Here is a 121,839-nt window from a genome sequence, read left to right on the forward strand (position 1 = left end):
GGATCACCCCCAAACCCTATGGAACGGCCCCAAGCCCTATAGAACAACCTCAAGCCCTACAGATCACCCCCAAACCCTATGGATCACCCCCAAACCCTATGGAACGGCCCCAAGCCCCTATGGAAAAGCCCCAATCCCTATGGATCACCCCCAGTCCCTACAAATCAGCCTCAATCCCTACAGATCCCCGCCAAACCCTACAGAACAACCCCAAATCCTACAGATCACACCCAATTCCTATGGAACAGCCCCAAGCCCTACAGAACAGCCCGAAACGCGATGGAACAGCCCAAATTCATATGGAACAGCCCCAATCCCTATGGATCACCCCCAACCCCTACAAATCAGCCCCAAACCCTACAAATCAGCCCCAATCCCTACAGACCCCCTCCAAACCCTAAAGATCACCCCCAAACCCTATGGAACAGCCCCAGTCCCTACAGATTGCCCCCAATCCCTACCGAACAACCCCAAATCCTACAGATTACACCCAATCCCTATGGAACAGCCCCAAGCCCTATGGATCAGACCCAGTCCCTACAGAACAGCCCCAAACCCTAAAGATCAACCCCAAACCCCATGGAACAGCCCCCATCCCTGTGGAGCATCCCCAATCCCACAGATCCCCCCCAATCCCTATGGAAAATCCCCAATCCCACAGATCACCCCCAATCCCTACGAATCACCCCCAAACCCTACAGATCCCCCCCAATCCCTATGGAACAGCCCCAAACCCTAAACATCACCCCCAGTCCCTGTGGAACAGCCCCAACCCCTACGGATCACCCCCAAACCCTACAGATCAGCCCCAAACCCTACGGAACAGACCCAGTCCACTCAGTTCAGCCCCTGTCCCTACAGATCACCCCAATCCCTACAGATCCCCCCCAGTCCCATCACGGACACGTCCCCGGATCCCCGCAGACCCCAAACTTTGTGGGGTCCACGCTCGGGGATCGGGAGCAGCCGCGCCCCCAGCCCCGCGTTCCTCTGCTGCGATTAAAGCCGGAGCGCTGGGCGGAGGGGGAATTTCCCAAAGGGTTTTCCTGGCGCCCGGACAAGGGTCAGACAATGAGAACATTTGACAGGGTGCCCAAACCCGCTGGAGCTTGGATACGCTCAGAGCCTCCCCCGTGCTGCTCCTCGGTCCCAGGCGCTGCTCTGGGGGAGGCTTGGGCAGCTTGGGGAGGTGGGGACGGCGCTGGGGGCTCTCACAAAACCCCCACAGCCCTCAAATCGGCCTGGCTGCCCCCAAAAAATGCCACGGTTTGAGCAGCACAAAGCCTGGCAGCACATTCCTGGCTGGAAACCCCAGGGGGAGGCACCAAACGCTCTTTGGAGACTCTCAGAGCTCGGATCGGTGTTTGAAAAGGGCTTTGCTGCCTTCAGCACTCCCTGCCTCGCTCCTCGGGGGCGCTGGGGGCTTATCCTGGTTTTTCCAGGCCTGGGGGATGTTTGGGATGCTCTGAGAGCTTGTGCAGAAGCCATCCCAACTTCCCAAAAGTGCCTTTGGAGCTCTCAGTGGGAATTCCCTCTGGAGCAGAGAGGCCTCTTGGTGCCCACATGGCAGTGCCCAAATCAAACCAACCCAAAATCAGAGCACAGGAGGATCCTCCAGAGATGCCAACCCCATTCCTGAGGCTCATTCACCTCCACAGAATCCATCCCAGCTTCCCAAAAGTGCCTTTGGAGCTCTCAGCTCCTCCTCAAATCCTCTCTGGTGGATCTGCAGCAATCCCTGGGTGCTCCTGTGGCACCCAGAGAGGCTCCAGTGGGAGCAGGGAGGTCCCTGGGGTCCCCACATGGCAGTGCCCAATTCAAACCAACCCGAAACCAGAGCTCAGGAGGATCCTCCACAGACCCCAGCACCATTCCTGAGGCTCATTCACAGCTGTCACCTGCACAGAATCCATCCCAGCTTCCCAAAAGTGCCTTTGGAGCTCTCAGCTCCTCCTCAAATCCTCTCTGGTGGATTTGCAGCAATCCCTGGGTGCTCCTCTGGGAATCTCCTCTGGAGCAGGGAGGCCTCTGGGATGCCCACACGGCAGTGCTCAAATCAAACCACCCAAAATCTGAGCTCGGGAGAGCCCAGCAGCATTCTTGAGGCTCATTCGCAGCTGCCACCTGCACAGACTCCATCCCAGCTTCCCAAAAGTGCCTTTGGAGCTCTCAGTTCCTCCTCAAATCCTCTCTGGTGGATTTGCAGCAATCGCTGGGTACAGGGAGGCCCCTGGGTGCCCACATGGCAGGGCCCAAATCAAAACACCCAAAATCAGAGCTCAGGAGGATCCTCCACAGACCCCAGCACCATTCCCGAGGCTCATTCACAGATGTCACCTGCACAGAATCCATCCCAGCTTCCCAAAAATGCCCCAAAATCTTAAAGTTTAACCTTCAGGTTTAGGGGAGCAGCTCAAGCCAGAGTTTGGGCCAGGATCCATTTGGAGCTCTCAGCTCTCAGTCCCTGCTGCCTCTCTGCTGGATTTGCAGCTCCTGTGGCACCCAGAGGGAATTCCCACTGGAGCTGGGAGGCCCCTGGGGTGCCCAAATCAAACCAAGCCAAAATCAGAGCTCAGGAGGATCCTCCACAGATCCCAGCACCATTCCCGAGGCTCATTCCTGCTTTTCCCAGCTCCCAGGCATGGGATGGACAAATCCAAGTGAGACGTGGACACAAATAAAAAACCCTCCAAGAGCTGGGGGTGGACAGGAGGGATGGACAGATGGACAGGCAGATGGATGGACGCTCCAGAGCAAAGCCTGGAACACCTCACTCCCCACTGGGATCCTCACCAGGTGCACCCCAAGGAGGTGGGAGCAGCCTCAGGTTTTGGGGATCAGCTGCAGCTCCCCCACCCCAGCCCCAAACTGGCTCCATCAGGCCCCAATTCCTGCTGGATTTTTTAAACTTTAACCCTCAGATTTTGGGGAGCAGCTCAAACCCTGATGGATTTTTTAAACTTTAACCCTCAGATTTTGGGGAGCAGCTCAAGCCCTTATGGATTTTTTTTAATTTTAACCCTCAGATTTTGGGGAGCAGCTCAAGCCCTTATGGATTTTTTTTAATTTTAACCCTCAGATTTTGGGGAGCAGCTCAAACCCTGGTGGATTTTTTAAACTTTAACCCTCAGATTCTGGAGAGCAGCTCAAGCCCTGGTGGATTTTTTTAAAGTTTAACCCTCAGATTTTGGGGAGCAGCTCAAGCCCTGATGGATTTTTTTTATTTTAACCCACAGATTTTGGGGAGCAGCTCAATTCCTGGTGGATTTTTTTAAAGTTTAACCCTCAGATTTTGGGGGAGCAGCTCAAACCCTGGTGGATTTTTAAACTTTAACCCTCAGATTTTGGGGAGCAGCTCAAGCCCTGATGGATTTTTTAAACTTTAACCCTCAGATTTTGGGGAAGCAGCTCAAACCCTGGTGGATTTTTTTTAAACTTTAACCCTCAGATTTTGGGGAAGCAGCTCAAACCCTGGTGGATTTTTTAAATTTTAACCCTCAGATTTTGGGGGAGCAGCTCAAACCCTGGTGGATTTTTAAACTTTAACCCTCAGATTTTGGGGAGCAGCTCAAGCCCTGGTGGATTTTTTTTAATTTTAACCCTCAGATTTTGGGGAGCAGCTCAAACCCTGATGGATTTTTTAAACTTTAACCCTCAGATTTTGGGGAAGCAGCTCAAACCCTGGTGGATTTTTAAACTTTAACCCTCAGATTTTGGGGAGCAGCTCAAGCCCTTATGGATTTTTTTTAATTTTAACCCTCAGATTTTGGGGAGCAGCTCAAACCCTGGTGGATTTTTTTAAATTTTAACCCTCAGATTTTGGGGAGCAGCTCAAACCCTGGTGGATTTTTTAAACTTTAACCCTCAGATTTTGGGGAGCAGCTCAAACCCTGGTGGATTTTTAAACTTTAACCCTCAGATTTTGGGGAGCAGCTCAAACCCTTATGGATTTTTTTTATTTTAACCCTCAGATTTTGGGGAGCAGCTCAAGCCCTGATGGATTTTTTTTATTTTAACCCTCAGATTTTGGGGAGCAGCTCAAGCCCTGGTGGATTTTTTTAAACTTTAACCCTCAGATTTTGGGGAGCAGCTCAAGCTGGACCAGCAAGGGATGGAGGATTGATGGTCTGGATGGGGCAGCAATGGGAGATTGATGGTCTGGATTAGGTTCAATGGTCTGAATCAGGCAGGGATGGGGGATCAAAGGTGGGGATCACTCAGGGATGGGGAATTGGTGGTGTCGGTCTGGATCTGGATCAGTTCAATCATCTGGATCAGCAAGGGATGGAGGATTGATGGTCTGGGTCTGGACTGGATCAAACTCAATGATCTGGATGGGGCAGGGATGGGGGATTGATGGTCTGGATGGGGCAGGGATGAGGATTGATGGTCTGGATCACTCAGGGATGGGGGATTGATGGTCTGGATCACTCGGGGATGGAGGATTGATGGTCTGGATCACTCGGGGATGGAGGATTGATGGTCTGGGTATGGATCTGGATCAAACTCAATGATCTGGACGGGGCAGGGATGAGGGGTCAGTGGTGGGGATCACTCAGGGATGGAGGATTGATGGTCTGGATATGGATCTGGGTCAGTTCAAGGCTCTGGATCGCTCAGGGAGGAGGGATTGATGATCTGGATGGGGCAGGGATGGGGATTGATGGTCTGGATGGGGCAGGGATGGGGATTGATGGTCTGGATCTGGATCAGGTTCAATGGTCTGGATCACTCGGGGATGGGGAATTGATGGTCTGGGTCTGGACTGGATCAAACTCAATGATCTGGATGGGGCAGGGATGAGGGGTCAGTGGTGGGGATCACTCAGGGATGGAGGATTGATGGTCTGGATATGGATCTGGGTCAGTTCAAGGCTCTGGATTGCTCAGGGAGGAGGGATTGATGATCTGGATGGGGCAGGGATGGGGATTGATGGTCTGGATCTGGATCAGGTTCAATGGTCTGGATTGGGCAGGGATGGGAGAATTGATGATCTAGGTCTGGACTGGATCAAACTCAATGGTCTGGATGGGACAGGGATGGGGGAATTGATGGTCTGGGTCTGGACTGGATCAAACTCAATGGTCTGGATGGGGCAGGGATGGGGGAATTGATGATCTGGGTCTGGATCTGGGTCAGACTCAATGGTCTGGATCAGGCAGGGATAGAGGGGATTGATGATCTGGGTATGGATCTGGATCAGGTTCAATGGTCTGGCCCTGGCAGGGATGAAGGGTCGATGGTCTGGATCACTCAGGGATGGAGGATGGATGTTCTGGCTCCATCAGGGATCAGCGGTGCATGGTCTGGCCCTGGCAGGGGTGTGGAGCTGCAGCTGAGCCGCCCTGGGCAGTGCAGGGGCTGGACCCTGCTGAGGAGATCCCTGCTGCCCTCAGAGCTCAGGGCTGGGGGAGATGATGGGCTCAGGGTTCAGAGGCCAGGAGTGACCAGAGAGCAGGAATCAGCAGGAATAGGTGAGGGTGGAGCCCTCTGGGGCTCTGTCCAGGGGTAAATTGAAGGAAGGATTAAACCATGCGCAGGAATCAGCAGGGCCAGGTGAGGCTGAGCTCCTGGGGGTTTGTCCAAGGGTAAAAGTGAAAGCAGAGTGAAGCCACGAGCAGGAATGAGCAGGGACAGGTGAGGTTGAGCCCCCTGGGGTAAAAGTGAAGGAAAAGTGAAACCGTCAGCCCCACAGGGCCCACTCCAGCCCCCCTGGGAGGAGCCTTTTGTGGGCTCAAACCCATCTGGGTGGCTCCAGGGACACCACCCTGGGCACAAACTTGGCAAGGAAAGAGATGTCCCCAGGGCCTGCTCCCATCCCGCTGCTCCCTGGCACAGCCTGGCACAGCCTGGCACAGCCTGGCCCCTCTCATCCCCAGCAGGAACTCACCTGCACCCAGTGTCCCTTTGCCACCCCGAGCTGTCCCCTGCCCTGGGCAGGGCCCTGAGTGCCATTGTCCCCTCCCAAGGGACACTCAAACCTGTCCCAAACGTGTCCCGAGCTGCTCCCCTCACCCTGAGTGCCAGTGTCCCCTCCCGAGGGACACCCAGAGCTGTCCTAAACCTGTCCCCTCACCTGAGCAGGGTCCTGAGTGCCACTGTCCCCTCCCGAGGGACACTCAAACCAGTGCCAAACCTATCCCAAACATGTCCCTACCCTGCTCCCCTCACCCTGAGTGACACTGTCCCCTCCCGAGTGACAGCCACACCTGCGGGGGACACCCAAACCTGTCCCAAACCTATCCCTGAGCTCTCCCACCCTGAGCAGGGCCCTGAGTGCCACTGTCCCCTCCTGAGGGACAGCCACACCTGCGGGGGACACCCGAACCTGTCCCAAACACGTCCCAAACGTGTCCCCGAGCTGCTCTCCGTGTCTGGAGCCAGCCCAGCCCTGCTGCAGCTCTGCCACCCTCCCTGGAGACACACAGACACCGGGAGGGGACATTTTTGGAGCCACTCTGAGCACTCCCTGCCCTCTCATCTGAAAAGGGACCAGCTCTGGGCTCACCCTCCCTTTTTCTCAAAGCGAATTTTCCCTTCTGGCAGGGGAAAAAAAACCCCCTCATTTTCCTGAGCAGCGCAGACACCTGAGAGCCCCCAGAGCCCCTGGGCACCCCCACACACCTGAGAGCCCCCAGACCCCCCCACACACACCTGAGAGCCCCCAGACCCCCTGGGCACCCCCACACACCTGAGAGCCCCCAAACCCCCTGGGCACCCCCACACACCTGAGAGCCCCCAGACCCCCCCACACACACCGGAGAGCCCCCAGAGCCCCTGGGCACCCCCACACACCTGAGAGCCCCCAGACCCTCTCAGGACCCCCCCCACACACCTGAGAGCCCCCACACACCTGAGAGCCCCCACACCCCCCGGGCACCCCCACACACCTGAGAGCCCCCAGAGCCCCTGGGCACCCCCACACACCTGAGAGCCCCCAAACCCCCTCAGGAGCCCCCAGACCCCCTGGGCACCCCCACACACCTGAGAGCCCCCAAACCCCCTCACACACACCTGAGAGCCCCCACACCCCCCGGGCACCCCCACACACCTGAGAGCCCCCAAACCCTCTCAGGAGCCCCCACACACCTGAGAGCCCCCAGAGCCCCTGGGCACCCCCACACACCTGAGAGCCCCCAAACCCCCCACACACACCTGAGAGCCCCCAAACCCCCTCAGGAGCCCCCACACACCTGAGAGCCCCCAGAGCCCCTGGGCACCCCCACACACCTGAGAGCCCCCAGACCCCCCGGGCACCCCCACACACCTGAGAGCCCCCAGACCCCCCGGCACCCCCACACACCTGAGCGAACGGCGGCTCCAGGTGACGCCGAGCCCGCGGCATTTCCCCTCTCCCAGCCCTTAATCTGCTTTTCCCCGCTGACATCACCGCTCAGGTCGGCACACGCACCGCTCCCCTTATCTTTCTTTGGGATTACCTCATCGGAGAGGGCTCGCAGAGCCTTCCTCTCCCTCCCTCATCCTCCTCTCGCGGCTCGCAGCTGTAAGTTTGCGCGGAGGAAGGAGCGGCTGGATGCGGCTCCAGCTCTGCCGATTCCCCCCGCACCTTTCCGGCATCCAGCAGCTCCAAAGCTGCCCGGAGCCCTTCGGAAACCGAACCGCACCTTCCGCGGGGTTTATTCCCACCCAAGCAATGCCCGAGGGTCTCACACACACTGCCCCGCTGATAAAAAAACTTCAATTCCCATTCCAGCCCCGCAACGCAAGAGTTAACGAGCTCACGTGTAATTAACTGCTAACTACGTTAACATGTGTTGCATGGAATTCTCTGTCAACATAAATAAAGGGAATACAGCGCGAATAAACCTCGCAGAAATTCATTTTGGCCAGTTCGGGATTATTTTCACCCAAAACAAAGCCAGTTTCATTATGGTTTTTTTTTTTTTTTTTTCCCCACAGCATGCCACAACCACAACACCTCCACGAGAATTAAATCCGCATATTCCATATATTAATATATTAAACCCACATTTTCAGCTCGGGATGCTCAGGGCTGGGGATGCTGCCCAGGTGGGGAACGGGGGGATGCCGGAACGGGCCGAGCGTCCCCCGGGTGCCCCCACTCACCCAACTCCCGCAGGAAACAAAGAAAACCAGAGAAAAACACCCCCCCAAAAAAACAAAAAAAACCAAAAAAAAACAAAAAAAAAAAAAGCCGTCTTACTTTTGGTTTGTTTGTTTGGTTTTTTTCCTTTCCTCCTCTTTTTTTTTTTTTTTTTTCCTTTTCTTTTCCCTTCCTTTCTCGTCCCGCGGGACTCCAGCGATTCTTTTTCTTTCTTTTTTTTTTTTTTTTTTTTTTTTTTTTTTTTGGAGGGAGGAAGAAATCCTGCGAAGCAACTTCAGGAGGCGCCGGGAGCTCACACGGGAGGCACCGGGGAGGGCTCGGCCGAGGCGGAGAAGCGAAGGAACAAAAGCCCGAGGAGCGGCGGTGCTGCTGAGTGAGGTGCCCTGCGAATCGTACGCGGGGATTGCGAGGCTGCGGGGCGGGAGGGGGCGGGTGAAGGGGCGATGGGGAGAGGCCTCTCCATCCCTCCATCCCTCCCTCCTGCAAGCCCCGAGCTTTGCTGGTGCATAAATTATCTCCTGGCTCTGCATCTCTCGCCTCCCGAGCCGCGCATCCCCGGCAATTTCCCATTCCCCGCACGGTGGATGCGGTGCCCGGGGCACTGCCCCCCATCCTGGGCACCGATTCCTCCTTTTCCCTCCTTTTCCCTCCTCTTCCCTCCTTTCCCATCTCGTTTTTCTCCCCTTCCCCCTTCCTGCTTTGTCTCCGGCCCCGTCTCGCAGCCGAGCAGACACAAAAGAGCCTCTCTGCGACCTGCGAGGAGAAAATTCCCTTTTTTCCAAGGGAAAATTAAAAAAATAAAAAGCCCACCCGAGCTCCCCCCGGTGCGCGCTTTGAGCAGGGAGGGAATTAAAAAAAAAAAAAAATTAAAAATAACCGGGCTGGTTCGGGCTGGGAGTTCATTGCTGCCCTAATGAGTGTAATTAGCGGGGTGAGGGTGGAAGCGGATTCCCCTGGGGTTTTTTTGGGGGGGAAAACGGCGTTTTCCCGCTTCCAGGAGCTGTCCCTGGGTCACCTCAGCCTCCAACCAGACAGGATTAAATCCCAAACCCATCCCGAGTCCTGCGGGGCTTGGCAAAGCAAAGCAAAGTCGGATTTGGGACTTCTTTGGGGTTTTTATTCTCTCATTTTCGAGGCTCGTTGATATCCCTGCACCTCAGCTCTCCCAAATCCCGGCTGGCAGAGGAATAACGGGGGATTCAGCGGGGATTTAAGGGCTCGGGAGCCAGATCCTCCTCCTGTGGCATCGCCTCACCCTGGCAATGCCAGCAGAGCGGGGCTGCTCTGCCCCGGGCACACTGGAGGTGGGCAAGGATGCTCTCTGCCCTCTAAATAACTCCAAAAATCCGAATTTTAGCTGTTCATTTTGGCTGCAGGGGTGCGGTGAGGATGGAGAAGGGCCCATCCTGAGCATCCTCCCCTTAAATAAAGATGGGATAATTGATGAATTCCCCCGGTGAGCCGGCAGCTCATTAACTGCCGCGCCTAATGAGCTGCTGGGGTTGTCCAAGGAGCCAGGAGCGTTGGGATGGGGCGACAATGTTGGATCCGGGCATGGGATTGCTGGTCCAGGAGTGTGCTGAGCCCTCGCCAGCATCTGCTCCGCTCTGACATTGTGCTCACTTGGACTTTTATTTTATTTTATTTTACTTTATTTTACTTTTTAATTTTACTTTATTTTACTTTACTTTATTTTAATTTTTATTTTATTTATTTTACTTTATTTTATTTTACTTTATTTTACTTTATTTTATTTTATTTTATTTTATTTTTTATTTTATTTTACTTTACTTTATTTTATTTTACTTTATTTTACTTTATTTTACTTTATTTTATTTTATTTTATTTTACTTTATTTTATTTTACTTTATTTTATTTTACTTTATTTTATTTTACTTTATTTTATTTTACTTTATTTTATTTTACTTTATTTTATTTTACTTTATTTTACTTTATTTTTTTACTTTATTTTACTTTACTTTATTTTACTTTACTTTATTTTATTTTATTTTACTTTATTTTATTTTTTAATTGTCTTGACGCCCCTCATTTGCATAATCCCCCACAATGCAGCGCAGCAGGACTTTTGCTCCGAGCTAATAAATAGACGACAAAAATAAACGTGTCATGTAAGATTTGCTTCCATCGCCTTGCCTTGGTGAGGGAGCTTTGAGCCAGCCGGGAACGACGCTGCCGGCGTGGATCTCACAGGAGCTGCCAGCCCGGCCTCCCCCGAGCTCCTGGTGCTCAACTTTTGCCAGATGTTTCCAGCAGAACTCGGAAAAGGCGGCTGTGGAATGCCGGGATGCGCTCCCGGCACCTCGGGAATTCCTCCCAAAGCTCTTCACTGTAAGTTTTCTGTGCTGTCTAGGTGTTCTGGAAAGGCCCAGGGATGGCCTTGAAGAGCCCGGAGCTTCAAAGGACGAGGAGAGACTTCTGATCTTGTCTCGGTCTCGGTGTTTATTAATTGTTTATCTAAAAGATTTTCTTTCAGCTCGACAGAGGTCTGCACAGCAAGCCAGCCATGGGCACACTGCTCAAGCCTTCGGGCGGTCACTTATCTTTATACCCGAAGTTACGTGTACAATATTTATCATTTTTCTCCAATACTTTCTACTTTTATTAACCGGTGCACTTTTAGTAATAACTAATCTCAAAGTGCCACTACTACTACAGAAGATGGAGGCGAAGAAGAAGAAGAAGAAGGACAGGACACGCTCCAATTTTTCTATCTTACTTTTTTAGACCCCCCTGTACTAAAATCTTAAACTCTGTGTTTTACACTTTAACTAACTTATCTCTTCACTATTCACTCAGTGAAATTTTCTTAGTCTTCATACAGGTCTCGTCTCTTGTGTAGGATCAAAGCTTTGCTACTAGACACTTCTGGCAGCATTCTAGGACTTCCGAGCCCCCCAAGGGTGGTCTCGGCTTCTCTGCACCTCCATCCTGAGGTGTTGAGATCCCACACTTCACCCCACCACAATATCAAAAATATCAAAATATCAAAAGCCCAAAATCTCCAAAATATCCCCCAGCCCACCCAGAGGCTCCTTGTTGTGGTTTTGTGTCCAGGCAGGTGGCTGAGGTGTTTTATTTTTGGAGGGTTGAATTCAGGATTCCGGAGCGCTGTGATTTTCTCGCCTCCCCTGTAGCCTTGGTGGTGTTGAATTACTGATGAAATTCATTCCCTGAGCTGAGAAAAGGAGTTTGAATATCCGAGTGGGCTCAGGAAATTCACCTTTTTAATGCAGGATTTCCCCCTCGGTTCAACAAAAATTTATTTGTCCCCTTCCAAAAAATTGGCTGGATGGAGCTCGGGATGTTGGTGGGAACAGCAGAGATCCCACCCCAAAGCAATCAAAGGAGGTTCCAGGTGTCAAAACACGATTTAAAAATAAATTTGCTGGGTGTTGATAATGAATTTCCCAGGATGGAACTCGGCTGGAAGATCCCTGGAATGCAGAGGAGCCCTGGGATGTTGAGGACGTTGGGGTCTGATGGAGCAGCGAGAGCCCTCAGATCCCTGGAGCTGTGGAAGGGATGGTTCCTTTGAAATCCCTCACATTTCACACCTGGTGCATTCCAGCAGTTGGGTTTTTCCCTCTTTTTTCCCTCTTTTCCCCCTCTTTTCCCCCTCTTTTCCCCCTCTTTTCCCCCTCCTTTTTCCCCTCTTTTTTCCCCTCTTTTTTCCCCTCTTTTTTCCCCTCTTTTTTCCCCTCTTTTTCCCTCTTTTTTCCCTCTTTTTTCTCTCTTTTTTCCCCCTTTCTTCCCCTTTCTTCCCCTTTCTTCCCCTTTCTTCCCCTTTCTTCCCCTTTCTTCCCCTTTCTTCCCTCTTTTTCCCCTTTTTTCCCCTTTTTTCCCCTTTTTTCCCCTTTTTTCCCCTTCCCCCTTTTCCCCCCTTTTCCCCCCCTTTTCCCCCCTTTCCCTTTTCCCCCCCTTTTTTCCCCCTCCTTTTCCCCCCTTTTTCCCCCCCTTTTCCCCCCCTTTTCCCCCCCTTTTTCCCCCTTTTTCCCCCTTTTCCCCCCTTTTTCCCCCCCTTTTTCCCCCCTTTTTCCCCCCTTTTTCCCCCCTTTTTCCCCCCTTTTTCCCCCCTTTTTTCCCCCTTTCTTTTCCCTTCTTTTTCCCCCTTTCTTCCCCTTTTTCCCCCCAGCTTTGTGATCCTGGATGATTCTCAGCCCTGACCTAAGAACACTTCAGCGTTTTTGCTGAGAAAAGCCTGAAAACACCAAAACAACCCTGAAGGCTAAAAGCCATGAGAAAAATAAAAAAAATTTAAAAATAAAAATAAAAATCGAGGTTGCTTATTTTTCTTTTCAACCCTGACCCCATTTCAACTCATTTCTATGGCTGACTCTGGACTGGGAGAGAATCCACAACAAATCCTCCCCCAGCTCATCCTGGTGGTGAAATCTTCATCCCCGCGGTGTGGATCTGCACCAGATCCGTGTGCTGGGATGGGAGAAGGGAGCTCTGGGAGGATGAGGATGAAGATGACGATGGGAGGAAGGGAAAACCAGCGGGAATGAGACAAGACAAGGCCTGGATGGCTGTGGAGTCTCCCTGCAGGATGCTGAGAATAATTTCCCTTTTCCCCACAGCGCCAGGGCGAGAGGATGGGATCATCAGTCTTCATTACACGGCCAGAATGGGCTCTGTCAGGTTCTGCTGTGAAACCAATCAATATTGCCCTGGCCCGGCTGCCCACAGCTCCCAGCAGGAGCTGCAGGCACAGCGTGGGCACTGGGACATGCCAGGGACAGCCAAGGTGCCCACCATGGGCTGGGGGCACACAGGGAAGCAAAATTATTGCCGCATATTTTGGGGGTTTAAAGGAATTCAGGGTTTTTTGTCATCCAGATCCTCCCAGGGGTTTCCCTTTGCTATAAAATGTGCAGAAGAAATGGAAAAATGGGAAAGGGAAAGGAAAAGAGAAAGGAGGGAAAAGGGGGGAAAAGGGAAGGAGAAGGTAAAAAAAGGAAAAAAGGGAAGGAAAAAGCAAAAAGGAGAGAAGGGAAAAAAGGAAGGAAGGAAGGAAGGAAGGAAGGAAGGAAGGAAGGAAGGAAGGAAGGAAGGAAGGAAGGAAGGAAGGAAGGAAGGAAGGATCAATTTCAAGCACAAAATCCCGTCCTGTCCCCATCACGTCCCTGTCACCCCCAGGGCATCTCCAGCCTGACGGGACGCTCCGGGCGCTCTCCCCGGTTTATCACGGGGATCTCCGGGCATTTTTATCAAGGCCAGATGAATTCCGGGGAGCTCCGGCTCCGCTTTCCGCCGGCAGCGGCTCTGGCCCCGCATCCTCCCGCTGCCACCGCTGGAATTCGATCCCGCGGGGCTGCTCCTGATTAATGGGACTCATTTCTGCTCGAGAGAAGGTTTGAAATGAGCAGCCGAGGGGAATGGAGCGCAGAGGGTTCCCCCCAGTCCCCGCTCCCCCGGAGTCGCTGCTGTTGGCATTTCCCAGCCCGGGGATGGGCTGAGCAGCCTCGCTGGCCCCGTTTCAGCGCGGCAGAAGGGGCGGGAGGCGGGCGGGTGCGGGGATGGGAGGGGGGATGAGTTGGGGACCCCCGGACCCGGGATGGACGGGGAAGGGACCCCCGGGCCCGCGGTGCCCGGCCCCGCTCAGCGGCACCGGGGGGAAAGGGGCAACGGGGCGGGGGACAAGGGGGACACACGGGGGACACTCAGGAACACGGGGGGGGACGTGTGGGTGACATGGGGGGCACACACAGGAACGTGGGAGGCAGGACGGGGACACACCCAGGGACACGGAGGGGACACGGGGGGACACACAGGAACATGGGAGACACAACAAGGGACACGGAGGGAACACAGAGGGGACACGGGGGACACACCCAGGGACACACCAGGAGGACACGGAGAGGACACGGGGGTGACACACAGGAGCATGGGAGGTACGGAGGGACATGTGGGGGACATGGAGCAGACACGGAGGGGACACGGCAGGGACAGCCAGGGACACAGGAGAGATACCCAGGGACACCTAAGGACATGAAGGGGACACCCAGGGACACGGGAGGGACATGGGGGACACGGGATACACCCGGGACATGGGGGGGACACGGGATACACCCAGGGACATGGGGGGGACACTCAGGAACACGGAGGGGACACAGAGGAGACACCCAGGGACACCTAGGGACATGAGGGGGACACACCCAGGGACATGGAGGGGACATGGGGGGACACAGAGGAGACACGGGGGGACACACAGGGACACGGGGGGACACACAGGAACATGGGAGACATGGAGCAGACACGGAGGGGACAAAGGGGACACGCCCAGGAGCATGGGGGGACACATGGGGGGACACGGAGAGGACACGGGGGGACACACAGAAACATGGGAGACACGGAGAGACACGTGGGGGACATGGAGGGGACACGGGGGGAACACATGGGGGGAACACATGGGGGGAACACACGGGGGGATGGATTTACCCAGGGACACGGGGGGGACATTGAGACACACAGGGGGGACATGGAGGGACATGTGGGGGACACCCAGGAACATGGGGGGGACACCCAGGGACACGGGGGCGACATTCAGGAACGCAGGGAGACACACGGGGGGACACGGAGAGGGCACGGGGGGACACGAGGGGGCTGCCCGTGGGCACCCGATGAGTCTAAAGGTGAAGGAAAAACGGGAACCCCACCTGCTGTGGGGTCGGGAGCCCGTGTCCCCCTCTGTGAGTCCAGCCAGGGCTCTGCCCTCCTGTCCCCAGCCTGGGGTGACACCCCGAGGCTCCCTCCTGGGTGTGCCCTGTCCCTGTTCCCTGTGTCACAGGGTCTCCGGGTGCTCTCGGAGGGCAGAAGGGGTTGCACCCCCTGTCACCCCACGTCTGTGCCCCACAGAGAAGCTGCCCCACATCGGGGCTCTGTGGGATGTGTGGCGGAATCACGGGAGATCCCCCCGGACCCCTCCGGCGGCTCCCTGGGGCCTCGGCGTCTCCTTTTCAATTTATTTTTATAAGGAAGCAGAAAAAGAGAGAGAGAGGGAGGGAGGGGGAGAGGGAGTCACATCCTAATCTGGCAAAATGTCAGGGAGTGATTCAGAGAAGAGGCAGCGGCAGAGAGAGGCAGCCCACACAGGAGACTTGGTTCTGATTTCCAAATGTCAGCATGTCCTTTAATTAAATGCTGATTAACAGGGGACGCGCTCCCCTGCGCCGGGGCTGCTGCTGCTGCTGCAAATCCCGGCTCTGGCACCCCTGGGATGGGCTCTGGGCACACCAGTGGTGCCTCAGGGTTTGGGTTTTCTGATTTTTCAGAATTTTAGTGTGTGGGTCTGGGTTTCGTATCAGGGGATGGTGAGCTCTGATCACAGAGACAAAACAATTCCTGCTCCAGCTGGGGACCAAGGAAAAATGATCCAAATCTCAGGCCCAGGAGCACAAACAGCGTGGGCTGGAGAGAGGAAAACAAAAAGGATGGGACTTGATAACCTAAAGCTGCAATTGCACAATTAACCCCAATGTGCAAACGGAGCGGGGCTGATAAAAGTGACAGACCCCGTGAGCAGTGGTGGTTGTGACCCCATTTTGTGGTCACGCTTTCCACGCGTCTCCTGCCATCTCCACACTCTGCCCGTGCCACACGTCCCTGCCAGTGCCACCAAAGCCTCTCTGTGTCACCTTTGGATGGGTGAGATGGGGTGACCAGGGGCTCTGGGTGTCCCTGTCCCCATTCCCTGTGTCACAGGGGCTCTGGGTGTCTCTGTTCTCTGTGTCACAGGGTCTCAGGGTGCCACATCTCCCTGTGTGACAGGATGTCTGGGTGTCCCCTGTCCCCGTTCTCTGTGTCACAGGGGCTCTGTGCCTCCTCTGTCCCCATTCCCATAGGGGCTCTGGGTGCCACATCTCCCTGTGTCGCAGGATCTCTGAGTGTCCCCTGTCCCCATTCCCTGTGTCACAGGGGCTCTGGGTGTCCCGTCTCTCCATTCCCTGTGTCACAGGGTCGCTGGGTATCCCCTGTCCCTACTCTCTGTGTGACAGGACCTCTGGGTGTCCCATGTCCCCATTCCCTGTGTCACAGAAGCTGTGGATGCCACATCTCCCTGTGTCGCAGGATCTCTGAGTGTCCCCTGTCCCTGTTATCTGTGTCACAGGACCTCTGGGTGTCCCCATTCCCTGTGTCACAGGGATTCTGGGTGTCCCCTGTCCCTGTTCTCTGTGTGACAGGACCTCTGGGTGTCCCCATTCCCTGTGTCACAGGGTCTCAGGGTGTCCCCTGCCCCCATCCCTTATGTCACAGGCGTTCTGGGTGTCCCCATTCCCTGTGTCACAGGGGCTCTGGGTGTTCCTGTCCCCATTCCCTGTGTCACAGGGGCTCTGGGTGTTCCTGTCCCCATTCCCTGTGTCACAGGGATTCTGAGTATCCCCTGTCCCTGTTCTCTGTGTGACAGGACCTCTGGGTGTCCCCATTCTCTGTGTCACAGGGTCTCAGGGTGTCCCCTGCCCCCATCCCTTATGTCACAGGCATTCTGGGTGTCCCCATTCTCTGTGTCACAGGGGCTCTGAGTGTTCCCCTATCCTTGTCCCCTGTGTCACAGGGTCTCCAGGTGTCCCCTGTCCCCATTCTCTGCATCACAGGGACTCTGGATGCCACAGCTCCCTGTGCCACAGGGGCTCTGACTGTCTCCTATCCCTGTTATCTGTGTCACAGGGTCTCTGGGTGTCCCATCTCCATGTCCCCTGTGTCACAGGATGTCTGGGTGTCCCCATTCTCTGTGTCACAGGGTCTCTTGGTGTCCCCTGTCCCTGTGTCACCGGGTCTCAGGGTGCCACATCTCCCTGTGTCACAGGGGCTCTGAGTGTCCCCTGTCCCCATTCCCTTTGTAACAGGGTCTCAGGGTGTCCCTGTCCCTATTCCCTATGTCATAGGATCTCTGGGTGTCCCCTGTCCCTATTCTCTGTGTCACAGCATCTCTGGGTGTCCCATCTCTCCATTCCCTGTGCCACAGCATCTCTGGGTGTCCCCATTCCCTGTGTGACAGGAGCTCAGGGTGTCCCTGTCCCCATCCCAGTGCCATGTGCTGCTCACACCAAGTTCTCCCTCTCCCAGCTCCCGCTGCCGGTTCCATCTCCAGGCGCCACCTGATGGCACCAGCTCCAGGGAGGGTTTGTTGGCCAACATTCCCCAGCCACAGGAATCAGCTCCGAGGCTGGAAATGGGAAATGGGGACACCGAGGGCAGCCCTGGCACAGCCCCTGCCCCGTGCCCACCCAGAGCAAACCCAAGCCTAAAGAAAGCACGGCCAGCTCCTCTCTTCTTCCCGGGACAACAAAAGTTCCAGGGCCAGACAGGGCAGAGGCTCCAGGCTGGGAGAGCCCCTGGATCCTCCTGTGAGCTCAGCAGGGATCCCAGGGATGGATTTACCCTGGAATGAGCCACCCTGATCCCCGGGGATGGATTTACCAGCCAGGATGGTAATGAGCCACCCTGGCCGTGCCTGGCTCCCCAGGGATGGATTTACCAGCCAGGATCCCTGGAATGAGCCTGATCCCCAGGGATTTACCGGCCAGGATCCCTGAATGAGCCACCCTGGCCGTGCCTGGCTCCCCAGGGATGGATTTACCGGCCAGGATCCCTGAATGAGCCTGATCCCCAGGGATTTACCAGCTGGGATCCCTGAATGAGCCACCCTGGCCGTGCCTGGCTCCCCAGGGATGGATTTACTGGCCAGGATCCCTGAATGAGCCACCCTGGCCGTGCCTGGCTCCCCAGGGATGGATTTACCAACCAGGATCCCTGGAATGAGACACCCTGGACACACTTTCCTCCCCAAGGATGGATTTACCAGCCAGGATGGTAATGAGCCACCCTGGCCATGTCTAGATCCCCAATGGTGGATTTACTAGCCAGGATCCCTGGAATGAGCCACCCTGATCCCCAGGGATGGATTTACCAGCTGGGATCCCTGGAAGGAGCCACCCTGGTCATACTTTTCTCCCCCAAGGTGGATTTATCAGCTGGGATCCCTGGAATGAACCAAGCTGGCTGTGCCTGGCTCTCCAAGGATGGATTTACCAGCCAGGATCCCTGGAATGAGCCAACCTGGCCATACCTGGATCCCCAGGGATGGATTTACCCACCAAGATCCCTGGAATGGACCAACCAGGTCATGCCTGGCTCCCCAGGGATTGATTCACCAGATGAGATCCCTGGAATGAGCCTGATCCCCAGGGATTTACCAGCTGGGATCCCTGAATGAGCCACCCTGGCCGTGCCTGGCTCCCCAGGGATGGATTTACCAACCAGGATCCCTGGAATGAGCCAACCTGGCCATACCTGGATCCCCAGGGATGGATTTACCAGCCAGGATCCCTGGAATGTGCCAACCTGGCTGTGCCTGGCTCTCAAGGGATGGATTTACCAGCCAGGATCCCTGGAATGTGCCAAGCTGGCCGTGCTTGTCCCCAGGGATGGATTTACCAACCGGGATCCCTGGAGTGAGCACATCTGGCCATATCTGGCTCCCCAAGAGTGGATTTACCATTCCAGGATCCCCGGAATGAGCCACCCTGGCCGTGCCTGGCTCCAGAGCCCACCCAGCCCGCGGGGACCACCCTGTCCTGCTGCTCTCCTCTCTCCCGATTTTACCACTCTCAGGGAGCACCAAACCCCCCAAAATGAAGACATGGAGGGACTGCAGCCAAGTGTGGGTGCTGGGAGGGACCCAGAGGGGAGAGCACGCACAGGGGGAGGGGAGGTGGCGGCGCTGAGGAAGGAGGGGAGGGGAGGAATCATTCCGAGCTAGCCAGATTTCCACATTCCCCCTGCTGGAAAATTAAAGTTTGCATCCCGAATGCGATTGCTGTCGGCTCCCTGGCTCGGAAGGCACGTACCTGGTTGGCTCAGGGTCCATGCTGGCTACCTGTCAGCAGGCTGTGCCTTCTGTTCCCGCTGAGCAGCATCTCTGCTCGGCTCGGCTCGGCTCAGCGAGGGAGTTCAAAGCTGCAACTTGAGCACTCGAGGGTGTGCGGGGAGATGGACGCGCTCGCTGAGCATGAACAGCAGCCATTGGCTCTGCCTGGCCCGGCTGCTCTGCTCAGCTGGGCTGGGCTGGACGTGTGTCATCCTTCCCCTCGGCACGGCACGGCACGGCACGGCACGGGGATTCACCCGGGAGAAGGAGGAGTGGGGTTGAGGGGTTTACCCGGGAGAAGGAGGCGCAGAATTGAGAGGGTTAACGCGGCAGAAAGAGGGCAGGGTTGAGAGGGTTAACGCAGGAGAAGGAGGGCAGAGTCGAGGAGGTTAACCCGGGAGAAAGAGGCTCGGGATTGAGGGGCGTCAATCCTGGGAAAGAGGGGCATTATTGAGGGGAACAGCCCTGGGAAGGAGGGGCGTTATCCCGGGAGGATGAACCCCAGGGAAAAGAAGCCCGTTATCCCGAGGGGCTGAACTCTGGGGAAGGACTCCCTTTATCCTGCTGGGATAACTCCTGGGAAGCTCTCCCTTTCTCCCACTGGGATAACTCATGAAAAGTTCTCCCTTTATCCCGGGAGGATAACTGACAGGAATCTCTCCCTTTATCCCGGGGGATAACTGACAGGAATTTCTCCCTTTATCCGACTGGGATAACTGACAGGAATCTCTCCCTTTATCCAACTGGGATAACTGACAGGAATCTCTCCCTTTATCCGACTGGGATAACTGACAGGAATCTCTCCCTTTATCCCGGGCGATAACTGACAGGAATCTCTCCCTTTATCCCGGGCGATAACTGACAGGAATCTCTCCCTTTATCCCGGGAGGATAACTGACAGGAATCTCTCCCTTTATCCCGCGAGATAACTGACAGGAATCTCTCCCTTTATCCCGGGAGGATAACTGACAGGAATCTCTCCCTTTATCCAACTGGGATAACTGACAGGAATCTCTCCCTTTATCCCGGGAGGATAACTGACAGGAATCTCTCCCTTTATCCCGGGCGATAACTGACAGGAATCTCTCCCTTTATCCCGGGGGATAACTGACAGGAATCTCTCCCTTTATCCAACTGGGATAACTGACAGGAATCTCTCTTTATCCCGGGAGGATAACTGACAGGAATCTCTCCCTTTATCCCGGGAGGATAACTGACAGGAATCTCTCCCTTTATCCACCTGGGATAACTGACAGGAATCTCTCCCTTTATCCCGGGAGATAACTGACAGGAATATCTCCCTTTATCCCGGGCGATAACTGACAGGAATCTCTCCCTTTATCCCGGGAGGATAACTGACAGGAATCTCTCTTTATCCCGGGAGGATAACTGACAGGAATCTCTCCCTTTATCCCGGGTCTGGCCCGCCCGCACCTCGCACCTGCCCGGGGCAGTTGCGGCCGCCGCTCCCGACGCTCCGCTCCCTCCCGGGGACGCACGGCATATGGTGCCTGAGTTTTAATTTCCTCGGCTCGTGTGCAGGCTGGCAGGTTCCTCACAGGCCTCTGATTAACCCCGGGCGGGTCGTGCCGTGCCAAGTGTCCGTATGGGCTGGACAAGGCGCTTCCCATCCCTCCGCTCCCCATTTCCTGCTCATTAACGGGGAGCGCTCCGCCTGAGCCCCCGCCCGGGGAGAGGGAGCTGAATCCTGGTTGTCTTTAAAGCCTCCTCTCCCCGCGTTGTGGCACGAAGAGGAGCCTGGCTGTGCCTCTTTTCAAGCCCTGTTACCTGTCAGGATTTGCCACGTGGAATGATTCAAGCAGCAGCCATGGCAGAATCCCGGTTTTCTCTCCCGGGCTCCCTGCAAACACGAGTGGAGTTTCACTGGGAAAGCTTCCACTGCAGCCAAACCCGCTTTTCCTGTGAAATTTGAGGCCCTTTATTCCATGGGAAATTACAGAATTCGCAGAATGACCAGGTTGGAAGAGACCTTCAAGATCATCGAATCCAACCCAGCCCTGACACCTCAACTCAACCCTGGCACCCAGTGCCACATCCAGTCTGTTTTAAACACATCCAAGCTCAAATAATGCTGGGTAGGGAACACAGAATTCACAGAATGACCAGGCTGGAAGAGACTTTAAAGATTATCGAATCCAACCCAGCCCCAACACCTCAGCTAAACCCTGGCACCCAGCGCCACATCCAGTACTTTAAAACAGTTTTTAAATTAGTGCATCCCTCTGACAGTTCCAAGGCACCGCCGTTCCCATCAACACAAACCGAGCTGCAGGGCTGCTCATCCTCCGGCGCTAATTCCCGATTCCTCTCGGGAATTCCCTTCACAGCAGCCTGGTGGCGTCCCCTGGCAGGATTCCGATGTCGCCTCAGGGCGGGATCCTCATGGAGCACCCCTCGGGTGGGTTGTGGGGAGCAGCTGCTCCTCGGGGAGGATTTGGGGTGAGGCCAGCTCGGGTCCCCCACTGCAGCACCCTCAGGGCGCTCTGCTCCTCCCCCTGGCATCATCAGAAGGAAAATCCCGAGTTTCTGCAGAAAAAAGGAGCCTGGCAAATGAGTTTGCTGTCTTCATGGGTTTTGGTTTCTAACAGTAGCAAAAACTGCTATAAATGCCATTGGTTTATGTGACAAAATAAAGCGGAGTCTTGCTCGTGCCCAGCCAAGCCCCTTCCTTGGGACAGAACTTTTCCCGGAGCCCCCGGGCTCTCCCAGACCGGCGTTTCTGCACGGGGCCGCGAGGTGGAAGCATTTTCCCAAAACTGCCGCCGTCTCCGCGGGGCTGGGGACAAGGCTGGGGACAGGGGTGGCCGTGGGTGGGGAGAGGAGCTGGGGAGGGATCAAAGAGGGACACGGGGGGAAAGCTCCTTCTCCAGATGCAACTCTCTGTGATGGGAACTGCCCGGCATCCAGGGAAACATGTCCTGTGTCCCTGTGTCTCGTGTCCTGTGTCCCTGTGTCCTGTGTCTTTCTGTCCCATGTCCTGTCTTTATGTCCCTGTGTCCCATTTCCTGTGTCCTTGTGTCTCTGTGTCCAGTGTCCCATGTCCCTGTGTCCCATGTCCCTGCGTCCCTGTGTCCTGTGTCCCTGTGTCCCTGTGTCCCCGTGTCCTCATGTCCATGTGTCCCTCTGTCCCTCTGTCCGATGTCCCTGTGTCTCATGTCCTATGCCCCATGTCCCATGTCCCTGTGTCTCCATGTCTCTATGTCCATGTGTCCCACGTCCCTATGCCCCCATGTCCCTGTGTCCCATGTCCCTGTGTCCCTGTGTCCCCTTGTCCCTGTGTCTCTGTGTCCTTCTGTCCCCATGTCCCCATGTCCTGTGTCTCATGTCCCTGTGTCCCTGTGTTCCATGTCCCATATCCCATGTCCTGTGTCCCACACTCCCGTGTCCCTGTGTCCTTGTATTCCTGTGTCCCTGCGTCCTGTGTTCCTCTGTCCCATGCCCCTGTTTCCTTCTGTCCCTGTGTCCCCGTGTCCTCCTGCCTCCTAAAATCCTGAACATTGCGGACACCACAGCTGGGCTGGCACAGGAGTGAGGGTGGCACAGTGCCCGCCCTGCTCCCACTCATCCCAGAGCCTTTCCCAAACTCATCCCTGCCATCCCTGCCCTCCAGGGATTTCTCCTCTCTGCTCCTCCATTCCCACATCCAGCCCTGCTGCTGCTCCTGCCCATCCTTGCTCTTTATTTTGGAAACATTCTCCCATCCATCATCCCTGTTGAAGTTTATGCCTGCACCAATGTTTTGGAAAGCCAGAGCTGGGCTGGATTCCTGGTTTGGGCTGAAAATAGCTGAGCAGGCTGTGAGTCAAACTGCAAATTCTGGCTGAGCATCCCGAGGCTGTGCCAGGGAGTCCCTTCCTGGTGCCACCCAAGCTGTTCCTGCTGTGCTGTGCCAGCCCCTGCCACAGCTCCTCCTGCTCCATCCACCTTTGGAGTGTTATTTCCTTTGAGAAGGGAAATTAAATCAAAAATTAAATTGATTTAATTTCAACCCCTGGCTGTTGCTGGGCCCAGTCCAAGCAGGGACTCCCAGTTTGTGGCAGCAGGAAAGCACCAGGCCCTTTGCTGCTGTGTCCTAGCAGGGAGAAAGATCTGCTGGGTTTGCTCAGACACATTTCCCTGCAGGACTTTGGCCTTGCTGCCTGTTTGGAGCAGCTCAGAGCCCTGGGTGTGCTCCCCCAGCCCTTCCCTGGAGCGTTCAGCTCCAGCTCACCCCGTGACCTGCCTGGGAAGGGGAAGTTTGGCAGTGATTCATGGAGAGATGGATGGTTCCCTGAAAAAAAAACAGCTTATCTCCTCCCCGGGCTTCAAGCAGGGTGATAGGGGACAAGGTTCACTCACAGGAGCAAACTGTGGCTCTTGTGAAACTGCTGGGGTGGTTTAACCCCTGGGAAACAGCTGCTGGAAACACCCAGGCACAGCAGCTCCTGCAGGTGTGTCTTGGTTTGAACAGACAGGTGGCTGCTAAGGAAGGCAGGAGCCTCCCCTAAATGGAGAACGTAAACCCTCCACACCCCTCTAAATTGCTATAAATTTTAAATTAAAGAGTTCTTAATTTAAGAACTTTGCCTTAAGAGTTTTGCCTTAAGTTCTAAGGCAAAAATATGGGAGCAGGAATAACAGTCCTTTAATGGGGAAGAAAATAAAAGGATAAAATAAACAATGTAGATGTCTTGGTTTGGAAAGCCAGGAGTCTGCTGAGGAAGGCAGGAGCCTCCCCTGAAATGGGAAATGTAAACCTCCTCCCTCTCAATTGCTGTACATTTGAAATTAAGGGGCTCTCAGGAAGAAATAGGGGAGCAGGAAATAACAGTTCTTTAATAGGGAAGAAAAAATAAAAGGATAAAATAAACAGTGCAGTTGTCTTGGTTTGGAAAGACAGGTGGTTGCTAAGGAAGGCAGGAGTTTCCCCTGAAATGGAGAATGTGAACCCTCCCCACCCCTCTGAATTGCTGTAATTTTAAATTAAGGAGCTCTCCAGCAAAAATATGGGAGCAGGAAATAACAGTTCTTTAATAGGGAAGAAAATAAAAGGATAAAATAAACAATGCAGTAAACAACACTGGCAGAGTCACAACCCAATGTGACACCCTGTGGGTCAGGCTGTTGGCAGCAGTCCCATTGGAATTGTGGCTCAGCCCTCCTGCAGTGTCAGGGCTGGTTCTGCTGGAGCAGGGATCCTGGAGAAAGGTGCAGTCTCTGCCTCTGAAGATCCAGGGGAAGAAGAGGCAGCTGCTGTTCCTCTGGGCAATCCAGTGGAGAAGCTGTGCTGGTGTTCCAGAATCTCCAGATTATACCCAGGTAGGAATGTTTGAAATCTCCAGATTATATCCGTGTAGGAATGTTTGAAATCTCCAGATTGTATCCAGGTAGGAATGTTTGAAATCTCAGATTATATCCGTGTAGGAATGTTTGAAATCCCCAGACTATATCTGGGTAGGAATGTGTGAAATCTCCAGATTGTATCCAGGTAGGAATGCTTGGCTCCTCCCTCTGGGCTCACATCTCCCAATGGGATGCTGTAGTTCTTATCAGCCATGCAGTGACATTCAATAGCTGTTATCAGCAGATGTCCCTTCCCAAGGGAGGAGTGATTGTGGTCACTCAGAGAGAGAGATAAGGCAAACTGCCCACCTGACAAAAGATAATCTGCCATACAGATGGTAACAGGATAGATCTTGCCCTGCAATCTGGAGCAAGGTGCCAGGGCTGGTGACAATCAGAGCCCTCAGGGGTGGCAGCTCAGGTTCTGTGTGCTGAGCTTTCCCTCTGTGGGAGGGGAAACACCAAAAACAGCAGCCAAACCCTCCAGTGGCACCACAAGAGAGGCTTTGGCACCTCTTGGGGCAGAATTTTGGGATCTGTGCATTTTCCTGGCTTCACCCAATGCAGCTCGGCACACCCACAGCAGGACCATGCAGGAAGGACAAAAATTCAGCTCAGGGTCTGAGCTTTCCCTCTGTGGGAGGGAAATCACGAAGTAAAACACCAAAAACAGCAGCCAAACCCTCCAGTGGCACCACAAGGGAGGCTTTGGCACTTCTGGGGCAAAACTTTTGGGACCTGTGGTGCTCTGGGCATTTTACTGGCTTTGCCCACTGCCGCTCTGCTCACCCAGAGCAGGACCATGCAGGAAAGACTTGGTGCAGGTTTTTTTTTTTTTTTTTTTTTTTTTTTTTGTACTTTGTTTTGCAATTTGGCAGCTCCTGGTTGCTAAGGGCCTGGATCTGTGGTGTGGATTGGTGGAGCTGTTGTTATGGTGATGCTCCATGGGCAAAATTCAGAGGAGATGCTGCTGGATTCAGTGGTTTGCAGGCGGCCTCGTGGTTGCCATGGTCAGCAGTGGGACAGGATTTTGTGCCCCACAGCCCTGAGAATGTCAATTCAGTGATTTCCAGTGGTTTCAGGGTGATTTGGGGCTCACAGAGAGCTCCAGGAGAGCTGGAGAGGGACTGGGGACAAGGAATGAAGGGACAGGACACAGGGAATGGTTTTAGGCTGGAAAAGGGAAGATTTCAGTTGGATAATGGGAAGGAATTCCTGGCTGGAATGACCAGGACACAGGGAATGGTTTTAAGCTGGAAGAGTGTAGATTTAGATGGGATGTCAGGAAGGAAATCCTGGCTGGGAGTGAATTCCCAGAGAAGCTGTGGGTTCCCTGTGCCTGTCCTAATTCCAGCATGTGACAGGAACAGCCTGCAGTGATCTGGGCTTGGAGATTTCAGGGAGAACCTGAGGAGCTCCCTCAGCTCTGGGACAGGCACAGGGATATCCAAACATCCCCATTTCTCCTGTTCCTCAATTAATCCACTTTTAAAACAGGAATGACAATATTCCTTCTGTCCTGCCCCTTCTGGGAGTGACAGCACAGGGGGGAATGGGTTCAGACTGAAAAAGGAGAAGTTTAGGTTGGATAAATGGGAAAAATCCTTCCCTGGGAGAGTAGGGAGGTCCTGGCAGTGTCCAAGGCCAGGCTGGGCAGGGCTTGGCACAGCCTGGGATAGTGAGAGGTGGAATTTTAGATGAGATGATCTTTAAGGTTCTTCCCAACCCAAACCATTTTATGATGGACATTTCCCAAACCTGTGAACCCACCAGGGTAAAATAGTAACATTTAACAGCAGCAGCTAAAGGCAAGTCCTAGAACTCTAACATTCAATGTTTAACAACAGAGCAACACTTCAAATTAAGGCCTTATCAACTTCGTTAACATCAACTACCAATTACTGCTCTGAAAAAGAGCTCTCATCTCCAGGATTTCATTCCTCACAGCTGTCCCATCCCTGGCAGTGTCCAAGGCCAGGCTGGGCAGGGCTTGGCACGACCTGCGGTGGAATTTTAGATGAGATGATCTTTAAGGTTGTTCCCAACCCAAACCATTTTATGAAGGACATTTTCCTGAGTCTGTGAACCCACCAGAGGTGTTGTTGTTAAATCAGGGTGCGCTCAGGGACACCTGAGCCTGGGCTGGGCTGTGACCCTGGGCTCATTTTCCCTCTCCAGCGAGCAGCTCCTGCTGAGGCAGCCTGGGCACTGGAGCATGGCCCCATTTCCCAGCTCTCCTCGATTTAGCAGCCAGCTTTCACCCCAGCCCTGCTGAAACACAGCCCTGCTCTCCGGGCAATGATTTCCACATGCCTGCATGTGCCTGGGGGAGCAGCCAGGCCAGGGCAGCAGCAGCAGGAGGAGGAGGAGGAAGCACTGAACACATTTTTCTTTCCATGACTCGCTGCCCACGCTGCTGTGGAGTGGCAGGGCAGTGGGGAAGGGATGCAGTGACTGTGAAATGTTCCCTGCAGAGCCCTGGAGCTCTCCTCGGGAGCTGCACACATGCGAGGCCATGTGAGCCCAGCTCTGGGGGAAACGGAGCTGCTGAGGGCTCAGTGAGAGCCCTGCAGCACAAAAACAGGGGAATGTTGGTAAAAATAGCTTAGAAACTGCTGTAAAATAGTTAATAGATCGTTAAACGAGTGTTGTTACTTTGGTTATTATATTGTAAAAGGGGTTTAAAGGGTGGCTATAAGAAATTACACCTCAGCAAAGTGCAGCACCCCCACATCGAAAGGAGCCGGCCTGGACTGAGCTGTAAGGGCCAGTCAGGGCCTGAAACCTTCATGTAAATGAAAATGTCACTGTCACTGTCGTGGGATTGTTAAAAATAGGTTAGAAACTGTTGTAAAATAGTTGATAATTTTTATTGAGTTCTGTTAGCTCAGTTATTGTATTATAAAAGGGGTTATAAGCGTGGTTATAAGAAATTACACCCAAGCAAAGTGCAGCACCCCCTCAGTGAAAGGAGCCGGCCTGGACTGAGCTGTAATGGCCAATCAAGGCCTGAAACCTTTGTGCAAACGAAAAATCCCAGCAGAAATCAATCCAGAGGGGCACAAACAGGATAAAAAAGGGACATCTGAGCCAGGGGAGATGTGCCCTTCTCTGGGACATCGGGGACATCGCTGCTGTAGCATCCTCGGCCGGGGCCCCCTCGCTTTGGGCCTTTCTTTTTATTGTAATAAATGCTGAAATCACTTTTAATAAATAAAATAAATAAATAAATGCTGAAATCCTTTAGTACCCCTTGCTTTAGGCCTTTCTCTTATTGTAATAAATGCTGAAATCACTTTTAGTACCCCTTGCTTTGGGCCTTTCTCTTTATCATAAATGCTGAAATCACCTTTTGTACCCCTTGCTTTGGGTCTTCCTTTTTATTGTAATAAATGCTGAAATCACTTTTAATAAATAAAATAAATAAATAAATGCTGAAATCACTTTTAGTACCCCTTGTTTTGGGCTTTCCTTTTTATTGTAGTAAATGCTGAAATACCAGGAGCTTGCTCCCATTTTTATCAAACATTTCCCCCCCCAGAGCTGCCCTGTGCTTCCTGCAGGAGCCAGGCCCATTCCTGCTGCTGTTTCTCCACGGCCTCAGCCTGAGCTGTCAACTTTAATCGACTTTCTGCATTTGCTGGCCACGGCCAGGGCTCTTCTGGGCTGCAGATCGAAGCTCTGGAGCTGTCCCCAGGGACACAGCGGTGCCTGCTGGGTACGGCTCGCTTTGGAGCTTGGATCTTTCTTGGCTGGTTCCTGAACTGGCTGTGCTTACACCAAAAATTCAGTGTTCTTACACCAAAGGATGCTTGGCATGACTGCCCCCTCTGTTGTGATACCCAGGGTGAGGAAAAACAGCAGGAGTATCCCTAAAAAAATTCAATTTATATTAAAATTGAATTTTAATGTGGGCTGAGACCCAGTGGACAGACTGGGAGCTGTGACCATTCCTGGTGTGGAATACACTGGGAGGAGGAGGAGGAAGAGGGAGGAGGAGGAAGAGAAGGATTTGAAGTCTCCTCCAGCACAAGCTGAGGTGATCACAGCCATGACACAAAGGGTTGGAGTTTCTCAGCCAGACCCATTTTTTAGGAACACTCCTGACTACAACCAGCCCATCTTCACCCTTGATTTCCTTCATGTCTCACTGAGGATCTGGAATCACAAAAAACCCCAAAAAAACCCCAAAAAAACAAACAAAAAAAAAACCACAAAAAAAACCCAACAAAAAACCCCACAAAAAAACAACCAAAAAAAAAAAAAAAAACAAACAAAAAGCCAAAACAAAACAACAACAAAAACAAACAAACAAAAAAAACCAACCCAAAAAACAATGGCAGAAAGCAAAGTAATTCTAGAAAAAAACCCCAAAAACCCCCAGCAGTTTTGTCTGGGGGAGATCTCCCTGAGGGTCTGTGATCACAAAAAAAAAAGAGAAAAAAAAGAAATTAAAGTAATTCTAGGAAAAAACTCCCAAAAAACCCACCTCAGAGCACACAGAAGTGTAAAGGGACATTTTGCTTTGGGATCTTACTGGTGGAGTGGCCCCAGCCCCATTAGCAGTGAGAGGAACGGCAGATTTGTCTTCCCAAACAAGCTGGTAGATAAAACCAGAAACAATGGGAAGGATTCCACTGGTTGATGAATGGGAAAAGAGATTTGATTTCACAAATAGATTTTTAAGTTTGCTGATAAACAGAAATTAGATATTGAGAGATGAAAGAAACGATGGGGAAGAAAAAACCCTAAATTCGGTAAGAATCAAAAATTAAAAGGGAGGGTTGTACATTAGAGGGGAATCTTTGGTATCAGGTGTTTTGGGAAGTCTGAACCTCTCAAGTACCTCAGAAATGGGGAAAAAACCCTAAATTCCAAAAAAAATTAAGAACTAAAAGGCAGGGTTATACATTTGAGGGAAATCTTTGGGATCAGGCATTTTGGGAAATCTGTACCTGTCAAGTACCTCAGAAATGGGGAAAGAGAGAAGGGAAATGTGGGATAAAAAGGAGGCTGCATCCTCCAAAAATGTGAGATCCCGGGGGGAATGCCCCATTGTGGGATCTCAGCACCTCAGGATGGAGGTGCAGAGAGGCCGAGAACACCCTTGGGGGGCTCGGGAGTCCTGGAATGTTGCCAGAAGTGTCTGGTGGCTGGACTTTGATCCGACACAGGAGACGACACCTGTATGAGGACTGGGAAGGTTTCACTGGGTGAATTGTGAAGGGATAAGTTAGTTAAAGTGTAAAACACAGGGTTTAGGATTTTGGTACAGGGGGGTCTAAAGAAGTAAGATGGAGGAATTGGGGCGTGTCCTGTTCTTCTTCTTCTTCTTCTTGGCCTCCATCTTCTGTGGTGGTGGTGGCACTTTGGGATTGGTTATTACTAGAAGTGCACCGGTTAATAAGGGTAGAAGGTATTGGAGAAAAATGATAAATATTGTACACGTAACTTCGGGTATAAAGATAAGTGACCGCCCCGGGGGCTTGCAGTGTGCCCATGGCTGACTTGCTGTGCAGACCTCTGTCGGGCTGAAAGAAAATCTTTTAGATAAACAATTAATAAACACCAAGACCGAGACAAGATCAGAAGTCTCTCCTCGTCCTTTGAAGCGCCGGGCTCTTCAAGGCCATCCCTGGGCCTTTCCAGGCCACCTAAACAGCACAGAAAACCTTACACCCCATGGCCTCTCCCTTTATTGGAATAAAGCAAAAGGACTCCTCTGTCTCCTTTTTGGCCATAAACCTGTGGTGTTTGCGGATTAATTTTCCTACCAGCAGCCCCGTTATCCCCCACAGCCGTGCTGGGACCACCCCATCCATCCCACCCCGATCCCTCCTCTCCTCCCCGCTGCAATCCCAGCTGGGCGCTCTCCCTCTGCTCATCCTCCTCTGGGGCTCTCCCAGCAATCCCCGGCATGCCCAGGGCTGGAATTTGTGTTTGTGAGGAATGTTCTGCACCAACGAGCAGCTGGTGTGGCACAAGCACCGAGCCCGTGGCTCTGTCCCCTGATTGTGTCACATTCCTGCCCTTTGCACGGGGCTTGCTCTGCACTTCCAGTCTGGGGCCTTCAGCTTCATTTGCTGGAGTTGTTTTCCCTGGGAATCTCTTTTCCTGACAATCTCTTTTCCCTGGGAATCTCTTTTCCTGGCAATCTCCTTTCCTGAGATTCTCTTTTCCTCTGAATCTCTTTCCCTGGGAATCTCTTTTCCTGGGAATCTCCTTTCCTGAGATTCTCTTTTCCTCTGAATCTCTTTCCCTGGGAATCTCTTTTCCTGGGAATCTCTTTTCCTGAGAATCTCTTTTCCTCTGAATCTCTTTCCCTGGGAATCTCTTTTCCCTGGGAATCTCTTTTCCTGAGAATCTCTTTTCCTCTGAATCTCTTTTCCTGGGAATCTCTTTCCCTGTAAATCTCTTTTCCCTGGGAATATCTTTTCCTGAGAATCTCTTTTCCTGCGAATCTCTTTTCTCTGGGAATCTCTTTTCCCTGGGAATCTCTTTTCCTGTGAATCTCTTTTCCTGGGACTCTCTTTTCCTGAGAATCTCTTTTCCTGGCAATCTCTTTTCCCTGTGAATGTCTTTTCCTGGCAATCTCTTTTCCTGAGAATCTCTTTTCCTGGGACTCTCCTTTCCTGAGAATCTCTTTTCCTCTGAATCTCTTTTCCTGGCAATCTCTTTTCCTGGCAATCTCCTTTCCTGCAAATCTCTTTTCTCTGGGAATCTCTTTTCCCTGGGAATCTCTTTTCCTGTGAATCTCTTTCCCTGGGAATCTCTTTTCCTCTGAATCTCTTTTCCTGTGAATCTCTTTTCCTGAGAATCTCTTTCCCTGGGAATCTCTTTTCCTGGCAATCTCCTTTCCTGCAAATCTCTTTTCCTGAGAATCTCTTTTCCTCTGAATCTCTTTCCCTGGGACTCTCTTTTCCTGGCAATCTCTTTTCCTGGCAATCTCCTTTCCTGGGACTCTCTTTCCCTGAGAATCTCTTTTCCTCTGAATCTCTTTCCCTGGGAATCTCTTTCCCTGGGACTCTCTTTTCCTGGCAATCTCCTTTCCTGGGAATCTCTTTTCCTTTCAGTTTCAAACTGGATTTAAGGCACCGGAATTGTGGCATGGGAGGGGTGGCAGCAGTGATTGGGAACGACCCACAGGTGCCTGAGACACCTCCCCCAGGGTGACATCTCCCCTCTAAATGGAGGAAAATGGTGAATGTGGAAGTCAGAGCCATGGCAGAGACTGGGATGTGGGAAAAACCTCCCCAAAGTGCATTTGTGCAGTAGGAAGGGAGCGGGGTGGGCACTCACAGGGCAATGAGTGAGCACACACGTGACCGGGTACTCATTGACCAGGGGTGACAGGAGGGCAGTGGCCACAGGAGCCAGTCTGGCTGTCACACAGAGCCCTGGGTGTCACACATAGCCCTGGCTGTCACACAGAGCCCTGGGTGTCACACAGAGCCCTGGGTGTCACACATAACCCTGGGTGTCACACACAGCCCTGCGTGTCACACATAACCCTGGGTGTCACACATAACCCTGGGTGTCACACACAGCCCTGCGTGTCACACATAACCCTGGGTGTCACACATAGCCCTGGGTGTCACACATAGCCCTGGTTGTCACACATAACCCTGGGTGTCACACAGAGCCCTGGGTGTCACACATAACCCTGGGTGTCACACATAACCCTGGGTGTCACACAGAGCCCTGGGTGTCACACAGAGCCCTGGGTGTCACACATAGCCCTGGGTGTCACACACAGCCCTGGGTGTCACACATAACCCTGGGTGTCACACACAGCCCTGGATGTCACACACAGCCTGCATGTCACACATAGCCCTGTGTGTCATACATAGCCCTGGGTGTCACACACAGCCCTGGATGTCACACCATAACTGTGCATGTCACACACAGCCTGCATGTCACACATAACCCTGCTTGTCACACGTAGCCCTGGATGTCACACACAGCCCTGCATGTCACACATAACCCTGGTTGTCACACACAGCCCTGGATGTCACACACAGCCCTGCATGTCACACATAACCCTGGCTGTCACACGTAGCCCTGCGTGTCACACACAGCTCTGCATGTCACACATAACCCTGGCTGTCACACATAACCCTGGGTGTCACACACAGCCTGGATGTCACACCCTGCATCGCACCCCACACCCACATCCCCCCTGTCCCCACTTTGCTGCTCCTCCCCGAGCCCTGCAGAGCCCAGGATGCCAATCCCCATCAGACATGGGTGACAGACGAGCTGCTCACCCTGTGTCACCCAGGATGGCATCTCACCCCTGCTGCAAAGCCACCACGTCCCTGCTGGGTCACTGGGCCTCAGTTCTGAGCCCCCCACACGCTCCTAGAGGGGCTGGTTCAGCTCCTGCTCCCACTGAAGAGCTGCTGCTGAAGGCTTCACCCCTCGAGGGCCTCAGGGGTGCTGCCCTGGGACAGGCTGAGGTGACCAGAGGAGATGGATCCTTCTAGAACATCCCTTCCCTCCATGGGGGCTCGGATTTGATGCTCCTGCTGCGCCATCTGGGAAGCACTGTCCCACTCCCCGAGGTGTCTCCAGCCAGCCTGGTGCTTCTGAGATAAGAATTGAGAGTCAGCAAGTCCAGCGAGACTCCCACATTGGGAAAGAACACGGGGAAAAGGAGTTCTGGCAGCAGCACAACTGAGGAAGCCCGAATTTGTGTCTCCTGGACCATTTTCTTTTTTCCTTTTTTTTTTTTTTTTTTTTTTTTGTGGAATATCCACGTCTGGAAAGAAGACCCTAAATGTTGGATTTCCCCCCACAGAATTTGCATCCCCTTCCATCCTCCTCACCAGCCCTGCTGTGCCCTCTGCGTTCCCCCTCCCCACACCCTGTGGAGATGGATTTTGTGCTTCGCTGCCTCAGTTTCCCCCTGCCCTTCCCCACTCCTGCACATCCCCCAGATTTCGGCACTAATCACAACAACTCTGCTGACAGACAGGGCGGCGTGTGCAGGGAAGGCGAGGATTAATATAGCCGAGGATATAAGAAATTAATTACTCTCAGGCAGACAATGTTGGCACCTCCAGTCAGCCTGATTTATTTCCACGGCTGCTCTATTTTTGGCCAACCCAGAATGTTTGACTAAATATACGACAACAAGGAGCTGGAATGGGTGGGGGAGCCGCTGCTAAATCCACAACCCGGAGAGGCTGAAACCCGCACGGTGCCGGTGCCGGTGTCTCGGGAGGAGCCGCAGGAGGGAGCTGGACCGGAGAGCGAGGCGGGGATCGCTGTTTGTGTGTTTGTGTGTTTGTGCTCTCCGAGCGCGGCTCCTGCCCGGGCCGGCGGGGCCGAGCGGGCTCCTGCTCCCGGGGCTGCGGCGGGGAGGAGCCAGCGCCGCACGGAACCGAGCGCCGGCAGCGCTCCCGCACCGCGGCGGGTCCCGCACCGCGCCCCGACTGCCCGGGCTCCGCTACCGGCACCGGCACCGGCACCGCTCCAATTCCCCGGTACCGGCACCTCTCCGACTGCCCGGGCTCCGCTACCGGCACCGGCACCGCTTTGATTCCCCTGGCACCGGCACCGGCACTGCTCCGACTACCCCGGTACCGGCACCGGCTGCGCTCCGACTGCCCGGGCCCCGCTACCGGCACCGCTCCCAATTCCCCCTCCACCGGCACCGGCACCCTCCAACCCTTTTCCTGCTCCGGCACCGGCACCGCTCCCACTCGCCCTGCTCGATACCGGCACCGGCACCGCTCCAATTCCCCCGGTACGAGCACCGGCACCGCTCCCGTTCCCCCGGCACCGCTCCGACTCCCCGGCACCGTTCCTATTCCATCGGCGCCGGGACCGCTCCAACCCTTTTCCTGCTCCGGCACCGGCACCTCTCCAGCTCTCCCGGACCGCTCCAAGCCTCTCCTGCTCCGGTACCGCCTCCAGCATCCGCCCCGCTCCGGTGCCGGTGCCGCTCCAGCCGCTCTCCGCTGCCGGCCCCGCTCCTCTCGCAGCCCGGCCCCGTTCCCGGAGCGGCCCCGCGGCTCCCGCAGCACCGCCCCTGCTCTGCCCCGCAGGAAGGAGGAAGGGACACGGCAGGAGGGAAGGGAGAGCGACCGGCTCGGCGCCCGGTGAGTGCCGCGGTCACCCCGCCGCGGGCCGGGGACCCTGATCGCCCCCGAGCCCCTCCGGGAGCCCTGCTCGGCCCTCAGCCCCTCCGGGAGCCCTGCTCGCTTCTCCAGCCCCTCCAGGGACCCTGCTCGGCCCTCAGCCCCTCCGGGAGCCCTGCTCGCTTCTCCAGCCCCTCCAGGGACCCTGCTCGGCCCTCAGCCCCTCCGGGAGCCCTGCTCGCTTCTCCAGCCCCTCCAGGGACCCTGCTCGGCCCTCAGCCCCTCCGGGAGCCATGCCAGTCCCTCCAGACCCTCTGGGGGTCCTGTCCGCCCCCCCAGCCCCTTCGGGGACCTTGCTCGCCCCTGTGGGGACCCTGCTCGCCCCTCAGCCCCTCCGGGGACCCTGCTCCTCCGGGAGCCACCGCCGCTGCCTGTGGGCCTGGGAGAGGAGTCCCAAGTCCCGAGGGGAGGGGAGAGCTGGAGTTGGAGGCACGGAGAGGGAGAGGGAGGGCTCAGCTCGGATTTGTACCCTGGTGCTCCCCAGTGAGGGAATTCCTGCGCGTGTTCGGTCCTAAATCTGTTCCAGGTTATGGATTGTGATGGGCATCCCTGGGTGGGCGCGCCGTGAGGGGTCTGGGGGGACCCTTTGAGTGTGGAAGTGACCCCCAGGGTCAGTCCGGGGGAAGGGAGCCCTGCCCCGGGCTGGCAGCTCGGCATTCCCCTGGCGCTGCAGTTTTGGGCGGCTGTCACCATCAGCTGCATCTCTCCTGTTGCTGTGACAGCTCCCGGGGCTGTGTCCCATAATGTGTCCCCCCTCTGTCGCCAGACAGCCCCTTGAGAGCTGCCCTCTGCGCCATGGCAGCATGAAAAGCTTTAACAGCCTCGTGTCTCGGTGAAAACAACCTGGGCTGAGCGTGTTGGCACAATGGTGGCATCAGCTCTGAAAGAATCAGGGTCAGGCCTGGGGCTGCTGGCGCTGGGTTTTGTGCTGTGCTTCAAGATGTGATGTGTGCTGGGCTCGGAGATGGTGCCTGAAGGGGGAAAAGCTTTGAACAAGCATCAGGCAGAAAGTTGGAGGTTTGTGAAAGGACAAGAGCCGTCAAACAGGGCCCTGCGAGGAGCTGGGATTAATTTTAATTCATTCCCTTCTCCTCGGTGGTGTGGGGCAGGTTTGGGGTGTGGATCTGGGATGTGCCAGCACGTGGGGCTGAGATGTGGTCAGTGCAAGCAGAGTCCTGCTCTCCAGCCTCACCAGGCTGTGACAGGGCAGGGGAGAGCTCGGGAAAAGCAGTTCCCATGGTCCTGAAGAGATTCCCTCCAGGAATCTGGCCCCCGGGTCATGGACACGGCGCCAGCGGGCACACACAGAGATCTCAGTGCATTTGTGATGTGGAGAATCCTCTCCTCCCTTGGAAAAGGTGGGAGGGGACGTCCAAGAGTCCCAGAAGGAAGAGGCAGGAACAGGAGAGCACCCAGCTCACCCCATCCATGGAATTTCCTCAGTGTGAGAGGCACCCAGCTCAGAGTGTGCTGATTTTCAGGCTTTCTCTGACACCAGAATATTTCCGAGCGAGTTTTGGTGTCTGTGCTCCAGGCAGGGCTCACAGATTTGTTCCCAGGTTCCCAGGCTTACTCACTCACGCTGGAAAATATCAGCACCACGTCCAAATGGGAGCAGCTCATAAATGAGTAGTGGAACAACCTCGCCAGAAATCCTGGGAGTTCCTCCTCTCTCATCCTGCTGGGATGGAGAGAAAGAGAGAAAAAATTACAGCTAATCAGGGCTCTGGAGATCTCCCTGTGTCCATGGCCTTGCCAGGGATTCTGCCTGGCCTTGGCCACGTCACCGCCGTGTCCCCACGTCCGAGTCCCCCCATCTGGCAGCTCCTGACCTTGCTTTGTTCCCAGGGCTTTGCTCCCCGAGCTCTGCAGAGCCCTGGGATGCTGGCAGGGATGGGAAGCACTGGATCCTCATCTCCATCTCCCTTTCACTGAGGCAGCTCTTTGTGGGGCCCTGAATGGGCCCTTCAGAGAGGCTGTGCTGGTGACAGGGTGACAGAGGGGAGGGATGGTGTCACACATTGCTGGCTACAGGTGGCTCAAGTGCAGCTGGCTGCTTTTTATTGCCTTCCAAACGAGCTGCTTTAAATCTTGAGCTGCTGCCTCTGGTGTGCATTCCTTGCCAGCGTCCCTTGTCCCCTGGGGACAGGCTGGGGTGCAGGGGGTGCTGCAGGGGACAGTTGTGACGCTGTTCACAGGGGTCTCAGGCTGAGGGAAGAGACGAGGATTTGACTCCGTGTTTCAGAAGGTTTGATTTATTATGTTATGATATATATATTTATGATCTATAAATATTTATATATTTATTATATATAAATATTTATACATTTATTATATATATAATATTAAAACTATACTAAAAGAATAGAAGAAAGGATTCTCTCAGAAGGCTGGCTAAGAATAGAATAGCAAAGAATGATAACAAAGGTTTGTAGCTTGGACTCTGTCCGAGACAGCTGGGCTGTGATTGGCCATTAATTAGAAACAACCAGCATGGGCCAATCAAAGATGCACCTGTTGCATCCCACAGCAGCAGATAACCATTGTTTACATTTTGTTCCTGAGGCCTCTCAGCTTCTCAGGAGGAAAAATTTTAAAGAAAGGATTTTTCATAAAAGATGTCTGTGACAGTCAGAGCCACTTGTGCCCTGGGGACAGGATGGGGTGCAGAGGGTGCTGCAGGGGACAGTTTTTGCCTTCCCTTGCTGGCACTGCATTTTACAGAGGGTAAAACACAGAGGCAAAATGGCTCAGGGTGCTACAGGGAGCTCAGCTGAGTTTTGATATCCCAAATCCATGAGAATCCTTCAGTTCTCCCTGTCCCACCACCTGGTCAGGCAGAATCCTGGATGTCCGCTCACCATGTGAATTAAAATATCCACGTTGCAGTTTTCACTGAGACCATCATCCCCTTGGTCTGGCCTTTTGGGGAGAAATGAATGTTTGGTCAATGCCTGTAAACCCTGGGACATTCCTCTGGCTTCCACAGAGCTGAGGTTTGGGCCAGGAGGGCTGAGAATCTCCAGAAGGGCTGGGATCTGTTTGTTTGCAGTCATGTCCAAGAGGAGTAAGAGTTTCCAAAAGGGCTTAGGCTCAGGAGGAGCCTCCCAGATTCTCCTTGCATCCTCGGGGAAATGGAGGCAGCTCCTCCAGGCAGCAGGACAGGGGAGCTTGGCTCAGCTCAGAGGAGATGCCGAGGCTGGAGCGAGTTCTGCTGTGTGTAATTCATGTGCTGACACCCCAAAAGCTGAGCTCAGCCGGGCTGGGTTTGTGCAGGCAGGGGAGCGATGAGAGGGCTCTGGTGGGGTTCAGGAGTGAACCCTGTGCAGGCAGAGCTTTGCCCTGCTGCCTTTGCTCCCCTCTAAATCCACTGGCTCCTCTGTTTGTCCAGGAAAGCCGACGGCAGGAAGCAGCCTGTTGATGGAGGTGGCCCAGATCCCAATCTGGTGAACAATTAACTCTGCAGAGTGCTCTGTAATCAGCCCCAGCATCTTTTGCCCTCTCCCAATCTCCCAGCCCGGCCTCCTTTCCAAGGCAGCAGCGTTCTGCCCGCAGCCAGTGCTGTTCATCTGCTGCTTGTTTGCTCAGTGCCTCCCAATCTCTGGCTCCCATCTCTTGTCTGGCTGGAAGGGAAACTGGAAACTGCTGGGGGATGGTTTTGGAGGCAGGCAGCAGCACGGGAAGCCCTGGCAGAGGGCTGGGGTTCATCTGTGCCGCTGCCACTGCTGCCACCTCTCATCTGTCTGCTCGTCCTTCACCTCCCTCCCTCCACACAGCTCCTTCCAACCTCATCCTCAGAGCTTTCCCTTTCCTCCTGCCTCTCCCTGCTCTTTTAGGGATGAGCTCTGAGCCACCGCAGGATTTTCCCAGCCTCATTCCCCACTGGGAATTGCCAACATCAATTCCTGATCCCTGCTGGGAATCTGGGCGTTCCTTCCCACACCTGAACAGCAGCTCTGGGTGCAGATTGCAGCTCCAGGGGTGTGGGGATGCAGCTCAGGGAGCAGGAGGATGCTCCAGGTGGAGGCAGGACATGCAGGGATGCAGCTCAGGGAGCAGGAGGATGCTCCAGGTGGAGTTAGGACTGTGGGGATGCAGCTCAGGAAGCAGGAGGATGCTCCAGATGGAGGCAGGACTGCAGGAATGCAGCTCAGGAAGCAGGAGGATGCTCCAGGTGGAGGCAGGGCATGCAGAGATGCAGCTCAGGGAGCAGGAGGATGCTCCAGGTGGAGTCAGGACTGCGGGGATGCAGCTCAGGGAGTAGGAGGATGCTCCAGGTGGAGGCAGGACATGCAGGGATGCAGCTCAGGGAGCAGGAGGATGCTCCAGGTGGAGTTAGGACTGTGGGGATGCAGCTCAGGAAGCAGGAGGATGCTCCAGGTGGAGGCAGGACATGCAGGGATGCAGCTCAGGGAGCAGGAGGATGCTCCAGGTGGAGTTAGGACTTTGGGGATGCAGCTCAGGGAGCAGGAGGATGCTCCAGGCACTCAATCCCACTGCCAGCACCAGCAATTCCACATTTGGTTGTGGCTTTTGTTCCCATTTTCTGCCATCCGTGCCACCCCTGGGGTGCTGGGGGCAGAAATAACTTGGGAGGTGTTCAGAGCGGGGTGTTTGAGCTGCTGTTTGCAGGGATTGCTGCTGTTTGGGGTCCAGGAGCAGCTCAGATGGGACATTTCAGGGATCTCAGCTGGGTTTGCTTCCCTTTCCCCTCCCTGTGTGGGTTCAAAGCAGGGGACAATTCCTTGTTTGTCACCGTGGGCCCCTCCATCCCTGGGGCCTGCAGGCACTGCCACAACAAAAATCATAAATTGAGGGGTGAATTCCCAATCCAGAGCTGTCAGAGCTCGGTCCCTGTCACCTCTGCTGGGACACCTGGGTCACCTGAGAGAGGGGAAAATGCAGAGAGTGGGGTTGGAATCACTGCCCCTTCCTGAGTGCCTGGGAAGGGAGAGCTCCTGTGGGCACCAGGAAGGATGCTGCTAACGAGGACAATCCAATTAATGGCATTTTCTGTTCGTTATTTTGTTAGTTTTTAAGTTTTTCCCTTATTTATTTTATTGGTGACACCCAAACCTTCCACCCTTGCACCGCCCTTGTCATCTTCATTTATCAGCTGGGAAACTGAGGCACAGATTTTATTCCTGGGGTTGGGAAAGTCCCATCACTGGCAGCTCTGGATCTCAAACCTGAGACCTAAAAATCTCTCCCGGATGTGTTGGTCTGAATCAAACAGCTCCTGGCTCGCTGTGCTCTGGGGTTTATCAATTTAATTCATCTTTTGGGCACCTTCTCAGTGTTTTTATTATTGAACCCTCTCCATGAACCCTCTCCCTCTCTTTTTTCCCCAATCCCTGAAATCCTCAGCCATTTCCTTTAAAACAACCCAAATTTTCCCAGCTGGAGTGGGGCTGGGCACTGGCTTTGAGCAGATTTTTTGTGCTGATTTTGCCTTGAATCGCTCCATTTAAAAGGAGAGGCTGCTGAAGCCGACCATAAACACCAAAACCCCCAAAGAAATCAAAATGTGCCTTTTTTGGGAAGCGGGAAAACATTCCCAGCGTTCCTTTTATTTCTGCTCTTTCTCCATTTTGATTTTAATAGTTTATTTTCTATTTAGTTATTCAGGCAGCATTAATGTGCTGGTCACTTCGAGGTTGGGATTCCTGATCCTGGGGGGATTTATCCTCAAAACACCCCCCAGCTTTTCCCTCTCTCCTGTTGCTCCCAGCACTTCCCACTCTCAGAGCCTTGGCTTTTTTTAGTTGCTAAATCTGACAAGGTTTGTGAGCAGGAGCCTCGATTCTGCACTTGGGAACACGCACAGAAATATAAATTCAGCACTTTGGGGTTTTTTTTCCTGCATTCCAGCATGGAACATCACCTGGAGTTTGGATTAATGCCATCTATGACTGGAATTATTGGGTGGAAAACCTTTTAGGTTGGTGGTTTATGGCCAAGACTGTGCTGGAGGAAATGTAGATGCAGAGGGATCTTCAGGAGATGTCAGGAACTGAGGATCCTGCCCTGATCCAGTAGATCCATAAACAACAGAACGAAGGAAATGATCTTGGTGTGCCTGGAGACTCTGAGGAGGAGGAGGAGGCAGAACTGGAGGGTTTGGTTTGTGTCTGGTTTGTGTCTGATCCAAATTAAAATGCAAAGAGAGTCTCTGTGACAAACGGAATTGAACAAATCAGCCCAACACCAGCCCACACCCTGCCTGCCACATCCTCTGCTCAGCAGTGGCTCCCAGAGGCCCTGGGGACAGCAGGAGCAGCAGGAGCTGTCCCATCATAGTCCCATCATTGTCCCATCTCTGTCCCATTGCTGTCCCACCACTGTCCCATCATTCTCCCATTGCTGTCCCATCCTTATCCCATCTCTGTCCTATTATTATTCCATTGTTATCCCATCTCTGTCCCATCTTTGTCCCATTGCTGCTCCTTCACTGTCCCACTGCTGCCCCATCTCTGTCCCATAATTTCCCGCCTCTGTCCCATCATTGCCCCATTGCTGTCCCATCACTCTCCCATCATTATCCTGTTGTTATCCCATCATTGCCCCATCTCTATCCCATATTGTCCCATGGTGTCCCTCACTGTCCCCTCACTGTCCCATCACTTCCCCATCATTGTTATCCCATCTCTGTCCCATCACTGTCCCATTGTTATCCCATCACTGCTCCATCATTGTCCCATCACTGTCCCCTCACTGTCCTGTCACTGTCCCCTGCTCTCCCATCTCTGTCCCATCACTGCTCCATCACTGTCCCATTGTTATCCCATCTCTGTCCTGTCACTGTCCCATGCTGTCCCCTCACTCCCGTGGGTGCCCTGTCCCTGCAGAGCCTGGCTGGGATCTTCTGGATCCCCCACACGGGGATGGGCAGAGCCATTTCCTCAGAAAAGTGCCCCGAAAAGGCTCAATTGGGGCATTTTAATTCCAGGCAAACACAGCAGAGCATCTGAGGGGGAAGGAGCATTTTTATAAATCACCATTAGCAGCACGTGTGCTGTTTAAGAACTTAATCCCTCCCAATCCCCCCTGATTAACGATTAATTGTGCCACTAATTGCGCTATCATAGCATGGCAGGCCCAGCCTGCAGCAGGCACAGGCAGCCACACCAGTGCTGAACCAAATCACAACTGGGAGCACTGGGAGGCCCTGCTGAGAGGGCCTGGGCCAAAATCCCTCCTCTATTGAAACCTCAGGGTTCTAATCCTGCCAATCTCCAGCGTTTCCTTATCAGCTGGGAGGCAGGAGAGGAGGATTGGATGCACTTGGAACAGCCCTGCCCAGTGTCATCCCTTTTTTAATGTGGATTTTCTTCCACTCCTGTGAAAATCACATGGAAATTCCTCTGTTTTGATTTGGAGTGAGGGGGAAAGCACAATATTTGAATTTATTTTCATTATTTTCTGCTTCTGGTGGCTGCAGTTGCCAAGGCCTCTCTCCCTGACAGTGCCCAAGGCCCTGCTCAGTGTCATCCCTTTTTTAGTGTGGATTTTCCTCCACTCCTGTGAAAACCACACAGAAATTCCTCCATGTTTTTATTTAGAGGCAGAGGAAAAGCACAATATATGAATTTATTTTCATTATTTTATGCTTCTGATGCCTCTTTTATGCACAGCAGGCTGTAATGTCCAAGGTCTCTCTCCCTGCTTGGTGTCATCCCTTTTTTAGTGTGGATTTTCTTCCACTCCTATGAAAACCACATGGAAATTCTTCTATGTTTTGATTTGGAGTGAGTAGAAAAGCACAATATTTGAATTTATTTTCTGCTTCTGGTGGCTGCAGTTGCCAAGGCCTCTCTCCCTGACAGTGCCCAAGGCCCTGCTCGTTGTCATCCCTTTTTTTAGCGTGGATTTTCCTCACTCCTGTGAAAAACACAAATAAATTCCTCCATGTTTTCATTTGGAGGCAGAGGAAAAGCACAATATATTAATTTATTTTCATTATTTTTACGTTTCTGATGCCTGTTTTATGCACAGAAGGCTGCAGTGTTCAAGGCTTCTCCCTGACAGTGCCCAAGGCCCTGCTCGTTGTCATCCCTTTTTTTAGTGTGGATTTTCCTCACTCCTGTGAAAACCACACAGAAATTCCTCTATGTTTTCATTTGGAGTGAGGGGAAAAGCACAATATTTGAGTTTATTTTCATTATTTTCTGCTTCTGATGCCTCTTTAATACACAGAAGGCTGCAGTGTCCAAGGCCTCTCCCTGACAGTGCCCAAGGCCCTGCTCGGTGCCATCCTTTTTTAGTGTGGATTTTCCTCACTCCTGTGAAAAACACACAGAAATTGCTCCAAGTTTTCATTTGGAGGCAGAGGAAAAGCACAATATATTAATTTATTTTCATTATTTTTACGTTTCTGATGCCTCTTTTATGCACAGCAGGCTGTAATGTCCAAGGTGTCTCTCCCTGCTCAGTGCCATCCCTTTTTTAGTGTGGATTTTCCTCCACTCCTGTGAAAACCACATGGAAATTCCTCTATGTTTTGACTTGAAGTGGGGGAAAAAGCACCATATTTGATTTTATTTCTGTTATTTCCCTGTGAAAACCACATGGAAATTTCTCTATGTTTTGGTTTGGAGTAGGGAGGAAAGCACAATGTTTGAATTTATTTCCATTATTTTCCTCTTCTGATCCTCTTTTATGCAGCCAGGCTGCAGTGTCCAAGGCCTGGGGGCCCGGCCATGACTTTTCCTGGAGGAGATCCCTCTCTTTCCCTCTGTTATCTCGCTCTGGACTCTGTTATCTCTCCAAGGCTTGTGCAGGAACCAGCCTGGCTTGTCAAGGACACTGGGGCTCCCATCCCCAGCAAGGCTTTTATAGCAGAGAGAAACTGAGATTGAAGTGAAAAAAATCTTAAAAATAAACCATTAAATTATTATTAAATAAATTATATTAAATATATTATTGAATAATATTAAAAATCATTTAATATTAAAATGTTTTTAATTTATTTTATTAAGATATATTAATATTAAAAGGAAAATTCATGCTTTTCAGCCCCACCAACGTATTTGTTTTGTCTACAAGTGACACCACAGCTTTGAGGACACAGGGCTGGCCTTGGCTGGGTGGCACAGATGGCATTTACAGTTTAACAAGGAGCAAGGTTTATCCAAACACTCCGTGCTCACCCGGGTTCCCAGACAGGCCTGAAATGTTTCCTCCCCAGGAAAGGGATCAGGGCTTGCACTGAGGCAGGAATAATCTGTTTATTGCACGTGGGATTTCTCTGTTCTGTTGCCTTTTTCTTAACTTGGAAGTGAAGTTGGAGATAATTTTAATAAGGAGCAAACATAAAACTGGATTTTATGTTAGCTCCTTATTAAAATTATCTAAATTATCCCCTAAAAATTTAATTTCCCATAAGTGCCCCGAAGGTTTTTCATGGAAAAGTTTAATTTTTTAGGGGAAAAGCAAGGACTGGGATGATCCCTTCCCTCAGCTGGGAAGCAGAGCCAGGCCAGGAGGATCTCACAGATCCCACAGACTCCACAGATCCCACAGACCCCACAGATCCCACATCTCACCCATCTGGGGCTCGGAGATCATCAGGAAGGGTCAGGATGAAAGGTTCTGCAGGATTTCCCTCTCTAGGAGAGAGGGATCAAAAAATAATCATATTTCTATATTTATTTAAATAAAAATAATACTGATCACAGCTCCTGCTGTGCTTGGAAACCCTCTGATCCCTCAAATGTTGGCTCCTCCTCACTCCCCTCCCTGTGGCTGCTTTTCCTCCCCATCCCATGGGGAAATATTGGCTATTCCCCCATACCCACCGGGCCCTCCAAGGATGGGTGCAGGGCTGGTTTAAGGTTTAATCCCAGCTTAGTGCAGTCAGGGTTTGCTCTCTCCCTCCCTCCCAGCCACGTGATCCTCACAGGGCTTTAAATAAATCAGATTTCCAACCCTCCAGCCCAGGGGTTTTTGTGCCTTTAATGCCAAACTGTGGCACTGCTGCTCCAGAGCTTTGTCCTGGGGGAAGCCCCGGCCGTGGCTGGGACTGGGAGTGACTGGAGCAGGGACAGGAGGGCAGGAGCAACTTCCCCTCTTATTCCATCCCTGCTCTGCAGGAAAATCTGTCCCAGGGTGGTTTTGGGATGGTTCAGGAGCTCCGAGGAGCTGGGATCCTTCAGGGAGAGGAGGGAGCTTCAATCCCACTGAAGGATCTCCAGGTCTTCCTTGGGTTGTGGAAATCCAGGTGTCTCCAGGCTGTGGAGCAAAGCAGGCAGAGATTTCAGGTTTTTTCAGCAGTACTTTCCCTTTTCATTCCATCCCATTCCATCAAATCTGTCCCAGGTTTGGGGCTGGTTCAGGAGCAGTGGCAGCTCTGAGGAGCTGGGATCTGCTGGGAGAGGATGGAACATTAATCCCACTGAAGGATCTCCAGCTCTTCCTTAGGATGTGGAAATCCAGGTGTCTCCAGGCTGTGGAAGAAAAAAGGCAGAGATTTCAGTTTATTTTCAGCAGCACCTTCTCCTCTCATTCCATTCTTGCTCTGCAGGAAGATCTGCCCCAGGTTTGGGGCTGGTTCATGAGCAGTGGGATCCTTCTGGGAGAGGATGGAACACTAATCCCACTGAAGGCTCTCCAGCTCTTCCTTAGGATGTGGAAATCCAGGTGTCTCCAGGCTGTGGAGCAAAACAGGCAGAGATTTCAGGTTTTTTTTCCAAGTCCTTTTGTCAAGACAAAACATTTCCAGTCTCCTCAAAAACCCATGGCAAAGAGCCGAGCTCTTCATTGCTCTGAGTGCTCTTGGTGCTGCTGCTCCTCCACATAAACCTGGGGTTTGTTTAGATTCCAACTGTTTTGTGGTTTTTTGGGTTTTTTTGTTTTTTTCTGGGAAATTTTAATCCTGTCCAGAGCCTTTGAGGCCAGGATCCCTCTGGAAAGGTTTCTCCCAAGGATCCTGTTTCTGTGCTGCTCTTTGTGCCCCTCCTTTCCTGTGTGCCAGAGGTGGCTGCATTTCTCAAATTCCACGGGGCTATCGGGTGTCCAGGATGTCATTCCTGGTGCTTTAAATATCTTTTTGGAAAGGGGAGCCGGGCTGGGATTCCTGTGCTCAGCTGTCCCTGCCGAGCTGTGTCACCCCCCCGGGTCAAACCCACCCTGCAGCTCAAGGGATTCCTTTCCCAAATATCCTCGTTTTGCACCCAAACTTCGTTTCAGCCTCATTCTCCTGGACCAGGAAGAGGCCTTGGGGCATGGGAGGAAAATTCCTGTTCAGTAGAGAGTGAAAAACCTTTCCTACTTCCAGCAGTGCAGGGCACCTGCTGATCCAGCAGCTGTGACTCCCTGAGTGCAGGAATCCTCAGAATCCTCAAAATTGTGTCCAAGGGAGAAATTCCTGCTCAGTTTTTCCTGACATTTCCCACTTCCAGCCTTTCCGAAGCAAACCAGCAGTGCAGGGATCCTCAGAATCCTCAGCATCCTCAGAATCCTCAGAATTGTGTAAAAGGGAGAAATTCCTGCTCAGTTTTTCCTGACATTTCCCACTTCCAGCCTTTCTGGAGCAAACCAGCAGTGCAGGGATCCTCAGAATCCTCAGCATCCTCAGAATCCTCAGAACTGTGTAAAAGGGAGAAATTCCTGCTCAGTTTTTCCTGACATTTCCCACTTCCAGCTTTTCTGGAGCAAACCAGCAGTGCAGGGATCCTCAGAATCCTCAGAATTGTTTAAAAGGGAGAAATTCCTGCTCAGTTTTGCTGACATTTCCTGCTTCCAGCCTTTCTGGAGCAAACCAGCAGTGCAGGGATCCTCAGAATCCTCAGCATCCTCAGAATCCTCAGAATTGTGTCCAAGGGAGAAATTCCTGCTCAGTTTTTCCTGACATTTCCCACTTCCAGCCTTTCTGAAGCAAACCAGCAGTGCAGGGATCCTCAGAATCCTCAGCATCCTCAGAATCCTCAGAATTGTGTAAAAGGGAGAAATTCCTGCTCAGTTTTTCCTGACATTTCCCACTTCCAGCCTTTCTGAAGCAAACCAGCAGTGCAGGGATCCTCAGAATCCTCAGCATCCTCAGAATCCTCAGAATTGTGTCCAAGGGAGAAATTCCTGCTCAGTTTTTCCTGACATTTCCTACTTCCAGCCTTTCTGAAGCAAACCAGCAGTGCAGGGATCCTCAGAATCCTCAGCATCCTCAGAATCCTCAGAATTGTGTCCAAGGGAGAAATTCCTGCTCAGTTTTTCCTGACATTTCCTACTTCCAGCCTTTCTGGAGCAAACCAGCAGTGCAGGGCACCTGCTGATCCAGGGGCTGTGACTCCCTCAGTGCAGGGATGCTCAGAATCCTCAGAACTGTGTAAAAGGGAGAAATTCCTGCTCAGTTTTTCCTGACATTTCCCACTTCCAGCCTTTCTGGAGCAAACCAGCAGTGCAGGGATCCTCAGAATCCTCAGAATTGTTTAAAAGGGAGAAATTCCTGCTCAGTTCTTCCTGACAGCTCCCACTTCCAGCCTTTCTGGAGTGAACGAGCAGTGCAGGGCACCTGCTGATCCTGAGTGCAGGGATGCTCAGGATTCTCAGAATCCTCAGAATGCTCAGAACCCTCAGAATCCAGGCTGCCCCCACCCTGGGGATGCTGCACGTACCAGGGAAGCGCTGACACGACCCCAGCAGGGTGGGGACAGTGCCAGCCCTGAGCTGCCCCAGCGCTGGGGTGGCCCAACTGGCCAGCAGTGGCCCCATTGTTGCTGCAGCTGAGCTCTGGCCACTTGTCCCAGGTTAGGGAATAAGTGCCCAGTGTTCTGAGCTGCTGGAATAATGCCTGGCACTGGGATGCCTCGCTCAGAGCTGCCCTGAGCTCACCAGGAGCCGAGGGAGAGCTGAGGGCACAGAGAAAGGCAAAATAGCCCAGAACAAAGGTCCTTTGTGTGCTCCCGTTACTGGGCTCGTTTTCAGCTCCAAACCCGGGTGGGAATGTGCCTCCAGCCTTGGATGGGAGGCTGCCCTTGCCTCCCATCCCTGCAGCCAGCACAGGTTGGAATCCCAGCCCTGGGAGTGGCCAAGGGCATCTTGGAGCAACCTGGAGATGTCCCTGCTCATGGGAATGGGATGGGCTCCAAGATCCCTGTTTGTAGGAATGGGATGAGCTCTAAGGTCCCTGCTTGTGGAAATGGGATGAGCCTCAAGATCCCCGCTGATGGAATTGGGATGAGCCTCAAGATCCCCGCTGATGGAATTGGGATGAGCCTCAAGATTCCTGTTTATGGGAATGGGATGAGTCTCAAGATCCCCGCTGATGGAATTGGGATGAGCCTCAAGATCCCTGTTTATGGGGATGGGATGAGCTCCAAGATCCCTGTTTATGGGAATGGGATGAGCTCCAAGATCCCTGTTTATGGGAATGGGATGAGCTCCAAGATCCCTGTTTATGGGAATGGGATGGGCTCTAAGATTCCCTGCTGAGGGAATAGGATGATCTCTAAGGTCCCTGCTCATGGAGATGGGATGAGCTCCAAGACTCCTGCTGATAGAAGTGGGATGGACTCTAAGATCCCTGTTTGTAGGAATGGGATGAGCTCTAAGGTCCCTGCTTGTGGAAATGGGATGAGTCTCAAGATCCCTGGTCATGGAATTGGGATGAGCCTCAAGATCCCTGTTTATGGGAATGGGATGAGTCTCAAGATCCCCGCTGATGGAATTGGGATGAGCCTCAAGATCCCTGTTTATGGGGATGGGATGAGCTCCAAGATCCCTGTTTATGGGAATGGGATGAGTCTCAAGATCCCCGCTGATGGAATTGGGATGAGCCTCAAGATCCCTGTTTATGGGGATGGGATGAGCTCCAAGATCCCTGTTTATGGGAATGGGATGGGCTCTAAGCTTCCCTGCTGAGGGAATGGGATGATCTCTAAGGTCCCTGCTCATGGAGATGGGATGAGCTCCAAGACTCCTGCTGATAGAAGTGGGATGGGCTCTAAGATCCCTGCCTGTGGGAATGAGATGGGCTCTAAGATCCCTGTTCATGGGAATGGGATGAGCCTCAAGATCCCTGCTCTTGGAAATGAGATGGGCTCTAAGATCCCTGGTCATGGAGATGGGATGAGCCCTAAGATCCCTGTTTGTGAAAATGGGATGAGCTCTAAGATCCCTGTACATGGAAATGGGATGAACCCTAAGACCCCACCCCATGGGAATGGGATGAGCTGTGAGGTCCCTTCTCATGGAAATGGGATGAGCCTCAAGAACCCTGTGTATGGAAATGGGATGAGCCTCAAGAGCCCTGCCCATGGAAGATGGGATGAGCCCTAAGATCCCTGCTGATGGAATGGGATGAGCTCTAAGATCCCTTCTCATGTGAATAGGATCAGCTCTAAGATCCCTGCTGATGGGAATGGGATGAGTCTCAAGATCCCTGCTGATGCTCTGAGATCCCAGCTCATGGGAATGGCGTGAGCTCTAAGATCTCTCCCAACCCACTCCATTCTGTGCTTCCATGAGTCCATAATGACCTGGCAGGAAGTTTTCCATGGATCCACCTTTCCCAGGCTATCCCTGTGTTCTTCTGCCTCTCAGAACGTGGCTTTGTCTCTTAACAAGGAATTCCCGACTGGAATTTAACAATTCCCAACTGGAATTCAACAATTCCTGGCTGGAGTTCTGCAGGGTGGGGATAGGAACGCTGTGAGCCCAGGGTCTCACATTCCCCAGGGTCTCACCTCCCAAGGGAATTCAAACCAGCTGACAGGGAGGGAGGATGCCTTGCCATCATTCCTGATTTATCCCTGTGGCATTCCAAGGGAGCCCAAGCAAACCAGGTAAGAATTGTTTTCCTTTTTCCCCGAGGCTTCTCATCTTCCCAGGAGAAAAATCCCGGGGAAAGAGATTATTTCAAAGAATGTGAATGCTACAGGTTGGATAGCAGGAAAAAGCTTTTTACAGAAAGGGTGATAAATTCTGGAACGTTCTGCCTGGGGAGGCGGTGGAGTCGCCATCCCTAGGGGTGTTTAACAAAGCCTGGATGTGGCACTGGGTGCCAGGGGTGAGTTGAGGTCTTGGCACTGGGTTAGATTCGATCTTAAAGGTCTCTTCCAACCTGGTCATTCTGTGTTCCCCAGCCAGCATTGTCTGAGCTTGGATGTGTTTAACAAAGCCTGGATGTGGCACTGGGTGCCAGGGGTGAGTTGAGGTCTTGGGACTGGGTTGTATTAAATCATCTTGAAGATCTCTCCCAACCCAGTGAGTCTGTGAATTCTGGGAATTCTGTGAATTTTGGGGATTCCCAGGGACTGAGGAGGTGGTGGAGTCCCCATCCCTGGGGGTGTTTAACAAAGCCTGGATGTGGTGCTGGGTGCCAGGGTTGAGGTGCTGGGGCTGGGTTGGACTCATTGATCTTGAAGGTCTCTTCCAACCCAGTGATTCTGTGAATTTGGGGAATTTTGGGAATTCCCAGTGACTGGGGAGGTGGTGGGGTCACCATCCCTGGGTGTGTTTAAAACAAGTCTGGATGTGGCACTGGGTGCCAGGGTTTAGTGAGGTGCTGGGCCTGGGTTACATTTGATGATCTTTGAGGTCTCCTCCACCCCGGTGATTCTGTGATTCTGTGAATTCTGGGAATTCCATGAATTTTGGGGATTCCCAGGGACTGAGGAGGTGGTGCAGTCCCCATCCCTGGGGGTGTTTAACCAAGCCTGGATGTGGCACTGGGTGCCAGGGTTGAGGTGCTGGGGCTGGGTTGGACTCATTGATCTTTAAGGTCTCTTCCAACCCAGTGATTCTGTGAATACTGTGAATTCTGTGGATTCCAGCGGGGTCGGTTGGGCCCTGCAGCCACACACAGCGTTGCAGGATTGCCGTGTTTGCTGAGCAAATAAAAGCTCCACGAGGAGGAGCAGAATTCCCCATTTCTCTGAGCCTTGCAGGAGTGAATCGATGCCACCTCATAGCCAGGAGTGCTGAATAGGGCTTTTCAGTTTGCCTTGTAAACACCACTGGTAATCTCTCCGGGGATTAAAAAATAAATAAATAAACAAACAAAAAAAAAAAAACGGTTTAAAACAAGCAAACTTTTCCCTCCGAGCCTTCCTCTCTTTCAGCTGGGAAATGGGGGCAGAAATCTGGTAAAGTGGTAAGGGAAAATACAGAAAATTGATAATTTTTGAGAGGCAGTAATTAGTGCTGCAAAGCTTTGCTGGAGGAGGGAGGGGACAGCTCCATACCCTGGTGATGCCTAAAATACCTGGCTCAGGAATTCCAGAGCAGGGAATCTGTAAATTCAGGGAATTTGTAATTTCTCACTCAGGAGAAATCCATTCCCATGCAGAACAGCTCAAAGGTGATTTCCGAAGGCAGCCTTGAGGGCAGCTGCATTTAAAGGATCTTTAACTCCTTGTGAGGAGTTTTCCTGCTGGGATTCACCTCTGGGGCTCTTTGAAGTGTTCCAGCCGGGTATTTACCCTCCACCCCAGTTCCAGTAAACGCAGATCACTCACCCTGCTGGCTTTAATCCTGGTTTTTGGTCGGCTTCCAAGCAGGGTGATTTCATTTTTTATGCCTAAATTCCTCATTGCTGTGTGAAGCTGCTCCTTCCCCTCGTGTTGCTGCCTGCTGTTAATTATCCGGCTCGCTCTGCATCCCCGGCAGCACCCAGGGATCCTGCCAGGCTGTAAAACCCAAAGTGATGTCATGGCTGTGCTGAACAAGTGTCACTTTCCCTCGGAAAGTCAATAAATGCTTCCTTTAGCACACTGAGGCGGGGGGGAACCCCAATAAAATTAAACAAAATTAAAACAAAATTAAACAAAACGAGAGGCGGTTGTTAGGGGTTCTTCCTTTGAAATCCATGCTGGGGAGAGCAGCTGTGAAAAGGGATTTTTTTTATCCCACAAGGAATGTGGCTGGAGGGTGGGTGAAGCTCCTGGAACCCCTCGGGGGGTTGTGGGGCACCCCACATTTCCTGGCTGGACCCTAAATTCCCCCTGGAACCCCCACATTGCCTGGCCCGACCCTAAATTCCATCTGGAACCAAGGCTGTGGGTGCTTTCCTTGCAGCAAATCCCAGCTTTGGGATCCTGTATGGATCCCGTATGGGACAGGGTGAATTCCTTTCAGGGAAGGAGCCGAGGGCTGAGGACAAGCACAGTCCCATAAATGCCAGCTCACAATCCCATAAATGCCAGCTCACAATCCCATAAATGCCAGCTCACAATCCCATAAATGCCAGCTCACAATCCCATAAATGCCAGCTTTGGGATCCTGTATGGATCCCATATGGGACAGGGCGAATTCCTTTCAGGGAAGGAGCCGAGGGCTGAGGACAAGCACAATCCCATAAATGCCAGCTCACAATCCCATAAATGCCAGCTCACAATCCCATAAATGCCAGCTTTGGGATCCTGTTTTCATATGGGACAGGGCGAATTCCTCTTGGGGAAGGAGCTGAGGGCTGAGGACAACCACAATCCCATAAATGCCAGCTTTGGGATCCTGTATCCATATGGGACACGGCAAATTCCTGTTGGTGAATGAGAATTCCTCTCAATGAGGAGCCGAGGGCTGAGGACAAGGACAATCCCATAAATCCCGGCTCACAATCCCATAAATCCCAGCTTTGGGATCCTGTATTCATATGGGACAGGGCGAATTCCTTTCAGGGAAGGAGCTGAGGGCTGAGGACAACCACAGTCCCATAAATCCCAGTTTTGGGATCCTGTATCTGTATGGGATAGGGCAAAATTACTGTTGGGGAAGGAGAATTCCTGTCAGGGAAGGAGCCAAGGGCTGAGGACAAGAACAATCCCATAAATCCCATAAATCCCATAAATCGCAGCTCACAATCCCATAAATCCCAGCTTTGGGATCCTGTATCCATATGAGACAGGACGAATTCCTGTTGGGGAAGGAGCTGAGGGCTGAGGACAAGGACAATCCCATAAATCCCAGCTTTTGGGTCCCATAAATCCCAACTTTGGGATCCTGTATCCATATGGGACAGGGTGAATTCCTGTCAGGAAAGGAGAATTCCTCTCGATGAGGAGCCAAGCGCTGAGGACAAGGACAATCCCATAAATCCCCAATTTGGGATCCTGTATCCATATGGGACAGGGCGAATTCCTGTCAGGGAAGGAGAATTCCTGTCAGGGAAGGAGAATTCCTGTCAGGGAAGGAGCTGAGGGCTGAGGACAAGCACAATCCCATAAATCCCAGCTTTGGGATCCCATAAATCCCAGCTTTGGGATCCCATAAATCCCATCTTTAACGTGAACTCCAAGCAGCTCCAGGTGTAGCTGGAAAAATGAACCCGAGGATTTGAGACCGGAGCAGGGAGAGGCTCGGGCGTGGCAGGAGAGGCTGCAGCCAGCCCGGGGCTATTTTTACCCCTCTCTCAGCTCCTCTCCTCTCCCAGGTTTATATTTAGAGCTGCTGGCATTCCTGCAGGAATTCGTGGTGCAGTTTTGTGGCAGGGAGGAGCTGATTCCCTGTAAACCATCCACAGCTTTTTGGGGAGGGGAAAGAAGATGAATACAGCACTTCTCCTCATCTTCATCATTCCCCCGAGTGTCTTTTCTGTTCCTTGCATCTTTCCTCACCCATATTTGGTCCTGACCAAAGGATCAAAGGAGATCCTCATTCACCTGAGTGTTTTTCCTGTTCCTCCTGGCCCAGGTTTGATCCTGACCAAAGGATCGAAGGAGGTTATGGATGGAGACACCACTTCTCCTCATCTTCATCATTCACCCGAGTGTCTTTTCTGTTCCCTGCATCTTTCCTCACCCAGGTTTGATCGTGACCAAAGGATCAAAGGAGGTTATGGGTGGAGACACCACTTCTCCTCATCTTCATCATTCACCTGAGTGTTTTTCCTGTTCCCTGCATCTTTCCTCACCCAGATTTGGTCCTGACCAAAAGATCAAATGAAGTTATGGGTGGAGACACCACTTCTCCTCATTTTCCTCCTTTACCCGAACATTTTTCCTGTTCCCTGCATCTTTCCCAACCCAGATTCGATCCTGGCCAAAGGATCAAAGGAGATCCTCTTTCACCTGAGTGTTTTTCCTGTTCCTGGCCCAGATTTGATCCTGACCAAAGCATCAAAGGAGGTTATGGATCTGCTTGGTGGGGAGTGATCAAAGCAGGAATTGCTTTGGCAAGCACCTTCCCAAGATCCCAGACTCCTGCTTGATGTCCCGATTATCCCATCCCAGCCCCTGCCAGGCTGGGATTTTGTCCCCAGTGCAGGACCAGGAGCTGGATTCGCTTCTGGATTTCCTGGATCTCCTTTGGAACCCAGAGCATCCTCGTTGTGTCCGAGCACGTTCCAGCAGCGCTGGGAAAACATTCCAATGGCTGAAACCCCGAAACTGGAATGGGGGTGTCTCCAACCCTCCCGCCTCCCTTCCCACCCCCGGCAAACCCCCCGAATCCAGGCACGGCCGAGCCTTCACGCTCAGCAAGGCGGGGGCTGAGCGGGGGCAGGGAATTCCCGGCATTTTCAGTGAATTCCCGGCATTTTCAGCGAATTCCCGGGATTTTCAGGGGATTCACCCGCTGCAGGGTGCCGTGCCTCACCGCAGAGCCTGGCAGGCGCCCAGCCGAGTGTTTGCATTGCTGAGGGATCATCCTTTAAAGCTTTCGCATGCGGGCTGGGCCGTGCCGTTGTTGTCCTGGCGACGGGGATGCGGTGTGAGATGAGGCTGGAACGATGCGATCACTCTGGGGCCGTGCTGATAAGGCTGGGAGGGGGCTGGGGGGGTCTGGGGACAACCAGGGGAGAGCAGGACGGGGGACACCCAGGGGGAAGAGGAGACATCCAGGAGGAAGGGGCCAAGCTGCTCCAGACATGGGATGTGCAGGAAAGAGACGTTCCTTGTTGGGAAAATCATCCCTGAGAAGTTTTGGGGTCTGGTACCAAGGAGTGATTGTGCTCTTCAGATTGGGCTGGGGACTGAGAACAGCATTAAGAGCCCAGGGTGGTGCTGATAAACCTGGGAGGGCTCTGGGGACAACCAGGGAAGAGCTGGAGTGGGGACAGCCAGGGGAAAGGGGCTGATCTGCTCCCTGTGGGGAGAAAACATCCCCGAGAAGTTTTGGGGTCTGTTTGGTACCAAGGGGTGATTGAGCTCTTCAGATTGGGCTGGGGACCGAGAGCAGCATTAAGAACCCAAGGTGGTGCTGATAAACCTGAGGAGGCTCTGGGGACAACCAGGGAAGAGCAGGAGTGGAGACATTCAGAAGGAAGGGGCTGAGCTGCTCCAGACATGGGATGTGCAAGAAAGTGACGTTCCTTGGTGGGAAAATCATCTCTTAGAAGTTTTGGGGTCTGTTTCACCAAGGGGTGATTGAGCTCTTCAGATTGAGTTGGAGGCTGAAAGCAGTGTTAGAATCCAGGGCTGTTCATGGAAAATCCCCTGGTGGGGATGTCCAGAGGGAGAGGGATGCAGGAGGAGCATCCCCACACTGCTGGGGTTGGGAAGAGGAGAGGGACAGACCCAAACCTGCTCAGGCCTGAGGCTGGAACGGGCGTGGGACACTGATGTGCCATCCCTGGCAGTGTCCAAGGCCGGGCTGGACAAGGTCTGGAGCAACCTGGGACAGGGAATGGCGTGAGATGATTCCCAAAGTCCCTCCAACCCAAACCAGTTTGGGATTCTGGGATTTCGTCTCTGTAAATCCAGGGAGTGCTGGATCCGTGCTGGGCAGGGGGAATTGCAGCGGGGCTGGAGCCCAAACCCCACACAGGCACGGGCAGCTCTTCCAGCGTGATCCTGGCAAGAGCCAAAGCGGGAAAGGCAAAGCCGCGCCCGGGCCGGCTCCGTGCCCCGAGGGTTTTCTTCCTTTAAGGGTTTTATTGCCTTAATCTCATCTGCGGTTAAGGCGATTCTGACGCCCAGTGGGAGGAGGCACCGGAGCTGGGATGGAGCTGGGATGGAGCTGGGATGGAACCAACCCCAAAAAGCAGGAGTTGTGGGGTAGAAATTCAGATCAGGATGCTGCCAACCCCAAAGAACAGCAACTATGGGGTGGGAATTGGGGTCAGGATTCTGCCAACCCCAAAAAGTAGCAGCTGTGGGGTAGAAATCGGGGTCAGGATTCTACCAACCCCAAAGAGCAGCAGTTGTGGGGTGAAAATTCAGGTCAGGATTCTGCCAGCCCCAAAAAGCAGCAGTTGTGGGGTGGAAATTCGGATCAGAATGCTGCGAACCCCAAAAAGGAGCAGCTGTGGGGTAGAAACTTGCATCAGGACATTGCCAACCCCAAAGAGCAGCAGCTGTGGGGTGGAAATTCAGGTCAGGATGCTGCCAACCCCAAAGAGCAGCAGCCTTGGGGCTGGGGGCCCATCCTGGTGCTGTCCATCCCCCTGAACCTGCTGTCCCCTTTCCCTGCAGGGCTCTGCCGTCCCTGGCAGCTCGAGGGAAGATGAACAAGATGAAAAACTTCAAGAGGAGATTTTCGCTGTCGGTGCCGCGCACGGAGACCATCGAGGAGTCCCTGACGGAGTTCACGGAGCAGTTCAACCAGCTCAACAACCAGAGGAACGAAGGTGAGGAGCCCTGGGCTGGGTGAGAGCCTCCCCAGGCACCCTCGGGGTTTGTGGAAGTGTCTGCCCCTCGTTCTGTGTGAGCAACACCTCGGCGTTAAAGCTGCACAGAGATTTGTCCTTCACCAGGAAAGGCGGATGGGAGGGACAGGAATTTGCACAAAATGGGGAGCTGTGGTTAAGGTGGAGGGTGGGAACGTGTGGGATCTCCCCAGAAGAGGGGGGTGACCCCTGTGGGGGATTCAGCTGATGTTCCCAAAGCCAAAGGGGCTGTTCTGTCCTGGGGGCTCGCTGGAGCAGCCTTTGCTACACCCTGTGCGTTGGTTTTGAGCATGCAGGGACATGAGGGGTTAAATCCAAACCTGGGCACAGCCCCTGTGCCAACACAACCCCCAGAACGGGCTGGGGCACATCTCAGGGAGATGAGGGGTTAAATCCAAACTGGGCACAGCCCCTGTGCCAACACAGCCCCCAGGCAGGCTGGGGCACATCTCAGGGAGATGAGGGGTTAAATCGCAGCCTGGGCACAGGTGCAGGCTGGGGCAGGCTCAGGGCAGGCTGGGGATGCTGCAGGCGCTGGGAGCAGCCCAGCCTGGGCAGCCATGCTTGGGCAGAGCTGGGCAGAGCCAGGCAGAGCTGGGCAGAGCCAGGCAGAGCTGGGCTGGGCTTTGCCCTGTCCCATATGGATACAGGATCCCAAACTGGGGAATTTATAGGATTTATGGGATTGTGCTTGTCCTCAGCCCTCAGCTCCTTCCCTGACAGGAATTTCTCAGAGAGCTGGGGCAGAGCCTGAGGAACTGGGCAGAGCCTGGGGAGCCAGGCTGGTCCTGGGGAGCTGGGCAGAGCTGGGCTGGGCTCAGGGAGCTGGGCAAAGCCTGGCAGAGCTTGGGGAGCCAGGGTGAGCTTGGGGAGCTGGGCAGAGGCAGGCTGGGCTCAGGGAGCTGGGCAGAGCCTGGCAGAGCTGGGCAGAGCTTGGGGAGCTGGGCAGAGCCAGGCTGGGCTCAGGGAGCTGGGCAGAGCCAGGCTGGGCTCAGAGAGCTGGGCAGAGCCTGGCAGAGCTGGGCAGAGCTTGGGGAGCTGGGCAGAGCCAGGCTGGGCTCAGGGAGCTGGGCAGAGCCAGGCTGGGCTCACACCAGGTAAATCCCAGCCACCCCACGCTGCCTCCTGCCAGCTGTGCCACAGCCCGGCCCTCCCCGTGCCCCCAGCTCCCTTTCAGGCTCTGTTTGCCCTCTCTGAAGGGGCTGAGCCCTGATGTCAGTGCCTGGCGCCAGCAGGGAGGGCCCGGCCGTGCCAGCCTGGCTGCCCAGGGTGCTGGAGCTCGCTCGGGGCTGCAGCTTTTCCCTTCCTGGCAGGGCCCCTGGGGCTGTCCCTGGGCTCTCTGTGTCCCCATGAGCCAGAGCCCACCCTGGTGACAGCCAGGGCCAGCTCAGGTGCTCCTGGCTCCGGGGACAGGGGCAGATCCCAGCAGGGACCAACACCTGGGCTCTCCTTTCCTCAGGGAATTGCCTGGAGTTTGGTTTGCCCTCTTTTCCCCTCCAGCCTCAGAAATCCCTGGCTGCAAATCCCAAACCCTGGTGGCTGTGAGTGCCAGAATCACAAAATCAGGGAAGATTTGGCTTGGAAGGGACCCCAAAACTTCTCCCGTTCCTCTCCCACCACCCCAGGCTGCTCTGGCTCCTGTGGGGGGACAGGCAGGGGACAAAGCCACCCCATCTGCTGAGAAGTCCCCAGCTCCCCATCCCCTCGTTCTCACCACCTCACCCTCACAGATGCTGATAAAAGGAGGAAAAACAGGTTTGGGTTTTGTTTTTCTTTTTCCAGGCTGGAAAATCAAACAGCTTTCCAGCCTGGACACATCCTGTCCCCAGCAATGTCACCTTGGTGCAACCTGAGTCAGGTTTTACAGAGGGATCAGGGCTGGGTGGGTTTGATAAGAGCTGGGGGCATCCAGCAGCACCCCCCAAACACCCCCAGCCTGCTCTGCCCTCCTAAAATTCAGTTTTTGGGCTGGAAAGGGACAAACCAGAGCCAGCTCTGACCTCAGGAGCACCAGGCCCTGAGGAAATGATGATGAGGGGGAGGAAGGAGGGTGAAGAAACCAAGCCTGGAGAGGAGGCAAAGAAATTCAAAGTTCAAATTCACACTCAGAAAAAAAATTCAAAGTTCTGATTCACACTCAGCAAAGGAATTCAAAGTTCAAATTCACACTCAGAAAAGGAATTCAGGGTTCCAAGGCAGGCAGGCAGAGGAGGGTCCTGGCCCCTTTCCTTGTGAGATCAAAGCTTGTTTGGGCAGCGGAGGAGTTGAAATGTATAAATGTATTTATAAAAAGGGCTGCCTGTGTCTGCTCCCCTTCCTTTGATACGGCAGCAGCCTCGTTCCTTCCCTGTCAGGGAATTCTGCTCGCCCACAGCTGCACCCTGCCAGGTCCTGCAGGGTCCTGCAAGCCCACAGCTTCACCCTGAGCTCCCTGCAGGGTCCTGCAAGGCCACAGCTTCACCCTGAGCTCCCTGCAAGGTCCTGCAAGGCCACAGCTTCACACCAAGGTCCTGCAAGGCCACAGCTTCACCCTGAGCTCCCTGAAGGGTCCTGCAAGCCCACAGCTTCACACCAAGGTCCTGCAAGGCCACAGCTTCACACCAAGGTCCTGCAAGCCCACAGCTTCACACCAAGGTCCTGCAAGCCCACAGCTTCACCCTGAGCTCCCTGCAGGGTCCTGCAAGCCCACAGCTTGTTTGGAAATACAAATCTGTCATTCCTCTCACACTGGAAGTGTCCAGCTTGTGGATTCACCTCTGATTTTACATCAAATATGACAAAGAGTTTGACCCACTGCTCTCAGAGCTGCTGGTTTGCAGGCTGCACCTTTTACCCAGCTTTGTTTTTGTTCCACCTGTGGCAACCAGCACAAATTCACCCAAAATGTCATTTCCAGCAGGTTCTCAGCCTCCATTCAGCCAGACCTTAAATATCCTTTGCTTTCCTTGATTAAAATCTGCTTGGCAAACGAGGAAGTTCAGAAAGATTCGGTCCACTTGAATGCATCCACATTATTCTCATACCTGTGGTTAACTCAGGGGACGTTTCCTGATTGTTGCTGTGAAAGCAGATGGAGGGAAATGGGCAGGGAGCAGAGGATGGGCAGGGTTTTACAAAGCCCTGGCACCGTTTCAGCCCCTCTGAAGCACCGGGGGAGGCGTGGGCTGGGCACCCAGCGCTGCCCTCCCTGTGCCCATGGCACAAACCCACGGCCCTTGCCAGGTCACTGCCCTGCCAGCTCCGATCCGTCAGCCCAGCAAACCGCAGCCAGGGCCCAGCCCTGCCCAGCAGCCCTGAAAATCCAGCCCTGCCTCCCTCCCTGGGCAGCCATGAGATCATCCCCGCAGCAGGGATTGTCCCTGAGCCCGGGGACAGGGACAGGGCAGGGACAGGGCAGGGACAGGGACAGGGCATGGACAGGGACAGGGAAGGGGCTGGGGCAGGGACAGGGGCAGGGACAGGGACAGGGACAGGGAAGGGAAGGGACAGGGACAGGGACAGGGCAGGGACAGGGGCAGGGACAGGGACAGGGACAGGGACAGGGGCAGGGAAGGGACAGGGACAGGGCATGGACAGGGACAGACACAGACACAGGGACAGGGACAGGGACAGGGGCAGGGAAGGGACAGGGACAGGGACAGGACAGGGACAGGGACAGGGCAGGGACAGGGACAGGGACAGACACAGGGACAGGGACAGGGACAGGGACAGGGACAGGGCAGGGACAGGGACAGGGACAGGGACAGACACAGGGACAGGGACAGGGACAGGGCTCAGCCTGGGGCACCCCCAGGGAAATTTCACTGCTCTGGGGAAGAAAAACCCCTGTGGGGGTGTTCACAGGGATGCCAGGACAGGGAAGAGATGGGAATCTTGACTCCATGTTGAAGGCTGATATTATATTATATTATATTATATTATATTATATTATATTATATTATATTGTATTGTATTGTATTGTATTGTATTGTATTGTATCGTATCGTATCGTATCGTATCATACTATATCATACTATATTATACCATATCATATCAATCATATCATATCATATCTATCATATCATATCATATCATATCATATCATATCATATCATATCATTATTCTAAAAAAAGAAAGGCCCAAATAAGGGGTACTAAAAGCGATTTCAGCATTTATTTATTTATTTTATTTATTTACAAAAAGTGATTTCAGCATTTATTTCTTTATTTTATTTACTTAAAGTGATTTCAGCATTTATTCTAATAAAAAGGAAGGCCCAAAGCAAGGGGTGCTAAAAGGGGCAGAGCACTTTTTAGTGATTTACATTTGGGATTTTCTGTCACACCCTTGGTGGCAGGCAGGGTGTGCTCTGGCAATGCTGAGGGTGGCAGAGCACTGGGGTAGATTTGGGATTTCTGTCACACCCCTGTGGTGTGCTCTGGCAATGCTGAGGGTGGTGATGCCCCAGGAATCCGGAGCAAAACTCAGAATTCCCTCTGGCCACAGAGAGGGAAGAAGAGATTCCCCAGAGCATCCCTGTCCCGCCCTCGCTCCTTGGTGCTCCTGCCGCCCCTCCAGCAGCTCAGTCTTGTGAAACACGCCACTCACTTGTTTTTTCAAATTTTAAAAGTTTAATAGCAATGAAATGGTTATAAAAATAGTAATGCAATTAGAGTAATAACAATTTGGACAAATTGAATTAGGACAATACGAGACAATAAATACAAAGAGTTATGGATGCCTGGGTACCTTTTTCTGGGCAGCACGAGCCCAAAAAAGGACCCACGTTAACAGAGGATTAACCCTTAACAGCAACAGCCTGTGGCATATTCATACACCTCATCCATGATGCACAAATTCCACTCAAACACAGGATTCTGTCTGGGCAGTGTCAGCTTCTTCCTCTGAATCCTGACAGCGCCTTTGAGGTGGGAAGAAGTTCATTTCTCCTGATAATGGAGCAATAAATTCTCTTTCTCTGAAAGATTCAGGTGTGCTGTGGCTGCTATCTCACTGCCAGTCCTTTCTTTTAAAAAAGTCTCCTACATAGCAAACTTTCTATTTTAACATTTTTAAAACCTAAAACTATATTTAACACACTACTGAAGAGAATTGATACAGCATCACTTTCTAACACAACACATATAATACTCATTTGAATATTTGCAAAAAAAAAAAAATAGATGCGTTTTTCACACTCTGCTTTCCTCTCGTCCCCAGACCTGGCCCAGGGTCACCTGCAGCTGGCACAGCTGGGCAGGGAGGTGGCAGCTGATGGCAGCCCCGTGTCCCCAACCGAGGGACAGGGCCGGTCCCCGGTGGGCGCCGTGCGCTACCGCAACCACGGCCAGCGCCGCTGCTCCATGGAGGCAAGTGCTGGGGACAGGGGGACAGGGGACAGGGGGACAGGGGGACAGCTGGGTCAGTGCTGGGGACAGGGGGACAGGGGACAGGGGACAGGGGGACAGGGGGACATGGGGACAGCTGGGTCAGTGCTGGGGACAGGGGGACAGGGGACAGCTGGGTCAGTGCTGGGGACAGGGGGACAGGGGGACAGGGGGACAGCTGGGTGAGTGCTGGGGACAGGGGGACAGCTGGGTCAGTGCTGGGGACAGGGGGACAGGGGGACAGCTGGGTGAGTGCTGGGGACAGGGGGACAGGGGACAGGGGGACAGCTGGATCGGTGCTGGGGTCAGGGGGACAGGGGACAGGGGACAGGGGACAGGGGGACAGGGGGACAGCTGGGTGAGTGCTGGGGACAGGGGGACAGGGGACAGCTGGGTCAGTGCTGGGGTCAGGGGGACAGGGGACAGCTGGGTCAGTGCTGGGGACAGGGGGACAGGGGGACAGCTGGGTCAGTGCTGGGGACAGGGGGACAGGGGACAGCTGGGTCAGTGCTGGGGACAGGGGGACAGGGGACAGCTGGGTCAGTGCTGGGGTCAGGGGGACAGGGGACAGCTGGGTCAGTGCTGGGGACAGGGGGACAGCTGGGTGAGTGTTGGGGACATGGGGACACAGGGACATGGGGACAGCTGGGTCAGTGCTGGGGACAGGGGGACAGGGGGACAGTTGGGTCAGTGCTGGGGACAGGGGGACAGGGGACAGGGGGACAGCTGGGTCGGTGCTGGGGACAGGGGGACAGCTGGGTGAGTGTTGGGGACATGGGGACACAGGGACATGGGGACAGGTGGGTGAGTGCTGGGGACATGGGGACACAGGGACATGGGGACAGCTGGGTGTCACCTCCCTGTGGGCTGGGTGCCCTCTGGGATGTGGCAGTGTCACACACCAGCCCTGGCATCCTCTGCTGTGACTGCCACCGTGTGCCACCACCCCCTTCCCTTGAGTGGCGCTGCCATGTGGGATTTTTGGGGTTCCCCGTGGCAGGAAGGAATGATGAATGTGACTCCATGTTCTTAGAGGGCTAATTTATTATTTTATTATATTTATAATATATATTATTTATAACATTATGATATTTATAATATAGACATTATATATTATGTTATATTATGTTATATTATGTTATATTGTATTATGTTACCTTATATTATATTACATTACATTATATTACATTATATTATATTATATTACATTACATTACATTACATTATATTATATTATATTATATTATATTATATTATATTATATTATATTATATTATATTATATTATATTATATTATATTATATTATATTATATTATATTATATTATATTATATTATTATATTATACTCTACTATATTATACTATACTATATTATATTTACATCACATTATATTACATTAATTCTATTCTATTCTATTCTATGAAATTATAAGAAATTCTATGAAATTATAAGAAATTCTATACTAGACCTGTACTGAACTATAGACAAGTGATACTTCAGAAGTCCAGAAAAAAATGAATAATAAAAACCCATGACTGACCAGAGTCCAACACAGCTGGCTTTGATTGGTCATTAATTAAAACCAATTCACATGAAACCAATCAAACAATCACCTGTGGGATAAACAATCTCCAACCACATTCCAAAGCAGCCAAACACAGCAGAAGCAAATCAGGTAATTATTGTTTTCCTTTTCCTCTGAGCCTTCTCAGCTTCCCAGGAGAAGAATCCTGGGCTAAGAGGATTTTCCAGAAAATGTGACGGTGACGCTGCCACGTCAGTGGCAGAGCGCTTCCCCTTGGGATTCCTCGTGTCACCTCCCTGTCCCCTCCTGCAGGACGTCAGCCGGCGCCTCTCGCTGCCCATGGACATCCGGCTGCCGCCCGAGTTCCTGCAGAAGCTGCAGATGGAGAGCCTGGAGCTGCCCAAGCCCCTGAGCAGGATGTCCCGCCGCGCCTCCCTCGTGAGTGACCCCGAGCAGAGGTGTCCCCCTGTCCTGCCGTGCCAGCTCCCCCGGCTGTCACCGAGGTCCCCTCACATCCCTGCCCGCTCCCAGCCCTTCCTGCACAGCGCCGGCAGCACCAGGAGGAGCTGAGAGAGCTGGGAGAGGGTTTGGAGAAATCTGGGAAGGGTTTGGAGAGTCCTGAGAGAACCAGGGAAGGGTTTGGAGAGTCCTGAGGGAGTTGGGGAAGAGTCTGGAGAATCCTGGAAAGGGTTTGGAGAAATACTGAGGGAGCTGGGAAAGGGAATGGAGAGTCCTGAGGGAACCAGGGAAGGGTTGGGAGAGTCCTGAGAGAGGATTTGGAGGAGCTGGGAAGGGTTTGGAGAATCCTGAGGGAGGATTTGGAGGAGTTGAGGGAGCTGGGGAAAGGGTTTGGAGAAGCTGGGAAGGGTTTGGAGAAACCTGAGGGAGCTGGGAAGGGTTTGGAGAAATCTGGGAAGGGTTTGGAGAGTCCTGAGGGAGCTGGGGAAGGGTTTGGAGAGCCCTGAGGGAGCTGGGAAGGGTTTGGAGAGTCCTGAGGGAGCTGGGCAGGGGCTCAGCCTGGAGCAAAGGAGGCTCAGGGGGAATTTCTGGCTCTGCACAACTCCTGCCAGGAGGGCACAGCCGGGGGGGATTTGGGATCTTATCCCAGGGAACAGGGACAGGAGGAGAGGGAATGGCCTCAGGCTGGGCTGGGGAGGCTCAGGTTGGACATGAGCAGGAATTTCCTCATGGAAAGGGCTGGAAGGGGCTGCCCAGGGGGGTTTGGAGCGCCCATCCCTGGAGGTGGCACTGAGTGCTCAGGGTGGGGATCGGGCACAGCCTGGACTCGATGATCCCACAGGGATTTTCCAGCCTCACTAATTCCATGATTCCACGATTCTCCCTTCCCCACCTGCCCCTGCTGGGCCATTCCCCCCTCCCTTCCTCCCTCCCCTGTGCACACCTGGCTGCCCTCTCAGCCTGGCTCCCTCCCAAAGCAGGAGAGGGAAACCCTCCTGCAGCTCAGCCCAAATGCAAATGGGGATAAATAATGAATCAGCCTTGGCTCCAGTGCTGGCATTTCCCTTCCTTTGCTGCTGCAGCACCAGAAATAGGAACAAAAACTCTGTGCACAACAAACCAGGAGCAAAAATCTCCCTGTGCAGACACCAGAGGTGCCCAGAGGTGCCCACGTACCACAGCCAGGCCTCAGGAGGCATTTTTGGGACACGGGGTGCCCCTTCAGGAGGAAGAGGAGGGACGGAGAGCTGGAATTCACCTGCCTGTGCTGTCTGAGCAATAAAACAAAGCCATGGCTATGTGTCATTAATATTCACGAGCCCCTCATGAATAAGGAATGTGGCTCTGGGGGTTGTTCCAGCACCTTCACTCCCCTGCTCAGGACAAGGCATTTCCCGGGATACACGGAGGGTTTGGGCAGCAGATGGAGTAAAAATCCCAATTTGTTTCTTTCGTCTTTCAATGTCTAATTTCATTTATCAGCAAACCTAAAGTTTATTTGTAAAATCAAATATCTTTTTCCATGCACCAATCAGTGGAATCCTTCCCATTTGGGCAGCAAATGGAGTAAAAATCCCAAAAATTGTCACTGCCCAGTGTCCCTGGAAACCCTTCTGGAGGTGAAGCCATCCCTGGATGAGGTTCCCTCCTCCCCAGTGATGTTTTCCTTTCTCTCTCACAGTCAGACATTGGCTTTGGGAAGCTGGAAACCTACGTTAAACTGGACAAACTGGGAGAGGTGAGTAATCTGTGACACCCCTGGAAGGAATTCAATGAAATTCAAAGGGCAAAAATCTTCAATATCCAGAAATTTCCAGAGCAAGTTTTTCTTGTGGAGCTCAGACCTGGTGCTGCCACCTCGAATGGTCCTTCCTCCAAATGTTTTGGACACGCCAGTGCTGTGCCACGCTGGTGTTAGGAAAATTAATCCACAAACATCAGAGATTTATGGCCAAAAAGGAGACACAGAGGAATCTTGACTTTATTTGAATAAAGGGAGAGGCCATGGGGCATTTCCCTGGGATCTCCCAAATTTTTGGAGGATGCAGCCTCCTTTTTATCCCAATTTCCAGCCACATTTCCCTTCTCTCTTTCCCCATTTCTGAGGTATTTGAGAGGTTCAGACTTCCCAAAACACCTGATACCAATGATTCCCCTCTAATCCTCTATATTCCCTATATTCCCTAACCCTCTAATTCCCCTATAACCCTCCCTTTTCATTTTTAATTCTTATGGAATTTAGGGGTTTTCCCCATTGTTTCTTTCACCTTTCAATATCCAATTTCATTTATCAGCAAAGCTAAACTTTATTTGTAAAATCAAATACCTTTTACCATTCATCAAGCAGTGGAATCCTTCCCATTGTTTATCTCTCAGTGCTGGTTTTATCTACCCACAGCTTGTTTGGAAATACAAATCTGTCATTCCTCTCACACTGGAAGTGTCCAGGTTGTGGATTCACCTCTGATTTTACATCAAATATGACAAAGAGTTTGACCCACTGCTCTCAGAGCTGCTGGTTTGCAGGCTGCACCTTTTACCCAGCTTTGTTTTTGTTCCACCTGTGGCAACCAGCACAAATTCACCCAAAATGTCATTTCCAGCAGGTTCTCATCCTCCATTCAGCCAGACCTTTGCTTTCCTTGATTAAAATTTGCTTGGCAAACGAGGAAGTTCAAAAATATTTGGTCCAGTTGAATGAATACATGTTATTTTCATACAGGGGACGTTTCCTGATTGTTGCTGTGACAGCAGATGGAGGGGAATGGGCAGGGAGCAGAGGAGGGGTTTTGCAAAATTGAATTAATCCTTGTTTGTAAAGACAAACCCAGCATTCCTCGCACTGGGAAATGTCCCTGTGACGCTGTTCACAGGGGTCTCAGGATGAGGGAAGAGACGAGGATCTGGCTCCGTGTTTCAGAAGGCTGATTTATTATTTTATTATATATTACATTAAAACTGTACTAAAATAATAGAAGAAAAGGTTTCATCAGAAGGCTGGCTAAGAATGGAAAGGAATGATAACAAAGGTTTGTGTCTTGGACAGAGAGTCTGAGCTAGCAGGGCTGTGATTTGCCATTAATTAGAAACAATTTTATGAGACCAATCACAGATGCACCTGTTGCATTCCACAGCAGCGCGTAATTAATGTTTACACATTGTTCCTGAGGCCTCTCAGCTTCTCAGGAAGAGAAAAACCCTAAGGAAGGGATTTTTCATGACAAGCTGTCTGCGCCATGTCCCCAGGGCACCTACGCCACGGTGTTCAAGGGCCGCAGCAAGCTGACAGAGAACCTGGTGGCGCTGAAGGAAATCCGCCTGGAGCACGAGGAGGGCGCTCCCTGCACGGCCATCCGGGAAGGTGAGGCTGGGAAGGGCTTTCCTTGGGCTCCCAGAGGGATTTGGGGTGGCTGTGACCCCGCTCAGCCCCGCTGTCCCCGCAGTGTCGCTGCTCAAGAACCTCAAGCACGCCAACATCGTCACCCTGCACGACATCATCCACACCGAGCGCTGCCTCACGCTCGTCTTCGAGTACCTGGTGGGTCTGGGGGCTCCTCTGGGGGCTGGGCGGGCGAGGGAAGGACAGACTGACGCGTCCCTCCCCCCGCAGGACAACGACCTCAAGCAGTACCTGGAGAACTGCGGGAACCTGATGAGCGTGCACAACGTGAAGGTGAGGGGCGTGCGGGGCCCTCTTCCCTGCTCCTCGTCCTGGCCGGGGCGGTTTGGGGCTGGGAGAGGCTGGAGATCCCTTCACCCTTCAGTTCCTGCTCCCTTTGCCCTTTCTGAGGCTGGAGATCCCTTCGGTTCCTGCTCCTTTTCCCCTTTCTGGGGCTGGAGATCCCTTCGGTTCCTGCTCCTTTTCCCCTTTCTGGGGCTGGAGATCCTCTTGCTCTCCAGTTTCTGCTCCCTTTGCCCTGAGGCTGGAGATCCCCTCACCCTCCAGTTCTTGCTCCATTTCGCCTTTCTGAGGCTGGATATCCCTTCAGTTCCCGCTCCCTTTGCCCATTTTGAGGCTGAAGATTCCTTCACCCTTCAGTCCTTGCTCCCTTTTCCCCTTTCTGAGGCTGAAGAACCCCTCACCCTTCAGTTCTTGCTCCCTTTGTCCTTTCTGAGCCTGGAGATCACTCCACCCTCCAGTTCTTGCTCCTTTTGCCTTTTCTGAGTCTGAAGATCCCCTCACCCTTGAGTCTTTGCTCCTTTTCCCCTTTCTGAGGCTGGAGATCCCTCCAGTTCTTGCTCCTTTTGCCCTTTTTCTGAGGCTCCCCCAGCGTTTCCACCCTAAATGAAATCGCTGCACATTCACATTTCACTCGTCCCATCCCGTGACCCTTTCCCAGAACTCAGTTCCGAGGGGTCTTTCCTGCCCACGACATCCAAATTCCTCAAGGCAGGTTGAGTTTTAGTCCTAAATGCACCTTCCTCCTCCTCCTCCTCCTCCTCCTCCTCCTCCTCTGTGGTGGTGCTTGTGGGTCCCCAGGACGAGGGAAGAGATGAGAATCTTGACTCCATGTTTCAGAAGGCTGATTTCTTATTTTATGATAGATATTATATTGCATTATATTATATTATATTACATTACATTACATTACATTACATTATATTATATTATATTGCATTATATTGCATTATATTATATTATATTATGAAAGTGACATATTAAAACTATACTAAAGAAAAGAGAAAGGAGACATCAGAAGGCTGGAAAAGGAAGGAATGACAGTAAAATCTTGTGACTGCTCAGAGTCCCAACACAGCTGACTATGATTGGCCATTAATTAAAAAAATAATCACACGAGACCAATCACAGATGCACCTGTTGCATTCCACAGCAGCAGATAACCATTGTTCACATTTCATTTCTGAGGCCTCTCAGGAGAAGAATCCTAATGAAAGGATTTTTTTTGTAAAATATCTCTGTGACATTTCTCCTCCTCCCCGCAGATCTTCATGTTCCAGCTGCTCCGTGGCCTGGCTTATTGCCACGGCAGGAAAATCCTGCACCGAGACCTCAAACCCCAGAACCTGCTCATCAACGAGCGGGGGGAGCTCAAGCTGGCTGATTTTGGTAGGTGAAGCCCCCCAGGGACGGTGCAGGATTGGGATAAAAAGGGGGAGCAGCTCCTCGATGTGTGTCCCTGCCGCCCTCAGGGTTAGCCAGGGCCAAGTCTGTCCCCACCAAAACCTACTCCAACGAGGTGGTGACGCTGTGGTACCGGCCCCCCGATGTCCTGCTGGGCTCCACCGAGTACTCCACGCCCATCGACATGTGGTGAGCACCCACCGAGCTGCCCCGCGGCTCGCCAGGAGGGGTCGGGCCTTTCCATCCTCATCCTCACCGCGTTGGCTACAACAGGGGTGGGGGGGCTCTCCCGGGGATGTTTTCACTGTCCCCAGGGCTCTCCCAGAGCTGTTTTACCTGTCTCCTGAGGCTTTTTACACCAGAGGGTTTGGGGCTCTCCCCGAGCAGATTTTCCCTGCCCCAAGGGCTCTCCCAGAACAGTTTCCCTGTCCCCAGGCTGTCCCATTGCAGATTTCCGTGTCCCATTGCAGATTTCCCTGTCCCCATGTCCCCAGGGCTCTCCCAGAACAGTTTCCCTGTCCCCAGGGCTCTCCCAGTGCAGATTTCCCTGTCCCCTGGTTCTGTTGACAGCAGAGCTTTGGGGGCTTTTCCAAATCTGTTTCCCCTGTCCCCTGAGGCTTTTTACACCAGAGGGTTTGGGGCTCTTCCAGAGCAATTTTCCCTGTCCCCGGAGCTCTCCCAGTGCAGATTTCCCTGTCCCCAGAGCAGTTTTTCCTGTCCCCATGTCCTCAGGCTCTCCCAGAGCAGTTTCCCCATCCCCAGGGCTCTCCCAGTGCAGATTTCCCTGTCCCCATGTCCTTGGGGCTCTCCCAGAACAGTTTCCCTGTCCCCATGTCCCCAGGGCTCTCCCAGTGCTCTTCTCCCTGTCCCCAAAGCTCTCCCAGTGCAGTTTTCCCTGTCCCCATGTCCCCATAACTCTCCCAGAACAGTTTCCCTGTCCTTGGGGCTCTCCCAGTGCAGACTTTCCTGTCCCCAGTGCAGATTTCGCTGTCCCCATGTCCCCAGGCTCTCCCAGTGCAGATTTCCCTGTCCCCACGTCACCATAACTCTCCCAGAAGTTTCCATGTCTTTGGGACTCTCCCAGTGCAGTTTTCCCTGTCCTCATGTCCCCAGGCTCTCCCAGTGCAGATTTCGCTGTCCCCATGTCCCCAGGCTCTCCCAGTGCAGATTTCGCTGTCCCCACGTCACCATAACTCTCCCAGAAGTTTCCATGTCTTTGGGACTCTCCCAGTGCAGATTTCCCTGTCCCCATCGCAGTTTCCCCGTCCCCTGGGACTCGGGGTCGCTCCGTGCCATCCCCACCCCGCTGGGAGCGGTTCCTCCTCCCGGAGCCGATCCCACTCCACCCGCGGGGTTTGTCCCCCGTGACCCCGGGGTTTGTCCCCCGTGACCCCGGCTGTCCCCTGCCCTGCAGGGGTGTCGGCTGCATCCACTACGAGATGGTGACGGGCCGGCCGATGTTCCCGGGCTCCACGGTGAAGGAGGAGCTGCACCTCATCTTCCGCCTGCTGGGTGAGCGCCGGGCCCGCTCCCCGCGCGGGGGCACTGCCGGCCCGGGAACGGGAACGGGAGCGGGAACCGCACCGGGAACGGGAACGGGAATGGGAATGGGAACGGGAGCGGGAACCGCACTGGGAACGGGAATGGGAACGGGAACGGGAGCGGGAACCGCACTGGGAATGGGAACGGGAACGGGAGCGAGCGCCGAGCCCGCTCCCCGCGCGGGGGCACTGCCGGCCCGGGAACGGGAGCAGGAACCGCACCGGGAACGGGAACGGGAGCAGGAATGGGAACCGGAACGGGAACGGGAACCGCACCGGGAACGGGAACGGGAGCGCCGTGCGCTGAGCCCGCTCCCCGCGCGGGGGCACTGGCGGCCCGGGAACGGGAATGGGAGCGGGAACAGGAATAGGAACGGGAGCAGGAACCGCACTGGGAACCGCACTGGGAACGGGAATGGGAACGAGAACGGGAGCGAGCGCCGAGCCCGCTCTCCGCGCGGGGGCACTGCCGGCCCGGGAACGGGAGCAGGAACCGCACCGGGAGCGGGAATGGGAATGGGAGCGGGAACCGCACCGGGAGCGGGAGCGGGAATAGGAGCGGAACGGGAATGGAAACAGGAGCGGGAACGGGAACAGGAATGGGGATGGGGATGGAGATGGGAACGGGAACAGGGATGGGAACGGGAACCGCACCGGGAGCGGGAGCAGAACGGGGTAGGGCGGGGTGGGATGATGGGATAATGGGATGGGATGGGATCCATGGGAAGGAGGGAACAGGGATGAGGTGGACAGGAATGAACTGGGATGGGATGGGATGGGATGGGATGGGATGGGATGGGATGGGATGGGATGGGATGGGATGGGATGGGGTAGGAAGGAAGCAAAAGGGAAGGAATGGACTGGGATGGGTTGGGATGGGATGGAATGGGATAATAGGATGGGATAATGGGATGGGATAGACAGGAATGAACAGGGATGGGGTGGGAAGAAGGGAACAGGGATAGGATGGGGTGCAGAGGAATGAGCAGGGATGAAGTGGGATGCGGTAGGAAGGAGGGAAAAGGGGTGGGGTGGAATGGGATCAACAGGGATAAGGTGGGATGCAACAGGAAGGAGGGAATAGGGGTGGGATGAGGTGGACAGGAACAAACAGGGATGGGAGGGGGTGGGATGGGAAGAAGAGAACAGGGATGGGGTGGGATGAGGTGGGACGGAGGGAAAAGGAATGGGGTGGAGTGGGATGAGATGGGCAGGAATGGAAAGGGGTGGGATGGGATGGGAAGGGGTGAGATGAAACAGGAATGGGCTGACATGGGCACACATGGCTGGGGTGGGCAGGGGTCAGCTGGCATGGACAGGGGTGGGCAGGGGTCAGCTGGCACGGACAGAAGCTGCCTGCAGCCCCTCCAGGTTGGCACAGGTGTAAGGATGAGCAGCTCCCTGCTGGCACTGCCACCCCCTGGGCACATCAGCGCCCTCTCCGGGGACAGCCCCACACTCCTGGATGTTCCATCCCACCCAGAGCCCATGGAGGTCCCCCTGTCCCCCACAGGAACCCCCACAGAGGACACCTGGCCTGGGATAACGTCCAACGAGGAGTTCAAGGCTTACAACTTCAGCCAGTACCGAGCCCAGCCCCTGATCAATCACGCCCCAAGGTACCCCGGGGGCAGGACAGAGAAAACTGGGGGCGTTCGAGGGGTGGAAGGGGCAGCCCAGGCTCCTTTCGAGGCTGCAGTGCCACTCGTGCCTCCTCCCTGTGGTCGTTGCAGCCTCCTGGGTGCAGCCCTGGGGCAGTTTTGGTTTTGTTTCCCCTCTCTCCCAGGCTGGACTCGGAAGGCGTCGACCTGCTGACAAATCTGCTGCTGGTGGGTGCTGGGAAAGGGGAAAAAAGGGGAAAAAAGGGGAAAGGGGAAAAGGGAAGGGAAGGGGCACCTGGAGCAGGGCAGTGCCACGGGGCGGGCGGGTGGCACTGCTGGGATGGGCAGGGGGGCCCAGAAGTGTGACAGAAATGTGGAGAGGTGTATAAATGTAGGTGTATAAATGCAGAGAGGAAATGTGCGGTGGAAATGTGCAGGGGTGCCCAGATGTGTGAGGTGAATGTAAACAGGTGCCCAGATGTGTGATATAAATTCGCAGGGGTGCCCAGATGTGTGAGGCGAATGTACAGGGGTGCCCAGATGTGTGATATAAATTTGCAGGGGTGCCCAGGAGTGTGAGGCGAATGTAAACAGGTGCCCAGATGTGTGATATAAATTCGCAGGGGTGCCCAGTTGTGTGAGGCGAATGTACAGGGGTGCCCAGATGTGTGATATAAATTTGCAGGGGGGCCCAGATGTGTGAGGTGAATGTAAACAGGTGGCCAGATGTGTGATATAAATTTGCAGGGGTGCCCAGATGTGTGAGGCGAATGTAAACAGGTGCCCAGATGTGTGATATAAATTTGCAGGGGGGCCCAGATGTGTGAGGTGAATGTAAACAGGTGCCCAGATGTGTGATATAAATTTGCAGGGGTGCCCAGGTGTGTGATAATAATGTTGAGAGGTGCCCAGATGTGTGAGTTGAACGTACAAGGTACAAGGGTGCCCAGATGTGTGGTGTAAATGTAGAGAGGTGCCCAGATCGATGGTGTAAAGGTACAGGGGTGCCCAGATGTGTGGTGTGGATGTAGAGAGGTGCCCAGATGTGTGGTGTGGGTGTAGAGAGGTGCCCAGATGTGCGCCGTGACTGAGTGTTTCTGTTTTTCTCTGGGGCCTTGTGCAGTACAGGGCCAAGGGCCGGATCTCAGCCGAGGCCGCGCTGCAGCACCCCTACTTCAGGAGCCTGGGGGAGCGCGTGCACCTCCTGCCTGACAGTGAGTGCCCCAAAAATGGGGAAAAATGGGGAAAAATGGGGAAAAAGGGTAAAACAGGGGCTGCAGGCACCTCCTGCCTGACAGTGAGTCACCCCAAAAATGGGGAAAAATGGGTAAAAAGGATAAAACAGGTGCTGCAGGCACCTCCTGCCTGACAGTGAGTGCCCCAAAATGGGGAAAAATGGGGAAAAATGGGGAAAAATGGGGAAAACAGGGGCTGCAGGCACCTCCTGCCTGACAGTGAGTCACCCCAAAATGGGGAAAAATGGGGAAAAATGGGTAAAAAGAGTAAAACAGGGGCTACAGGCACCTCCTGCCTGACAGTGAGTCACCCCAAAAATGAGGAAAAATGAGGAAAAATGGGGAAAAATGGGGAAAAAGGGTAAAACAGGGGCTGCAGGCACCTCCTGCCTGACAGTGAGTCACCCCAAAATGGGGAAAAATGGGGAAAAATGGGGAAAAATGGGGAAAAATGGGGAAAAATGGGGGAAAATGGGGAAAAATGGGGAAAAATGGGTAAAAATTGGTAAAACGGGTAAAACAGGGGCTGCAGGCACCTCCTGCCTGACAGTGAGTCACCCAAAAATGAGGAAAAATGGGTAAAAATGGGGAAAAATGGGGAAAAAGGGTAAAACAGGGGCTGCAGGCACCTCCCTGATCTCTCAGCGGTGCCTCTGCAGCGCAAATAATAATAATAGTAATAATAGTAATAATAATAATAATAATAATAATAATAATAATAATAATAATAATAATAATAATAATAATAATTTTAGCAATTATAAGAACCATAAATACTAATAATGCTAATAATACTACTATTACTATGACTAATAATAATAAAAATAAACACTACTACTAATAGTATTATAATTGAAATAATAAGACCCATAAATACTACTATTAATAATTAAAATTATTATAATAATAGTAATAATAATACTCATAAATGCTGCTGCTATTAATAATATTATAATAATAAGACCCATAAATAATAATAATGCTAATAATACTATATTATTGCTACTACCACTAATTTAAAAAATAATACACACTAATAATAATAATAATATTATAATTATAATAAGAACCATAAATAACACTACTACTAATAAAATAAAATAAATTTTAAAATAATAATAAAAATAATAATAATAAATACTAATAATAATACCCACAAATGCTACTAATAATAATAATAATAATAAAATATAATAATAATAACAATGAATACTAAAAATGCTACTGCTAATAATACTAATTAATAATAATAAACACGACTACTAATAACAATATTATAACAAAAATAACAAAAATACTAATAATAATAATAAAAAATAAAATTAAATATAATTATGATGATAATAATAGTAATAATAATAATAGCTGCTACTACTACCAATAACAAATATTATAATAATAATAAGAACCTTAAATACTAATAATGCTAATAATACTTTATTATTGCTACTACTAATAATAAGTAATAATAATAAACACTGCTACTAATAATAATATTATAATTATAATAAGAACCATAAATACTACTACTAATAAAAATTAAAATAATAATAGTAATAATAATAATACTCATAAATGCTACTACTATTAATAATATTATAATAAGAACCATAATTACTAATAATGCTAATAATATTAATATTACTACTAATAAATTAATAAAAATAATAAACACTAATATAATAATAATAATAATAATAATAATAATAATAATAATAATAATAATAATAATAATAATAATAATAATATAATTAATAAATAATAATAAATAATAAAAACACTAATTCTGCTAATGGTACTACTAATAACAATATCCATGAATGCTGCTGCTGCTACTACTACTACTAATAATAATAATAATTACTAATAATGCTAGCAATAATAATAATAATGGACAGCACTACTACTAATATAATAACAACAACCATAAATACTACTACTAATAATAATTAAAAATTAATGATAATAATAATAATATAGTAACCACAAATGCTACTTCTACTGCAACAATAAAAATAAAAATAAAAATAAAATAAAAATAAAATTTAAATTAAAAAAATTTAAAATAAAATTTAAAAAATTAAAATTAAAATAAATAAAATTAAAATTAAAAATAAAAATAAAAATTAAAAATAAAATTAAAAATAAAAATAAAAATTAAAAATAAAAATAAAAATAAAAATTAAAAATAAAATTAAAAATAAAAATAAAAATAAAATTAAAAATAAAATAAAAAATAAAATAAAAAATAAAATAAAAATAAAAATAAAAGTAATTTGTGTGGGACGGGACGGGCTGGGCAGTGCCAGCAGCTGCCCGTGGCAGTGCCCGCTGTGCCAGCCCTGACCGTGTGTCTGTGCCCTCCCTGCCCAGCTGCCTCCATCTTCTCCCTGAAGGAGATCCAGCTGCAGAAGGACCCCGGGCACCGCGGCTCGGCCTTCCAGCACTCGGGTATGGCTGGGCAGGGCATGGGCAGGGCATGGGCATGGGATGGGCATGGGATGGGCAGGGCATGGGCAGGGCATGGGCACGGCATGGGCACGGCATGGGCAGGGGATGGGCAGGGGATGGGCAGGGCATGGGCAGGGGATGGGCATGGGATGGGCAGGGCATGGGCAGGGCATGGGCACGGCATGGGCACGGCATGGGCAGGGCATGGGCATGGGATGGGCAGGGCATGGGCAGGGCATGGGCATGGCATGGGCAGGGGATGGGCATGGGATGGGCAGGGCATGGGCATGGGATGGGCAGGGGATGGGCAGGGCATGGGCAGGGCATGGGATAGGCATGGCATGGGCATGGGATGGGCATGGCATGGGCAGGGCATGGGCATGGCATGGGCATGGCATGGGCAGGGCATGGGCAGGGCATGGGCAGGGGATGGGCAGGGGATGGGCAGGGCATGGGCACGGCATGGGCACGGCATGGGCAGGGGATGGGCAGGGGATGGGCAGGGGATGGGCAGGGCATGGGCATGGGATGGGCAGGGGATGGGCAGGGCATGGGCAGGGCATGGGCAGGGGATGGGCAAGGCATGGGCAGGGGATGGGCAGGGCATGGGCATGGCATGGGATGGGCAGGGCATGGGCAGGGGATGGGCAGGGGATGGGCAGGGCATGGGCAGGGCATGGGATGGGCATGGGCAGGGCATGGGCACGGCATGGGCAGGGCATGGGCATGGCATGGGCAGGGCATGGGCATGGGATGGGCAGGGGATGGGCAGGGCATGGGCATGGGATGGGCAGGGCATGGGCATGGGATGGGCAGGGCATGGGCAGGGCATGGGCAGGGGATGGGCAGGGCATGGGCATGGGATGGGCAGGGGATGGGCATGGGCAGGGCTGGCACCTCCGCCCGCTGCTGTCAGGCTGGGGCAGCAAATTCCCAATCCCGCTCCTTGTCACCTCACCCATCCACCAACCACCCCTGGTGGCACATCTGGGCATCCTGGGGCACGCACAGCTGGCAATGCCCACGCTCAGAATCCCCTCCCCAGCACCCCCTGATCCCCTCTCTGTGTCCCCCCTCTGTGTCCCTGCCCAAAAATCACCCCTGGGCATCTTTGCTGGCACATCTGGGCATCCTGGGGCACAGCTGGCAATGCCCGGGCTGGGAATGCCCTCCCCGGAGTGGGGATTTGTGGGGTTTTGTGGTTCAGGATGGGGATTGGGGGGTTTGGGGAGGGCTCAGGGTGGGGGTTTGGGGGCTCAGGGTGGGGATTTGTGGGGTTTGGGGGGCTCAGGGTGGGGTTTGGGGGGCTCAGGGTGGGGATTTGTGGGGTTTGGGAGCTCAGGGTGGGGATTTGTGGGATTTGTGGGCCTCAGGGTGGGGATTTGGGGGCTCAGGGTGGGGATTTGTGGGGTTTGTGGGGTTTGGGGGCTCAGAGTGGAGATTTGTGGGGTTTGGGGGCTCAGGATGGGGATTTGTGGGGTTTGGGGGGCTCAGGATGGGGATTTGGGGGCTCAGGGTGGGGATTTGTGGGGTTTGCCTCAGGCAGAAGTTACTGGAAATGCACCTTAGCTCGGACAAGCTGCCCTGCACCCCCTGATTTTTCGGGGACACCGCATTAGGACTGCTGGGCACGGCCTGGCCTGGCACTGGGAGCACCTGGGGCACACCTGGGGCACACCTGGGCACACCTGGGCACACCTGAGCCCCCTGTCCGTGTGCCCTCCCCAGCCCGCGGCAAGAACAGGAGGCAGAGCATCTTCTGAACTGGGATTTGGCGTCGCCCCGGCTGCCGTGGAGACGGAAACGCTGGGAAAGGAGCGGCTCCAACCCTGCCCTGGGCACAATTCCCGGCTCCAGCAGGACCCCAAAACCCCCGGGAGCAGCTCCCAAACCCCCAAAACCCCCGGGAGCAGCTCCCAAACCCCCAAAACCCCCGGGAGCAGCTCCCAAACCCCCGGGAGCAGCTCCCAAACCCCCAAAACCCTCGGGAGCAGCTCCCAAACCCTCAGGAGCAGCTCCCAAACCCCCAAAACCCCCGGGAGCAGCTCCCAAATCCTCGGGAGCAGCTCCCAAACCCCCAAAACCCCCGGGAGCAGCTCCCAAACCCCCAAAACCCCCGGGAGCAGCTCCCAAACCCCCAAAACCCCCGGGAGCAGCTCCCAAATCCTCGGGAGCAGCTCCCAAAGCCCCCTGCACGCACCTGGGGCATTGTCCCCCCCTTTGTTTGGGGGTGTCCCCACTGAGAGCAGCCCCAGGGAGGAGATGCCAACGCCTGCCATGACCTGGGAGGGGTTTGGGGTGGCGATTTGTGGGGTTTGGGGGGATCAGAGTGGGGATTTATGGGATTTGAGGGGCTCAAAGTGGGGATTTGGGGGCTCTGGGTAAGGATTTGGGAGCTCAGAGTGGGGATTTGTGGGGTTTGGGGACTCAGAATGAGGATTTGCGAGATTTGGAGGCTCAGGATGGGGATTTTTGGCGTTTGGGGGGCTCAGAGTGCGGATTTGTGAGGTTTGAGGGGTCAGAGTTGGGATTAGGAGGCTCAGAGTGGGGGTTTGAGGGGTTTGGGGGCTCAGGGTTGGGATTTGTGGGGTTTGGGTACTCAGGGTGAGGATTTGTGGGGTTTTCAGGCTCAAGATGGGGATTTATGGGGTTTGAGGGGCTCAGAGAGGGGATTTGTGGAATTTGTTCCTGCTCCCAGACTGGGATGTCCCTGCTCTCAAACTGGGATATCCTTGCTCCCAAACTGGGATATCCTTGTTCCCAAACTGGGATAACTCTGCTCCCAAACTGGGATAACTCTGCTCTCAAACTGGGATGTCCCTGCTCCCAAACTGGGATGTTCCTGCTCCCAAACTGGGACGTTCCTGTGCCCAAACTGGGATATCCTTGTTCCCAAACTGGGATAACTCTGCTCCCAAACTGGGATATCCTTGTGCCCAAACTGGGATGTCCCTGCTCCCAAACTGGGATGTCCTTGTTCCCAAACTGGGATGTTCCTGTGCCCAAACTGGGACCAGGACTGGCACCTGGGACTGGCACCCGGGACCAGGACTGGCACCCGGGACTGGGACTGGCACCCGGGACTGGGACTGGCACCCGGGACTGGGACTGGCACTTTGCTCCAGCTCTCGGTGGGGCTGTTCCCTCCTGGAGCAGGGAGTGATTCCTGCAGCCATCCTTGGGAAAAGCTCCATGGGAAGGAAAATTATCCTGGAGCTTCCCCCGGGGCTGGCAGTGCCCGGAGCCCCCGGTGCCAGCCCAGCCCAGTCTGCAGCCTCCGCATTGTCTGAGCTTTGCCCAGCCCTGCTCTGTTCCCTTCCCGGGGTTTCCAGCCCCGATTGTTCCCTAATTGATTCCAGGGCACGGGGAAGAGCAGGAACAGCCCCAGACCCCAGTGACGCGTTTGGGGCCGCGGCTTCCTGGTGCCTCCTGGTGCCCTCTTTTCCTGATTCCTTCTTTTCCTGGTTCCCTCTTTTTCTGGGTTCTCCTGGTTCCCTTTTTTCCTGGTCCCTCCTGGTTTCTTTTTTTCCTGGTCCCTCCTGATTCCTTCTTTTCCTGGTTCCTTTTTTTTCCTGATCTCTCTTGCTTGAGTCCCTTTTTTCCTGGTCCTTCCTGATTCCCTCTTTTCCTGATCTCTCCTGATTCCTTCTTTTCCTGGTTCCCTCTTTTCATGGTTCCCTTTTTTTCCTGATCTCTCTTGCTTGATTCCTTTTTTTTTTCCTGGTCCTTCCTGATTCCTTCTTTTCCTGGTCCCTCCTGATTCCTTCTTTTCCTGGTTCCCTCTTTTCCTGGTTCCTTTTTTTTCCTGATCTCTCTTGCTTGATTCCTTTTTTTCCTGGTCCTTCCTGATTCCCTCTTTTCCTGGTCTTTCCTGATTCCTTATTTTCCTGGCCTCTCTTAGTTCCCTGTTTTCCTGCTTCCCTCTTTTTCTCATTCCCTTTTTTCCTGGTCCCTTCTGGTTCTTTCTCTTCTTGGTCCCTCCTGATTCCATTTTCTTGGTCCCTCCCGATTCTCTCTTTTTCTGGTTCCCTCTTTTCCTGGTCACTTCTGTTTCCTTCTTTTCCTGGCTCCCTTTTTTCCTGATGTCTCCCGATTTCCTTTTTTCCTGGTCTCTCCTGGTTCTTCCTTTTCCTGGTTCCCTCTTTTCCTGGGTTCTCCTGGTTCCATTTTTTCCAGGTCTCTCTTGGTTTCCTCTTTTCCTGGTCCCTCCTGATTCCCTCTTTTCCTGGTCTTTCCTGATTCCCTGTTTTTCTTGTCCCTCCTAGTTCCCTTTTTTCCTGGTCCCTCCTGATTCCCCTTTTTCCTGACCTCTCTTGGTTTCCTCTTTTCCTGGTCCCTCCTGATTTCCTCTTTTTCTGGTTCCCTCTTTTCCTGATCTCTCCTGATTCCCTTTTTTTCCTGGTCTCTCTTGGTTCCTTCTTTTCCTGGTGCCTCCTGATTCCCTCTTTTCCTGGTTCCATTTTTTCCTAGTCCCTCCCGATTCCTTCTTTTTCTGGCTCCCTCTTTTCCTGGTCCTTCCTAGATCCATTTTTTCCTGGTCTCTCTTGATTCCCTTTTTTCAAGGTCTCTCCTGGTTCTTTCTTTTCCTGGTCCCTCCTGGTTCCCTCTTTTCCTGGTCCCTCTTTTTCTGTGTTCTCCTGGTTCCATTTTTTCCCAGGTCTCTCCTGATTCCTTCTTTTCCTGGTCTCTCTTGGTTCCTTCTTTTCCTGGTCTTTGCTGATTCCCTCTTTTCCTGATCTCTCCTGACTCCTTCTTTTCCTGGTCCCTCCTGGTTCCCTTTTTTCCCAGTTCTCTCTTTTCCTGGTCCTTCCTGGTTCATTCTTTTCCTGATCTCTCTTGGTTCCCTCTTCTCCCGATTCCTTTTTTCCTGGTCCCTCCTGTTTTCCTTGTCCTTCCTGATTCCTTCTTTTCCTGATTTCCTATTTTCCTGGTCTCTCCTGGTTCCTTCTTTTTCCGGTTCCATTTTTTCCTGGTCCTTCCTGCTTCCCTCTTTTCCTGGTCTTTTCCTGGTTCCATTTTTCCCTGGTCCCTCTCAATTCCCTTTTTTTTCTCGTTCCCTTTTTCCTGGTCCCTCCTGACTCCTTCTTTTCCTGATCTCTCCTGGTTCCCTTCTTTCCTGATCCTTCTTGATTCCCTCTTTTCCCAATTCCTTTTTTCCCCCCTGGTCTCTCCTGGTTCCTTCTTTTTTCGGTTCCATTTTTTCCTGGTCCTTCCTGCTTCCCTCTTTTCCTGGTCTTTCCTGGATTCCATTTTTCCCTGGTCCCTCTTGATTCCCTTTTTTTTCTGGTTCCCTTTTTCCTGACTCCTTCTTTTCCTGATCTCTCCTGGTTCCCTTCTTTCCTGATCCTTCTTGATTCCCTCTTTTCCCAATTCCTTTTTTCCCCCCTGGTCTCTCCTGGTTCCTTCTTTTTTCGGTTCCATTTTTTCCTGGTCCCTCCTGGTTCCCTTTTTTCCCAGTTCTCTCTTTTCCTGGTTCCTTCTTTTTCCGGTTCCATTCTTTCCTGGTCCCTCCTGTTTTCCTTGTCCTTCCTGATTCCTTCTTTTCCTGATTTCCTATTTTCCTGGTCTCTCCTGGTTCCTTCTTTTTCCGGTTCCATTCTTTCCTGGTCCCTCCTGGTTTTCCTGTAGCTCTCCCAGTGCCACCTTCCCTCCCACAAAGGAATTTCCCTCCTTGGCACCAGAGCTGCCCTTCCCAGTGTTCCTGCCAGGACCTGGACAAGGACTCGGCTCCGTCAGTGCCTGGCTGAGGAATTCTGCTGTTCCCAGAGCCTGGAGCGGGGCAGGAACCCTCCCTGGGCCTCCCTGCCCTGTCTCTGCTCCGTTTTCCTGCTCACTTTTCCCATTCCCACCATCCAAACAGCGAAATTCCTTTGGGTTTTGGAGATTCAGGACAAAATAATGCAATTTTTTTTTGTTTTTTTTTTCTTCTTCCTTACACAAAAGATGGGGGGCGGGGGAAATGGAATTAAAGGGCATTTTCCTCAAGGTTTTCCAACCCTGGGATTGAGAATGAATTTCCAAGGGCACTGAGCCACCCCACACCCCCAGGGGGAGAAATTCACATCCAGATCCAAAAATTCCTGCTGAAGATCAAGGCAAACTGCCGGGAGAATCCCATGGAACCAGGACAGCATTCCCAGGATTGGGAAAAGCCTGGAGCAGGGCAGGAACCCTCCCTGGGCATCCCTGCCCTGTCTCTGCTCCGTTTTCCTGCTCACTTTTCCCATTCCCACCATCCAAACAGCGAAATTCCTTTGGGTTTTGGACATTCAGGACAAAATAATGCCATTTTTTTTTTCCTTCTTCCTTACAAAAAAGATGGAAAAAAAATGGAACTGAAGGGCATTTTCCCAAGATTTTCAAACTCTGGGATTGGGAATGAATTTCCAAGGGCACTGAGCCACCCCACATCCCCAGGGGGAGAAATTCACATCCAGATCCAAAAATTCCTGCTGAAGATCAAGGCAAACTGCCGGGAGAATCCCATGGAACCAGGACAGCATTCCCAGGATTGGGAAAACCCTGCTGGATCCTGTTTGTCCTTGCACAATCTTTCCCTTTTTCCCTTTAATTCCCTCAAATTTGGGTTTGGGTTAAGGTTTCCACCTTGTGAGAGAATTCCCAATATTTGGCAACTCCCAAAACCTGGGGAAAACGGGAATTTCTTCCCTCCTAAACTCTTTTTTCCTTTCTTTAGAATCCCAGCTTTTCCAAGGAATTTTTGTGAGATTTTTTTTGGAGGATTTTTTGCCCTCTGGAATCAACGCCCAGAACCCCCCAAGTTTACAGAATTCCAGAGAATTCCAGAGGGTTCCAATCCCCCTTTTGCTGATCAGCTCCCAATTCCAGATAACCCCATTTATCCCATGGATATCTGATTCCCATTTGGAGTGTAAATATTTGGTGCCACTCTCTGATCTCCACAGCTGGAAAAAAAAAAAAAAAAAACAAAACAGACCAGGGATTAAATCCTGGAATTAAATCCCTTTTTTCCAACCCTGGCATAAAATTCCAGCCCTTTTAGGCTGGGTTGAGGAGGAGATTTAATCCTGGAATTAAATCCCTTTTTTTCCAACCCTGGCATAAAATTCCAGCCCTTTTAGGCTGGGTTGAGGAGGAGATTTAATCCTGGAATTAAATCCCTTTTTTCCAACCCTGGCATAAAATTCCAGCCCCATCCATTTAAAAAACCCCATCCCTGGGCAGGATTTCCCAGGTTTTTTGGAATTTTCATGAAAATGTTGGGAACTTCTGTGGTTTTCCAGCATTTTTTCCTCCCTCATTTCATGGATTCTGCCATCCACCACATCCAGGAGCAGGGGCAGGCAAAAGGAAATTGTTGCTTTGTCTCGCGCTGGGTTTTCTTGGAATTTTTTCCCTTTTTTTTATTACCAGAAAAAAAAAGATTTTTGGCTGTGCCCTCAGGAAATTTGGATTCCTGGTATTCTTTTGTCTGACCAGCTGGTGGAATGGGTGAAGGAATAGAATTAAATCAGGGTTTGGGACAAAAACAACAAAAAAACAGCTCTTGGAGGCAGAGCTGTGCATTCCCACACGGATCCTCCTTTCCTGGCCCAGCACTTCCACGCGGAAAATCCAAACAACAAAATTCCTTTGGGTTTGGGAGATTCAGGACAAAATAAATGCATTTTTTCCCTTTTTCTTCACACAAAAGATGAAAAAAAAAAGCGGAATTAAGGAGCGTTTTCTCAAGGTTTTCCAATGGTTTTGTTTGGGTTTTTCTGCAGCTGTGCTGCACATCTGGGCACTCGGTGCAAAATTGGATTTGGGGTTTGGATGTCCCTCCAAAATCAGATTTTGGAGCCATGTCTGAGCATAAATAATAAAAATTCCACATTTCCTCATTGCCTTGCTCCATCCTCAGCTCATCCTCCAGCAGGAAAAATCGATGGAAGGGGCCGGGGTGGATCCCACGCTGTGAATTTCTCTGGGGTGATTTTTTGGCAGAAAACTGAGAATAAATGTATTTAACTAGTGCTGTACAAACAAAAGACTTGTTTTAAAATAAATGATTTTAAGGATTTATTCCGAAAGAAGTAATGATTTTATATATATATATATAGAGAGAGAGAGAGAAAGTTTTTCTGGAATAAATGGAAAGGTACAAAAAAAATTAATAATAATAATAATATTAATAATAAAGGATTTTATCCATCTATCAGTGTCTGGACTATATTTTATAAGAATATTTCAAATTTTCTATTTCACAAAAATAGAATAGAAAAACATTTCTATTTTTAATTTTTCAGATGAAAAAGATTCTGATTTTCTTTTTTCTATTTATATATTATATATTATATATTATATATTATATATTATATATTATATATTATATATTATATATTATATATTATATATTATATATTATATATTATATATTATATATTATATATTATATATTATATACTATATATCATATATCATATATCATATTTTTATTTATATATATTTATATATTTCTCTTTTTTTAATTTATAAGGTTTCTATTTTTTTTCCCCAGATTATTTTGTGCTTCTTTTTTTTCTCCTTACACAGAAAGAAAAAAAAAAAAAGGAATTAAAGAGCATTTTCCCAAGTTTTTCCAATGTTTTATTTGGGTTTTCCCATCTGATCTGTTGGACTGTGAGTTCTCCAAAGTAAGATTTATGGAATATGGGATGGGTTTTTATGGGATATCTTTTGTATGGGATTTTTCCTCTTTTTTTAAAATTCTGATAGGAGAAGGATCTGGGGTTTTTTAGGGTTGAAGGAAGGTGGGAAGTGCCAGGGAAATCAGCTTTTCCTGCAGCTCCAGCCCCTTTTCCTGCTGGAATTTTGAGCAAAAAAATAAATTTTATTTACAGGGATCCTCATGGCAGGAATGATGGATCTGACTCCATGATCTCAGAAGGTTATATTATATTTTATTATATTATATTATATTATATTATATTATATTATATTATATTATATCATATTATATCATATCATATCATATCATATCATATATCATATTATATTAATTGTAGTATATTTATTATATTTATTTTATTATATTTATTATATTACATTGCATTACGTTAGATTACATTACATTACATTATATGCTATACTAGAACTATACTAAAGAATACAGAAAAGATACTTACAGAAGGCTAAAACATAATAATGAAATAATGAAAAGATAATAATGAAATAATGAAAATATAATAATGCAAAAATGAAAACATAATAATGAAATAATGAAAATATAATAATGAAATAATGAAAAAATAATAATGAAATAATGAAAATATAATAATGTAAACTCATTACTCTTTCCAGAGTCTGACAGAGCTTGACACTGATTGGCCAAAGAGCCAAAATAATTAATATAAAACTAATTAAACAATCACCTGTGGGTAAACACATTCCAAAGCAGCAAAACACAGCGGAAGCAAATCAGGTAATTCTTGTTTTCATTTTTCCCCGAGGTTTCTCAGCTTCCCAGGAGACGGCTCCCGTGCAGAGGGATTTTTACAGAAATGCGAACGCCACACGAAGGGAGCTGGGCAGGGAAACGTCCCCGGTGTCCTTTGCCGGGATCCCGGAGCCCTGAATCAACATTGGCACAACCCCGTGGGCAAACACAGCCAAAGCTGCCAGGCCCTGCCCGGGCCTGAGGAAGGAACCAGGGACAAATTATTCAGGGAAAAAATTTTCCCTTTCCCCACAAATCCAGCTGCTGAAATCCCCCGGGATTTGGGGTACCCAGCCCTGGAATATCCTTTGGGGATGTTCCTGTTGTGGAGAGAGCCCTCAGCACTGCAGGGAGGTGGGGAGAGCCAGGCTGGGCTCTGGGGGTTCAGCTGAGGGGTCTTTGGGGGATTTGTGGGGTCTTTGAGGGCTCTGCAGGGTCTTTGGGGGATTTGTGGGGTCTTTTAGAGGATCTGGGGGGTCTTTGGGGGATTTGTGGGGTCTTTGAGGGCTCTGCGGGGTCTTTGTGGGATTATCTGTGGATCTTTGGGAGCTCTGTGGGGTCTTTTAGAGGATCTGTGGGGTCTTTAAGGGTTCTGTGGGGTCTTTCAGGCTTCTGTGGGGTCTTTGAGGGAGCTGTGGGGTCTTTGGGGGCATCATCTGTGGGATCTTTGAGGGCTCTGTGGAGTTTTTGGGGAATCATTTGTGGGGTTTTTGGGAGATCATCTGTGGGGTCTTTAAGGGTTCTGTGGGGTCTTTGAGGGCTCTGTGGGGTCTTTGAGGGACCTGTGGAGTCTTTGGGGGCATCATCTGTGGGATTTTTGGGGGCTCTGTGGAGTTTTTGGGGGATGGTTTGTGGGGTTTTTGGGAGATCATCTGTGGGGTCTTTGAGGGCTCTGTGGGGTCTTTATGGGATTATCCGTGGATCTTTGGGAGCTCTGTGGGGTCTTTTAGAGGATCTGTGGGGCCTTTGAGAGATTTGTGGAGTCTTTGGGGGCATCATCTGTGGGGTCTTTAAGGGTTCTGTGGGGTCTTTGAGGGACCTGTGGGGTCTTTGAGGGATTTGTGGGGTCTTTGGGGACATCATCTGTGGGGTCTTTGAGGGCTCTGCGGGGTCTTTGGGGGATTATCCTTGGATCTTTGGGAGTTCTGTGGGGTCTTTTAGAGGATCTGTGGGATCTTTGAGGGATCTGTGGGGTCTTTGGGGGATCATCTGTGGGGTCTTTAAGGGTTCTGTGGGGTCTTTGAGGGACCTGTGGGGTCTTTGGGGACATCATCTGTGGGGTCTTTGAGGGTCTGTGGGGTCTTTGTGGGATTATCCATGGATCTTTGGGAGCTCTGTGGGGTCTTTTAGAGGATCTGTGGGGTCTCTGGGGGATTTGTGGGATCTTTGAGGGATCTGTGGAGTCTTTGGGGGATCATCTGTGGGGTCTTTGGGGGCTCTGTTGGGTCTTTGTGGGATTATCTGTGAGGTCTTTGGGGGATCATCTTTGGGGTCTTTCAGGGACCTGTGGGGTCTTTGGGGGCTCTGTGGAGTTTTTGGGGGATCCGTTTGTGGGGTTTTTGGGAGATCATCTGTGGGGTCTTTGGGAGATCTTTTTAGGGGATCTGTGGGCTCTCGTTGCTTTAGGACATGAAATAAATCCACGTGGACACTGGAATCTCCAAGGTAAAAAAGAAAAAAGGTTTAATTTCTGACTCCAACATTTAGGATGGATTTACATCATTATTTTCAAGTAAAGTGATCCTGGATTGGGGGGTGGCAGTGCCACCTCTCCAATGGCACTGGACAAACCAACAGCCCATCAAATTTCTCCCCCTCCACAAAAGAATGCCAAGCAATCAGTTATTTACAGAAAGCGCATGAGAAAGCTCGTTACAGGAACGTAAACATCAGAAGGCTTAGAAAAACTTTAAAAATAATAAATAAAATAAATAAAAAATAAACGTGGCACGGATTTGGGGCAGGGGTGAGGAAGCGCCGGGGCGGCAGCTGCAGGGCAGAGGGTGTGGGAGCAATTCCAGCTGGATGGGAGGGCGGGGATGAGGAGGCAGCGCTTCCTCCTGCAGACGGGTGTGACGAGCTCTGCCACAGCTTTCAGGCTGGGCTTTGACCTAGAACGGGAGCTCCCCAAACCAGCCCGGCCGGGAGCTCTGACCCCGAAAAGCACGAGGTGAACAAACACTCCCTGCCCCGTGTCTGCTTTGCTGAGCATCCTTCCTGCAGCCGGCCCCTCACAGGTGCGGTTCTGTGCCCTCAGGAATTCCTCAAGCTGCTTCAGTGCTTCAGAGTTATTTTCTTATCAGCTCAGGTGGTGCTGGGCTGTGACCGTGCTCACAGGGGTCCAGGATGAGGGAAGAGACGAGGATCTGACTCCATGTTTCAGAAGGCTGATTTATTATTCTATGATATATATTGCATTAAAACTACACTAAAAGAATGGAAGAAAGGATCTCATCAGAAGGCTGGCTAAGAATAGAATAGAATGGAATGATAACAAAGGTTTGTGGCTCGGGCTCTGTGTCCAAGCCAGCTGACTGTGATTGGCCATTAATTAGAAACAACCAATCACAGATGCACCTGTTGCATCCCACAGCAGCAGATAATCAATGTTTACATTTTGTTCCTGAGGCCTCTCGGAAGAAAAAATCCTAAGGAAAGGATTTTTTAGAAAATATCATATATACAGTAGAGTATATAGTACAGGACATCCCTGGAGCCACTGCCACCACTGTCCCCTGTGACCGTGTTCACAGGGGTCCAGGATGAGGGAAGAGACGAGGATCTGACTCCATGTTTCAGAAGGCTGATTCATTATTTTATTATATATATTTTTATGATATATAAATATTTATATATTTATGATATATAGTATATTAAAACTATACTAAAAGAATAGAAGAAAGGATTTCATCAGAAGGCTGGCTAAGAATAGAAAAAGAAGGAATGATAACAAAAGCTTGTGGCTCGGACAGAGAGCCAGAGCCAGCTGACTGTGATTGGCCATTAATTAGAAACAACCACATGATCAAATCCCAGATGCACCTGTTGCATTCCACAGCAGCAGATAACCATTGTTTGCATTTTGTTCCTGAGGCCTCGCAGCTTCTCAGGAGGAAAAATCCCAAGGGAAGGATTTTCCATAAAAGATGTCTGCGACACTGGGATTTTTGTTTGGTCCCATCTCCAAATGCACACGGAGCTCCTGGGCCCATCACACGTGGCTGCTGGGGTAACTCTGGGGGTTTCAGGGGTCTCTCAGCCCCACTTTGCCCTAAATGGGGACAGGGAGAACTCCCCCAACCTCTGACTCCAAGGCCTTGGCCAAGCTGCCAACCCAAACACTGGGGAAGGCCTTGGAGGAGCTCCAGGTCTCTGCTGTCCTGTGGGGCCTCAGGTGGTTCCACCCCAAGGAAACCCTTAGAAAATTTATTTTTAGGGCTGGATTTCCCCACTGTGCTGAGCCTGGGCTGAGAGAGGTGATTGCAACAGCACAACAAATCAGGGCCGGAGCTCTGCAGTCACTTCAAGCAGGACCCAGCACTGTAAAAAAATAGCTCCTCTGGTCGAAAAGAATAATTTATATGCCTAAAAAAATCCTTTCTGCGCCAGGAATGTGCGAAAGCAAAGGAAGGAGTTTCCCAAAGGCCACCGGGACCCTCTGGAGCACGGCGTGGCTGCAGCCCTGCCCTCCCTCCATTCACGGCTTCACCCTGCAGCAAGCGCAGAGCTGGGGGTGTTTCAATTCAGCGCAAGCCCAGCAGCGATTCCAGTTTGGAAAGCAGCCTGGAAGTGCCTCCTCGTGGAGCTAATTCGGGGCCCGCATCTCCTGTGGCTCGCATTTTGATGAGCTCCCTCCGGGGAGGGGAGCTGCATTTCTGTGGAGCCAGCAGGGATCTGGGAGTTCTTGTGCTGACTAAACCCACCCACGCCTCGGGGCTTATTTGCAAGCAGATCCTGCAGGGGTTGTGGCAGCCCTGGTGGAAGGGCCTGGCGTTCCTGGGAGATGGCACTGAGATGGCACTGTGATATTCCTGGGAGGTGGCACTGTGATATTCCAGGGAGATGGTATTGTGATATTCCTCGGACATGGCACTGTGATATTCCCGGGACATGGCACTGATATTCCAGGGAGATGGTATTGTGATATTCCTGGGAGGTGGCACTGTGATATTCCCAGGATTGGCAGTCTGGTATTCCAGGGAGATGGTATTGTGATATTCCTGGGAGATGGCACTGTGATATTCCCGGGACATGGCACTGATATTCCTGGGAGATGGTATTGTGATATTCCTGGGATATGGTATTGTGATATTCCTGGGAGATGACGCTGATATTCCAGGGAGATGGTATTGTGATATTCCTGGGAGGTGGCACTGTGATATTCCCAGGACATGGCACTGATATTCCAGGCAGATGGTATTGTGATATTCCTGGGAGATGATATTGTGATATTCCAGGGAGATGGTATTGTGATATTCCTGGGAGGTGGCACTGTGATATTCCCAGGACATGGCACTGATATTCCAGGCAGATGGTATTGTGATATTCCTGGGAGATGATATTGTGATATTCCAGGGAGATGGTATTGTGATATTCCTGGGAGGTGGCACTGTGATATTCCCGGGACATGGCACTGATATTCCTGGGAGATGGTATTGTGATATTCCTCGGACATGGCACTCTGGTTTTCCCAGGAGCTGGCACTGATATTTCCAGGAGTGGCACTCTGGTATTCCTGGGAGATGGCACTGTGATATTCCCGGGAGCTGGCACTGATATTCCTGGGAAATTGCACCTTAATATTCCTGGGAGCTGGCACTCTGATATTCCTGAGACCTGGCACAGTGATATTCCTGGGAGCTGGCACTCTGGTATTCCCAGGAGCTGGCACTCTGGTATTCCCAGGAGCTGGCACTCTGATATTGCCAGGAGTGGCACTGTGATATTCCCAGGAGCTGGCACTGTGATATTCCTGGGAGATTGCACTGATATTCCCAGGATTGGCACTCTGGTATTCCTGGGAAATGGCACCTTAATATTCCTGGGAAATGGCACTCTAATCACCCTAATATTCCCAGGAGCTGGCACTGATATTCCCAGGAGATGGCACTGATATTCCTGGGAAATTGCACCTTAATATTCCTGGGAGCTGGCACTGATATTCCTGGGAGATGGCACCGTGATATTCCTGGGAGATGGCACTCTGATATTCCCAGGATTGGCACTCTGATATTCCCAGGAGCTGGCACCTTAATATTCCCGGGATCTGGCACTCTGGTATTCTTGGGAGCTGCCACTCTGGTATTCCCATGAGCTGGCACTGTGGTACTCCCAGGAAAGGCACTCTGTAATTCCTGGGAGATGGCACTTGATATTGCCAGGAGTGGCACTCTGATATTGCCAGGAGTGGCACTGGGATATTCCCAGGAGCTGGCACTCTGATATTGCCAGGAGTGGCACTGTGATATTCCAGGGAGATGGCACTGTGATATTCCCAGGAGTGGCACTGGGATATTCCAGGGAGATGGCACTGTGATATTCCAGGGAGATGGCACTCTGATATTCCCAGGAGTGGCACTCTGATATTCCCAGGAGTGGCACTCTGATATTCCCGGGAGCTGGCACTGTGATATTTCTGGGAGATGGCACTGATATTCCCAGGAGCTGGCACTGTGATATTTCTGGGAGATGGCACTGATATTCCCAGGAGTGGCGCTCTGACATTCCCAGGATCACCCAGGTCACTGGTGTGGCTCTGGGTAGGGGCTGGGTTGACATTTGTATTTGTCACCTCTGGATGCCACCTTTGTGTCTGGGGTGGCACAGAGAAGCTGCAGAGCTGGGGAGGGCACGGCTGGGCCATTCCAGGGTAGGAATTCAAGCCCTGGGGAGCTGATGCCGTGAGCAGCGAGCTCAGGTGTCCCTGGGTCGCCCTTATCTCCAGATAAAGATCAGGAATGTGGCCCAGGGGAAGCTTTGTCAGTCGCTCCTTTGGGGCAGAGCCCCTGGAGTGTGGGAGATGAGGATCAGCTCCTCCATCAGCGCAGGGAGGTGGATGGGGAAAGGGAGCTGGGCGATTGCAGAATCCTGGAATTGTTCAGGTTGGAAAAGGCCTCTGGAGGTCACCCAGCCAGGGTCACCTGGAGCAGGCGACACAGGAGCACACCCAGGTGGGTGCTCCGGTGCTCCTGGCTGCCTTCCCCAGCAGTTTTTGATGGAAAATCTTGATGGAAAATTTTGTAATCCAAATAATTTTGGTGGCAAGGCTTCGTTATCCAAACCCTTTAGGTGGCAACGCTTCGTTATCCCAATCCTTCTGGTGGAAAGGCTTTGTTATCCCAATCTTTTTGGTGGAAAGATTTTGTTATCCCCTTTTTTCTTTTGGTGGAAAGGCTTTGTTATCCCAATACTTTGGGTGGGAAGGCTTTGTTATCCCAACCCTTTGGCTTTGTTATCCCAATACTTTTGGTGGAAAGGTTTTGTATCCCAATCCTTTGGGTGAAAAGGCTCTGTTACCCCAACCCTTTTGGTGGAAAGGCTTTTTTATCCCAATCCTTTTGTTATCTCAAACCCGTTTGGTGGAAAGCTTTTGTTACCCCAACCCTTTTGGTGGAAAGGCTTTTTTATCCCAACCTTTTGTTATCTCAAACCTTTGGCTTTGTTATCCCAACCCTTTTGGTAGAAAGGCTTTTTTATCCCAACTCTTTTTCCCTTCTGCCAGGGGAAGGGAAGCAGAGGCTGCTGCAGCAGCGCGGCCTCAAACCGAGTTTTTGCCCGGCAGGGAGAGCCCCAGGCTGCGGCTCAGCGTCCCCATCCGGGCTGGTTCGGGAGGTGTCGGATGCCCTAAGGATAAAACCCCATTTCCGCCGTGCCGTGTTGAGTCACGCCCTGTCCCTGAGCCTCATTCCTGCCTGGCCCTGGCTGTCCCCATCGGTCACGCAGCACAAGGACACCGCTGCCGGCCCTCGGGGCGCTCTTTGATTGTTTAATGGCCTCAGGTGCCCGGCAGCCGCAGGAACCTCGAGTTTGGGGCGTTTTGGGGGGTTTGGGGCGCGGTTATCGCCGTCCCTCGCTGCCGCGATGCCTTTGTGCCCTGGTGGTTGCGGCTCCCCGCGCTCTGTGGGCAGCTCGGCGCGGAAGAACAAGGGCTGGCATGAAATTTGGGGTTGGCTAAAGATTAAGCCGTGGCCAGGTGGGAATGAGCACCTGCGGCCCCGGAGCCGCATTCCAGAGGCGCAGGGTCACAGCATGGGCGAGTCCCCGAGCGTGCCCGGCCACCTGCAGCCAGCGCTCCGCCACGGCCCGGCTCCAGCGGCGCTGCTCTGCCTGGAAAGAGCGTTCTAAAAATTGCCAGCCTTCCCCAGCTAAAGTAGGTGAAATATTTATAAACCCATCCTCTAGAGAAGAACCTTTTGCGTAAGCATCCAACCTCTCCGGCTTCAAAACCCGCGCCCTCCCCCGGCCCCAAGGCGCCTTGTGCTGCTTTACCCAGCGACGGGGCAACTTTAATTGCGTTTGTCTGGCACCGTGGCACCTTGTCAGAAAAAATAAAAAAAAGGGGGGTTTCGGGATTTCTGGATTTCGGGATTTCCTGCTCCGTTGTGCTCTGTTCCAGCGGGAGTAGCCGGTGTGGCTGTGCTTTAACGCTGGGGTGGGGGCGAGCAGAGGGGTCGCCCCATTTTGGGAGGAGGAGGATGAGGATGGTGATTATGATGATGAGGAGGGGGAGGGAAGCAAAGCGCTGCTTCCAGCGCCCGAGGGATGCGCGGAGTCCGGCGGGGCGGCTCCGGGGGCGGCGGGGATGGGGATGAGGATGGGGAGGGAGGGAGGCCCCGCTCCGCCCGGCCCCGGAGGCGGAGCCAGCGCCCGGCGCGGCGGGATCGGGAGCAGCCACATCCCGCAAGGGAAGGAGGAGCGGGGAGCGGGGCGGCGGCAGCGGGGCCGGAGCCGGAGCCCGGAGCTCGGAGCTCCAGCAGCGGGGCCGCCCCGCGCCGCCGCCAGCGCCGCAGCGCAGGATGTGGTGGGACGAGCGGGTGTCGGCGCGGTTCCGGAGGAACCTGCAGCCCACCCTCACCTACTGGAGCGTCTTCTTCAGCTTCGGCCTCTGCATCGCCTTCCTGGGGCCCACGCTGCTGGACCTGCGGTGCCAGACCCAGAGCTCGCTCTCGCAGATCACCTGGGTGTTCTTCTCGCAGCAGTTCTGCCTCCTGCTCGGCAGCTGCCTCGGAGGGGTCTTCAAGAGGACGTAAGAGCCCGGAGAACTCAGCGCTGCTCGCTGGGGGGCTCCCCGCGGACCCCCCGCCCTTGGCCCGCAGCGCGGTGGGCAGCGCCGGCCGGGCTTGGGGGGATGAGCCGGGTTTGGGGGGGATTGAGCCGGGTTTGGGGGGGATTGAGCCGGGTTTGGGGGGTTGAGACGAGCTTGGGGGCTGAGCAGGGCTTGAAGGGCTGAGCCAGGTTTGGGGGCTGAGCCGGGCTTGGGGGATGAGCCGGATTTAGGGGATTGAGACGAGTTTGGGGGGTTGAGCCGGGCTTGGAGGGATGAGACGAGCTTGGGAGCTGAGCCGGGTTTGGGGGCTGAACTGGGTTTGTGGGGATTGAGCCGGGTTTGGGGAATTGAGCCGGGTTTGTGGGGATTGAGCCGGGCTTGGGGAGCTGATCCAGGTTTGGGGACTTGAGCCGGGTTTGGGGGAGTAAAACGAGCTTGGGGAGCTGAACCGCGCTTGGAGGGCTGATCCAGGTTTGGGGGCTGAGCCGGGTTTGGGGGATTGAGCCGGGCTTGGGGAGCTGAGCCAGGTTTGGGGCATTGAGCCGGGTTTGGGGGAGTAAAGCGAGCTTGGGGAGCTGAACCGCGCTTGGAGGGCTGATCCAGGTTTGGGGGCTGAGCCAGGTTTGGAGGATTGAGCCGGGTTTGGGGGATTGGGCCGGGTTTGGGGGCTGAGCCAGGTTTGGGGGCTGAGCCAGGTTTGGGGCATTGAGCCGGGTTTGGGGGCTGAGCCGAGCCGTGGATGCTGCCTGGGTAAAATCCACTCCCGAGTCGAAGCGGGCACGGGGGGCGTCGCGGAGGGTCCGCAGCCCTCGGGGCCCCCTCGTTGAGGGATTCCCTCCCCCGGCAGCCCCGCTCGGCTCCCGGTGCGGTTCCATCCCCGGAGCAGCCCCAGCGTGGAGTTCCAGCCAGAACTTCCCGCCAGGAATTATTTCTTTTGTTGTTTTCTGGATTTATTTAATTTTTTTTTTCCCTCTCCTTAACCTTGGTTGTTTATCGCCCAACCAAGAATATTTTTGGCAAGCGTGCTTTAATAACCTCGGCGTCGGAAATGGAGGCAGCGCCGCGTTTGGCTGGAGTTTGGGAGAACACGTGGAGGGATGCGAGTGGTCCTCGTGGTGTCCTGATGGAGAGGGGGGAACACGGGGAAGGGGGGAGCCCCAAAAGGGACTCAGAGCCAGCCCCGTGCCCAGGATGTGTCGCAAATAAATCACCCGGGCTGTCTCAGGGCTGAGGATTGCCAGGGAGGCGTTTGATTCGGGGCTGGGTGACAGCTCGGGCATCAGCTGATTATTTACGTTGTCACCGATCCCGGGGCGGTGATGTAACCTCTGTGTGTGTGTGTGTGAGAGATCCACGCACCTCGACGGGGAGAATCCCCCAGGAATCCTCGGGAAAACCTCCTTAAAACCCGCTGGGTGTGGGATCTTTGTGGATTGAGGCGAGTCCTGGATGCTGGAGCAGCTGCGAGCGGAGCCGTCCTGGTGCCACCAGCGTGGAGGGGACAATTGGGGCACTGGGGACAGCACGTGGGGACTTTGCTGCGGCTCTGCCACAGCTCCGGCAGTGCTGGCTCAGCAGCGGAGCCTCTGCCAGCCCCCGGGGCTGCCTCGCATATGTTTGGAGGAAAATGCAGAATTCCCGCTGCCAGCTCCTTCCCAAAGCCCCACAGAACCCATCGGGGCTTTTGTGATTTGGGGATTCACGAAGTTTGAGCTGCGTTTTGGGGGGGGGGAAAAAAAAGTGTGTTCGGTGCTGGTTGGGAAGCAGGATGTGTTTGGGATTTGTGGAGTCCCCACTGGGGAGTGACAGCGCGGCCAGGCAGGCAGGAGGGAATATTTGGGATATTTGGAGCTTGTGAGTGTTGTGGGGAGGTCACTCAGAGCCTCGCAGCCTCCAAATGTGTGGGAATAAAAATTGTTCAGGCTCCAGGAGCTCCGGTACAATCCCTTCTGCAGGGATGGATGGGCAGAGCCGGCCTGCCAGGGCTTTATAAATCAAATTATGGTGCCCTCAGGGCTGCCAGGGAGGAGCACTGGGCAGGTCATTTTTCCAGCTGGGAGATGGAAACCTGCTGTGGAGCATCCCTGGAGCCTGGCTGGGAGCTGAGGGTGGTTCCTGATGCAGAATTTGCTGTTTCCTGTGCTGGTGTTCACAGGGGTCCCAGGATGAGGGAAGAGACGAGGATCTGCCCCTGTGTTCCACAAGGCCTGATTTATTATTTTATGATATATATTACATTAAAACTATACTCAAAGAATAGAAGAAAAGGTTTCATCAGAAGGCTGGCTAAGAATAGAATAGTAAAAAATGACAACAAAGGTTTGTGGCTTGGACTCTCTGTCCGAGCCAGCTGACTGTGATTGGCCATTAATCAGAAACAACCCCACGAGACCAATCCCAGATGCACCTGTTGCATCCCACAGCAGCAGATAACCATTGTTTGCATTTTGTTCCTGAGGCCTCTCAGCTTCTCAGGAGGAAAAGCCCTAAGGAAAGGATTTTTCATAAAAGATGTCTGTGACAGCTTCCTTTGGGTTAAATCGCTCTGGGTGACCCCTGGGGGACAGCGGTGCCAGCAATGGGTGGTGGCACCTGAACCCAGGCTCTCCTGTCCCCAGGGAAGCTGCTGGGAGCTGCTCCTGGAGCTCAGGGACAGGGATTTCTGTGCTGCTCTGTCCCTTCAGCACAACCCAGCTCCACAATTTCACGGAAATGCAAAGTTTGCACTGCCAGGGCATGGAGGAACGATGCTGCTGCTCTGTCCTGCAGTCCTGGGATGGCTGCTGGTCCCTTTTTGGGGGTGCAGAGGCAGCAGCCCCCCAGGAAATGGGGTTTGAGCTCCCTGGGGTTTGCTGGGAGGTGTGAGGAGCTCTGCCCCAGGAAATGCAGATTTTCCCAGGGTTTGCATCCCTGGGGATGGGGCCGGAGCCTCCTGCAGGAGCACAGAGAGCCCCAAAAGGAGCCCTGAACACCCCAGGGACTCTTCATGCCTGGAATCAGCTGGGAAAGATCCCAAGAGCCCCTGATGGGGAAGCAGGAACAGCTCCAGGGATGGAAATGGGATGGGAGAGCTGGGAGGAGCAGCCTGGCCTCAGACACACAGGGGGAGCTGAAATTTTGGGGAAGTTCCCACCCTGGCACTGCCAGCTCCAGAGGGGAGTTCTGTGCGTTTTCCTTCCCCATTTTGCTGCATTTCAGGTTTGAATTGTGAGGCTGAAGCCCTGCACACGCTGCTGACAGAAGCACCAGGGTGCCCCAGATTGGTGTTGGGATTTTTTTTAAATTCAGAAATTCAGCATTTTTGTGTCCTGTTAAAAATTTGCTTCTTTTGGGGCAGCCCTGGATTGATCCCAGCACTGTGGGCACAGACCAGGAAGGCACTGGGCAACCTGGGGCTGTGCTGGAGCCCTGGGCAGGTTTGGGGAAATCCTCACTCCTGGCACTGCCAGCTCCCTTGGGGAGCTCAGTGCTCCTGCATTTCATTTTCCTTCCCCATTTTGTTGCATTTCAGGCTCGAATTGTGAGGTTTAACCCTGCACATGCTGCTGACGGAAGCACCAGAGTGCCCCAGATTGGTGCTGGGATTTTAATTTTTTTTTTTTTTTTTAATTCAGAAACGGCATTTTTGTGTTCTGTTTTTTGTGTCCTGTTAAAAATTTGCTTTTTTTAGGGCAGCCCTGGGCTGATCCCAGTGCTGTGGGCAGCGACCAGGAGGGCACTGGGGCTGTGCTGGAGCCCTGGGCAGGCTCCTCTCAGCCTGACCCACCCCATTCCTGCAGGCCTGAGGGCATGGGACCCTTTTCTTGTCCTCTCACAGCCCCTGCTCTGTCAGATTCCCATCTCCCGGAGCTCTCAGGACCCTTCACTGTCACTGCCACCTTTTGTGGCTCGGAGAGCAGCACAGGATGAGCCCTTTGGGGACACAAACCCCCCGAGGGTGGCTCTGCTTGCTGCAGGAGCCAAGGGGAGCAGCAGTGAGATCATCCTCACCTCCTCCTCATCCTCACCTCCTCCTCCTCCTCATCCTCACCTCGTCCCCTCGGGCCTTTGGCTTTCTAATGATCGCTTTTGCAAGTCTGAGCTGGCCTGATTATCATTTTTGCTCTTGATCTCAGGGATTTGGAAAACGCTCCCTGAGGTGGGGGAAAAAATAGAACAGTGCTGGGAGCTGGAGGGATCCAATGGGAACACCGAGGTGGGGGCTCCTAAACCCCTGTGGGAGGGATTTGCTGGCCGGGGGTGCAGGATTGGCTCTGGGATTGCCCATCCTGATCCTGCAGGGATCGGTCCAAACCTCTCCCGGGTTTGGGATGGAGCCAGGGCGTGCTCTGGGTGCTCTGGGATGGAATTTGGGACACTGCAACCCTGCTGGAGGAGAATTTCCCATCCTGATCCCAGAGAGATCAGTTCAGGCCCCTCATGAGCAGCTGTGGGTTTGGGATGGAGGCAGGGTGTGCTCTGGGTGCTCTGAAATGAAGTTTGGGACATTGCAGGGCTCATTTTGCACCTCGTGGTAGAGAATTTCCCATCCTGATCCTACAGGGATCAGCCCAAAACCTCTCCTGGGCAGCTGTGGGTTTGGGATGGAGGCAAGAAATGCTCTGGGTGCTCTGAAATGAAATTTGGGACGTTGCAACCCTGCTGGAGGAGAATTTCCCATCCTGATCCTACAGAGATCAGCCCAAACCTCTCCTGTGGATTTGGGATGGAGGCAGGAGGTGCTCTGGGTGCTCTGAAATGAAGTTTGGGACATTTCAGACCCTTCTGGAGGGGAGCCTGCCCTGTGTTGGGGACACAGAGACCAGGCTGTGACACCAGGGCTGCTTTTTCAGCCCTTTGGAAAGGTTTGGCATCATCAGAACAGGCTGAGTTCACGGGGTGCCTCATTTTGGGTGCCCCCCAAGGGTTTTGTGTGTCAGGAAATCATCCCTGAGGGCTGAGCTGAGTCTCCCAACCCCACCTGGGGCCTGGCACTGGCAGCAGCAATCCCTTGGTCCCCCTCATGCCACCACCCTGGGCTGGTGGCATTTGCAGGGGCACCATTGTGTCATTAACCCATGGCTGGGGGCAGGAGTTTTGACCCACGGTGACATTTTAAATGCTCATTAAGGACATTAAACCCCCCCAATCAGTGTTTCACTGGTGATGAGGCTGCTCCCCAGCCAGGCAGGGGGGTCCTGCAGAGTTTTCTTTGTGCTTTTCAGGGAGTGTATGACTCTGCATCACACTCCCTCCCGTCAGACAGCCCATGAAATGTAGGACAGTCCAAATCTCCACAAAAAACCCCAAATATTTTGCAGTTTTGACGATTCTCTGGGAGGTTTTCCCATCGCTCCCAGGCTCGGGTTCCCCAGCTCTGGGGAGGGAGAGCCTCGGAGCTGCTCCTGTCTCATTTGCCAGGCGCTTTTCCTGCCGTGACTGTGCACATCTCCCAGCTCCCTCCCTCCCTCCCCCAGAAATCCCACGGCTCTGCTGTCAGAGGACCATCAGTAGTCACAGATTGGAAAACACTGGCTGCTCCTGCGCTGGGCTGGGCACAGGGAGGCTCTGGCACTGCCAGAGGGGCAGGAGGTGCCCTTGGCACCGGCAGGAGCAGCGAGCAGGACATGGAGGGCCCGGTCACTGTGGGGCTGCAGATGGAGGAGGGCTCTGACAGGGCCAGGGACAGTGACAAGGCCAGAGAGAAGTGACAAGGCCAGGGACAGTGACAGGGCCAGATCTGTGATACGGCCAGGAACAGTGACAGGGCCTGGGACAGTGACATGGCCAGGGACAGGCCCAGATCTGTGATATGGCCCAGGGACAGTGACAGGGCCTGGGACAGTGACATGGCCAGGGACAGGCCAAGATCTGTGATATGGCCCAGGGACAGTGGCAGAGCCAGGAACAGTGACAGGCCCAGATCTGTGATATGGCCCAGGGACAGTGGCAGAGCCAGGAACAGTGACAGGGCCAGGGCTGTGATATGGCCTAGGACTGTGATATGGCCAGGGACAAGTGATATGGCCCAGGAACAGTGACAGGACCAGGGCAGTAACAGGCCCAGATCTGTGACATGGCCAGGGACAAGTGACATGGCCCAGGGACAGTGACAAGGCCAGGGACAGGCCCAGATCTGTGACATGGCCCAGGGACAGTGAACGGGCAGGGCAGTGACAGGCCCAGATCTGTGACATGGCCCAGGGACAGTGACATGGCCATGGCCAGGCTGTCCTGGCAGGGCAGGAGGGTCTGGCTGGCAGCTGGGTCTCCCCCTCCTCCTCCTCCTCCTCCTCAGAGCCTTCTCCAGCCTGTTTGGGGGTTTCCTTGCTGGGCACTGCTCAGACCCACATCCCCCAGTTACTGATAATTACCAACTGCCACCACCCTGGCTGTGACAGGGACCTGCCAGTGCCACTCTGTCTGCTGTGCTGCTCCAGCCCCATCTCTGCTCATCCCAGTGCTTCACTCTGCTCCTGCTTCCCTCCTTCCTTCCCTCCTTTCCTTCCTTCCCTCCTTCCTTCCTGCCTTCCCTCTTGGCAGCCCTGGAGCCATGAGGTGCCAGCCTGGGCACTGCTCACTGCCAGAGCTGGGAGGGGACAGATCCCATCTCTGGGAAGGGACAGATCCCGGCTCTGGAAGAGGACAGATGCCATCCTTTGGAGGGGATAGATCCCATCCCTCTTGCACCTGGCTGGGTTTTTCTCTATAAAGAGTTTTGTTATTTTGCCTTTTATTAAAACGTTCTTGTTTCCAACGCTCCCACAGAAGCCATCCTGCTGATTTTATGCCTTCTGAGGTAGCTGAGCTATCTTGGGTGTGAAATAAATCTCCAAGAGCTTGAGAGGAGATCCATATTTCAATCCCCTGCAGGAGGAGGTGGCAGTGCCCAGGGGTGGGTGACACTGGGCTGTGGTGTGCAGCATCTCCCTCCTCTCACCAGGAAATCTGGGGCTGCAGGAGCTGAGATCAATGAGATGAGGGCAGCATGGCTGTTGGATTATATCTTTTTCTTACCCAGAAATGGAGTTTTTGAGAGGTGTTTTATTTTTTTTATTCAATTTCTAGTCTCATGTGAAGGGTGAGACAATACAGGTGTTACAATTCACACCGTCACAATCAGAAGGTATCTCCTAATTACAAAGCACTTCATCAGCTTTAACCACACCATGCAATTTTCTATAAATCCATTTCCCACCTGTGACTGCTGCTCTGGTGGTGGCCCTGATTCTGTCCTGCCTCTCTCCCTTCCCCAGGCTGGCCCAGTCCCTGCTGGCCCTGTTTGCCTCGTCCCTGGCCATCTCTCTGGTGTTTGCCATCATCCCCCTGTGCCACAACGTGGTGGTGCTGGCCGTGGTCATGGCCGTGGCCGGACTGGCCATGGGCTGCATCGACACCATCTCCAACATGCAGCTGGTCAAGATCTACCAGAAGGACTCTGCCATCTTCCTGCAGGTGAGAGCGGCGTCCCCAGCCCCCCTGCGCTGCTCTAGGATGGACTTTAGTTGGAAATTCTCCCCAGAAAGGGCCCTTGGGCATTGGGAGGGTGGAGGCACCATCCATGGAGGTGTCTGAGGAAAGCCTGACTGTGGCATTGTGGGGCCAGGATGGAGTTTAGGAGAAATTTCTCCCCAGAAAGGGTTCTTGGGCATTGGAACGATGGCATCACCATTCCCGCCTGTGGCACTGTGGTGCCCCCACCACCCTGGGCAGGTTTAGGATGGAGTTTAGGAGAAATTTCTCCCCAGAAAGGGTCCTTGGGCATTGGGAGGGTGGCATCACCATTCCTGGAGGTGTTTGAGGAAAGCCTGGCTGTGGACTGGGGTGCCTCCACTACCCTAGGCAGGTTTAGAGTGCAGTTTAGGAGGAATTTCTTCCCAGAAAGGATCCTTGGGCATTGGGAGGTTGGCATCACCATTCCTGGAAAGCCTGGCTGTGGCACTGTGGGGTCCTCACTGCCCTGGGCAGGTTTTGGGATGGACTTGAGGAAGAACTTTTTCCCAGAAAGGATCCTTGGGCATTGGGAAGGTGGCATCACCATTTCTGGAAAGCCTGGCTGTGGCACTGGGGTGCCCCCACCACCCTGGGCAGGTTTAGGATGGAGTTTAGGAGAAAATTCTCCCCAGAAGGGGAGGTTGGCATCACCATCCCTGGAAAACCAGCCTGTGGCATTGTGGGCGGGTTGAGGATGGAGTTTAGGAGGAATTTCTTCCCAGAATGGGTGGTCGGGCATTGGGAGGGTGGCATCACCATCCCTGGAGGCATCTGTGGAAAGTGCCACTCAGGTCTGATGACACTGTGGTGTCAGCTCACAGTTTGGACTCGATCCCCCCAAAAGTCTTTCCCAACTGAATTAATTCTGTAATTCTGAGGAGGAGGAGGAGTTGGGGGCTCTGCCACCCTCCTGCTCCATCGTGTCACCCCTCCTGCAGGCCCTGCACTTCTTCGTGGGTTTCGGGGCCCTGCTGAGCCCCCTGATCGCCGACCCCTTTCTGTCGGACACCAACTGCATCCTGGCCAACGGCACGGCCAACGCCTCCAGCAACCTGCCGCACATCCGCAAGTCGCTGCTGCCGCACCACCCCGGCAACCTGTCCCACTACGCCCTGCCCATGAAGGGCATGGTGGTGACACGCGTGTCCTACGCCTTCTGGATCATGGCCCTCATCAACGTGAGTGCTGCGGCCGCGGGATCCAGCTGGGGTCGTCCTGGGAGTACCCAATGGGATCGTCCTGGGAATATTCAATGGGATCGTCCTGGGAGTATCCAATGGGATCATCCTGGGAATATCCAATGGGATCGTCCTGGGAATATCCAATGGGATCGTCCTGGGAGTACCCAATGGGATCATCCTGGGAATATCCAATGGGATCGTCCTGGGAATATCCAATGGGATCATCCCTGGGGTACCCAATGGGATCATCCTGGGAGTATCCAATGGGATCATCCTGGGAATATCCAATGGGATCGTCCTGGGAATATCCAATGGGATCGTCCTGGGAGTACCCAATGGGATCGTCCTGGGAATATCCAATGGGATCATCCCTGGGGTACCCAATGGGATCATCCTGGGAGTACCCAATGGGATCATCCTGGGAATATCCAATGGGATCGTCCTGGGAATATCCAATGGGATCATCCCTGGGGTACCCAATGGGATCATCCTGGGAGTATCCAATGGGATCATCCTGGGAATATCCAATGGGATCGTCCTGGGAATATCCAATGGGATCGTCCTGGGAGTACCCAATGGGATCGTCCTGGGAATATCCAATGGGATCATCCCTGGGGTACCCAATGGGATCATCCTGGGAGTATGCAATGGGATCATCCTGGGAATATCCAATGGGATCATCCTGGGAGTATCCAATAGGATCGTCCCTGGGGTACCCAATGGGATCATCCTGGGGTATCCAATGGGATCGTCCCAGGAGTATCCAATGGGATCATCCCTGGGGTATCCAGCTGGGATCGTCCTTGGAGTATCCCATGGGATCATCCCTGCTCCAGGGATTTGTGGGGTTTCTGGTGTTTGGGGGGATCCAGCTGGGATCATTCCAGAATATCCAGCTGGGATCATCCTGGGAGTATCCGCTGGGATCATCCTGGGAGTATCCAGTGGGATCATCCCAGAATATCCAGCTGGGATCCCCCCAGGAGTACCCTGTCACAGACATATTTTATGAAAAATCCTTTTGTTCGGATTTTTTCTCCAGAGAGTCCGAGACAGCCACACTTTGATTGGCCGTTAATTAAAAACAACCCCATGATGCACCTGTTGCATCCCACAGCAGCAGATAATCAATGTTTACATTTTGTTCCTGAGGCCTCTCAGCTTCTCAGGAGGAAAAATCCTAAGGGAAGGATTTTTCATAAAATACGTCTGTGACAGTTCCCGGCTGGGATCATCCCTGGAGTATCCAGCTAGGATTGTCCTTCCTCCAGGGATTTGTGGGGTTTGTGGTGTTTGAAGGGTCCTGGAATGGGGTCAGACACAGGAAAAGGATCATTTGTTGCCAAATTCTGTTTTTATCAGGGCTCTTCCCTGCTGGATGTGCTGGGATCAATTCTGGGGTTTGGGGGGGGTTCTGGAATGGGGTGAGATGCAGGGATAGGGTCATTTGTTACCAAATCCTTTTTCCATCAGGGCTCTTCCCTGCTGGGGTCCATTCTGGGGTTTGAGGGGTCCTGGAATGGGGTGAGAAACAAGGAAAGGATCATCTGTTGCCAAATCCTGATTTTATCAGGGCTCTTCCCCTGCTGGGATCCATTCTGGGGTTTGTCCGGGCTCTCTGGGAGCAGTTGGTGCCTCCAGCACCTCCCAGGCAGGAGCTGGAGCAGCAAACTCTGCTCAGATCCAGAGTTTTTCCTTCCTGCTCAGCTGGGGCTGGCCTGGCAAGAGGAGATTTGGAGATATTCCCAGGAAAATGCCCTGGATGAAGGGACAGAAGTGATCAGGGCCTCTCTCTGGTTATCATTTTCCCTGGAGGTCTCGGCAGGTGTGGAAATCCTTCCTCTGAGGGGGACAGGAGGGACCTGGTGTCCCTTTTGCCCATGCCAGGAGCAGTAAAATGGGTGATCCTGCCTGGCAGCTCCTTCCCTCTGCAATTCAGCTCTCAGAGCCCGAGGACGGGCACATTCCCCTCCTCCTGTCCCTGTTTGCCACCCCTCCTCTGGCACCAGGCAAGGGGAGCTGCACCTCCTTTCCTTGGGCTCTCTCCATTTATTAAATTATTAAAACATCCCAAATTGCCTCCAGTCAGGGGTTTTCCTCCTGTGGGAGGAGCTCGGGCAGGTGCTGGGCTGAGTTTCTGGGTAGAATCACCAAAAAAAGGCCCAGCCTGGGAGGAGGGGCAGCTTTAATCACCTGCAGCTCTGTCTGTGCCACGGGAAATGTGATTTTAATCACTCCGGAGCCAGCAGATCCCGTTGGGGATTTAGTTGGGAGGCAGAGTTTCACACCTGCTTTGAACCCCATGATGGGGCTGATTTGGGAATTTCCAGGGCCCTCTCTGTGTCCTGAGAGGATTTTTGGGGTGGGATGGCACCAGGAGCTGTGGGTTTGTGCATCGGGACACGCTGGAGTGCTGCGTGCACCGGTGGGTGGGTGGAATACAGAACTGCCAGGATTCCCACAGGCTGTGCAGGAACACCAGAACGTGGAAAGGAGATTTTGGGATAAGGGTTAAATAACAAACACCCAGTGGGGACTTGGATGTGCTCAGCTCCTGAACCGAGCTGTGATTGCCTTCCCCAAATCCTCGTGGAGGGAATTTTATTTTATTTTATTTTATTTATTTTTATTTTATTTTATTTTATTTTATTTTATTTTATTTTATTTTATTTTATTTTATTTTATTTTATTTTATTTTATTTTGTTTATTTTTATTTTATTTTATTTTATTTTAATTTTTATTTTTATTTATTTTATTTTTATTTTATTTTTTAATTTATTTTTATTAATTTTTATTTATTTTTTATTTTTCTTTATTTTATTTTATTTTATGTTATTTATTGTGTTTTATTTTATTTTATTTTATGTTATTTATTGTGTTTTATTTTATTTTATTTTAACCACCCCAACCTGCTGGAGATGCTGGGTTATTTTATATTTTATTTTATTTTATTTTATTTTAATTTCTTTTCATTTATTTTATTTTATTTATTGTATTGTGTTTTATTTTATTTTAACCACCCCAACCTGCTGGAGATGCTGGGTTATATTTTATTATATTTTATATTTTATTTTTTAATTTTTATTTTTTATTATTCTATTCTATTCCATTCCATTCCATTCCATTCATGCCCCCCAACCTGCTGGAGATGCTGGGAGTAGCTCAGCTCCAAAGTCCTGACCCTTTTCAAGGTGGAAACAGCAGAGGAAGATGATGGGAAGGGGTTTTTAAACCTGCACGGACGTGGGTGAAAAGAGTTAACAGCAGAAATGGAAACCAGGAGGAGCAGCTTGGTTATAAAATGGCCAAATCCCACATTTCCAGCCCGGTTTTTGTGTGGATTCTGACAAGGCACGAGCTGAAATGATTCATTTCGAGCTCTTGCTTTTGTTTAGAGTGGAAATGTCTCAATCTGACTCTGGCACGAGCGCTCAGTGCCGAGCTGACAGCGGAGCTGTGCCGATGTTTTTGAAGCAAAATGGGTTTGCTTTGGGAAAATGAAGCAGCTCAGCATAATCAAAACAAAGCGCTTGGAGCACTCCCAGCCAAAATCTTTCACTCAACGAGAAAAATTTTGTGCGTTTTCATCCAGATTTTGGAACAAAACCCCCCATATTTTAGAGTTCAGCTCTCCCACAGAACGGAAATTTCATCGCCCAGCGCTTTGGAAGAGGCTGGAAATCAGGGAAATGTCCGTGGAGAGGGAGGTGTTGGTCAGGAAGGTGCTGTCCCAGGGGAAGTGTGGGACTCTCCATTGTGCTCTGCAGGAGCCTGGGACACAATGGCAGGGAAGGATCCCGGATTCCTGGGGGAAACAGCCAGAAATAGCAGCAGGAGGGAGCTGGAACATCCCCACGCTGAGCTGGGGGATGCAGCAGCTTGTGGGGATTTGGGGGATGGATAAAAGCTGCCAGGTGAGGGAGGGAGCAGCTCTGGGAATTTGGGAGGTTTTGGGTGCTGGGAATTGGGAATTCTGCTTGGCCAGGTGAGGGAGGGAGCAGCTCTGGGAATTTGGAAGGAGGGAGCTGGAACATCCCCACGCTGAGCTGGGGGATGCAGCAGCTTGTGGGGATTTGGGGATGGATAAAAGCTGCCAGGTGAGGGAGGGAGCAGCTCTGGGAATTTGGGAAATGTTGGGAATTGGGGGTTCTGGTGAGGGAGAGAGCAGCTCAGGGAATTTGGGAGGTTTTGGGTGCTGGGAATTGGGAATTCTGCTTGGCCAGGTGAGGGAGGGAGCAGCTCTGGGAATTTGGGATGTGTTGGATGTTGGGAATATGGGAATTGGGGGCTCTGCTTGGCCAGGTGAGGAGGGAACAGCTCTGGGAATTTGGGGAGTGTTGGGTGCTGGGAATTGGGGGTTCTGGTGAGGGAGGGAGCAGCTCTGGGAATTTGGAAGGAGGGAGCTGGAACATCCCCACGCTGAGCTGGGGAATGCAGCAGCTTGTGGGGATTTTGGGGATGGATAAATCTGCCAGGTGAGGGAGGGAGCAGCTCTGGACATTTGGGAGGTTTTGGGTGCAGGGAATTCTGCTTGGCCCTTGGCTCCTGGTGGGGAATGCTCTGGTGTCCCTTTTTCCCTTGGGAAAAGAAAATATTTCTGCCAAAAAACCCAAAAAAACAAAACAAAACAAAACAAAACAAAAAAAAAAAAAAAAAAAAAAAAAAAAACAAAAAACCCAAAACACAAAAAGCAGCAAAAAATATCCTGGGAAGGAATTCTGGGAGAAAATGGCACCAAAATCTGGTTGTCCAGGAGAGCAGGGAAAACCCCACAGTGGGAGTGGGAAATGGGGAATCCCAAACTGGGGACTGGGATACACCCAGAGTGGGACTGGGAAATGGGAATCCCAAACTGGGGCCCAGGGATATCAGGGGCACTGGGAACTGGGGAATCCCAAACTGGGGGACAGGAATACAACCCCAGTGGGAACTGGGGAATCTCAAACTGGGGACTGGGGATAAACCCAGAGTGGGACTGGGAAATGGGGAATCTCAAACTGGGGACTGGGATACACCCAGAATGGGACTGGGAAATCCCAAACTGGGGGCAATGGATACACCCAGAGTGGGACTGGGAGTTGGGGAATCCCAAACTGGGGCCCAGGGATATCAGGGGCACTGGGAATTGGGGAATACCAAACTGGGGGACAGGAATACAACCCCAGTGGGAATTGGGGAATCTCAAACTGGGGCACAGGGATGCACACAGAGTGGGACTGGGAACTGGGGAATCCCAAACTGGGGGACAGGAGTACAACCCCAGTGGGAATTGGGGAATCCCAAACTGGGGCCTTGTCCTGGAGGCTGGGAGTGCCCAGGGCCGTTATCTGCACAGCCAGGCCCTCTGAGGGGAGGGAATATTTTTGCTAAATCTGCAATTCAGAAGAATGAAATCTGGTGCTGACCTCCGGAAGGATCAGAACCATCAAGCAAATGCGTTTTTCTTCCATGGGACCGAACTCACTGTTCCTATTCCCATTGTTCCCAGAACAATGCAGGCCTCATAAATGAATTCAGGCTGGAGGGGCGAGGTGGGAGGCGGGGGGGGGGGGGGGGGAATTCTCCATACATTTAAATCATGCCACGAGCCAACAAAAGGCAGGAAATTTGGAGCTGGAGCTCACACTTGCTCCCAGACATGTAGAAAACAAGGGAATGAGCTGTCACTTAGGATTTCCTGGCTTTCTCCCCCGGTTGGTTGCAGTGTAAACAGCGCTGGGCTGTGCTGGGAGGAGACGGGAGAGCTTCGCTTGCTCCCCTCAAAAAAAAAAAAAAAATTAGAAAAGGGAAAAAAGAAAATGAAAAAAAGAGCCATTCCCTGTGGAATTGGAGGCACCAGGGAGTCCTGGGTGTGGGCTGGGATGGGCTCGTCCCTTGGGATCGCTGCCGCCCCGTGGGTGTGGGGTGGGACTGTGGGGATCGTGGTGGGACCATGGAGCGCTGGAGCATCCCTGGATGCACAGAGGACCCCAGAGCTGAGGCTGGACCCTCCCTGCGGTGCTCAGGCCGTGCCCTGCAGGGCCCTGGGCTGTCCCTGTTGGCCTGGGAACCGCGGGCTCCTCTCTCAGGAGGTGCTGAGCAACCCCTGCTAATGGCTGGGGATGGGGATGGGAGCAGCTCCCGCTTCCCTCGGGCAGAATTCCAACTGCTCTGCCCCCACAGCCTCCGGGCTTCCACTCTTGGGGCAGCAGCAGCACAGGGCTGGACCCCAGAACGTTTGGGGTTTGGCACTTTGGGAGCCCAGAACATTTGGGGTTTGTAGGGCTGGCACTTTGGGACCCCAGAATGTTTGGGGTTTGGCACTTTGGGAGCCCAGAATGTTTGGGGTTTGGCACTTTGGGAGCCCAGAACATTTGGGGTTTGGCACTTTGGGAGCCCAGAATGTTTGGGGTTTGGCACTTTGAGAGCCCAGAACATTTGGGGTTTGTAGGGCTGGAACTTTGGGAGCCCAGAACATTTGGGGTTTGGCACTTTTGGATCCCAGAACGTTTGGGCTTTGTAGGGCTGGAACTTTGGGACCCCAGAACATTTGGGGTTTGTAGGGCTGACAGTTTGGGAGCCCAGAACATTTGGGGTTTGTAGGGCTGGCATTTTGGGAGCCCAGAACATTTGGGGTTTGTAGGGCTGACAGTTTGGGAGCCCAGAACATTTGGGGTTTGGCACTTTGGGACCCCAGAACATTTGGGGTTTGTAGAGCTGACACTTTGGGAGCCCAGAACATTTGGGGTTTGGCACTTTGGGACCCCAGAATGTTGGGGTTTGGCACTTTGGGAGCCCAGAAGGTTTGGGGTTTGTAGGTCTGGCACTTTGGGAGCTTTGTCTGGGGTCCCTGTGCTCATTTCCAGGTGAATGCTGGAGCCTGGGGCTGCCTGGGGGTGCCCCAGTGGATCAGGAGATTTTTCTCCCAGTTTTCTCCCTCTTTTCCCCTCTCCAGCCTCAGCATCTCCCATCCCCACCTCTCCTTGCTCTGAAATTCCCTTCAGGCACCTCCCCTGCGGAATCTGAGCCCAGCACCTCAAACCTCTGCTGCTGGGGGAGCTGGGCTGCGGTTTTGGGGTGGTTTTGTGGGTGATTTTGTGGTGATTTTGGGATGTTCAGGTGCTCACCCCTCCTCTATCCTCTCCCCAGCTGCCAGTGCCTATTGCTGCTGCTGGGGGAGCTGGGCTGCGGTTTTGGGGTGGTTTTGGGGTGATTTTGGGGTGTTCAGGTGCTCATTCCTCCTCTGTCCTCATCCCAGCTGCCAGTGCCCATCGCTGCTGCTGGGGGAGATGGGCTGGGATTTTGGAGGTGATTTTGGGGTGATTTTGGGGTGATTTTGGGGTGTTCAGGTGCTCACCCCTCCTCTATCCTCTCCCCAGCTGCCAGTGCCCATCGCTGTTACTGGAGGAACTGTGCTGTGGTTTTGGGGTGGTTTGGGGCGGTTTTGGTGTAGTTTTTGGGGTGATTTTGGGGCGTTCAGGTGCTCACCCTCCCCCCGTCCCCTCCCCAGCTGCCAGTGCCCATCGCTGCTGCTGGAGGAGCTGTGCTGTGGTTTTGGGGTGGTTTGGGGTGATTTTGAGGATGTTTTTGGGGTGATTTTGGGGTGTTCAGGTGCTCAGCCCAGCTGCCAGTGCCCATCGCTGTTACTGGAGGAGCTGGGCTGTGGTTTTGGGGTGGTTTGGGGTGGTTTTGGGGATGTTTTTGGGGTGATTTTGGGGTGTTCAGGTGCTCAGCCCCCCTCTGTCCCCTGCCCAGCTGCCAGTGCCCATCGCTGTTACTGGAGGAGCTGGGCTGTGGTTTTGGGGTGATTTTGGGGTGATTTTGGGGGTGATTTTGGGGTGTTCAGGTGCTCAGCCCCCCTCTGTCCCCTGCCCAGCTGCCAGTGCCCATCGCTGTGTTCTTCCTGCTCTACAAGGAGCGCATGGTGCCCTGCTTCAACGGCAGCAGCCACCCGCTGCTGTCAGCTGATGAGCTGGCCCTGGAGACACGGCCTGGGGACAAGGACGAGCTCTCCACCGCTGCCCAGAGACCCCACACAGCTGCAGGTGAGCTCTCTCATGGATTTTGGGGAGAAAAAGCCAGATTTGAGTGGCTGGGTGTAATGGGAAACCCCAGCGCTGCTGTCTGTTGCAAAGTGTGCGCAGGGATCTCATCCAGGAATACCCAAACAAAACATTTGGTGCCCAAATTGCCCTCAAATCAGATGAAATCTTGAATTGAGGTTGGTGTCCCAATTCCAGTGAGGCCTCCAGGCTGTGTTTCTCCATTCCATGTTTCTCTGAGCCACCCTAAAGCCCCCCAACCCTTCAGGGACACGTGGCAGTTGTGCCCCTAAATTCCCTCCTGCTTTTGGGTCACATTTCTTCAGGTTATTCTCTTTAAAGGGTCACATTTCTTACTGATTATTCAGTTTAAAGAGTCACATTTCTCACTGATTATTTCAGTTCATTGTGCTGCAGACGCTGATTTTTATGGGAAAGGAATAAGAAACAACCAATTTCCCCTCCCTTGTTTGAGGGGAAAAGTGAAATCCAGCAATAGTTTGCTCTTGACCTCATGGCTGCACCCTGCCTTGGGGACAATGGGGACATTGTTCTTTCCTGGCCAGCAGGGACGTGTCACAGTCAATTCTTTGGGTAAACAGTGAATATCTCAGAAGTAAATACGGTTCAGGACTTTGGGAAGTGTTCCGTGTTGTTCCTGGAGAGATGGCTTTGGCCCCGGGCAATGAAAGGGGATTTCAGGGAATTCTTCAGGGTGAGGAGGTGTGGAATTTTGAGGTATGGAGAGTCCAGGATTTTGGTGTGTGGAGAGCTGGGATCCCAGGGTGAGAAGAGCCAGGATTTTGGGGTGAGAAGAGCCAGGATTTTGGGGTGAGAAGAGCCAAGATTTTGGGGTGAGAAGAGCCAGGATTTTGGGGTGAGAAGAGCCAAGATTTTGGGGTGAGAAGAGCCAGGATTTTGGGGTGAGAAGAGCCAGGATTTTGGGGTGAGAAGAGCCAGGATTTTGGGGTGAGAAGAGCCAGGATTTTGGGGTATGGAGAATCAGGATTTGGGGTGTGGAGAGCCCAGGGTTTTGGGGTGTGGAGAACTAGGATTTTGGGGTGAGAAGAGCCAGGATTCTGAGGTGTGGAGACCCAGGATTTTGGAGTGTGGAGAACCCAGGATTCTGGGGTATGGAGAGCCAGGATTTTGGGGTGTGGAGAGCCAGGATTTTGGGGTGTGGAGAGCCCTGGATTTTGGGGTGAGAAGAGCCCAGGATTTTGGGCTGTGGAGAGCTGGGATCACAGGGTATGGAGAGCCAGGGTTTTGGCATATGGAGGGCCAGGGTTTTGGTATATGGAGAGCCCAGGATTTTGGGGTGAGGAGACCCAGGGTTTTGGGGAATGGAGAGTCAGGATTTTGGGGTGTGGAGAGCCAAGGTTTTGGGGTGAGAAGAGCTCAGAATTTTGGGGTGTGGAGAGCCCAGGATTTTGGCATATGGAGAGCCAGGATTTTGGGGGGTGTGGAGAGCCAGGATTTTGGGATATGGAGAGCCCTGGATTTTGGGGTGAGAAGAGCCCAGGATTTTGGGGTGTGGAGAGCTGGGATCCCAGGGCATGGAGAACCCAGGATTCTGGGGGTATGGAGACCCAGGATTTTGGGGTATGGAGAGCCCAGGATTTTGGGGTATGGAGAGCCCAGGATTTTGGTGTGTGGAGAGCCCAGGATTTTGGTGTGTGGAGAGCCCAGGATTTTGGGGTGTGGAGAGCCAAGATTTTGGGGGATGGAGAGCTGGGATCCCAGGGTATGGAGAGCCAGGATTTTGCAGTGTAGAGAGCCAGGATCTTGGGGTGTGGGCAGCAGGTACCCCAAAGTACCAGGATCCCAGGCTGTGGGCAGACCCCAGACCCATTCCCATTTCCCTCTGGAAGCTCAGAGGAAGGTGAAGGTGAGCTGGAGCCCCCCGAGCTCAGCGGTGCCTGATGTTCAGGGTCCTGCTTGGCTCTGTCCTGCAGCTGTCCCACAGAGCAAACCCCTCTGAGGGCTGGTGGCCACCCAGCCCCGGGGGGACGTTCTGCTCAGGTTTGCTGTGCGTTGCTCTCCAGCAGGGCACGAGGATTTGTTCAGCTGCTGCCAGAGCAAGAACTTCCGAGGGGTTTCCTTCACCTATTTCGCCGTGCACATCACCGGCGCTCTGGTTCTCTTCATGACCGACGGGATCGTGGTGAGCGCAGTTGCCCAAATTTCTGGATTTTTTTTTCCTCCCAAACCCCTGTGAAACCCTCAGGGGTTCCTCAATGGTGAGAGGGGTTAGACAGGAATGGGAATTTCCAAGGATAAGCAACCCTGAGCTCTAAATGTGATGTGTGGAGCTCCAAGAGGGCAGGGCAGCCCCTTGGAGAGGGAGGATCTCTGGGTTTTCCTTGGAGCTTTGCCCTTTTGGGACGGACTAAACCCCACATCCTGCTGCTGGCGGATCTGCAAACCCTTCCACCATGCTCTGAGGGACAGAGGAGCCTGAAGTCCCCACGGGGATGTGACAGAGAGGATTTCCCTGCAGGGAGAGTACTCGGGATTCGTGTACAGCTACGCCGTGGAGGAGCCTCTGGCCGTGGTGCACAAGGTGGCCGGGTACCTGCCCAGCCTCTTCTGGGGCTTCATCACCCTGGGCAGGCTCATCTCCATCCCCGTGTCCTACAGGATGAAGCCAGCCACCATGGTCTTCATCAACGTGGTAAGGATGGGGTTAATTGGTTAATTCCTGCGACGGGTTTGGGGCTGCAGCTCCTCTCACACCTGGCGGGTTTGCACAGGTAGGGTGGGCGAGGTGCAGCCACAATTTCAAATTTCATTGCCCAACTTTGATTGCCCAGCTTTCCTGAGCCTGCTCCTCAGCTGGGAGAGCTGGCACTAAAAAATGTGCCCGTTTTATTGACTTTACACAGTGACTCCTTCGTGCACAGGGAAATGAATTCCTGGGGTGAATGAATTCCTGAATTCCTTGCCATGGCCAAGGGAAGGCAGCTCACGCTGTGAATTCTCTGCTGAGGCTGCAGCAGCTGGCAGAGCTTGATAAAATCAATAAAACACCTTGGGAAAGGGGCAGGAATCCCTGTGGGATGGGTGAGGAAGATCTGTGTGGGGAAATGGCAGAAAACAGAAAGGGGGTGATCCCAATCCCCTCACAGAGAGAAAAAGCACGAGCAGGCAGTAAATTCCAATTTATGTGAACCAGAAGTGCTTTTGGTGGCTGTATTTCGATAATAAAGCACAATTCAGTGAGTTATAATACCCATTGCTGGAGTCAATAAAACACCTTGGGAAAGGGGCAGGAATCCCTGTGGGATGGGTGAGGAAGATCTGTGTGAGGACATGGCAGAAAACAGGGAGGGGGTGATCCCAATCCCCTCACAGCCACAAAAAGCACGAGCAGGCAGTTAAATTCCAATTTATGTGACCCAGAAGTGCTTTTGGTGGCTGTATTTCGATAATAAAGCACATTACAGTGAGTTATAACACCCATCTAACAGGGCGGGGAGAAGATTTTGGGATGTTCTGAGTGAGAATCCCCCTGGCTGCCCCTGACCCTGTGCAGGGCTGGGAGCTGCTGGAGGATCCCGGAGCCATTGCAGCAGCATCAGAACAAATTCCAGCTCGAATTTGGCTTCTCCAGGGTCCAAATTTTGCTGAGCCGCAATATCAGAGCTCCCTCTGCTGACTCTGCCCTGGATCACTCAGGTTTCCCCCAGTTTTTGGTTATTTCCCCTACAAGCCAGAAGTGAGGGAAATTGAATTTAAATGCAGTTGGCTTTTTGGCTTTATTGCTGTGGCTGCTTGCTGAGCAGTTATTGAGAGTTAATTCTGTAATTACTGAGAGCGACTTCAGTCTTACTCAGCAGAAAAAAGAATTACTGGTGATTAAGACATGTAAATACTCTGGAAGGTATTATTGCATTTAAAAGTATATGTTTCAGATGAAGCCTTAAATTTCTATGTAATGAAATTAAGACTTAATTACCAAGTTATGTAATGAAAATTAGCAAATTCAAAGCCAGATGGATTTTCTTTGGCCATCCAGTTTCTCAAGCACTGATTTTTTTTTTTTTCTTTTTCCCAGCATATTTCCTCTTCCAGATTATTTCCCCTTAAAAACAAACATATTTTCTCTGCCAGAATATTTCCCCTTAAGAATAAATATATTTTCTCTTCCAGACTATTTCCCCTTAAAAATAAACATATTTTCTCTTCCAGACTATTTCCCCTTAAAAAGAAACAAATTTTCTCTTCCAGACTATTTCCCCTTAAAAAGAAACATATTTCCTCTTCCAGACTATTTCCCCTTAAAAATAAACATATTTTCTCTGCCAGAATATTTCCCCTTAAGAATAAATATATTTTCTCTTCCAGACTATTTCCCCTTAAAAATAAACATATTTTCTCTTCCAGACTATTTCCCCTTAAAAAGAAACAAATTTTCTCTTCCAGAATATTTCCCCTTAAAAATAAACATATTTTCTCTTCCAGAATATTTCCCCCTTAAAAAGAAACAAATTTTCTCTTCCAGAATATTCCCCCTTAAACATAAACATATTTTCTCCTCCAGAATATTCCCCCTTAAAAACAAACATATATTTTCTCTTCCAGACTATTTCCCCTTAAAAACAAACATATTTCCTCTTCCAGACTATTTTCCCTTAAGAATAAATATATTTTCTCTTCCAGACTATTTCCCCTTAAAAATAAACATATTTTCTCCTCCAGACTATTTCCCCTTAAGAAAAAATATATTTTCTCTTCCAGACTATTCCCTATTAAGCCCAAACCCTAGACCCTGTTGCACTCAGCGTTTTTCTGACTGATTTTTGTGGGTGCTGCCCCGCAGGTCGGGGTGCTCATCACCTTCCTGCTGCTCCTGCTCTTCTCCTCCAGCGTGGTTTTCCTGTTTGTGGGCACGGCCTCGCTGGGGCTGTTCCTCAGCAGCGCCTTCCCCAGCATGCTGGCCTACACCGAGGACATCCTGCAGTACCAAGGTCAGCTGCCATCTCACCTGGCGCATTTTTGCACCCCATCCCTGTGGGATCTCAGCACCTCAGGACGGAGGTGCAGAGAGGCCGAGACCACCCTTGGGGGGCTCGGGAGTCCTGGAATGTTGCCAGAAGTGTCTGGTGGCAGGGCTTTGATCCGACACAGGAGACGACGCCTGTATGAGGACTGGGAGGATTTCACTGGGTGAATGGTGAAGGGATAAGTTAATTAGAGTGTGAAACACAGGGTTTAGGATTTTGGTACAGGGGGGTCTAAAGAAGTAAGATGGAGGAATTGGGGCATGTCCTGTTCTTCTTCTTCTTCTTCTTGGCCTCCATCTTCTGTGGTGATGGTGGCACTTTGGGATTGGTTATTACTAAAAGTGCACCGGTTAATAAGGGTAGAAGGTATTGGAGAAAAATGATAAATATTGTACACGTAACTTCGGGTATAAAGATAAGTGACCGCCCCGGGGGCTCGCAGTGTGCCCATGGCTGACTTGCTGTGCAGACCTCTGTCGGGCTGAAAGAAAATCTTTTAGATAAACAATTAATAAACACCAAGACCGAGACAAGATCAGAAGTCTCTCCTCGTCCTTTGAAGCTCCGGGCTCTTCAAGGCCATCCCTGGGCCTTTCCAGGCCACCTAAACAGCACAGAAAACCTTACAAGTGGCGTCCCTGGACCTAAACAGCCTAAAACAGCAGCAGAAAACTTAGAAGCCTAAACAGCCGAGAAACCGAGCAAGTGGCATTCCCTGAGCTATCACCAGGACATAAATCAGCCGAGCAAAGAGAAAAGAGAAACGCCGAAAATCTACAAGCGGCGTCCCTGAAATATCTCAGGACGTAAATCAGCAAAGAAAAACATGAAATCTACACATCCCCTTTCCTCAGCTCTTTCTCTCCTCCCTCAGCAGGCCTGGAAGTTCAGGTTTGCGTTTGGAGGCAGCTTTGTTGAAGGGAAATGTCCGGTTCTCTGTTTTGCTGGTAAATAACGACCCCAGGCAGGGATCCAGCTTCAATTCCTGGTTTGAGGAGCTCAGGGAGGGGCAGGAACGCTGCTGGGGAGGGAGATGGTTCTGGAAACATCACCAGATTACTGAGATGGTTCTGAAAACATCACCAGATTACCTGAGCTGGTTCTGAAAACATCACCAGATTACTGAGCTGGTTCTGAAAACATCACCAGATTACTGAGATGGTTCTGAAAACATCACCAGATTACTGAGCTGGTTCTGAAAACATCACCAGATTACTGAGATGGTTCTGAAAACATCACCAGATTACTGAGCTGGTTGTGAAAACATCACCAGATTACTGAGCTGGTTCTGGAAACATCACCAGATTACTGAGATGGTTCTGAAAACATCACCAGATTACTGAGATGGTTCTGGAAACATCACCAATTACCTGAGCTGGTTCTGGAAACATCACCAGATTACTGAGATGGTTCTGGAAACATCACCAATTACCTGAGCTGGTTCTGGAAACATCACCAGATTACCCAAGATGGAAAGCCCAGAGCTGTGGTGGTGCTCAAAGGGGTCACAGGATGAGGGAAGGGATGAGAATCTTGACTCCATGTTTCAGAAGGCTGATTTATTATTTTATTGTATATATTATATTGAAAGAGAATGATGTATTAAAACTACACTAAAAGAATAGAAGAAAGGAGGGAAGGGAAGGGAAGGGAAGGGAAGGGAAGGGAAGGGAAGGAAAGGAAAGGAAAGGAAAGGAAAGGAAAGGAAAGGAAAGGAAAGGAAAGGAAAGGAAAGGAAAGGAAAGGAAAGGAAAGGAAAGGAAAGGAAAGGAAAGGAAAGGAAAGGAAAGGAAAGGAAAGGAAAGGAAAGGAAAGGAAAGGAAAGGAAAGGAAAGGAAAGGAAAGGAAAGGAAAGATAACAAAAGCTTGTGACTCTCAGAGAATCCAACACAGCTGACTGTGATTGGCCATTAATTAAAAACAGCCCCATGAGACCAATCCCAGATGCACCTGTTGCATCCCACAGCAGCAGATAACCATTGTTTGCATTTTGTTCCTGAGGTCTCTCAGCTTCTCAGGAGATAAAACCCTGGCAAAAGGGATTTTTCAGAAAATTTCATGGCTACACAGAGCCTGGCCAGCAGCCTCTGTCTTGAGGGCAGTGAGACAGAAACACAAAAACCTTCCCACCACCAGCTCTGCCAGCACAGACAGGTGACAGGAGATTGAATTTTTTTTTTACTTCAACTTTCACCTTTCTGCACTGCTGCAGGTCTGCTGGGGAATTTTCAGCATTAAGTGGGAATGCACGTTGAGTATTTTGATTTTTGTGTGGTGAGATCCACAGGAAAGCTTTCAGGGAGCACAGGGTGGCCCTGCTGGCTGTGCCACTCTGCTGCCACCACCTCTGCTTCCTCACAGGTTGTGCCACCACCGTGCTGGTGACTGGAGCTGGCATTGGAGAGATGGTGCTGCAGCTGCTGGTGGGCTCGGTGAGTAGCCAGGAGCTGGCAAAACCCAAAATCAATTTGGAATTTATAAGTCAAACCCTCAGTTCTGCTCCAACTGAGCAGTTATCAGCCAGCAAAGCCCTCCCTGATGATCCACGAGGGATCTGAGTGATGTCTGATCCCTTTTGTAATTTCCCATCCCACTGCAGATTATCCACGATCGGGGCAGCTACAGTTTCCTGGTCTGTGGGATGATCTTTGGATGCTTGGCCTTCACCTTCTACGCCCTGCTGGTGTTTTTCCACAGGATGTACCCCAAGCCCTGCCCAGGTAAGGGAACCCCAGCCCTGAGCCCAGCTTTGGGACGGGAGCAGGAGCAGCACGAGCCTCACTCCAGAGATTCCAGCAAAATGCAAGGAAATGTTTATTTTCCTGCTGCTTCCTCTCCACTTTTCCTGCTTTGTCTTGCCCACAAAGCCTTGGCAGGCACAGCTCAGGGTTTGCTTTCTTTTCTGCTGGAGAAGCAAGGGGAAAAAAGCAGGGATCGCAGACAGCACCAGCTTCCCTGGGCTGTTCCCTGGCTGGAATCCAGGGAATGAGCAGGGCTGCCATCCAAGGGCAGCTGTCAGGCTCTGGGAAAAGCCTCACAGATAAAGGATTTTTGGGTTATCACCTCGGTCTGGAGCTGCTGGTTGTTTTTATACGAAAGGAGCAGAGTGGGACTGGCAAAAAACACGGCCAGGTGTGGCTTGGGCTGTGCTGGGCACTGCTGGGGTCACAGCTCGAGGGCTGGGAAAGGAACGGAGATGGGGATGGAGCTGGAGAATCCTGAGGGAGCTGGGAAAGGGAATGGAGAAATCGTGAGGGAGCTGGGAAAGGGTTTGGAGAATCCTGGAAAGGGTTTGGAGAATCCTGAGGGAGGATTTGGAGGAGCTGAGGGAGCTAGGAAAGGTTTGGAGAATCCTGAGGGAACCAGGGAAGGGTTTGGAGAGTCCTGAGGGAGCTGGTAAGGGTTTGGAGAAACCTGGAAGGGGTTTGGAGAATCCTGAAGGAGCTGGGAAGGGTTTGGAGGAGCTGAGGGGGCTGGGGAAGGGTTTGGAGAAATCTGGGCAGGGTTTGAAGAGTCCTGAGGGAGCTGGGGAGGGAATGGAGAGTCCTGAAGGGTTTGGAGAATCCTGAGGGAGCTGGGAAGGGAATGGAGGAGCTGAGGGAGCTGAGAAGGATTTGGAGAGTCATGAGGGAGTGGGAAGGGTTTGGAGAGTCCTGAGGGAACCAGGGAAGGGTTTGGAGAGTCCTGAGAGAGGATTTGGAGGAGCTGGGAAGGGTTTGGAGGGTCCTGAGGGAGGATTTGGAGGAGTTGAGGGAGCTGGGGAAAGGTTTGGAGGAGCTGGGAAGGGTTTGGAGAAACCTGAGGGAGCTGGGAAGGGTTTGGAGAAATCTGGGAAGGGTTTGGAGAGTCCTGAGGGAGCTGGGAAGGGTTTGGAGAGTCCTGAGGGAGCTGGGAAGGGTTTGGAGAATCCTGAGGGAGCTGGGCAGGGTTTGGAGAGTCCTGAGGGAGCTGGGCAGGGGCTCAGCCTGGAGCAAAGGAGGCTCAGGGGGAATTCCTGGCTCTGCACAACTCCTGCCAGGAGGGCACAGCCGGGGGGGATTTGGGATCTTATCCCAGGGAACAGGGACAGGAGGAGAGGGAACGGCCTCAGGCTGGGCTGGGGAGGCTCAGGTTGGACATGAGCAGGAATTTCCTCATGGAAAGGGCTGGAAGGGGCTGCCCAGGGGGGTTTGGAGCGCCCATCCCTGGAGGTGCCCAGGGAAGGCCTGGGCATGGTGGGGTGATAAAATAACAACATTCCTGAGGGGAAAAACCTCACACCCATCCCCTTTAATCCCAATCAAAGCATCCACTGAGGTGAAATACCGATTTAATCTTTGGCAGAGCTGGATGAGGCCTCCCAGGAGAAAGCAGCAGTGCCTGAGGACACGGGGCAGTACCAGCGCTGAGGGAGGGCCCGGCCCGGCACAAGCAATAAACCCAGCCCCAATTAAACATTAATCCCGAGGGTGATTTCACATTTAATGAACTGAATCATGCAAGTTCTCTGCAATCAAAAGCACAGTAGGTGGGGTGAGGCAGAACCGAAGAAATCAAGCCCAAAATGTCGAGCTGAGCACGGGGGTTGTGCCAAAAATCCTGCCAGCCTGATCCTGGGACTTAAAGCAGGGACATTTGCACAGCAGTTCCTCCTGCAAATGAAGTTTTTTGTTCTCCTGCAAACGAAGGTTTTTTCTCCTGCAAATGAAGTTTTTTCTCCTGTAAATCAACTTTTTTCTCCTGCAAATCAACTTTTTTTACCTGCTCAGAACACAGGGTGAAAAAGGAAAAGCTGCTCTCTGCTCCTCGTCCAAGACTGAATCTTGAAAAGATTTTATTTCTGGCCTGTGGTGCACAGGAACCCCCTCGAATTTGCAGCAAAACCCTGGGTTTTATTCATTTTTGTGATAAATTCTGTGTCACCTCCCTTGATCCTTGCAAAGGGGGGAAATCCCACAGTGGCAGAGCCCCCAGGTGCACACACAGGCAGCAGGGCCTGTCTCTATTTGCACTCTTAATTCCTGTATATTCCACACTCTAAACAGTGTCTTACTCAGCATGCTCAGGCCTCTTCAATGATTTTAAGTAATCATTTGCTTTTTTAATTTTTTTTTTTTGTTTTTTGGGAGGGGTTTCTTTGTTTTTTTTTAAGTCAACAATGAGCTGTGCTGGTTCCTTTTGCTTTAAGTCACTCCTCGAGCTGCTCCAGCTGCAGCGTCTTATTTTAATATTGGTTTTATTTCCAACTTCCAAGCCAAGCTCCACGAGAGAAGGGATTTATTTTGAATTTTTATTTTATTTCTTTCTTTTTTTATTTTATTTTTTTCTTTTTCTTTTGCTTTAAGTCACTCCTCGAGCTGCTCCAGCTGCAGCGTCTTATTTTAATATTGGTTTCATTTCCAACTTCCAAGCCAAGCTCCACGAGAGAAGGGATTTATTTTGAATTTTTATTTTATTTTTTTCTTTTTTTTTTGGGGAGCTGGGCTCCAGCTGCTTCACCTGTGCAATCTCCTCCTCCTCCTCCTCCAGGTGCCTTGTGTAAGGTACTCCCACAGCCCCAGCATGGCCCGTCCCAGCCACCAGGAAAGGACTGGAATTTTTGGGAATGTTTGGAATTTTCCTGTGCCAGGAGTGGCTGTGGCTGCAACTCCTTGCTTGAACTGCTGTATGTGATGTACATATGTACGTGTGTATATAAAGCAGTGTTTAATTAAAGGCGATTGATTGATTGATTGCTAATTGCTCGCTGGCTGCACTCACTCCCAACACCTCCAGTTCTCAGGTTTTGAAGTCATACATTTAAAATTGAACAGGGTTAAAAAATAAAAAAAAAATGAATTGGTTTTGGCATTTGAAAGAGCTGTGGGATGGTTTGGTTTGGGAGGGACATTAAATCCTGTAATTCCTTAAATCCCATAAAGCCTTAAATCCCATAGAGGCTGCATGGGATCTGATCGGGGGCTGGAACAGAATTGGAATTTCTGCTAGGGTTGGAATCAAATCCCAGAAGGGTTTGGGATCCTAAAAATCTTCTCATTCCATGGCCATGGACATCTCCACTGGCCTTGGACACCTCCAGGGTTGGGGCAGCCACAGATTGTCCAAAAATTCCCATTTTTCCCTTGGACACTTCCAGGGTTGGGGCAGCCACAGATTGTCCAAAAATTCCAATTTTAACCTTGGACACTTCCAGGGTTGGGGCAGCCACAGATTGTCCAAAAATTCCAATTTTAACCTTGGACACTTCCAGGGTTGGGGCAGCCACAGATTGTCCAAAAATTCCCATTTTTCCCTTGGACACTTCCAGGGTTGGGGCAGCCACAGATTGTCCAAAAATTCCAATTTTAACCTTGGACACTTCCAGCGTTGGGGCAGCCACAGATTGTCCAAAAATTCCAATTTTAACCTTGGACACTTCCAGCGTTGGGGCAGCCACAGATTGTCCAAAATTCCCATTTTTCCCTTGGACACTTCCAGCGTTGGGGCAGCCACAGATTGTCCAAAATTCCCATTTTTCCCTTGGACACTTCCAGGGTTGGGGCAGCCACAGATTGTCCAAAAATTCCAATTTTAACCTTGAACACTTCCAGGGTTGGGGCAGCCACAGATTGTCCAAAATTCCCATTTTTCCCTTGGACACTTCCAGGGTTGGGGCAGCCACAGATTGTCCAAAAATTCCAATTTTAACCTTGGACACTTCCAGGGTTGGGGCAGCCACAGATTGTCCAAAAATTCCAATTTTAACCTTGGACACTTCCAGCGTTGGGGCAGCCACAGATTGTCCAAAATTCCCATTTTTCCCTTGGACACTTCCAGGGTTGGGGCAGCCACAGATTGTCCAAAATTCCCATTTTTCCCTTGGACACTTCCAGCGTTGGGGCAGCCACAGATTGTCCAAAATTCCCATTTTTCCCTTGGACACTTCCAGGGTTGGGGCAGCCACAGATTGTCCAAAATTCCCAATTTTAACCTTGGACACTTCCAGGGTTGGGGCAGCCACAGATTGTCCAAAATTCCCATTTTTCCCAGCAGCAGCTCTTGCTGCCGTTAAATATCTCCTCAAACTCCGCAGAGCAGAGCCCGGAGCTGCTGAATTTCCATTTTCCTCCCTCAAGGCGAGTTTGGAATTCTGGGTTTAGCTCATCCCTGCCCTTCAGGGACACCTCCTGCCCGAAATCCCATTTAT

The 121,839-nt window shown here is 52.1% G+C and overlaps 2 protein-coding genes across 2 annotated transcripts; both read left to right on the plus strand.

Moving 5' to 3' along the window:
* Nucleotides 1-34,391: 34,391 nt before the first annotated feature.
* On the plus strand, nt 34,392-77,029 carry CDK18 (cyclin dependent kinase 18). The gene is made up of 16 exons (XM_059487862.1): nt 34,392-34,426; nt 55,810-55,964; nt 61,204-61,352; nt 63,209-63,334; nt 65,037-65,093; nt 66,602-66,716; nt 66,799-66,893; nt 66,966-67,028; nt 68,300-68,423; nt 68,507-68,627; nt 69,853-69,950; nt 71,493-71,598; nt 71,766-71,808; nt 72,704-72,794; nt 75,189-75,266; nt 76,995-77,029. Exons 2-16 carry the CDS (start codon nt 55,841-55,843, stop codon nt 77,027-77,029), a joined length of 1,425 nt encoding a protein of 474 aa, XP_059343845.1. The 5' UTR covers nt 34,392-34,426; nt 55,810-55,840.
* A 15,600-nt stretch (nt 77,030-92,629) lies between these two features.
* MFSD4A (major facilitator superfamily domain containing 4A) lies at nt 92,630-120,392 on the plus strand. Its single transcript, XM_059487872.1, has 10 exons — nt 92,630-92,971; nt 100,228-100,426; nt 101,404-101,643; nt 109,503-109,671; nt 111,714-111,832; nt 112,169-112,342; nt 114,491-114,638; nt 117,036-117,106; nt 117,274-117,394; nt 118,998-120,392. Exons 1-10 carry the CDS (start codon nt 92,742-92,744, stop codon nt 119,060-119,062), a joined length of 1,536 nt encoding a protein of 511 aa, XP_059343855.1. The 5' UTR covers nt 92,630-92,741; the 3' UTR covers nt 119,063-120,392.
* Nucleotides 120,393-121,839: the final 1,447 nt, after the last annotated feature.

This window comes from Ammospiza nelsoni, chromosome 23 (assembly GCF_027579445.1).
Source record: "Ammospiza nelsoni isolate bAmmNel1 chromosome 23, bAmmNel1.pri, whole genome shotgun sequence".
Lineage (NCBI taxonomy): Eukaryota > Metazoa > Chordata > Aves > Passeriformes > Passerellidae > Ammospiza > Ammospiza nelsoni.

What these genes read in the sequence shown, in the direction of transcription:
- MFSD4A (XM_059487872.1), top strand. Translation starts at nt 92,742, where the DNA reads ATGTGGTGGGACGAGCGGGTGTCGGCGCGGTTCCGGAGGAACCTGCAG. An exon ending in ACTCTGCCATCTTCCTGCAG is followed by an intron (nt 100,427 to 101,403) that starts GTGAGAGCGGCG and finishes CCCCTCCTGCAG; the next exon opens with GCCCTGCACTTCTTCGTGGG. An exon ending in GAGACCCCACACAGCTGCAG is followed by an intron (nt 109,672 to 111,713) that starts GTGAGCTCTCTC and finishes GTTGCTCTCCAG; the next exon opens with CAGGGCACGAGGATTTGTTC.
- CDK18 (XM_059487862.1), top strand. Translation starts at nt 55,841, where the DNA reads ATGAACAAGATGAAAAACTTCAAGAGGAGATTTTCGCTGTCGGTGCCG. An exon ending in TGTCCCGCCGCGCCTCCCTC is followed by an intron (nt 63,335 to 65,036) that starts GTGAGTGACCCC and finishes TCTCTCTCACAG; the next exon opens with TCAGACATTGGCTTTGGGAA. An exon ending in GCTCAAGCTGGCTGATTTTG is followed by an intron (nt 68,424 to 68,506) that starts GTAGGTGAAGCC and finishes TGCCGCCCTCAG; the next exon opens with GGTTAGCCAGGGCCAAGTCT.